Consider the following 130,822-nt stretch of genomic DNA (forward strand, 5'->3'; position numbering starts at 1 on the left):
GCTTTATCCAAACAGTCTACCAGAATTGTTGACGAGAGACAGTAATTATGTGAACTATTAAACTGCATAAAACACAGTGACTCAATCTGACAGTTTCTGCAGTTGGATATTTGAACGGAACTCTTTCTACCCATTTCATGCACCAGGTGGGATCCTGGAGGGTGCGATAAGTGCCGATTTTGTGAATCGACAAAGGCACAATCCGTTTGACATCGGCCGTGTCCATTTCGATATCACTGTCAATTCAGATATAAGATCCTCCCCCTCATTATCACCAATGGAGATATGGTCTGTCTGTGGTAATTTCTGGACCGGTGACATATGGAGAGAAGAGGTGCCAAGGAGTCAGGGAGACAACGCGCCATGGGGTGGTGGCTGGGTATTTAGTATATCCAGCCCTGTTGCTGGCATCTCAATGATTCCTCCACTGTTATGAGCCCAGGGTCGGCTGTGGCAAGAAGCCCTGTGTCCGTTTTCAGAGGGATCCGTATGTGGTCCAGGGATACGTCTGCTCGCAGAACTATGATGCAGGCGCCGATCATGCACTACGGGCCATTAAAATTGCTACACCACGAAGATGACGTGCTGTAGAAGCGAAATTTAACCGACAGGAAGAAGATGCTGTGATATGCAAATGTTTAACTTTTCAGATCATTCACTCAAGGTTGACGCCGGTGGCGACACCTACAAGGTGCTGACATGAGGAAAGTTTCCAACCGATTTCTCACACACAAACAGAAGTTGACCGCCGTTGCCTGGTGAAACGTTGTTGTCATGCCTCGTGTAAGGAGGAGAAATGCGTACCATCACGTTTCTGACTTTGATAAAGGTCGGATTGTAGCCTGTCGCGATTGTGGTTTATCGTATCGCGACATTGCTGCTCGCTTTGGTCGAGATCCAATGACTGTTAGCAGAATATGGAATCGGCGGGTTCAGGAGGGTAATACGGAACGCCGTGCTGGATCCCAACTACCTCGTATCACCAGCAGTCGAGATGACAGGCATCTTATCCGCACGGCTGTAACGAATCGTGCAGCCACGTCTCGATCCCTGAGTCAACAGATGGGGACGTTTGCAAGACAACAACCATCTGCACGAACGACGTTTGCAGCAGCATGGACTATCAGCTTGGAGACCATGGCTGCGGTTACCCTTGATGCTGCATCAGAGGCACTCAACGACGAACCTGAGTGCACGAATGGCAAAACGTAAATTTTTCGGATGAATACAGGTTCTGTTTACAACATCATGATGGTCGCATCCGTGTTTGGCGACATCGCGGTGAACGCACATTGGAAGCGTGAATTCGTCATCGCCATACTGACGTATCACCCGGCGTGATGGTATGGGGTCCATTGGTTACACGTCTCGGTCACCTCTTGTTCGCATTGACGGCACTTTGAACAGTCGACATTACATTTCAGATGTGTTACGAGCCGTGGCTCTAACCTTTATTCGATCCCTGCGAAACCCTACATTTCTGCAGGATAATGCACGACCGCATGTTGCAGGTCCTGTATGGGCCTTTCTGGATACAGAAAATGTTCGACTGCTGCCGTGGCCAGCACATTCTCCAATCGCTCACCAATTGAAAACGTCTGGTCAATGGTGGCCGAGCAACCGGATCGTCACAATCCGTCAGTCACTACTCTTGAACTGTGGTATCGTGTTGAAGCTGCATGGGCAGCTGTACCTGTACACGCCATCCAAGCTCTGTTTGACTCAATGCCCAGGCGTATCAAGGCCGTTATTACGGCCAGACGTGGTTGTTCTGGGAACTAATTTCTCAGGATGTATGCACCCAAATCGCGTGAAAATGGAATCACATGTCGGTTCTGGTATAATATATTCGTCCAATGAATACCCATTTATCGTCTGCATTTCTTCTTGATGTAGCAATTTTACTGGCCGGTAGTGTATCAACACGAAAGGAAGATGGGGACTTAATGGATCGCCTATACGAGATGTCAAACAGGCAATGGCATTTGTGGTTCGTAGCTGAATGGGTGCTGTGCTGGTGTTTTCTGGGGTGTGTGGTGGCGCCGCTAGATGTGATGTTTGAATCAAACTTCACCTGGGGATACAACTGAACATGTGGGCCCAGACGTGTGCTCTGGAGTCGCTGGTGTGGGTCCAGGATATTGTGCTGTGGTTGGCCCTTGTTCCTCAACAGGTCTACCTCGTCAGTGGACGGCGAGTGGCCTGAACTATCGTCGGGTGGCTGGACTATTGTCCAGCACTATTACTTGACATCAAAACTAGTGGAGAGGTCTCGGATCGGCAGATCTTGATATCCAGGCCACGTATAAGAAATTGAGGAGAGCATAATATTGCCCCTATAGCCATATATATTTCTGGAATGGTGCTGCAAAATTTGATACACACCAGCTCCTAATGATATCTTGATGAGGCCTCGGCGAGAAACTCTTTTAAGGTGCTGCCTGATCCAGAACGCAGCGGTCGCAGTTCGGTACCACTTGTTCAGTGTCAATGTCTATACATGGCCAATATACGTGATGGCAAGCCAACTCGTTCAATTGCGGCGTAACTCAAAATTATCGTTGCAGCATCGGTGAAGCATCTGAAGGTTGTGGGGACAGAGCGTGGCCTCGAATAGTGATTATGCATGCTACATCTTCTGTAGATGAGAGTAGTACACCATCCATTTCGATTTGGCGATGAAACGGTAAATAAAATTGCTGAAACCAACGTCCGCCATTTGGAACAGGTGGCAGGGCACTCGTATTGTACTGACGAAATTACCTTGTGAAGAACAAGATTGTGCTGTGTGGCTTGTGCCAATCTGCGGTATGTGATGTCGTGGAATTCATCCAATCCCTGGCGCACAGTATCGTCTACTAGTAAGAAGACTCCTCTCAGCAGCTCGAAGTCGATGTCTGGGTTTATGGATAGGCGTCGGAGAACAATCGCGTTGCCGTTTTGACCCACTTCAATATTTACACCAATTTTCAAGGAGATTAAACCAGACACCAAAAGTAAAGTCGGGTTATATTTGGTGAAATTTAATGCTGTGTGGGTGCACATGAAATCTTTCAGTTCTATGAATACTGGCCAATATCCATCGCTTAATTTCGATATACTGAAGTTGCTTTGATGATAATGTTTTGGAATCATTTGCAGTTTCTGTTGGTGTATTTGTGGGGCAGTACTTTCGAGCGCACCTTGGTTTAAAATAGTCGATATAGGTGTAGGCAGTACAGGACTACTTATTTATTGGCCTGAATCGTCGTTATGTCTGAGTGGTCGTCCGTCACTTTTAAGCCCAAATGTATAATATAACAATACTACGCAAACCATTAAATAGTAGACAAATCAGTAAGCAGAATGACTGAAAATTTTTGAATTTGAATTAACTGGGTTAAATTCCGTAGGATAATGATGTAGGCTAAACCAGACAAACATAATTAAAACCGAAGAAAGTGTTAACTGAACACAATTTGCATCCAAATGATAACAGTGGCCTGACGTAGATTTGTGGCCTCAAATTGAAAATAAAACCTAAAACAATAATGAATTATGTACAAGCAGTAAAAAGTGTGTAGTTATGTAATGCGAGCAGAGCGTTGAATACAGTAACGCACGCGAATGAGGTTCATATAATAACACAATAATTCTCGAAATCGCAGTTCGAAAGTTCACACTTATAGTTTCTGTGTAAGCTAACGTTTTTTATACACAATAACTAAAGTGAAAAAAGTCCAACGCGTTCATCATTCACTAATATCGGTAATAATTGTGGCGAAATATCACAGTTTAAAAACGATCATCGCAAAGCACATAAAACATTGTAAGTCTAGCACGAAGTTTAGGGCCTGGAACTGGTATTCGCCAAATTGTCTAACTCCATCAAATTTTATACAACATGTAAACTCAAGAATTTTGTTCAGTGTCCGTCGAACGTTAATCTAAGCCAAGAGTCACTCGACTGCACAGCCCACCTATCAACAACTACAAGTGAATGACAACTGACGAAAGACCAGATATGTAAGACCAAGACGAAAGAGCGTGCTTGCTCTTTTATGCTCCTCTGACGCCACAGTTACTGAATCCAAGTGTAGATAAAGATTGATAACCAGTCATTTTCAAAGATGACAACATATATACACTACGTATACGTATATAATACAGCACAAGAAAGAGAAGAACGTCGACAGAATATTAAATAAGTTACGAATAAATCTCAGGAATGCATGTCTGCGTCCGGCCCTGCATCGTGTTAGAAATGAAAAATTGTAGTATCCGACACAACAGCTGCTAAGCGGAGGATTTAAGTGTTAGTATAATGTATCTACGGTGCATTGTCACATGGTTCAACAGCTGAATCGCGGCTGTCAGGGTAGTTCTACGCCGTTCGCCAGAGGCGTTGCGTTTTTCGAGTGTAACAAGTGAATCGCGACTGTCAAAGCATTCCACACCCGGCCGTCAGGGGCGCTGGCTTTACGTTCAATGTTTTTATTTCTTGTGTTCTGCACTGTCGCTCTGGGCTATAGTTCAGTTAGGCTCATGCTCTCATTGGGTAAAGAGTTTCCTGTTGCGTGTAATCCTTTGGCGCCCGATTAGTCAGTATTCATAAGTCAATCATTTCGAATTACACTGATCCCATCACTAGTATTATTACAGATTTATCACAAAGCTTGGTGTAGGCTTACATACTTCGAACATCTCAAAATGAAATTCAAAAGTAAAATGTTGTGGGTTATTTCTGAAAAAGTGACACTGAGTGGAAGTGAATGATACGTTATGGGTAAGATTTCAATGCAAGAAAGTGTGTAAACTACAGTGACATTAACACACGGACAGTCTGATGAAATAAGAATTAGTTCTGCATGGAGGTATACCTCCACACAGTTCCATTGCTTCTACATTTCAAGAATCTTTCACTTTGTTGACATCCACGAGGCATGATAGGGCATCTTTCCTTTTTCCCCACTCTGCACACATTTATGGGCTGGCAAAGAAAACGAAGGTAAGTTTTTTGCAAACGTGAACATTGAGCTTGTTGCATATATGATTTGAAAGTTGAAAATATAACGAGTAAGAATCAGTATCAGTAAGCAAACAAGCGCAATGTTTAGAGTTCTCTCTCCATGAGCTATCGATGCAAATGCAATAAAAGATGTGTTGTATGAATTAAAAAAGCATTTTTTTCTTTCCAGATGCTTCACTTTCTTGTTGTTTGAAATGTATAGCAAAAAAGCAAGTTATATTTACGAGGACACATACGTCGTATACGCACTTAAGACCAGAAAAACGTTCCAAAATCCATTCCTGACACTACGTTATTTACATAAACACTATAATATGTACTAATTAAAACAAGTGTCAAGCACACATGACAGAAATTGAGAAGAAAAAGCAATCGTAGACAATCTCCATGTGAACAATAGTCTGCTAATTTTTTGGGGCGTCTAACATGGCGGCGTTGGCTTTAAAACAAAGTACAGCGTTAAGTTTGTAGCGCCATCTCCCCTTATTTTTACCTCCATGGGAAGCACCACAGCCACAGTCCATAGCACCATGTTAGACTGTGACAGCACTGTATATATATCTGTGACATCTGAATACGCATTTCCGCGATAAATGAAGTGTTGTCAAATTACTTTAATGTTACAAGAACGGCCCAGAAATTGGCAGGCAGAAGAGATACAAAGAAATTGTTACAGTGCACTCGGGAACGACTTTTTAAAACATTGCTCGGCTAGACATTGACGACGCTTCGCCAACGCCACAGAGTAATATATTCGAAAGCGTCCTGTATCTCGTACTTCTCGTTTCTTCTATCTCACAATAAATACTATGGGAATACTGAGGAGCTTAAAAGCAAAGTATTCGCAGTTTTCGACTGCAAAATGATTAACGAATCGAAACCAGAAAATTAAAAGAAAAGTACAAGTTTATGTCGGTGACTTGCTGGGCTACTAATTATATATCGGCGAAGCGTTAGGTAAGTACCGCAAAACTTTCTTCACGACGGTTTTTACCGTTGTTTCTTTGTTAAAATCGATGAATATGGTGTGCTGTGTAGAGTGTTAAATACAATTACTGTGTGAATTGCTAAACGGTGCAGCTATATTCTGCATATTTAAGGAATAGTGTTTTAGCGCACATCGATTCGAATGAGGGCCAAATAGACACTGCTCTTAAAGACGTTAGAGCTCAATCTCTTATCTTATAACGATAACTTGCTTCTTCAAGAGAAAATACAGATATAAAGTCGACTAGTAGTTTTAATACAAAAAATGTATTTCTAATTTACGACACTTCTATTCGTGGCCTGGGATATACGGATGATGTTCCTTTCGTATCAATGTAATATCCAACTTTTCAGCTGACAAACAAATCCCAAAAAGTGCAAATTTGAAATGAGGCACAGTATTTCACCAACTGAGATAGAATTTATGAATTTACAGTTTGTTAATGTCTCTATTAATTGTTCATTGTGAGAAGAGCCTCTATGCGGTGGTTGACGGGAGTAGTTGTTACAATAGAAGTAGGAAGATAATGTGTGACGTTTGACCAATATTAACTTGTTTTCGGTAGCTTTCAACACCGTGCGCTAGTGCACTGGCATTGTTATAGTCATATTGTTTCCGTGTTAACGTCGTCCTTTGATTATGGTTATGTACAAATAACATCAACATCCCCTTACTTGAAAACTAATGACATAATTTCTTTTACGGGTATGTAAACGCAGGCTGGCCAGTGTGACCGAGCGGTTCTAGGCACTTCAGTCTGGAACCGCGCGACCACTACGGTCGCAGGTTCGAATCCTGCCTCGGGCATGGATGTGTGTGATGTCCTTAGCTTAGTTAGGTTTAAGTAGTTCTAAGTTCTAGGGGACTGATGACCTCAGATAAATCCCATAGTGCTCAGAGCCATTTGAACCATTTATGTAAACGCAATGACGTAAGTAAATGTCGTCTGCTAGGTAAGGTTCATTGTGAAAACTGCCGATACTGATCGAAGCTGTTGGACTTCAAACGAAACAACTCCTCATGTCCGTCATGGATCCCAGAATATTCTTAGAGAGAACAATTAGTACTCATTGTTCGCATGAAGCAGCACATCGTATATATGAGAGGTGGAAAGTTCCACCGTGATTCAGATCTTATGTTAGACTGTGGGTTTCCCAGCCTGTTCCTCTTGATTAGTTCCTCAGACTGTAGGAGGACAAAGGCGTTTAACCACAATTTGTCTATACTTAACGAAACGCACCAGACCCTCTTCTTCACTGTAAGATTATTTTTTACACATATTTCGCTAAATGGAACGTTGTGAAAATAATAGACTAATAATAAATTGGTGCAAGTCTGTCAATTGGAGTTCATTTCGGCGAATTGTTGCTGTCAATTCATTTAAGCTCTATTGAAACATTTCTTCGGATCTGTATTTTCTGTTAGCAGAGTAATGAAAGAAACCGTCCGTATCTTTTTCTGAATAAGCATACGATAATTGAACAGTGGTGTTGGACATTTCACATTTTCCACATAATACCCATTTGTCTCAATGCTCATCCACTTAACACATTTAAAATTTACAAGATTGTCGCATTTCGAAAATGGTCTAACCATTGGTCAGTATAAGAAATATACGGTACGGTATAGTAGCTGCAAAAGTTTTATTGCAACTTACGCTTCCATATCGTCACAATAGATTTAAGGAATAAAAGTTAGGTAAATCTTCAAAAATTGTTCGAAAAGGTATCAAAAATTTTGTTTCGATATATTTTACCAATAATGTTTAATAAGTACATTGATGAAACATTTAGAACATTGTAATGGGAGAGTCATTCCGGATTTTGAGAGGAGAAATGTACAAAGATCATACTATAGTCTGATGAGTTATCTGTAAAACATGATACAGGTCTATTCTCAAGTTTCGCTCTAAATAACATTTCAATAAGACTAAATTTGAGGTGCGACAAATAAAATGAATTTTCTTACGAAGATGGTGAAGGTGTTTGAATATTCTAGCCAAACAGAAACAGAAAAATTAGTATTGAGAAACAACGCAAAGACCAAATACTTTTAGTCCCCCTTAAACATCCCAACAACCACCACCACCACCACCAAATACTTCTTAGCAGTACAATAACAAGCAACAGAAGACTACACTGGCACCTTTAAAGCATGTCAGTATATGGACTACCGGCAATGGTTGTAAATTACTTCCTTAAGTAAAATAGTATGTAGAAGGAGAGAGGAAGGGACGGACAGCAGAGCAAGTGCTTTTATAGCTTAACATTTGTAGATAACAGAGTGACTAAAAATGTAAAGAGATGTATGTGGTGCAATCCCATGATCGGACTAGTATCATGACTGCCGGCAGTGTGTAGCCTTTCGATCTGGCACTAGCAGGGGCAGGGCTGATAAGTCCTTCCCTCTGACAGCCCTTCATCCCCGGGAAAGATCGCTTTACTCATTTTGACAACAGACTGAAACTATCTGGGACCATCCTGTAAGAACTAGAGCGAGGGAAAATCCTTGCCCCCTAGCCAGGTTTGAACACGGGACGCCCAGGGTTAAAGCCTACCACTGGGCCACCACGGTCCCAGCAAAGTGATTAACGAGAAGAAAAACATTTTATCGACAAGTTTTGTTAATTTACCTCACTGTACAAGAATAATTTCATTTTGTCGTGAAGGTTTAACAGCGAAGAACTGATACCTTTCTTTTTTTTATAACATTGCAACTGTTAACGGTTGTTAATTACAAACTTCGCGAGGAAGTAAAGGTACTACAGTATATTGTCTGTACGTCAGACTACTTAAAGAATTTTCTTAACACTTTCGACAATGCACCCAACGTCCATACTAGAGCAATAATTTCATACTGTATAAAAACAGTACCGCCAAGCAACACGGGGATGTTATTTCCCCCCTGCAGAGGCGTGTGTGCTGATTTGTAACTTCCTGGAAGGTTAAATCTGTGTGCCCGACCGGGTCTCGAAACTGGGAATTTGCCTTTCACAAGCGATGGATGGGAGCCTGTGTGAGCCTCGAAAGCTACATAACGGCTATTAACCAATTTATACATTGTGAATCATTGGGTACTTAGAAAGCACAGCCACAATAATATTGCAAAGCTTTCGCAGTAAGCAGGTCAACTTAGCAGAGAGAGAGACGATGGCTCTCCGGTACATAAAGTAAACAATGAAAACAAGATCGTGGGGCAGGTACCAGAGACTGCGCTATCAGAGCAAGATTGCGGCTCTGAGGTACACAGAAGGAACTACGAGAACAAAATGCCTACCGCCTGTAGCGCTGCCCAGCGTAGACTTCCTCAAATTGTTGTGGTAGCGGCCATGCAACGACTGGAGTGCCGCCAAGTTGGGGACACATCAGTTCGCAGTGATGGTGCCGAAAGCCTTTTGCTGTCATTTCATGTCCCCAAAAGCCCTTTGCCCTCCTACTCATATCTCCACAGGAATCATAACAATGCAATACGTTCTAAAGGTTTTCATTCGTATATAATACTGACAGCATGGGTTATCAGCAATGTGCCCAAAGCAGAATTTATTAGATTAACATTCAGATCTTTGCATTTCTAGATTTCGTAGTTGGAAACTGTAAGCTCAATAATTTCAGATTTATGTCATACTTTTAAGTGATAAGTTTCATTACCCTAAAAGAAATAAAATTTTTCATCACTTTTCTACAAGTGAGCTCTTATCCTTTTCTGTATATGTGTTCGAACTTTTTCAGGCAGACGTTACGCGAAATTATGTAACAATGACTTTGTGTTTTAATGTTTTTTAATCGTTTACTCACATTATGTTACTGACTCACCCAGGTAGATGAGCGCATTTGTTTGCCGCTTCCGGGATTCGGGGATGCGCCCCAGCTTCGGATCGATTCCACCCAATGAGAGGCCCGATGTGTCGGCCAGCCTAGATATGGTTTTTCAGTGGTTTCTCACATTCCACTGGTATCAACATCACGCTTCAAATTTCATGGTTCACAAATATCTCGAAAACGTTCACAGTTTTTTATGTAACGTTAGACGCAGACGGTTGGGGGTAAACAAATTTAATCCTGGAGGGGAGGGGTTGGTGACACGAAGGGCATCCTGCCAAGCCCTATCACTGACACTGGCAAATCCAGATTAACATGCGTACCGTCTGACTGACAAGTGACAAGGCCAGAGAAAAGAAGACTCACATTACGTTACTACATCAGACGAGACGATTAGACTACCACTAAAGGTAGAATAAGATCCCACTCGAGAAACCTTCATTTGGTTTGGGATCGACCTTTACACTGTGTGGTGTTCGTCAAGGAATATGCACGTCTAGAAACTAAAAATCTAAAAATATCGTTTCGGTATTTCTGTGTGAGAACTTTCTACTGAAGACAAGGAGCATCAAGAGTTGCTTGCGAGGATAGCATCCATATAAAGGTGATAAATATAAGAGTTTAGGAATTATAGAATTGTGCGTTCGTGAAACTAAGTTACGAATTTGCCAACAATAGAAAAAGGATCTCTTTTAATAAGATGGTTATTTGTAGACAAATAACATGGTCAGTGACAATGTGTTTGAAAATTTTATAGTTTATGATTGGAGCATCTTAAATTTTAATTGAATCAAGGAACACCAAAAATATTTCTGTATTCTTTTACTTCTTGTGCAATGCTGTTGCGATTACCTTGAGTATGTTGGTGAAAGAGAAAGGTGATCTTAAAAATCAAGTAAAAATTACCGTATTGCAAAACAAATTTTGAAATAGGTAGTAAAAACTCATAATAGAAACGTGTACGAGTGGAACAAATACTTGGTGGCACCTGGAACGAAAATTTCAACTGGAGTTGTACTTCGTGATAAAATGTTACAACGTACGTATTATCCGTCGTGGATTTTCAGTGTTCTGCACTCATAATGAAAAGTATCATACAATAATGTAACCCTGAAAATAATAAGTATAAACTTTTTTCCATGTCTCGTTTGACAGTATGGCTAAATTAATGATATAGTGAATGTATGATACATTCTAGCCTTGAAAATTTATTGTAAGAGAAAAATCGAAATAAGGAACCTTGAAATAAACTGATAAACTGAACAATTAAACTGATACTGTAGAGGGGGAAAAGAAACTCTTTCTTTCTTCCGGCCGATACAATTCTCTGTGAATGTGGAGAAGATGTAGTGAAATGCATGTAACTGACCGTTGTCAGCTTAAATAATCTGTTATTGCTCTAGTTCTTTTTTAAAGTAAGACGCCAGGAAAGAAAAGTACTCTTCTGTTACTTCCTAATACGAGGGTGAGTAAAATGAAAACCTTAAATTTTTTTAAAAATATTATTTATTGTGCAGAAGTGGTACAAAGCTGTATCACTTTTCAACATACTCTCCCCCACGCTCAATGCAAGTCCTCCAGTGCTCCTTTAGAAAAAAAAAGTTCTTTTGGTAGTCCGCGCAACCACTCATGCAGCGCGTGGCGTACCTCTTCATCAGAATGGATTTTCTTTCCTCCCATTGCGTCTTTGAGTGGTCCAATCATATGGAAATCACTAGGGGCAAGGTCTGGTGAGTATGGTGGATGAGGAAGACACTCAAAATGTAGGTCTGTGATTGTTGCAACTGTTGTACGGGCAGTGTGGGGCCTTGCATTGTCATGTTGCAAAAGGTTACCTGCTGACAGCAATCCACGTCGCTTTAATTTGATTGCAGGCTGCAGATGATTTTTTAGGAGATATGTGTATGATGCTCTGGTCATTGTGGTCCCTCTAGGCATGTAATTCTCCAAAATGACGCCTTTTTCGTCCCAAAAGAGAATCGGCATAACGTTCTCTGCTGATGATTCTGTTCGAAATTTCATCCATTTTGGTGATGAGGAATGGCGCCATTCCTTGCTCGCTCTCTTCGTTTCCGATTGGTGGAAGCGAACCCTGGTTTCGTCTCCAGTAACGATTCTTGCTAGGAAGCCATCACCTTCTCGTTCAAAGCGCCGAAGAAGTTCTTCACAAGCATCAACACGTCGTTCTCTCATTTCAGGAGTCAGCTGCCGTGGCACCCCTGTTGCAGACACTTTGTGAAGCTGGAGCACATCATGTACAATGTGGTGTGCTGACCAATGACTAATTTGTAAACATGCTGCAGTGTCATTCAGTGTCACTCGGCGATTTTCCTTCACTATGGCTTCAACTGCTGCAATGTTCTGTGGAGTCACAACTCGTACCTAACCTGCACGAGGAGCATCTTCCACTGAAGTCACACCATTTTCGAACTTCCTGCTCCATTCGTAGACTTACTGCTGTGACAAACATGCATCACCGTACTGAACCTTCATTCGTCGATGAATTTCAACATGTTTCATACCTTCACTACGCAAAAACCGAATAACGGAACGCTGTTCTTCCCTGATGCAAGTCGCAAGTGGGGCGGCTATCTTTATACTGATACTGCGACGGTATGTTTGCATCTGCACTACGCGGCCACCTACAGGCCATTCTGCACGCTGTTTGTAGCACGCTTACCAATTTACAGGATAACGACGCGAAATTTCGATTTGTTATTACAAATTTAAGGTTTTCATTTGACTCACCCTCTCATAATACTGAGCCGTATTATTACTAAAATACAGATTTTTAACCTATAATTAGAAAAATAAATATACTGAAAAACGTCAATGGTATACTGAGCAAAGCGTATAGCGAAGGGTATAGAGTGCAACTCAGGTAAACCTATCCACTTACCAGGCACTAATGAATACTGTAGGTCTGTTATGTCAGTCTCTCCCAACACAAATTACCAGTGAAGAGTATAACACCTCGGTATGTTTCTTTGTCGCCACAATTATTTTGAAATTATTGTCAGTTGCAATTATTGTCTCGAAACTTCGCGCAGTATGAAAACAGATCGAAAGATACTGTGTTGATTTCCGATAAATCTGAAGATGTTCATTTGAACAGTAACAACGTATGACCTTTCTTTCGTAATAGCGAAGGGTCTCAGAATAATGTATGAAAAGAATCATTTGGAGTGGCAGAAGATTAAGCAGGAAATCCAAAAAACCAGAAGGTAGGAGACGTCTTAGAGAGAGTTACGAGGTCATAGTGAGAATTTCCGGAGTATAACAGATGTTGTTCTTGCAGTGTCCTCTCTTTCTCTTCACACAACAGATGTAGATGAATGTCACTGGAACATAACCGATGTTGGCGCAGCAGACGACTCCACTGATCGTATCTAGGGAATGCAATAAAAACTTCTCAACACGCGTCACAACTACTTTGAAGATACATAATAAAACTAACACTTCACACTCAAATAACTGCAGCAGCAGCTTTTCCACTGCTTTTGGTCTCACATTTACTGTGATATCAAGACTTGGATATACACCTGTTTCAGCGACTGAGTGGCAGCAGCCAGCGGCGATATGGGGAGACCGTCTGCTCTACGCAGGAGGTTGCCTCAGGTATTCGCGGCCCTCTCAGGTATGTGTCGAGTTCCCTACTGATACTGTAGAAGCGCGGAATATGTACTTGCTTTTGATGACGTTTTTAAATTAGATTCATTAAAATACGTTTACAAATGGTGAAACCTGTTCTGAAGATCTGTATAAATATAAGTCAAGTAGAAAAGTGGCGATTATGCTAAATCTTACAAAAGGTTGCCAACAAAACGAGAGGGGTGTTGGAGATGGTGAACAAACAGAGGACAGGAATTAGCGTTTCAGAACGAAAAAAGTTGCGGTTGCGAAATTATTTAATGTCAATGATGAATTTCACCCTTTTGGGGCATCATCAGATTCCTAGTGTAACTTTTCCCGTCGCCAGAAACTCCGTCACGCCAGTAAATTTTAGTTTTGTACTAGTAGACAGCATACAATTTAGACCAGTGCATTCTAGTTTGATATTTATGTCGTGCAGTAACTTCTCGGTAAACAGGGTTTCTAATAAAAGGTATCTGTAAATACATCAACTTGAGCCGAGAAATTTATTTCTGTTTAATAGCTTGCGACCTCAGAGTACAGTGAGAAATCTGCACAGCAATTTTTAATCTTACTTTATTCTTCTTTGGTGTATTTCGTATACATTTCAAGCTCAATAGCGCCATTTGAGACCTTACATCTATTTTATACACAGTACGATATGGCTAGGGACTGTGCATGTTGTGAGGGATACAAGGAGAGTTGGCTGCTGTCTGTCAACACAGCTGGATGCTGCGTTGGTTACCGTCGACAAGCTCCTAGCTAATGCTCAAAGTTGGCGCCGGTGACGAGACCTGCGATACCTTTGGTGTCACTGGAATCCCCTGGTGACCCGGACGTCGCTACGGCTTCTGATACGCAACATCTGACCGATCCGTCCTAATTCCAGAGTGGCAGACAGTGGTGGCTTCGGAAGGCGAGAGAGGGAGCTGGCCGTGGGGCCTGGCTCCGTAGGTCTTACCAACAGGTACGAGGTGCTACCCATTGTTGATGATAACTCTGACCCAGCGCGGGATGCCTCTCCTGTTGGGCAGCGGTCGATTTCCCTACCAAATCTGGAAAAGTACAGAGGGTGGGTATGCTTGTCATTGGGAGCTCCAATGTTAGGCGGCTAATGGAGCCCCTCAGGGAGATAGCAGCAAGACGGGAAAGAATTCCAAAGTGCATTCGGAATGTTTGCCGGTAGGTATCATCCGTGATGCCGGCGGCTAACGGGCGCAATGGTTGCAATCGGCTGCATGTACTGGTACAGGTTGCCACGAATGAGGAGTGCCGCTTGGGTTCTCAGGCCATCCTCGGCTCCCTTCGGCGGCCTGGCTGGTAAAGGCAACTAGCAACGCACGCGGGGTGCAGGCTCAGCTGTCTACTTGTAACATCGTACCAGGGTTCATCGCGGTCCTCTGATTTGGAGCAGAGTGGAAGATCTAAACCAGAGGCTCAGACGACTCTTCGACGGTATCAGATGAAAATTTCTCGACCTTCGCTATCGGGCGCAGAATTCTAGGGTTCCCCTGAATTGGTCAGGTGTGCACTACACGCAGGAAGCGGCTACTAGGGTAGCGGAATACGTGTGACGTGCACATGGGGCATTTTTTAGGTTACAGGACCCCTCTCTTGGGAGCAAACACGATTTGCCTGTTAAATCAGCAGCAGCGACCTCGGAGAATCTTGGTCCTCGCAGATCAGAGACTGAAAACATTAATATGACTTTAGTAAACTGCTGGAGCATCTAAGGAAATGTCCCAGATTTAGTGTCGCTTACTGAATGTTATAATGCACAGATAGTATTGGGAACAGAAAGCTGGTTAAACCAGACGTCAGTGACAACGAAGTACTAAGTTCAGATTGGAATGTTTATCGTAAGAATAGGTTACTCGCCAATGGTGGCGACGTGTTTATTGCAGTAAAAAATTCTATAAAATCTAGCGAGTTTATCACGGATTCCGAATGTGAATTAATCTGGGTGAAACTGAGTATCAAAGAACTGTCCAAAATGTTGATCGAATGCTTTTATAGACCAGCTGGGTCAGGATCTATAATTGTAGAGCGCTTCAAACAGAACCTGATCGTGCCGTTGTAATAGGGGGTGACTGCAACTTACCAGGTATAGATTGGGAGTGTCATACCATCAAAACTGGTACCAGACAGGGATTCGTGTGGCATTGTTCTGAATGTCCTGTCCGAGAATTATCTTGTGTAGATAGTTAGGGAACCAAGTCGTGAGGATAACATCTTGGCAACAAACAGACCTGAACTTACCGAATCATTTTACATAGAGGAAGGTATCAGTGTTCATAAGGCTGTGACAGCTTCTATAACGACGGGTCCTACAAGGAACGTTAAGAAAGGTAGGAAGATGTTATTGCTCAACAAGGGTGACAGGATACAAATTTCAGAATATCTCAGCACTCAGCATCAAATATTCGGTGATGAGGAACAACGTGTGGAGAACAAATGGAAAAAATTCAGGGGCATCGTACAATATGCCCTAGACAAGTATCTCCCTAGTAAGGTTTTAAGGGATGGGAAAGATCCACCATGGTTTAATAGCCGTGAAACCCTAACTGACAAACAAAAGCTGAACGAAGCGAAAATGAGCGTAAAGAGAGCAATGAGACAAGCGTTCAATGATTTTGAAAACAAGACCTTGTCAACCGACCTAAGTAAAAACCCTAAGAGATTTTGGTCGTATGTAAATTCAGTAAGCGGGCCAAAATCATCTGTTCAATCTCTCAGCGACCACACCGGCACCGAAACGGAAGACAACAGAGAGAAGGCCGAAATACTGAATTCGGTCTTCCGAAGTTGTTTCACCACGGTAGATCGTATCACTGTCCCTGCTTTCAATCATCATACGAATGTCGATCGCGGAACTGAAAAGGAACTACAGTCGCTTAGTAGTCAGTCAGGCAGCAGCAGCCGACCAAAACAGACAGAGCAACAGGGGAGTAACCACTTTTGTGACATTTACGAGTTCCTAACCAGGAGCGAATTTTATTGTATCATCTGTGTGCTTTAGTAGCTTAGTTTCTTGAGTTTCTGCGTGTAAATTTAATATCTAATAGTCACAGTTCTCGCGTTTTCGTTTGCGTTGGAAAGTAAACCGATTTTTTGACATATTACAAGCTCTTAATCAGGGGCGAATTATTTAGTTTCACATGAGTGCTTCGGTAATTAGGGTTCTGAATATCTGTGTAATATTAGACACAGTTCCTGCATTTTCGTCAGGGTCTACAGTAGAGCTGCGCAGCACGTGCCGATAGTCCGTTTATCAGCATAGTTTAGTTTTCCACGGTCTTTAGTATGGACGGGGACTGCGGATGCGAGCCGAGTTGGTGACACTTCACTCTCAGCTTCAGGCTGTGATGGCTTCGGTTACACAATTTGAGGCTGCAGTGGATGGGCACCACTCTTGTGGGCCGGCCGTGGGGATTCAACGGACGTCCAGCACGTCCGAGTCCTCCGATCGGTCCTCACAGGTAGCCAACCCAGTTACTGCTCGCACTGAGGTTGACCCCTCACTTGTGGTCGAGTGGGAGGTCACTCCAGGCCGAAGCAGGTGGCGAAAGACTTCCCAGGCGGCCGCACGTAAGGCCTCCCCGGTTTGTGTGACAAACAGGTTCCAGGTGCTGTCTGTGGCTGACAATGTCGCTGAGCCAGATGCTGTCGACTGTCCTGTTTCAGAGGGAGCCACTCAGCCGGCAAGATCCGGGCAATCACAGAGGGTAGGATTATTGGTAGTTGGGAGCTCCAACGTTAGGCGCGTTATGGGGCCCCTTAGGGACTTGCCTGCCAAGAAGGGAAAGAAACCCAATGTGAACTCCTTGTGCATACCGGGTGGAGCCGTTCCAGATGTGGAAAGGGTCCTCTTGGATGCCATGAAGAGCACAGGGTGCAGCCAACTGCAGGTGGTTACTCACGTCGGTACCAATGATGTGTGTCACTTTGGATCAGAAGAGATTCTTTCTGGTTTCGAGCGGCTAACAGAAGTGGTAAAGGCTGCCAGTCTTGCTTGCAAGACGAAAGCAGAGCTGACCATTTGCAGCATAGTCGACAGGACCGATAGCAGACCTCTTGGTACAGAGCCGAGTGGAGTATCTGAATCAGAGGCTCAGACGGTTCTGCGACCGTGTAGGCTGCAGATTCCTCGACTTGCGTCAAAGGGTGGTTGGGTTTTGGGTTCCGCTAAGTAGGTCAGGTGTCCACTATACGCAGGAGGTGGCTACATAGGTAGCAGGGGCTGTGTGGCGTGGACTGGTGGTTTTTTATGTTAGAGGGTCTCGGGAAAACACAAGAAGGGCTTCAGTCACAAAGGGTGCAGGCTGAACACAGGAAGAACGTAGATACAGGAACATTGGTATAACAGTTGTCTGTGTTGGGAAAGTACTAGAGCTCCAAGCGCTAATAGAAAGCACCGATGCTCAAATCGTTATAGGCACTGAAAGCTGGCTAAAGCTGGATATAAACTCAGCCGAAATTTTTGCGAAGAACCTAACGGTGTTCCGAAAGGATAGGCTAAACAAGATTGGCGGTGGCGTATTTGTTGCTGTTAGAAGTAGTTTAACTTGTCGCCCAATTGAAGTAAATACTTCCTGTAAGTTAGTATGAGGAGAGGTCATTGTTGGCAACCGGAATAAAATAATAATAGGATCCTTTTACCGACCTCCCAATTCAGAAGATACAGTTGCTGAAAGGTTCAAAGAAAACTTAAGTTTGATTTCAAACACGTAACCGACTCATACAATAATAGTTGGTGGTGACTTCAATTTACCCTCGATATGTTGGCGAAAATACATGTTTAATTCCGGAGGTACACATAAAATACTATCCGAAATTGTGCTAAACGCATTCTCTGAAAATTGTTTCGAGCAGGTAGTTCATGAGCCCACGCGAATAGTAAACGGTTGTGAAAACACACTTGACCTCTTAGCAACAAATGATTCTGAGTTAACAACGAGAATCAAAACCGATAGAGGGATTAGTGAACACAGTGTTATTGTAGCACAATGCCCATAATATAGTAGACTGCAGTCTGTGTTTGCAAGTAGGAGTACTAACGTCAATCAACCCTAACCAAATGAGGTTGCACCAGCGATGGGATCCGCAGACATAATTATCGTGTATGGGCAAACAAATCGAAGCAGCAGAAAAGCAGACAGGTTGTACAGGACAAATATCCGTGTAGAAGACATCCAGTTTAGACCATGTTTCCAAGACGGTTCCATATATCAAGTAAAACAGAACAGTTGGTAGTAGTACGACATAACGACCGAGAAGGCCGACGAACTACACAGGCTCCCGGCTTAGAAGACTCAGTGCTTGCTTGAATGGTCGCATGACCTTCAATCAATACTTGATCAGCTGCATGTGAAACGAATGTTTCTCAGAGTACTGTGTGGCAAGTATTACGGGAAATGCATCTACACAGTACCGTCCACAGGAAGTGCTTGCTTTGACTCATTCTGACTTCGTACCTTGAGTCGCGTTCAGCCAGTGGCTCTCGCAGCGGAATATTACACTAAAGTGCCAAAGAAACTCGTACATGCATGCGTAATCAAATACAGAGGTATGTAAACAGGCAGAATATGGCGCTCCCGACGGCAACACTTATATAAGACAATAAGTGTGTGGCTCAGTTGATCGGTGTTACAGTCGGGGCCCGAGAGATTGGACACAGCATCTCCGAGGTGGCGATGAAGTGGGGATTTCACGAGTGTAACGTGAATATCAGGAATCTGGTAAAACATCAAATCTCCGACATGGCTGCGGCCGGAAAGAGATCCTGCAAGAACGGGACCAGCGACGACTGAAGAGAATCGTTCAGCGTGCAGATTGCTGCATGTTTCAGTGCTGGGCCATCAACATGTGTCAACGTGCGAAGCATTCAACGAAACATCATCGATATAGGCGAAACAACATAAATATGGGCTTTCGGAGCCCAAAGGCCAACTCGTGTACCCTTGATGACTGCAGCACACAAAGCTTTACGTCTCGTCTGGGCCTGTCAACACCGACATTGGATGATTGATGAATGGAAACATGTTTCCTGATCGGACGAGTCTCGTTTGAAATTGTGTCGAGCGTATCGACGTGTACGTGTATGGAGACAACCTTATGAATGTCAGCAGGCGACTGTTCGAGGTGGTGGAGGCTCTGTAATGGTGTGGGGCGTGTGTAGTTGGAGTGATATGTGACCCCTGATACATCGAGATACGATTTTTACGGGTGACACGTAGATAAGCATCCTTCCTGATCACCTGCATCCATTCATATCGATTGTGCATTACGACGGGCTTGAGCAATTCCAGCAGGACAATGCGACACCCCATAAGTCCAGAATTTCTACAGAGTGGCTCCAGGAATACTCTTCCGAGTTTAAACACTTCCGCTGTCCAAAAAAACTTCCCAGGTATGAACATTATGGAGCATATCTGGGATGCCTTGCAACGTGCTGTTCAGAAGAGACCTCCATCCCCTCGTACTCTTACGGATTTGAGGACAGCCCTGCAGGACTCATGGTGTCAGTTCCCTCCAGCACTACTTCAGATATTAGTCGAGTCCATGCCACGTCATGTTGCGGCACTTCTGCGTATTCGTGGGGACCCTAAACGATGTTAGGCAGGTGTGCCAGTTCCTTTGGCTCCTCAATATAAATAGTCACAATAGTCATGTTTGGGCCGATGAAAGTCCCCACGTTACAGTTGTGAAGAACCATCTACACAGATTGTCAGTGTGGTGGCAGGCATAGTTAATTATTATGTACAAAGCCCTTTTTTCCTTCCTCCCCACTTAAATGGAGTAGTGTACAGGCATACTATTCAGGTCCTGGAACATAACACCCTAGCTTTTCGTCGAAGGTTGTGGTTCCAGCATGATGGAGCTTCACCTCACCGTGGACTGAGATTTCGTGAACACCTGGATCAGACGTTCCCTGAAAAGTGAACAGGCGACAAAGCCTGGCCCTGGTATATGTCATTTTGAACAATTTTTGAACATGTATCAGCTTGTGAAACTTGTACAGCTAAATGGAACTCATTATTACTGTATTGAGACCTAGGATTTACGATCTCGCTGGCATCAAGGTACGAGCGCTGCTACTAGTCCTCCAACAATGGAAATTATCTGAGGTGATGTGTGGCGCCAGCCGATGGAACACAGCGAGCGAAGTTCGCCCCGCGGCGCGCTGGCAGGAGATTTAAGAGTGCCTTCTCTCACGTAGATGTGTACGTAGATGTGTACGGCCCTCCGGGTGCCCATGACGAAGATACCGTCGATAACGCGTAATATGTGGATAATTAATGAATTAATGTGTTGGCTGAGTCAGGAAGTTTGACGTAAAAGTTTTCGGATAAAGAGCGAATCTCTTCAGAAAGTGTTCTAATTATCATTGTAGACTGTCGAATTTCTAGCACATAATGTGGTATTTAATACACTGCCCGAAAAAGAAGAATGAAGCATCCAGAAGGGAGAGACGAAACGAAATGAAATCACGGTTTGATAGGATGTGTGACGTAATTTCAGTGATTGTGAAATCGAGTCAAATTTACAAAGAACTTGGCAGTATTGACCCACTTACTAGTATGACGCATCAACCCTTCTGGCGTGGATACACACACTGGTTGGGATAGGTATCATAAAGCCGTTGGATCCTCTCTTGAGGCAAGCTAGTCTGCCACTGTGATAAATCGTTCTATGTATCCTGTATAATCGCGCTGGTACTGAGTCAACATTGGAGCATTTGCCAAATATGTTCTGTTGGGGACAGATCTAAGGATGTTGAGGGCATAGGAATACCTCAACATAACGCAGACAGTTCATAGAGACACATGCTATGTGTGGATGAGCATTGTCATGTTGAAATATGGCTGCCCAGTAGTGTCGCATGAGATTTAACACGTGAAGTCGCAGGATGTCTATCGCGTACCGTAATGCCCTCAGTTCCCTTAATCACCACCAACCGTAACCTGAAGTCATACCTAATTGTACCCTACATCTTGACGACAGATGTAACACTGCTATGCCTGTTGAAAACATTGCAGGAATGGAACCTCTCCCAAGATCGCTGCCTTACTCGCCAACGTTGGTCACCCAAGGCAGCGGACAATCACAATCCGTTGCTGAACACATTGCAACGACATTCATCAGCAGTCCATACGTCCCGCTCACGACACCAATCCAAACACAGCTCTTTGTGTTGTGGTGAACGGCAGCCTACACATGGGACGCTAATTCCCTGTCCATCTGCTGCTAGTCCCATACTAATGATGTGGGATGAGACGCAGTGTTGCAGGGAGTCCATTAGTTGTTCTCGGATGCAGCTGCAGATGTGGTGGTCAGACATGGTCGACTGTAACCCTGACGACGAGATTGCCTGCCCTCTCGTTCTCATGCACTCCACCACCACTGTCACACTGAGAGTCCCACAAATCTAGATATAACAACAGCGAGCAAACGGAGACCTACAGTGTGGCCCCTGAGGTAGTTATGACGCTGTTTCAAACGAGTACACTGCATCCTCGAGTCAGTCAGAGTGATCACTCAACTTCTGACGCTGCTCACGCCTTTTACGTACTATACCAGGCCTGGTAATACACAAAACATGAATAACAGTAAGACACTCTGGTGGCCATTCTACTGAACACAAAAATCTCAACTCAAATAGTTTATTTACACGCCTATGGTGTGTACCTGTATGAAGTTCCATTGCCATCAGATCAGATCATCTGAATGCTTCACTTTTTCGCCATGCAGTGTGTTATTTGCAATGTCTTATATTGGAGAAACAGAGATTCTTTAATATGTGTAGACGTAGAATGTTCTCATATGGGGCTGGGATTCATCATTACTGGTTTTATGAAGTTAGAGACTTATTCCGATTTAGAGACGACTTTCTGTTTTTTAAGGGTTATAAGGCAGCTATCCGATTACGTCTATTATATGCCACTGAAGGTAAGACATTTATTTAAGTGATCTCAATGATGTTTGGTGGACTGAGACTGTGGAATGATTTCATTCAGTAACATAGGGGTGTTGGTATATTCTGTCATTTACTTGAATAACAAAGTGTTATAATTTTGCTTGCTTTTATTTTCACTCGCCATTCTGTAAAAAATTTCTCAAGAATCAGCAGAAATCATTGTAGTCAATTTTAAATGTTCATTACGGACTCACTGCCTCCTTCATTGGAAGAAGTTCGACAAATCATTCAACTGCTCAAGAATAATAAGGCAACTGGAGAGGACTCTATCATTGCCCAACTTTAGAAATGTGCTGGAAGAAACGTCGTGGGCAAGGTCACCGAGATCATGCAGAACATCTGGGAAACAGAGAAATTGCCACCTGATTGGAACACCACTCTGATTCATCCCCTTCACAAAAAAGGGAGATGTTACCGATCTGAATAACTACCGTGGAATTTCTCTTGTCCCGGTAACATACAAGATTCTCTCCAAGGCATTACTAACAAGGGCAGAAGACCAACTGGACAGTCGACTGGGAGAATATCAGGGAGGCTTCAGGAAAACCAGATCCTGTGCTGAACAGTTCCTCAACCTTAAAACGGTACTGGCATACTCCAAGATGAGAAACCGCAAAGTGCTGTCACCTTTGTTGATTTCAAGATGGCCTGATAGAGAACCCTTAACAAAATACTCTAGGAATTAGGACCAGACAACAAAACCCGCAGACTAATTCTAGGAACCTTGACAAACATCCAGTTGGAGGTCAAATTTAGAGGAGAGATCTCAAAAACCTTCGAGATAAAAACTGGAATGAGACAAGGAGATGGACTCTCCCCTCTTCTCTTCAACTGTGTCCTCGAAAAGGTTGTGAGAGAATTACGCAACGAACTTACCAATTTTGGTGTCCAGAGTAGTGTCTACCTGTGCCGTAAGAACGAAGGAGTGATTGAAGATTGCCTGGCGTTTGCAGACGACATGGCACTAAATGCTGATTATGTTGAAATGGCAACACTGCAGGTAAACTGCCTCAGAAAACAGGCAGCCGAAGTGGATCTTCAAGGGTCGCTGGAGAAAACAGAGTTCTTCACCAACATCAAAGATGCTCACAAAGAGATGTTACTAGACCAGGGAAAGACAAAAAAGACTGAGAAATTTAAGTATCTCGTCGAATGGATTGAACCCAACTTATCAGAAGAAACGTCATTATTCATGAGAGTCAAGAAATTGGAACTAGCCTATCGACTGACTATGAACACCTACAACAAGAAATGCCCGTCACGCAACCTGAAACTGAAGCACTACACATGAGTCATACGACCAGAAGCCCTGTGTACCATGGAATGTCTTTCTATGAACCGGAGAGGTTTGATGGAGAAATTGGAAGTCAGAGAGAGAAGAATCTTCAGGAAGACCCTAGAAGAAGCTGGGGAATTCAGAAGGCGCGTAACTCGGGGCTCTACGAACATATCGAGAGGCTCTCTGACTGTGCAAGAAAAAGGAGGGTAGCTTTCTATAGCCATGTTGCAAGATTGCTTCCAAACAGGTTGATCAACAGTCTGTTCACCTTTTGGCAAAACAAGAAGGTTCGCACCACTTGGCTGACACAAAGCGAGAAGGACATTAAGGAATTGGGAATAACTGATCTCCAGAACAGACAGTCTGTGAGGCACACCCTGAAGGACGTCCGGGATTTCAGGAAAAGACCCGAAGAAAAGGTACCCCCTGGACGGAAGAAATGAAGGAGTTACACCGACAAGAAGAAGAAAAAATGGTGCCCACCCCAAAAATGAAGTTTAATGTACATTATTTAATCACAACAACACCTCGCACGTCGGTGGTGAGACAGGTAACCAGGACCTATCGTTGCCATGTAGCAGGGTCGCTTGCTTGAAGCCAAGTGTGTGAACGACCGGATGAACGAAAAGCGAGTGAGGGAGAAACAGGGCTGGTCAAGCAGCTTCGCTACACTGGTTTAAGGGACACAGTTTTGGGATTTTTGCGCCCCTGGACACAGTGCTTGTTTCGTATACTCTTTGATTCTGTTTGTACTGTAAATCTGTAATTACATGTGCTACGTCTGCAGAAGATGTAAATATCTGACTGGGAATTTAGTTCCAGATGGGCTCAATTGCAATATCAAATTGTTTGCTGACATTGTTCTTGTCTACAGGAAAATATTGTCACTGGGTAATTGTAAGGAAGTACACAAATTCCCTACTTGGTGTAATGAATGACAGCTGTATTAAAATGTGGATAAATGCCCAATAAAGCCTACAACGAGAAATAACCCATCAGTATCTAATTACAAGATACTGGTGGGCGTCTTGGGCATGTCACGTTGTATAAATGATTAGGGACAATATAGAGAAGTGATTTGAAATGGATCGATCATGTAAAATCAGTATTATAGAAGGCGAATGGAAGACTTTGAGTGCACCACATTTCATGTTCTATCAGTTGCATTTCTCCTGAACTTCCAGTGGTCCATATTTCACTTCCATAGAATGTTGTTATCCAGACATACAGTTTCAGCAAGTTACTCCTCTACTAACATCAGTATTTGATGTTAGGAGAGTATTTCTAGTGAAGAAAACTTATTTATGCACACCATTGTGCCTCTGACATGAGACCTCGGCTGTAAACAGTGATAAGGGCCATGTTGGATGTATCAAGAAATTTTACAGTAAAGTTCCAATAAATTCTCATAAATAAGATACTTCAAGTAGAACCATTGTGATATTTTTATTCAGGAAAGTCATTGTTTTCAAATTATTCTAGAGGAATGGCATATTTTTAAAATCGTAAATTCTGTCCAGAACTGTATTCTTAAAAATTTGCCAATGATTGCTTAACATTGTTTACTTGCGAATTGAATGGACTTAATATCGGCTGCCTTTGACTTACCAATGTTTACACATTTACCGAGTAAACGAAAAATTTCTGTGAAACCGCTAAAAATGCAAATTTAAAAGGTCTGCATTGTTTCAATTTATGATGCAAAGATTTGCATTACTACTTTTTGAAACAATTAAATACAGCAAACTCAAGAGTAATCTACGATTCAGCACAGTGTTGAGGGTGGTCTTTAATATTTCTACCATCACACTGCCATGAAGATCGACGTAAGTAATGGTAAGTGAGGCAAAAATTATTTACCTGATTACAAAATTATTCACTTTACCTGACTAGCAACAACTTTTGAAGTACACTTGCTTTCAGGAACATAGTCAGGATCTTTACCTGAACTGTAGCTATTAATATCACCTTCAGATTTGTACAAATCGTCCCTGAAAAGCATTTTTCTGGCACACTGCACACGTTATAGCTACTAGCAACCTCGTTTATGGCATTTGCCACTGTTGACGTGTACACATCCTGACGAAGTCGCCATTATTCAGAATCTGAAGTTAGTGATAGAGCTGCCATTTCTTGGCCTATTGTGAAACTGTCAACCAATATGTGTTAAATGCAATAATTCTGCTTCTCATTGATTGCCCTTTGCCGTTGTTTACAGCTGAGTGTTCATTTAATACTTAATTTTCCCATTTCATGTATCCTGGCTTCATGGGTATGAGAATTTCTTTGATGTTAAGGAACTCTGTTTTCTTTTCTGCTTCACTTAAATGGAGATATATGGTGTCTGTACAAAACATTCCGGAACACTGTCCACAAATACTGACTGTGCATGGTCTCCTTCGAAATACACTCCTCCACAATTGATACACCGCTCCTAACGCCATTTCCTCTTCCGGAAGCGATCTTGGTACACCTCTTGCTGGATTGCGCGAGGCGCCGTCTGCGAATTTTTTTTTATCTCGTCTATCGCTGCAAATCTTCGTCATTTCAACGGGCTTTTCAACTTCTGAAATAAAGTCCTCAGGGGCCACGTCTAGAGAATACGGATAATGAGCTAGCACAGTGATTTCGGTTTTTGTGCAATAGTGAGGCACCAACAGGGATGAATGTGCGGGTGCGTTATCGTGATGCGAGAACCATAAGTTGTCTCGTCACATTTTAGACCGCTTCCTTCTCTCATTTTCCCGCAGGCGTCGCAATACGTCACGGTATCGATTAACAGTTTGTAGCTTTGGCCCGAAGTGATGATGAACTAATCTTTCAAAGTCAAAGAAAACTATCAGCATGGCTTTGACAGTTGACTTGACCTGACGAGCTTTTTTTGTCTTGGATAACCTTTCCCGACACTTTGCGAAGACTGAATCTCGGTCTCAACATCATAAATGCAGACTCATGCCTGATCACCAATGGTACATTTAGCCATCGGGAGAGCGTTACAAATCTCATAGAAAGTTTGAAGTGGGACACACTTGCAGATAGACGGCGCGCTAAACAGAAGGGGTTGCTCACGAAATTCCGAAATCCGATCTTCACCGAGGATGTAGAGCATATATTATTAGCACCAAGTTTCAAATCGCGCAATGATCACCATTCAAAGATAAGGGAAATAAGAGCTTGTACTGAGGCGTTCAGGCAATCGTTTTTCCCTCTCGCGATCCGCGAGTGGAACAGAAAGAGGGTGTGGGGATGGGGTGGGGGGGGGGGGGGATATGACTTTGGCGCGAATTGTGCCCTCCGCAACACACCGCTTGGTGGCTAGCGGAGTATATATGCAGATGTATTATTTTCTTAAGGAACATCTAGTTCACATATGGGTGATTCAAAAGCCTTTCACAGATTGCAAGTAGAACCCTTCCTGGTCTTGATTCATTAGCCGTGTGATGAACTTGGTGACGACACGATACATTCCAAGAAGCTTATCAGGATTTCATGACATGATCACAGAAATATTGCTTCTTCTGCAATCTCTCGGACAGTCAGTCTTCTATTGGCAAGCACAATTTCACTGACTTTTTTGACATGAGCGTCACTGGTAGACGTCAAAGGGCGTCCTGAACGAGGGCCATCTTTTAACTTCCGTCCGGCCACTTTTAAACAGTGTGAACCATTCGTAACTCGAGTACGGCTAAGAACTCGCCGTCGTAGGCACCCAGCATCATTTGGAGTGTGTCTGTAAAGGTTTTCCTGAGTTTCACGCAAAAGTTAATGCAGGCGCGTTGCTCCTCTAACTTTGTCACCTCGAAATTCTCAAACTGTGCGACACCACGTTCTACTCAGTACAGCACTGAACAACAACTAACCGACATGCGACAATGAAACTTCCGGTATCCAGAATGAGATTTTCACTCTGCAGCAGACTGTGCGCTGATATAAAACTTCCTGGCAGATTAAAACTGTGTGCTGAACTAAGACTCAAACTCGGGACTTTTGCCTTTCGCACGCAAGTGCTCTACTAACTTTTTTTTTTTTTCGCTTCGTTCGTTGTATCTGCTCGGGGCGGACGTCGTAAGAAACCCGTTTAAGTTCGTTGTTGATCGATTAACTCAGTTTTTTTTTTATTACAGAGGGCTGCTAACCCTCTGACCGAACACGCTGAGCTACCGTGCCAGCATTTTTTGCTCGTTTGGTCTGGGCGAACGTCATATGACATCCGTTCAAGGTGATCGTTGATTCCTTCACTCGTTTTTTTTTTATTACAGAGGACAATCGGCCCTCTGGTCGAACACGCTGAGCTACCGTGCTGGCGCCAACTTAGCTACCCAAGCACGACTCACGCCACGTCCTCACAGCTTTACTTCTGCCAGTACCTTGCCTCCTACCTTCCAAACTTTGCAGAAGCTCTCCTGCGAACCTTGCAGAACTAGCACTCCTGAAAGAAAGGATATTGCGGAGAAAAAAAATGGTTCAAATGGCTCTGAGCACTATTGGACTTAACTGCTGTGGTCATCAGTCCCCTAGAACTTAGAACTACTTTAACCTAACTAACCTAAGGACATCATACACATCCATGCCCGAGGCAGGATTCGAACCTGCGACCGTAGTGGTCACGAGGTTCCAGACTGTAGCGCCTAGAACCGCACGGCCACTCCGGCCGGCTTATTGCGGAGACATGGCTTAGCCACAGCCTGGGGGATGTTTCCAGAATGCGATTTTCACTCTGCAGCGAAGTGTGCGCTGATATGAAACTTCCTGGCAGATTAAAACTGTGTACCGGACCGAGACTCGAACTCGGGTCCTTTGCCTTAAGGCTCGGTTCGCAGAAGAGCTTCTGTAAAGTTTGGAAGGTAGGAGACGAGGTACTGACAGAAGTAAAGCTGTGAGGACGGGGCGTGAGTCGTGCTTGGGTAGCTCAGTTAGTAGAGCACTTGCCCACGAAAGGCAAAGTCCCGAGTTCGAGTCTCGGTCCGGCACACAGTTTTAATCTGGCAGGAAGTTTCAAACTTCCGGTAGTTACACATTAGACGCATGGGTTAGCCACAGCCTGGGGGATGTTTCCAGAATGAGATTTTCACTCTGCAGCGGAGTGTGCGCTGATATGAATCTTCCTGGCGGATTAAAACTGTGTGCCGGACCGAGACTCGAACTCGGGACCTTTGCTTTAAGGCTCGGTTCGCAGAAGAGCTTCTGTAAAGTTTGGAAGGTAGGAGACGAGGTACTGACAGAAATAAAGCTGTGAGGACGGGGCGTGAGTCGTGCTTGGGTAGCTCAGTTAGTAGAGCACTTGCCCACGAAAGGCAAAGTCCCGAGTTCGAGTCTCGGTCCGGCACACAGTTTTAATCTGCCAGGACGTTTCGAACTTCCGGTAGTGACACAGGTGTGTGCAGGGATGCCAAACGCACTCTATCACACCATCGGCGCGAAATTACCATTGTTCCGGAATTTTATTAAAATGACTCGTACTTGTGGTCGTGCGGGCAAGCTGACGTTTGGTGACTCTCTGCAGCGACGCTGGGCGGCTTCTCGCTGGGCGCGGTGCTGGGATGGACGTCGCCGGCAGTGAAGCCACTGATGAAAGAGGGCCTGTCCGACGAGACGGTGTCGTGGCTGGCGGGCGTGACGCCGCTGGGCGCCCTGGCGGCCATGTTGGCGGCGGCCGTGCTGCTGGACCGCGTGGGCCGGCGGCGCGCGCTGCTGGCCACGGCGCCGCCCTTCGTCGCCGGCTGGCTGCTGCTCGCCTTCTGCCGGCACCCCGCAGCACTGCTCGCCGGCCGCTTCGTCACCGGCTTCTGCGGCGGCGCCTTCTCCACCGCGGCGCCCGTCTACATCGGGGAGATCGCCGAGAACGACATCCGCGGCGCTCTCGGCGTCTGCTACCAGCTCATGCTCACTGGGGGTAACCACTCTGTCTGACTACTACTTCCAGTTCATTCCACGTTCCGGAAACCGCGCCCATAACGAATGAGAGTACAAGGACGCTGAAAGCTGAGCGTCCACTAGGTGTGAGTGCAAAATATTGGCCGAGCGGTCTGAGGCGCTGCAGTCATGGACTGTGCGGCTGGTCCCAGCGGAGGTTCGATTCCTCCCTCGGGCATGGGTGTGTGTGTTTATCCTTACGATGATTTAGGTTAAGTAGTGTGTAAGCTTAGGGACTGATGACCTTACCAGTTAAGTCTATCTATTGATACGTAATCAGCATGGTTTCAGAAAACATCGTTCTTGTGCAACGCAGCTAGCTCTTTATTCGCACGAAGTAATGGCCGCTATCGACAGGGGATCTCAAGTTGATTCCGTATTTCTAGATTTCCGGAAAGCTTTTAACACCGTTCCTCACAAGCGACTTCTAATCAAGCTGCGGGCCTATGGGGTATCGTGTCAGTTGTGCGACTGGATTCGTGATTTCCTGTCAGGAAGGTCGCAGTTCGTAGTAATAGACGGCAAATCATCGAGTAAAACTAAAGTGATATCAGGTGTTCCCCTGATCTATATAAATGATCTGGGTGACAATCTGAGCAGTTCTCTTAGGTTGTTCGCAGATGATGCTGTAATTTAGCATCTAGTAAGGTCATCCGAAGACCAGTATCAGTTGCAAAGCGATGTAGAAAAGATTGCTGTATGGTGTGGCAGGTGGCAGTTGACGCTAAATAACGAAAAGTGTGAGGTGATCAACATGAGTTCCAAAAGAAATCCGTTGGAATTCGATTACTCGATAAATAGTACAATTCTCAAGGCTGTCAATTCAACTAAGTACCTGGGTGTTAAAATTACGAACAACTTCAGTTGGAAAGACCACATAGATAATATTGTGGGGAAGGCGAGCCAAAGGTTGCGTTTCATTGGCAGGACACTTAGAAGATGCAACAAGTCTACTAAACAGACAGCTTACACTACACTCGTTCGTCCTCTGTTAGCATATTGCTGCCTGGTGTGGGATCCTTACCAGGTCGGATTGACGGAGGACATCGAAAGGGTGCAAAAAAGGACCGCTCGTTTTGTATTATCACGTAATAGGGGAGAGAGTGTGGCAGATATGATATGCGAGTTGGGATGGAAGTCATTAAAGCAAAGACGTTATTCGTCGCGGCGAGATCTATTTACGAAATTTCACTCACCAACTTTCTCTTGCGAATGCGAAAATATTTTGTTGAGCCCAACCTACATAGGTAGGAATGATCATCAAAATAAAATAAGAGAAATCAGAGCTCGACCAGAAAGGTTTAGGTGTTCGTTTTTCCCGCGAGCTGTTCGGGAGTGGAATGGTAGAGAGATAGTATGATTGTGGTTCGACGAACCCTATGCCAAGCACTTAAATGTGAATTGCAGAGTAATCACATAGAAGTCCCATAAGATTTCTGACACTTTTTTTTTTTGCAAAATATTGAACCATAAAATTGAATAGTACTCAGCTGTTGTATAAACTAAAGCAAATGCTGTTATTCTCAGAGTCGTCATCATCATCATCATTATCATTTAAGACTGATTATGCCTTTCAGCGTTCAGTCTAGAGCATAGTCCCCCTTAAAAAATTCCTCCATGATCCCCTATTCAGTGCTAACATTGGTGCCTCTTCTGATGTTAAGCCTATTACTTCAAAATCATTCTTAACCGAATACAGGTACCTTCTCCTTGGTCTACCCCAACTCCTCCTACCCTCTACTGCTGAACCCATGAGTCTCTTGGGTAGCCTTGCTTCTCCCATGCGTGTAACATGACCCCACCATCTAAGCCTGTTCGCCCTGACTGCTACATCTATAGAGTTCATTCCCAGTTTTTCTTTGACTTCCTCATTGTGGACACCCTCCTGCCATTGTTCCCATCTACTAGTACCTGCATTCATCCTAGCTACTTTCATATCCGTAACGTCAACCTTATTGATAAGGTAACCTGAATTCACCAAGCTTTCGCTCCCATACAACAAAGTTGCTCGAAAAATTGAACGGTGCACAGATAACTTAATCTTGGTACTGACTTCCTTCTTGCAGAAGAGAGTAGATCGTAGCTGAGCGCTCACTGCATTAGCTTTGCTACACGTCGCTTCCAGTTCTTTCACTATGTTGCCATCCTGTGAGAATTTGCATCCTAAGTACTTGAAACCGTCCACCTGTTCTAACTTTGTTCCTCCTATTTGGCACTCAATCCGTTTATATCTCTTTCCCACTGACATTACTTTCGTTTTGGAGATGCTAATCTTCATACCATAGTCCTTACATTCCTGATCTAGCTCTGAAATGTTACTTTGCAAACTTTCAATCGAATCTGCCATCACAACCAAGTCATCCGCATATGCGAGACTGCTTATTTTGTGTTCACATATCTTTATCTCATCCGGCGAGTCTATTGTTTTCAATATATGATCCATAAATAATATGAACAACAGTGGAGACAGGTTGCAGCCTTGTCTTACCCCTGAAACTACTCTGAACCATGAACTCAATTTACCGTCAACTCTAACTGCTGCTTGACTGTCTATGTAGAGATCTTTAATTGCTTCCAAGCAATTAAAGTTCTCAGAATCTTTGGGATCAGAAAACTTAAGCACACTGAACAGAAATTTAAGTCACCCACAGGAGACATCTTGCTAATATTGCGTAACACTACCTCTTACTTGAATAACGGCCACCATTCACGGAGGTTTTTAATGTATCTGACATTTGTTTACATCACCTCATTGATGATTATACCGTGTGATATCGGCTGCCTCGAAGTACGTACGATATATTATTTTTTAAACATAACTCACGACTCATCGCCTTCTACGAGGGTCACTCCAAAAGAAATGTACACTATTTTTGTAAAAATACAGTTTGCATTCTGCATGTGTGAAAGTTTTACAGTATGTAGATACATCCTTCCCGCTTGTTTTCAAACTTAGTTCAACCTGTTCTCGTGAGTGGCGCCGTCACAGGATGTCTTGAAGGTGGCTGCTACGCTTGACGATCGACAGAAGCAACGTGCTGTCATAGAATTCGTGTGCTGTGAAAACGAGACAGTGGGAAACATCCACAAGAGGTTGAAAAAGGTGTATGGAGATGCTGCTGTCGATCGCAGTCGGTGGGCAAGCAGGTTACGTGATGAAAGCGGGCACGGCAATATTGAGGATTGTCCTCGCAGCGGCGGGCCTCGTACGCACACAGTCTAGACAATGTGCAGAGAGTTAACGAACTGGTGACTGCTGACAGACGCATCACAGTGAAAGAATTGTCAAGCTACATTGGGATAGAGGAAGGAAGCGTTTGCAGAATATTGAAAGTGTTGACATTAAAAAAGGTTTGTGCCAGGTTTGATCCCAGGATGTTGACAGTGGCTCAAAAAGAAACAAGAAAAACGGTACACAGCGAACTTTTGGAACAGTACGAGAATGGTGGAGAAGAATTCCTTGGAAGAACTGTGACAGGTGATGAAACATGGCTCCATCATTTTTCACCAGAGAGGAGGAGGCAATCAATGGAGTGGCATCGTGCAAATTCACCCAAGAAAAAAAAGATTCAAAGCCACACCTTCTCCTGGAAAAGTTATGGCTACAGTGTTTTTCGATTCCGAAGGACTCTTGCTTGTGGACATCATGCCAAGTGGAACCACCATAAATTCTGATGCATATGTGACGACACTGAAGAAACTTGAAGCTCGACTGAGTCGTGTTTGACCACATCGGCAAAAGCAGGATGTTTTGCTGTTGCACGACAATGCACGGCCACATGTCGGTAAAAAAAACCACGGAAGCGATCACAAAAGTCAGATGGACAACACTGAAACTCCCGCCTTACAGTCCTGACCTTTCTCCATGTGACTACCATCTCTTTGGGAAACTGAAAGACTCTCTTCGTGGAACAAGGTTTGAAGATGATGACTCTCTTGTGCACGCTGCCAAAGAGTGGCTCCAACAGGTTGGTCCAGAATTTTACCGTGCGAGTATACAGGCGCTGGTTCCAAGATGGCGTAAGGGAGTTGAGAGGGATGGAAATTATGTGGAGAAATGAAAATATTGTTCCTAAAGGATGTATCTACACACTGTAAAACTTTCAAACTTGTAGAATAAAAGATGGATTTAAAAAAAATAGTGTGCATTTCTTTTGGAGTGACCCTCGTATTAAGGGCGTTCAATAAGTAATGCAGTACATCTTCGGTTGAAATACGCAGAATATTCCAGCTTCAGGCACTATAGTTTCATAATGTTCTGATAGGGGGCGGTGCTATACGTTGTCTGCAAAATGGCGTCTATTACATGGATGCGTTTCAAGCAGAGAGCTGTCATTTAATTTCTCTTGGTGGAAAACCAGAGCACTGCAGATATTCATAGGCCCTTGTAGAATGTCTACGGAGACCTTGCGGTAAACAAAAGCACGGTGAGCCGTTGGTCGAGACGTCTGTCATCATCGCAAGTAGGCCGTTTAAACCTATCCTGTCTGCCACATGCCGTCAACCGCAACAGCTGTGACTCCTGCAATATTGGAGTGGCCGGACACACTCAGTCAAGGTGATTGATGGGGCACAATCGAGCACCGGGCCGCTCAACTGAACATCTCTGGTGATGTGTTGACACACTCGTCCACCAGTTGGGGTACTCAAAGATGTGTGCCTCCTGATTTCCTCGCTGCCTAACAGAAGACCTAAGAACAACGAAGGCCCATCTGTCCGGAACTGCTTCCGCTTTACGATGCTGATCGTGAATATTTTTTTCGAATTTCGGCACAGGCGATGAAACATGGGTTCATCACCAGAGCTGGAAACAAAACAGCAATCCTTGGAGTGGCGTCAAGCCAGCTCCAACTAGGATCTCACACCTTCCCACTTCCGTCTGTTTGGCCCAATGAAGGTTGCATTTAGTAGGAAGCAGTACGTAGCTGATGGGGAGGTTATTGCTGCAGCAAGAGGTTGGCTCCGATGTTACTGTAGAGTAGTACCATGTCTCCATACAGTCACTTCTAGTAAGGTGGCGTAAAGCTATCGCACTCAACGGAGATTATGTTGAAAGATAGGGTTTGCCGGCCGTTGAGGTCGAGTGGTTTTAGGTGCTTCAGTCAGGAACCGCAATGCTGCTACGGTCGCAGGTTCGAATCCTGCCTCGGGCATGGATGTGTGTGATGTCCTTAGGTTAGTTAGGTTTACGAAGTTCTAAGTCTAGGGGACTGATGACCTCAGATGTTAAGTCCCATAGTGCTTAGAGCGATTTTTTGAAAGATAGGGTTTTGTAACCAAAATAGTGGGGAACAATATGGCGTATTTGTATCGTCAATAAAACCAAATTTCTTTCAGAAAAAATAGTGTTGCGTTATTTGATGAACGCTCCTCGTACAAACTGCAGGTACTTGGTAGTCACGTATTCCCACAGGTATGCCATATATTGATGAAATCAGATTGTTGAACAGAGACCACATACAGCTATCAAATTGCAGGGATGTTGATTGCTACGATTCACTTTCTGTTGCAAATAATCTTATGCATTTTCTTTAGGATTAATACCGAGAGATTTTGCGGGACAGTCCAGGTGTAATAGGGGGTTTGAGTGTTTGTCAAACGCGCGACGTATGAGTGTAGCCCTGTGAACGTGTTTTTGGAAGATAGTGCCCACAGAACACTCGTCATTAAGATGTACGAGAAAGAGCGGCACGTCATTATCGAGAATGTGGAAATAAACATCATGGGTAACGTGAATGAGAGGAGTCCAGTCATGACACGAAAGACTGTATGAAATATCACAGAATCACCTGTGGCCTGTAGTTTTTTTTTTTTTTATGGGACTTAACTTCTGAGGTCATCAGTCCCCTAGCACATAGAACTACTTAAACCTATCTAACCTAAGGACATCACACACATCCATGCGCGAGGCAAGATTCGAACCTGCGACCGTAGCGTGGCTGTAGTACACCGTCCAAATGCTAAACAGTTCATTTGAAAACAGCAAGAATCGTGACACGTCATACGACACTACGTGCCTCCAGTCAGCTGGTATCAAGTTTTTGTGATGTTTGTCCCATTTGTGCTTCTCTGAGCAACGGTCTTTTGTGAATGTAAATGACATGCAGTATTCTTAGCAATGTTCGCTCGGTAACTAGCTGAGGTACATCTGTACTCACTCACAGCAGCAATTACTTGATCCGATTTGGTCTGACAAAAGGTGACTCTTGGAGGCTAGGATCTTTTTACGTCTATTGTCCATAGGCCTTGTGGCATGGCTGCGAGTGGAACGCCATTCCTCTTAGACGCGCGGGAGAGTCCGCGTTAATACACTACTGGCCACTAAAATTACTACACCACGAAGATGACGTGCTAAGGACGCGAAATTTAACCGACAGGAAGAAGATGCTGTGATATGCAAATGATTAGCTTTTCAGAGCATTCACACAAGGTTGCCGCCGGTGGTGACACCTACAACGTGCTGACATGAGGAAAGTTTCCAACCGACTTCTCATACACAAACAGCAGTTGACCGGCGTTGCCTGGTGAAACGTTGTTGTGATGCCTAGTGTAAGGAGGAGAATTGCGTACCATCACGTTTCCGACTTTGATAGAGGTCGGATTGTAGCCTATAGCGATTGCGGTTTATCGCATCGCGACATTGCTGCTCGCGTTGGTCGAGATTCATTGACTGTTAGCAGAATATGGAATCGGTGGGTTCAGGAGGGTAATACGGAACGTCGTGCTGGATCCCAACGGCCTCGTATCACTGGCAGTCGAGATGACAGAAATCTTATCCGCATGGCTGTAACGGATCGTGCAGCCACGTCTCGATCCCTGAGTTAACAAGTGGGGACGTTTGCAAGACAACAACCATCTGCACGAACAGTTCGACGACGTTTGCAGCAGCATGGACAATCAGCTCGGAGACCATGGCTGCGGTTACCCTTGACGCTGCATCACAGGCAGGATCGCCTGCGATGGTGTACTCAACGACGAACCTGGGTGTACGAATGGCAAAACGTCATTTTCTCGGATGAATCCAGGTTCTGTTTACAGCATCATTATAGTCGCATCTGTGTTTGGCGACATCGTGGTGAACGCATATTGGAAGCGTGTATTCGTCATCGCCATACTGGCGTATCACCCGGCGTGATGGTATGGGATGCCAATGGTTACACGTCTCGATCACCTCTTGTTCGCACTGACGGCACTTTGAACAGTGGACGTTACATTTCAGATGTGTTACGACCCGTCGCTCTACCCTTCATTCGATCCCCGCAAAACCCTACATTTCAGCAGGATAATGCACGACCGCATGTTGTAAGTCCTGTACAGGCCTTTCTGGATACAGAAAATGTTCGACTGCGACCCTGGCCAGCACATTCTCCAGATCTCCCACGAATTGAAAACGTCTGGACAATGTTGGCCGAGCAACTGGCTCGTCACAATACGCCAGTCACTACTCTTGATGAACTGTTGTACCGTGTTGAAGCTGCTTGGGTAGCTGTACCTGTACACGCCATCCAAGCTCTGTTTGACTCAATGCCCAGTCGTATCAAGGCCGTTATTACTGCCAGAGGTGGTTGTTCTGGGTACTGATGTCTCAGGATCTATGGACCCAAATTGCGTGAAAATGTAATCACATGTCCGTTCTAGTACAATATATTTGTCCAATGAATACCCTTTTGGCAAATGGTTCAAATGGCTCTGAGCACTATGTGACTTAACTTCTGAGGTCATCAGTCGCCTAGAACTTAGAACTAATTAAACCTAACTAACCTAAGGACATCACATACATCCATGCCCGAGGCAAGATTCGAACCTGCGACAGTTGCGATCGCTCGGTTCCAGACTGTAGCGCTCAGAACCGCACAACCACTCCGGCCGGCGAATACCCTTTTATCATGTGCATTTCTTCTTGGTGTAGCAGTTTTAATGGCCTGTAGTGTACAACAACAGATTCGGCATCTTCATGCTCAGTGTGACCTTGGATACGTTCAAACGCAACATCTTCTTTCGGTCTAGTCTCCATCTCGAACTTAGTACCACAGACTGGCAGATACATCTCACATCATTGCCATGACTTACGTGAGCTCAAAAGTCAGTGTTATATTTGTATCTGTTGGTGTTGTGGTACGCGACGACCTGGTGGTTTGCCAATGTGTAGGTACTGGATGACCGATTTTTGCTGTCCGCAGGTATCCTGTACGTGTACGTTGTGGGCAAGTGGGCCACGCTGGTGTGGCTGTCCGTGGTGTGCGCCATCCCGCCCATCGTCTTCTTCATGCTGTTCTTCTTCATGCCGGAGTCGCCCATATTCCTGCTGTCCAAGGAGAGACACGAGGAGGCCATCCGAGCTCTTCACTGGTTCCGGGGCGGAGACGAGGCAGACATCACTGACGAACTGCTCGAGACGGAGCAGGTAGGACGCCTGTACATTTCCTTTTCATCACTAAGGCGATCATAAATCTACAACTGTTCTACGCAAACCATCATACGAGGTCTGTTGTTTGATGTACAGCGTGTCCCACAATTAATGTGCCAAGATGTTAATCTAAAGAGGACTTATTGTGGCCACTACCGCGCCCACCTGCCAAACAACATTTTATTAGAAGCACTTGAGTTTTGACACACATTAACTTCCAAATTTTTCAGCCGACCGTCAGAGAAAATAGCAGCAAAAACACTAAATCCATCGAAAACGCCAGGGCACTCTAGGAAACAACAAAGTTCGTACAATACAATATATATTTCTGTTGCTTGCATGGGGGCTAGCTTACAAGGATGTACTTATGTTCTTGCGACTTTACCAGCTGCATAAACCGCTCTTCCCAAGTAATGGCGGCCATTAACAGATTGTTGATATCTACTACTACAAAAAAAAAAAAAAAAAAAGAAAAGAAAAAAAAGACATGTAAGTGTGGATGACTGAAACAAAGAGCATTGCCTCATGTATACTCTCGCACAGCTAGGTATAGTCGACAGGCCTGAGATCATAATGTTAGTGCTACAACGCATATATTACAAAGTTCTCAAATTGTGAACCCTTGTTCCTATTATAATTCATAAATCAATTACAGAATACATGTTCTTTCTGAACTGCAATTTTTTGGAAGTTATGCTAAAACGATGTTCTAAGCACTGAAATAAACAAATTATTGTTAATATAAGTACACTGCTGAAAAGAATAAGAGGAATATGAATTTCGGCTTCTGCCATACTTCATTCAGCAATAACTGAGGACTGAGTTTTTATCAAATTATACTTCGTCTTTCACAGATTAAGTACACGACACAACGTCGTTACATTGTCGATCGTTTACATAAAAAGAGGAGAAATGTCTTACAGGTGTCGAAAACAAAGTGGAAACAATGATTCGTCCCTTCATCTTGGATGCCTTGCATTCGAATTTGAGAGCTTCAATAACGTGCATCCCTCAGTGAGAATTTATCACAGTCTGACACCTAAGCCGACTGGAGTGGCCGAGCGGTTAAAGGCGCTACAGTCTGGAACCGCACGACCGCTACGGTCGCAGGTTCGAATCCTGCCTCGGGCATGGATGTGTGTGATGTCCTTAGGTTAGTTAGGTTTAAGTAGTTCTAAGTTCTAGGGGACTTATGACCACAGCAGTTGAGTCCCATAGTGCTCAGAGCCATTCTGACACCTAAGTGACGTGCTCCATGTAGGTCTGTGGAGGTCACCCTGAGATACCCGTTACCACTTTGCAATGGGAGCCCATGAGAATCCTTGGATAGTCTATGTTGGAACAGGACGACCATCAAAACGTCTGTGAAGCATGTCGCACATACGCACGATGGAGTTTATGTCTGGACTTACCGCCAGCCATTCTATTACTTCAATGTCGAGATTTCGCAAGACATCCCTGCTGACGCCCATCATATGGGGCCTGGTACTACAAGAAATTCAGTGTCACCACCGTATGCAGCAGGGTCCAAATGATCTGTTCTATGTACTGCCTGGCTTTAAGACGACTATCGGCAATGACAAGCTCTGAATTGCTGTCAGCACTGAATCCTCCCCACAATAACACAGATCCTTGGAAATCTGTCGACTACGTGGAGAACATTTGGCACGTACTGCTCACCACAGGTCTCGCACACGAACACGGCCATCATCTTGCGTCAGAGAATGTCTGAACTCGTCTGTGAACACGTTTCACCAGTGTCGAAGTTGCCAGTTGACATGTGAAAGGCAGAACTGAAGCCGAGGTGCAACGTGCTGTCGTCTCAAGCGGGATACTGGGCGTAAGGTCCTTTCTTGTACACTGTTAATTAAAGTCTCAATGGACACAGCGCCTCCAGTGGCCCTTCTGAGAACGTCCTGCAGTGCTCTGGCGGTATCCGTACGATGCCGCAAAGCGCAGATGGCCAGACACCGGTCTTCAAGTGGGTTTGTAATGTGTCTGCGATCTTGTCCAACTCGCCTTGTGCACTGATCTGCCTCTCTATAGCGTGTCCACAAACTGTGGATGATATGCGGAAAGAGTTGCATTGGATGAGTTTGGTTGAATACAACGTTCAAAAATGACAACTGCCATCTGTGTACCTCATTAGAAAATACGGGGACACCGGTACTCACTTCCTACTGAGGAGCCACCTGACACTGTAATGCATAACACAGCCAATAGAAGACGATTGATTTTCAATGTTGCCTACATTGAACTCGAAGATCTCAAGCTATGCAATAAGATCACATGTAACCCCTGTATCAAACTAGACACCAGATGTTGACACACGTGTTGTCCTAATTCTTTTGAACAGGTTATAAAGGGTGAAGAAAAAGATTTCGTACGAAGGCCATACAGTCCAGAATAGGTATGCCAGGCAGGCAAAATAACTGTGATCACTGAGGGAATCATTCCACTGACAGACCAGGCTGAAGATACCCGTTTGCTAAAACACTATGTCTTGCTGCATTAACAAGTCCGTAACTGCCTGCTGCACATTCTCGTCCGACAGAAACCGTCGAAACTTCAAGGCATTTTGTAAGGGATCGAAGTCATGATAATCGCATGGGAAGAGTTCAGGACCATAGGCCGTGTGCTCTGATGACTTCCATTTGTAGCTGGGCATAAAGGATGACGTTGGCATGCAGATCGCTCGGCGTCTTATGTCGGATCGCAACCAGCGAGGAACTTGGCGCACCATTCCACAACGGTGATTTTCGATAGACATCCTGCCCCATACACATTCTTCGTACTCCAATGGTTGTCTACATGTGACTGCCCTTCGGCACACAAGAAAAGAATAACAGACATTGATCCTGTTTGGGGCTGATTTGCCAATAACGTCGCCGTAGATCACATTTCCACATTTGCCGCACTCACGTCGGAAAGACACGAATACCAACACGAATGACACACTGATCCCTTTCCTACATATCTCTGATTATATGCCCGCATCGGAAGTCGCGCTATCTTGAATACACGATGCAGTAACACCCTCAAACGGAAACTTTTTGATCGCCTTACATATACACTACTGGCCATTAAAATTGCTACACCAAGAAGAAATGCAGATGACAAACGGGTATTCATTGGACGAATATATTATAATAGAACTGACATATGATAACATTTTCACACAATTTGGGTGCGTAGATGCTGAGAAATCAGTACCCAGAACAACCACCTCTGGCCGTAATAACGGAGTTGATACGCCTGGGCAGTGACTCAAACAGAGCATGGATGGCGTGTTCAGGTACAGCTGCCCATGCAGCTTCAACACGATACCACATTTCATCAAGAGTAGTAACTGGCGTATTGTGACGAGGCAGTTGCTCGGCCACCATTGACCAGACGTTCTCAATTGGTGAGAGATCTGGAGAATGTGCTGACCAGGGCAGCAGTCGCACATTTTCTGTATCCAGAAAGGTCCGTACATAGGGTTGCCATAATCCAAGGACGAAAATCAAGGACAAAATTCGATGATTTTAAAGATGAGGTTTAAAAACGGACCGATATGTTGTGCAAGTGACCATTGGTTTGCATTTCAGTTGAATCTTCATCATTACTTTACAGTGGCAAATATGAAGATTAATAATGACCATTATTACCATAATTCAAACAGTAATTCTGTCAGCAAAGAAGTTGTAATAAACAAGGAAAATTAATCCAAGCATTAATGGTGTCTACAAAGTAGTAATCAATGATGAAGAAAATTAATTGCAATTGACATCTGTTCTGAAAATAGCCGAAAGATTCTGAAGTGACACAGAATATCAGCACAGGTTTCAACGACTATCGTCAAGTTAGCAGGAGTTATGAAACACTTGATCGGTGGCCAGTGGCAAAACTTGCGACTTGCGCAAAAAATCGCGGACTTTCCGCGAAATCCGCGACGTATGGCAACCCTACCCGTACAGGACCTGCAACATGCGGTCGTGCATTATCCTGCTGAAACGTAGGGTTTCGCAGGGATCGAATGAAGGGTAGAGATACGGGTCGCAACACATCTGAAATGTAACGTCCACTGCTTAAAGTGCCGTCAGTGCGAACAAGAGGTGACCGAGACGTGTAACCAATGGCACCCCGTACCATCACGCTAGGTGATACGCCAGTATGGCGATGACAAATACACGCTTCCAGTGTGCGTTCACCGCGATGTCGCCAAACACGGATGCGACCATCATGATGCTGTAAACAGAACCTGGATTCATCCGAAGAAATTACGTTTTGCCATTCGTGTACCCATGTTCGCCGTTGAGTACACCATCGCAGGCGCTCCTGTCTGTGATGCAGCGCCAAGGGTAACCGCAGCCATGGTCTCCGAGCTGATAGTCCATGGAGCTGTAAACGTCGTTGAACTGTTCGTGCAGATGGTTGTTGTCTTGCAAACGTCCCCATCTGTTGACTAAGGGATCGAGACGTGGCTGCACGTTGCGTTACCGCCATGCAGATAAGATGCCTGTCATCTCGACTGCTAGTGACACGAGGCCGTTGGGATCCAGCACGGCGTCCCGTATTACCTTCCTGAAAGGATTTCATATTCTGCTGACAGTCATTGGATCTCACCAACGCGAGCAGCATAGTCGAGTTACAATAAACCGCAATCACGATAGGCTACAATCCGACCTTTATCAAAGTCGGAAACATGATGGTACGCATTTCTCCTCCTTACACGAGGCATCACAATCGCGTTTCACCAGGCAACGCCGGTCAACTGCTGTTTGTGTATGAGAAATCCCATGGAAACTTTCCTCATATCAGCACGTTGTAGGTGTCCCTACCGGCGCCAACCTTGTGTGAATGCTCTGAGAAGCTAATCATTTGCATATCACATCATCTTCTTCCTGTCGGTTAAATTTCGCGTCTGTATCACGTCATCTTCGTGGTGTAGCAATTTTAGTGGCCAGAAGTGTAATATGTAATTAATATCAATCAGTTAATATAAATAATGTGTATTCTGCTCTTCCCCAAAGACTACGTCCTGAAAGTGGGAGACAAAGACGACTCCAGTTACGTATTCAGGACACTGTACAAAGAATACTTAGAATGGGGCCTGACAACACACACGAAGAAGGTAGAATACGTGGTCATGGGTGAAGATGACCTAGAAGATGTGTATGTAGAATTCTGAAAAATTAAAAATGTCTGTACATTTAAATACTTGGGTGTCGCTTTTACAACAAATGAAAGAAACACACATGACTTGTCAAATAAAACTGCGCAACGGAAAAGAGTAATTGGCCAACTTAGCTGCTTGCTATGGAGTGACAAAATTACAAAGCGAACAAAAGTCTTGAGTACAAGTCGATCGTAGCGAGTATCGCCACATACGGCTCTGAAATGGTGAAGCTAACCAAAACGGAGAAAAATAAACTGATGTCCCTTGAAATGGATTTTTGGGTAATAATTTCTCGTGTATCCAGACTGCAAAACCATCTGAAATGTCCGAATAAGGGAAATTATAGCTGAAAAAGATACTATTTTTTAGATGCCGAAGGTGGCAAATATTAACTTGGTATGGCCACCTCCAGCGATGATAACCGTTGGCCAAAAAGAGTCTATGGATGGACACCTAAAGTCATAGAAGTCATACATGGAACGTTTTATATATTTTGTTGATACTATTATCATAAATATATGAGTGTGTGGCAGGTTCAGTTGCGTGCAGCTCAGTGACCGTGTGCAAGTCTTGCGATTGGACGTCCCTTCGGCTCCTTTGGTGTCGCTAACCTGAAACGTCCCCTATGAAAAATTATATACGACTGTGCTTAAGCTGACACACAATATTTTTAGCGCAACGCAATCTGACTTTCAAAAATCTCTACAAAAGAATGGCCCTGACTAACATTAACCTATACCTTTCACAAATCACTTACCTCACAAAAATCTTCATTACTCGAACTACTGCAATACAGCGAGCGCCACTACTGCCAGCTAAATAAAAGATTCAAACTACGGAAGGCACTAACTACTGATAGGCATAGTTAGCAAATGAAAGATTTTAATAGAGAACAAACAATGTATTTACCTCAATAGTGTTCAAAAGTCATAATGTATATAGCAGTTCATGATATCCAGTATTGCAAATTTCAAAACTTCGCCATCTCTCTCCTCACATCCACCACTGCTGGCGGCTCACCTCCAACTGCGCAACGCTACGCGCTGTTAACATCCAGCTGCCCAACGCCACAATAGCCAACAACAATGCAAACCAGCCACAGACTGCACTCAGCACAGCCAGTGATTTTCATACAGAGCGCTACGTGGCGTTACCAATAAAAAAACCTATACAGTCTACTTACATAGCCCCCATGCTCCCCACAAAAAATTTTACAAATTGTTTTGGGCAGTGGCCAATACAGATTTGAAAAAAAATTTCATAATTACAGTAAGAAAGATATCAAATGCACACACTTATTAATACAATGTTGTTCAAAGGCTAAACTTTTTCTCACAGTCCATAAAGACAGTCCTGATCATTCATCACAGTAAAATTGCAGTGTTTTTCTCAAAGTCTGAGCAGTAAAAGAAAATGCACACAGAAGTAGTGGATTTCCATGCAGTCTTGAAGAAGTAGTGTTGTCCTTCCAACGGAAAGACAGTGCTGACTCTCGACATGCAGACACGTAATGGGCCACAATAGAGCAAACCCACAGCAGAGTCATTCGACGTTTTGAAGAATATTGGTAGGTAGGTCACCACAGAGCAGACCCACTGTAGTCTTGGTAGAGAGTATGGTATTGGTGGGCCACCAGAGCTGCAGACCCACTGCAGTCCTTGTAGAAATAATGGTATTGGTGAGTTATCAAAGGTGTAGACCCACTGTAGTCCTTGTAGAGATGGCCAGCAGCCATCTGTTGCGACTGGGCAGGTGCATAATCACCATCGAAGAGTCTTGCAAAGAATATAGCAAGTCCATAAACCACCACTTGTGCGCTCACAAAGTTTTTGGAATTGTCCTTAGAAGTCTTGCAGACAATATAGCAAGTCCATAAACCACCACTTGTACACTCACGAAGTTTTTGGAATTGTCCTTAGAACCAGCAATGCTGTTATCCATCCCTTGCTAAATTAGTAACACACGTGCAAACACTAACAGTCCCAACTTCTCACGTATTGTGCATTACTATGACCAACAGAAATGTGTGCAGTGAAATGAATGCTTACAAGTTACTTAATTTGATGAACTGGTGTCAATTACAATATTATAACATGAGAATACAATAACAAAGGTACAAAATACATCATTAAAGAACATAACAGTACAGATAACATTTGTAGTAATACAGGCTTTACAAAAGAATAGAAATAAACATATACATCAGTGTTACAGGAATTATGACATAAGTACATACATAAAAGATCAGAATAACTTTCGAAACATCAACTTCACACATGAGCATTAAAACAGAACAGAATTAATAATGTCTAAACATCTTTACAAAATAAATAACATAGTATTGGAAAAATTCTACAACATAGCTCTCATCAGCTAAACACATAAAGAAAGGAAAAACACAAATACACAAGGGTACACAAACATATAGAGGGATGACACAAAAGGGAAAGGACAGGGTTTGTTTTACTGCAGTATTTTGCATGAAGATTTCCCTTCGTTCATTATTATTCCCAAAAAGTCCTGTCTAGGCCTGCTTTCTGTATTCTGTTCACATCCTCTGTCAAAAAATAATTTTTCTCCACTGTACACTACCTTTTTTTTGCCAAACCATTTTCTTATAGCTTCTCAATTCATTTCTTATAATTCATCATAGTTTCTTATAAAGTCTACCCCCTCTTAAGCTAACTTAAGTCTACTGAGCTCAGATATATATACCAAGGGACGAGGCAATGCATCAGCACATAACAAATTAACACAAACAGCAAGGACAAAAAAATGCAAATTGGCAGCAGCAGTAAATCTAAATTAACAGAGAAAATGCAACAGTACAACTAATATGAGCCAATGTGCAGCAACAAGAAAAATAAATCAGTAGTAAAACTGGCTTAACAGAGTAATACAAAGTGAAATTCGGTAGCACTATGCCTGGCAAACAGCAGCAGCAAATGTAATAACTTATATCTAAACATGACATAGCTCAAGCAGAAAAAATATTACAGTAAAAATGGCCATGAGTAATACCTACGTCACATCTTAATACTAGAGTGCTGCATCACAATTTATTCTACAAAAGAAATTACCAAGTACTTGAAAAGAAAGTTCTGTATGCAATTCCTGTGAAGGGAAATGTCTTTTTGTGCTCCTTCATTTTTTTGAAGTACGTCATAAAGTTAGTCTTTACTGGGTCTGTAGGCATAAAATATTTATATTAGTACATCTATAAAATTTTGTTTTAACCATTGCTGCAGTGCAGCTTGAAACTAGATATTAAACAAATGAGCAAATATATATAGCCTATATAGAGCAATGCATGAAACGTTATTCACTAGGCAAATGGCGTCTCCAAAGGCAAAAGAATCTCTCAACTAGAAAGACAATAAATGTAAAATGTTTCTCATCATTTCATTAGGCATTTCAGTAAATATCATAAATTAAAAGCTCCACAGTGTAATCATATGTTTTCAAGTTTGAGTGTGTCGTATTTGTGATGCTTTCTACAAAGGAATGTCAATAGCGAGGATAATGGCCTCCCTTTTTTTTCTACCTCTGCCTCTGAAAAGGGACACACTAATGGCTTTTTCTCCAGGCGTCTGACACAGCTGGGTGCCCACGAAGCATTACGTGCAGGTGGTCACTTAACTTTCTTACGGAAATATTTACCACAGCAGTTTCCGCTACAGTGACAGTCTCATATAAAAATATTTCACAGGTCAAGAATTTGCGTTACAAATCTGTAGAAACAAAATCCTATTGATATAACAGTGTCCAAAAAATTTTCGTCGGGATTGTGATACATTCACACATTTACATACATTTCGTAACTCTTAAAGTACGATTCTTGGTTTCCAACAACCTTTTTCACAAACCAGAGTCCCTAACCACTACTTATTATTCCTTACCTTATTCGTCGACACTTCTTCAACATTTCATCATAACAGATACGTAGCATAATCAAATAACTCATATAGCATCAGCTTATTGATCATAAACATACCGCAACAGCATAATAGGCATAGTCATCGTAATAATAACATCATAACACCTCAGTCAACTCTCAAAATCGTCGTAGCTTCCTCCAATAATTTCAAAACCTAAAAAAAACTTCTCTGCTCATGTCAAAAGTGTCATCTACCTCAAACGTACTTTAAAAATCAGGATCCCATACCAAATACATCATTCAAAGCTCTCATAGTATCACAATGGTTCTGAAAAAGTATGAAGAGTTCACACAGTACAGACAAATACAATTTCGTAAGTGTGAAGTTATCCAATGGTGTAATTGCGTAAACATCTGTCACTGCCGTAGTAAAAAAGTTTGTCTCTCTCAGTTAAATGATCAGATAGCTGTGTAATTATGTGTTAAAGAAATATGGTACCAATGTGTAAAGTTGTATAAGCAAATACCATATTAGCTAGGGCTCCTTGTGCTTGCCAAACACATGGTACAGAAAGTAAGCGTGTACCCCCCTGAGGATTAATGTAACTATACCCTCAGGTGTTACAGATTACAGCAATGGAATGAAATGTATCACGGAAAACCTTTGTATCATTGTACTTGAAATATCTTTAAAAATAAATGTTGTAAGTACAAAATTAATCACTCAAATACGTGTACTGTAGCGCTAAACTGTGCGTCTTGTTGTAAGATAATCTCTGTGGAAGTGTCGTAGTTATTTTCCTCCGAAAGCTAAGTTCTGCAGAAGCCAATGTACTTACCTCATGATAAACAAAAGTGAAATGCTTTGCGTATAGATATCGTGATTATTACGTACAGTACCATGATCAAGAAAGTACTACACTGTAATGTATTGTTGTGCTACAAAGCAAAAAAAGGCTGTCTTATTGTAGCTATACCACAAAGTTACTATTAAACATGTTTTACTTTCCAGAAGAATTCAGAAAAACTGTGCAGATATAAAACAGATACACCGCAAAAACAACATTGTAAATTGTCACTCATTAGTAGCCTCATGATAAAATCGTGTAGCTGTCACATAAACTAACCACTGTGTCATCTGGTATCTCACAGAAAGTACTTTAAATCCAGAATGTATTTTCAAGTAAACCAAAATGTTGCATTAAAATCTCATTAGCAGTACTGGTAAATGTTCTACATATGTGAGCCTTATAGTCGTTACATAATTGTGCAACTAACAAGCAAGAATGCACACACACAATAACACTGTATCGTCTGTTCACGATAACAATGCATTCGTAATTTCTGTTTAAATAAGTTCTCTTGGTTCTTGACTGGATATTTAACTGCAAACATTGTTGCATGGTAACAGTTTCTAGGTCTGACAATGCATACTAGAAATGTGAAATGAAAAGTTTTATGGCAAAGACAAAGTTAAAAAGCAGATTATCTTTCAATAAACGGTTTTACATGTGAAATGTGGTGTAAACCTTTACTCTTCGTAGTACGCAGAGTTTCAACTTCAACGCAATTATCATGTGGTATACGTCGGATCCTGTAAGGTCCATTGTAAACTAGAAAGAATTTGTGACTCAAGTGTTTCTTCTTATGTGATAATGAATGAGCTTTAATGAGAACTTTCTGACCAATGTATAATTTCTTTGCATTTTCTTTACCGTGTAGATTTCTCCTTTTATTTGCTGCAGATTTTATTTTTGTAATAGCCAAATCAATTATGTCCTTGCGTCGAAGTTTACGTGTGTTCGGGAAAGGTACAAGCTCTCTGATTCTGTTCGGTGGTTCTTCATTCTTCAGTACAAGAGTAGGTGGTAAAGCAGTGGAATCATGAGGCATTTCATTCAGCACATTTTGAAATAAGTGTAAATATCTGTCCCAATGCTGATGCTTTCTGTGACAATAAAGTCTGCAAAGCTTATTGATTTCTTTCATAATCCTTTCAGATGGGTTACAATGTGGTGAGTACAATGAAATAAAAACAGGTTTGATTTTATGATTCTGAAGCATGCGTGACCAAACAGCAGATCTGAATTGCAGTCCGTTATCTGAAATGACTTTACTAACGTGTCCAACTTCACGTAAGAAATTTTTAATAAAGGCGTTGGTTACAGACCGTCCAGTGGCTTTACGTAATGGAGTGAAAGAAACAAATTTTGAAGTAAGTTCAACAGCGACTAGAACGTACGAAAATCCATTCGATGTTCTGACAAGGGGTCCCAAGAGATCAACAGCAGCAAATTCTTTTAATTTAGAAGGAATAATAGGAAACAACAGAGCACGATGTGAGATAGTAGATGGTTTCGCCTTTTGACAAAGTTTACAAATAGACAAGACTCTTCGAATTCTCTTTTCCATATTGTTAAAATAACAAGTCATCCGAAGAATATGATAACATTTTCGTGGACCAAAATGTGCATAGCTGAAATGAATGTACCAAATGAGCTTATTAACAAAATCGTCAGGAATGCAAAGTACCCATAGCTTGTCATCAACAGTGCAGCGTTTGAACAGTATGTTGTTTCTAACCAGGTAATAATGCCGAATCTGAGTGTGCGGCTTTTCATGCCATTTACTTTTGATGTCTTTCCAAATCGGATCTTTATCTTGTTCATGAGCAATGTCCTTTAAAAGATGTGGTGATGAAGTTTTCAAAGGCGACTTTCTGAATGTCAGGAATACTGAAATTTTTCTCGAGGTTGCCTTCTGTGTTACTTTTCTCAAGCCCAGCCAGTGCGCGTGACAGTGCGTCCGCAACAATGTTCTCCTTGCCGGGAATGTAGACTATTGTGAAGAGGAATTCTTGCAGAAACAATGCCCAACGTTTTAACCTGTCATGATTTAATTTTGAAGACATAAGAAATTATAATGCACGATGATCACTGTATACTTTTACGTCCTTACCAGAAAGAAAGAAACGGAATTTGTTAAATGCCCAAACGATAGCTAAAGCTTCTAATTCAGTAATGGAATAATTTTTTTCATATTTTGTTAGCACTCGACTAGCAAAAGCAATGGTTTTCTGAACAGTAGTGTCATTTTCTGTGGCTTCTTGAAATAAATGGGCACCAAGACCGACTTTAGAAGAATCCGTGCTAAGGCAGAAATCTTGTGACAGATCTGGATGAGCTAGTATTGGCGCGTTAAGTAGCGATTCTTTCAAAGAATTGAATTCCAACTGTGCTTGTTCGTCCCAGTTCCAAATAGTATTTTTTCCAGTGAGAGAACAAAGTTTTGGTGTAACTAGAATTTGCATATTCAGAAAACGACGGTAAAAATTTACGAGACCTAGAAAACTGCGGACTTGTCTTTTTGTGGATGGAACTGGAATGGCTCTGATTGCTTCTAACTTTTCAGGATCCGGCTGAATGCCTTCAGAAGAAATAATATGTCCCAAAAACCTCACCTTTGACCTACCGAATTCAGACTTTTCCAAGTTACCTGTAATTCCAGATTCTGCAAAAATACGTAACAAACTGTTGAGGATGCGATTATGTTGTTCCCATGAAGCTTCTGCTATTAGAATATCGTCCACATATAAGGTGATGTGACGTTTTAAGAACTCAGGTAATAAGGAATTTAGCCCACGAATGAATGCTGCCGAAGAAATGTTCAAACCAAAAGGAAGTTCCGAAACTGATAACAAACGCCGAAACAAAGGAAAGCTGTGTATTTTCTACATTGTGGATGAAGTTCGATCTGATAAAAGCTGGATCTGAGATCAATGGAAGACAACACTTTTACACCATTAAAATTTTGAAGAAGTTCTTCCAACGTTTGCGGCCTGTCTGTTTCAGGAATGATGATAGTATTGATTTGTCTTGAATCTAAGACAAGCTTGATCGATCCATTTTTCTTCTCAACAACATGTAATGGATTGTTGTATGAGCTTACTGCAGGCTCAATAATGCCCTCGTCAAGCATAGATTGTACGTCTGTTCTAACACGGTCCCTATAATGCGCCGGAATTACGTATGGTCTAACACAAAATTTAGTATGCTCACGAACACGAAATAGGTATTGAAATCCCTTGATTGTTCCTGTTTTGTGAGTAAAAACTGTGGAATGTGCTTGTAAAATCTCAAAACGGTCCTCCCTATCAGTGTCATTACAATTGTTTGAATTTTATTCTGAATTAACTCATTAGTATCAAATGCGCCGTCAATATCATCCCTGTCAGTACTTGCAGAGTGATTGTTAGTGTCAAGTTCTGTCGAAAATTCCGAACTGTTGTCTAACAGGTGGTAAAGCCGATTAATTTCTTCGTCATGGTTTGAGAGTCAATCTTCAAATTTCAAAGCTACTGACTTACCTTCTTTTTCTAAACTTATTTCAGCATCGTGAAAGCTTAAGATTGCTTTGTATTCATTCAAAAAGTCTACTCCCAGTATAATTTCCGTCGACAATAATGGAACAATAAGAAACTTCATAGAGAAGCTGTGGCTTTGACAAAAGAATTCTAAGTTGGTTTGTTGGCGTACATCTACACTTTTTCCAAACATTGCACCTTGTAATTTAATCTTGCGTAACGGAAGTGTGGGGCAATCGTTCGATTTGTTGCATTTGCTAAAGGCTGTTTCACTAATTACTGAAATGGGACTGCCAGAGTCAAGTACTGCCGTAAATTTTACGTCATTTACTGTAATGTGAATCACAGGATATGCAATGTTGTTATGTTTTACGTCGTGCTCCTGGAGTAAGATGTCCCTAATGTCTTCCATTTTTACGTAATTACTAGTTACGACAGCTGCGTCGTTAGTGTCATACGTACGTTTTGTGGCTGCTAGCGGTATGAGTCATTGCCTATTGTCTCTTTGTTGGCACGCGTCGTTATTGGGGTTTGGAGACCTAACTTCTACAAATTCGCCTTGTCGAGAGGGCCCTGCCCTGTTTAAATCCCGCCAGTTCTGATGCAATTCAGGTCAGTCGTTACGATTATATCGTCTGTCGTCATGTCGGTAGTTCCTGTAGTTTCTTTCTTGTCGGTTAAGTGGTGGAGAATTTCTCCCTGAATCGTAACTGTGCGCTGGACTGTTGCGTCTAAAGTTATTCTGTCTCCCGTAATAATAATTGTTTTGGTTCCCATATTGTCTGTTTCTATGGTTATCTCTGTCATATTCATTACTATGGAAGTGCAATCTTTCTCTGTACCTATTATTCTGCCAACGGTTGTCATAAGGGTGGTGTCTGTTTTGGTCACGATTTGTGTTGTGAGAATAGCCTTGTCGTGTCCAGTTATTATTTCTTTCATTGTGGAATTGCAACGGATGTGACCTGTAATTGTTGTGTTCCTGTTTTCGCGTTCCGCGATTGTCAGTGTCAATTTCTAATTCTTGTAAGAGTCCCTGAAAAGCTTCAATGTCGTTTTTGCAACGTCCTGCCAAAATAATATGTCGTAAATGTTCAGGTAATCTGATTAAGCAAATGCGGATGAGTTCTGAGGGGCTGTATGGGTTTGACAGGTACTGATTCTTGTGCAACATAGCTTCAAAATATTTGACAAGACTGGAAAATTCAGATTGTTCAAAGTGTTTCATCGTCATCATGCTATGCTTTACTCGGTCTTGTGTAGCTTGAGACCAATATGCTGAGAGGAACGCATGGTAAAATTCTCCTTCACTGTGACAATCGTGAATGACCGATCGCATTCTTTCAGCTGGTTCATTCTCTAAGTAGCCACACATAAATTCTAATCTGTGCTCTAACGACCAGTTGGGAGGGAAACAATGAGAGAATTGATGGAGCCATGCTTGTGGATGAATGTCGTTGCCAGAATTCTTAAATGTTTTGAGGAGGAGGATATTAGTGTTTAACGTCCCGTCGACAACGAGGTCATTAGAGACGGAAATGTTTTGAATTTACGTGTAGTAATAAACGGCTTATAGTCAAAATCATCATGTCGGCGAGTCACATGTCGGTCATTGTTACGTCGTTTCGGCGGTTCCATCTCAAAATTCGGTGTGCCTTGCCAATTTATTTCATAATTTCCGAAGTGTCTTGTGTTATTATTTTGTGGTTGTTCCGTATTTCTAAGTCCCTCTTCCCGTGTTGGAGCGCGAGTGTCCTCTGAAATACGTAATTTTTGTATTACTTATGCCAACTGATCTTGTACTTCCCGGATTTCTCTTTTGTGTTGCGTATTAATTTGATTCTGATTTTGTTTGAATTTCTTAATTTGTTCATACTCTTCTGTGTCAGTGATGGCTACAGGTCTTGTGTCATTCAGGTCATCATCTACCTTTATAGATAAGTTAGTGAACTGATCTGAAAGTTCGGCTACTTTATCCGTTAGTGAAATTATTTCCTCTGTGTGTTTTTCTGAACCAAGTTTCAGAGTGTCCATTTGTGTTGAAATCGTATCTACTGTGTCCCTTAAGTTTTCCTGAGATTTTGTAAGTTGCATAACCGAATCGGTAGATGCAACTGAGTCAATTTTAGCTTGCAAGGTCTCATGATTTTCATGAACAGTAGTTTGCAGTTCTTTTATGGCTGCTTCGTGATTCTGTATGCATTTTCATGACGCGAAAAAATAGGTTGGAAATGCTCACAAATTTGTGTTTTTACGTCATTACAGATTTTTGATTTTTCGATTCGATTTTATGTAACTCAGTAGTTAAATCTTCACGTGTTTGTTCAAGTGTGGTGTCTGAACTTTTTAAGATTTTGTTCCATTGCGTCTAACTTTTGAAGATTCTGTTCCATTGTGTCTAACTTTTGAAGCTTTTGCTGTGTCTGTCTCTGGTGTTGTTCCATTGTGTCTAACTTTTGAAGCTTTTGCTGTGTTTGTCTCTGGTGTTGTTCCATTGTGTCTAACTTTTGAAGCTTTTGCTGTGTTTGTCTCTGATTTTGTTCCATTTGTTGCATTAGTTGTAATAACAATGCATTAGTGTCTGGAATCTGTTCCTCTACGCTTTTCGGCAGTGCATTTGCACCGGCAAGATTCACATTTTGACAAGCTGAAAATGTGTCTTGACTTATTTGAGAAAACGGTGAGGACGCAAAACCTAAATCTACATTATTTGCAAGATTGTGTCCTGTCATTTCGGATTCCTGAGGCGAGCTCTTGCCGACCGATCAATCGATAATGCTTCGCTGTTCACTAATTGTTTCACTGCCTACGCCATTGTTTGCCACCCGCTCCAATTTCCCTATGCACAATTACCAAATTACTATGTTGAACATTAGTTAATTCATTACATGGTGGCGCTAACACACTGCTTTCGTCTTCACTGTCATTTATCAGTTTACTTTGGAGCCTAGTATTACGTTTTTCACACGCCATTATTGTCACAATATTTCACACGACAACATAGAAAAGCACAATTTGAAGAGCAAAATAAGAAAACACATTAACATAGCACTGAAAATGATATCTAATTAATTGCAAGCACAGCTGCGAAATACTTGGTGCAAATTTACATACGTGCCACACCTGTTTTACTGTACAACAATGAAAGACTGCAACTACAAAGGATATTCTCTCTACAATTATGCGCTAGCAATAAACAAAATCTACACTAATTACACAAACTACAAGAAAAATCAGAAGATTCCAGTGAGGTATCCTGGCAGGGTCGCCATATGAAACGTCCCCTTTGAAAAATTATATACGACTGTGCTTAAGCTGACACACAATATTTTTAGCGCAACGCAATCTGACTTTCATAAATCTCTACAAAAGAATGGCCCTGACTAACATTAACCTATACCTTTCACAAATCACTTACCTCACAAAAATCTTCATTACACGAACTACTGCAATACAGCGAGCACCACTACTGCCAGCTAAATAAAAGATTCAAACTATGGAAGGCACTAACTACTGTAGGCATAGTTAGCAAATGAAAGATTTTAATAGAGAACAAACAATGTATTTACCTCAATAGTGTTCAAAAGTCATAATGTATATAGCAGTTCATGATATCCAGTATTGCAAATTTCAAAACTTCGTCATCTCTCTCCTCACATCCACCACTGCTGGCGGCTCACCTCCAACTGCACAACGCTACGCGCTGTTAACATCCAGCTGCCCAACGCTACAATAGCCAACAGCAATGCAAACCAGCCACAGACTGCACACAGCACAGCCAGTGATTTTCATACAGAGCACTATGTGGCGTTGCCAATAAAAAAACCTATACAGTCTACTTACAAACCTATCTCATTTATCCGACTGGGGAAATGAATCTTACAGTTTAACGTGGAAACCGAACCATGTAGCCTTCCTGGCGACTCCTCATACCGTTGAATGTGAAGGCCAGATAAAATTTCCATGTTCCGCCCAGGATTCGATCCCGCGGTGTCTAGGTTGGCACTTTGTTGCTGGATTCAACGCTCGACCTGGCATTGATGACGACAAGTTGTAATCAAAGCGGCCCCTAGCCAGTCATTAATACTGCAAAGCAAAACAGTGCAATAAAACTGATTTTCTCCATTGACTGCTCAGTAACATGGTTAATTGTATTGTCGATACCATAGTGCAATAATACTGTCTTCGGAACATTGGACTTCGAACACGGTGCTGCTATGACAATAGTAGCTCTAACCTTTCGCAAGCAGAAAAAAGGTGGATGAACAATTTGGTTGTTGGAATGTCAAAGCTCACCCACAAAAACTTGTTGAGAGAAATTACGCTAAACGAAAGAAAAGGTTATCATAACCTAATATAACAGTCCAAAAATTGATACATTCTCCAGAGTCCCGCATCTCGATCATCAAAAAAGAAAATAACAGAATGAGAGACGCACTTCCGTCAAGCGAGCGCTTATCTGTTACGCTACAATACCTTGCCACTGGCAATTCTTCTGAAGACTTGAAATTTACAACTGCAGTTTCACTTTCACTATGTGAGACCTAGTTAAGGAAACGTGTCATGCAGTAATATGAGCACTAAAGGATTACATTCGGGTAGTAATGTGCACACATAAATAAATATATACATACACTTTTCTTTATAACATTGCATTAATGAAATTTTTAAAAAATATCTTCTTTCGTGGTCGTTTCGTATAGTTTTTGAGCAAGAAATAATACCGTTAATCATACTTAACACTTCTGGTTTTGTACTCATGTGTCCTAACATCCCACAATGTCAGTAGTGGCTTACACATTTTGATTTGACATAACAATAACGCTTTGTCGGTTTGTTTTGAATCATTTCCACTAACAACAACAAACATAGCCTCCCTGGCGTGAGCAGCACGCGAGAGACTGTCAAGTATATTGTCAACTGCAACCAGCATGAAAATGCCCTGAGACGACGCGGCCATTTGAATGCACTTTCGATAGCTTTTCCTATGCCTTGACCACAATTCTATTTTTCCAATAACCTTACGCATTTCGACTTTACGTCAAATGGCTCTGAGCACTATGCGACTTAACTTCTGAGGTCATCAGTTGCCTAGAACTTAGAACTAATTAAATCTAACTAACCTAAGGACATCACACACATCCATGCCCGAGGCAGGATTCGAACCTGCGACCGTAGCGGTCGCTCGGTTACAGACTGTAGCGCCTAGAACCGCACGGCCACTCCGGCCGGCTACGTCATTTTAAATTGCAGTGTTGTGCCAGTTATACAAAAATTGTTCGGTACTGCATTGTATCTCGTCAACATTCTTGTCTTGTGATCGAGAACGTTGACGTAATACATACACAAAAAAAAAAGTTTTGCATCATCTAGGTTCCGAGAGTTCACGAAGCTGTGCAGAAAATTAGAATTGAGAACAACATAAACATAATTGCCGCCCTTTTTATTGCCGTGCGGTTCTAGGCGCTGCAGTCTGGAACCGAGCGACCGCTACGGTCGCAGGTTCGAATCCTGCCTCTGGCATGGATGTGTGTGATGTCCTTAGGTTAGTTAGGTTTAATTAGTTCTAAGTTCTAGGCGACTGATGACCTTAGAAGTTAAGTCGCATAGTGCCCAGAGCCATTTTGAACCATCATACAGCGAGACCTTCAGAGGTGGTGGTCCAGATTGCTGGACACACCGGTACCTCTAACACCCAGTAGCACATCCTCACGCATTGGTGCATGCCAGTATTCGTCGTGGCATACTACCTACAGCTTCATCAAGGCACTGTTGGTCCAGATTGTCCCACTCCTCAACGGTGAATCGGCGTAGATGCCTCAGAGTGATTAGTGGGTCACATCATCCATAAACAGCCCTTTACAATCTATCCCAGGCAAGTTCGATAGGGTTCATGTCTGGAGAACATGCTGACTATTCTAGTCGAGCGATGTCGTAATCCTAATGGAAGTAATTCACAAGATGTGCACGATGGGGGCGCGAATTGTCGTCCATGAAGACGAATGCCTCGCCAATATGCTGCCGATATGGTTGCACTATCGGCCGGAGGATGGCATTCACGTATCGTACAGCCGTTACGGCGCTTTCCGTGACCACCAGCGGCGTACGTCGGCCGCCCCTAATGCCACCCCAAAACAGCAGGGAACCTCCACCTTGGTACACTCGCTGGACAGTGTGTCTAAGGCCTTCAGCCTGACCGAGTTGCCTCCAAACAGGTCTCCGACGATTGTCTGGTTGAAGCCATATGCGACACTCATCGGTGAATGTCAATACTGCGCGCTCCATTCATCATGTTGTTGGGTCCGTCTGTACCGCGCTGTATGGTGTCGTGGTTGCAAAGATGGACCTCGGCATGGACGTCGGGAGTGAAGTTGCGTTTCATACAGCCTATCGCGCACAGTTTGAGTCGTAACACAATCTCCTGTGGCTGCACCAAAAGCATTATTCAACATGGTAGCTTTGCTGTCAGGGTTCCTCCGAGCCATAATCCGTAGGTAGCGGTCATCCACAGCAGTAGTAGCCCTTGGGTGGCCGGAATGAGGCATATCATCGACGCTTCCTGTCTCTCTTTATCTTCTCCATGTCCGAAAAACATAACTTTGGTTCACTCCGAAACGCCTGGACACTTCCCTTGTTGAGAGCCCTTCCTGGAACGAAGTAAAAATGCAGACGCGATCGAACCATGGTATTGACCGTCTAGGCGTGGTTGAACAACAGACAACACGAGCCGTGTAACTGCTTCCTGGTGGAATGAAAACTGATTGGCTGTCGGACCCCCTCCGTCTGATAGGCGCTGCTAATGCGTTGTTGCTCACATCTTTGGGCGGGTTTAGTGACATCTCTGAACAGTCAAAGGGACTGTGTCTGTGATACAATATCCACAATAAACGCCTATCTCCAGGAGTTCTGGGAACCGGGGTGATGCTAAACATTTTTGATGTGTGTGCAATGTATCTACGAACAATTTTATATAAATGACATAACACTGCCTTTCATAATGTCATAAAGTCGAGCAGCGCAAAAAATAAAAGTTTGGTCAAGACATAAGAGAAGTTACCAAAAGCGATATTGTCAATACTGTCAACAGATGGCACACTGGCGGGCAGTGCAATTTACGTCAAAAGTTTTTGATGTTCTCAATATTAAAGCGGAAGCTTGGAATCTCACCTTTACACGTTCAGTATTATTGGCTATCAGGTAATTCTGGACAATACGATTGACTGCCTACGGGGCGTTTGAGGAGTAGGAGTGGTGAGAGCGATAAAGGTATCCCCCCTCCGTCCTCCTTTCTCCCTTCCCCAGACCCAAACTCTTGGTCGACATATAATTGTACCAGAGATCGAAAATTGAATGGCCGAATTTCTATGTAACATGTGTTTAATTGTTAGACAAACGTTAACGGACATATCTAAGCGACAGTATAAAACGTGGACTACTTCCGAGGCCAACTAGATGGACTAAAACATGGCATTTACATCATTAGAAAAAAAACTTACGGTTTGTGGCAGACGGTACTTCGTGTGTCATGTCATTTCACACCTTCCCTACTCCAATCGTGAATTATGTCCGAGCAGAACGGCTCTTGGTAAGTCTCCGTGTGAGCCCGCATATCTCTCGTGTTACCATCATGATATTTGCGTGAGATGTAGGTGAAACCGGCGGAGGATGAACCACGGGGCGGAACGGAACTAGGAGTTTATTTTGATCCATAAGTGGTACACTCTAGAATCAGTATCAGGAACTGTTACCCAAGGGACAAGGATGGTGACAAGCCATTCTAGAAGATCTTACCTTTGTTTGTTGTGCCAGTAACGTGCTTGTGATCGTTTTTCGTTTGCATATTGCAATATTAGTAACTCTTTATCTGTGCTTTATCTACTAGTTTTCTTTTTCTTAAAATCTCAAAATACATGCTAGGCTCCTTGTTTTAGTGCGTTTAGAAGATGTTTAATTTTGAAAACGCTTAGTTGACCTTGAAATGCACCTAACCTCACATCAGTTCAGGGCGGAACGGACCGAGGTTGCGTTCTGCTACAGGTAGCATGCCATTCTTTCCTAGTGTTAATTTTTTGGTATTCATGTTTATTCCAACACTTCTAAAATACATTACTATATTTTGAAGTTCTCCATATTGTTGGCAGTGATAATTTTGTTTCGTACGTGGTCAGAAGATACGAGCACAAAACTAATCGTCGAAGTTGGTCTACAGAAAATATGGGAGAGGCTGCGACAGCTGTTGTGAGTAAGAAAATGAGTTTTGGGAAAAGTAGTCTTGAGTTAAATGTTCCTAAAACGTCTCTTCAGGGAGCAGTTCAGTATAGACTTCAACACGAGACTTTTCAAACTGACAAGAGTGAAAATTTTGTCATGTTTTCTGGAATGAGCAAGAGTTAGAGCTTGACAGTTATCTAAAAGACATGGATGGCACAATGTTTGGACCGAAAACGAACAAGTTCAGAGCGTTAGATTTTCAGATGACATAGAAAAACAAACCGAAGACCCGTTTAATAAAGAACTAAAAATGTTGGGGTGAAGACTGGATGACTCAGTTTCTTTCGAGATGTCGCACATTCTGCCTCTTATTAACTCATATGCGCATTGCGTTTATGCAGATTTTAGGAAATATGATTAGTTTTTAAAGTTAAACTTCTAAGGAAATGTAAATTAATAACAGCCCTTATTACGAATCTGATTCCGTTCTGCCTCAAGCCTGGAGCACAGTGGACCAATTGTCAGACATCTTAAATTATTTATAGTGTTCGCTTGTGTACTTTCACGTCTGATTTCTTTGTTTCACTGTTTAAAATAAATATTAAAAGTCACACAGAAATTTTCTTAGATTCTTATTTACCATTTTAATTGAACTGTGGTGATTTTAATGTAAGCATTACCGTCCTGCTCCCTGTTCCCATACGTAGGGCAACTCTTATAGGAACGTACGTTCTCACACAGTGCTGCTCTACATCTCTCTTGTAGTGTCTGTCACTCTAGTCGGGTGAGTGTCTCTGTGACGCTTACTTGCTTACCAAATGAAGCTCTGAAATTCTGTGTTGCTCTTCTTTGATTCCTTTATTACCTCTATCAATGCTATTTGGTAAGGGTCTCATTCTGGACAATAATACTCAAGTATGGAACAAACGAGAGTTACATCAGCTGCTTCCCTCGTTAGTAGATTACACTTCTGGAAGATTCTTTTACCGAATCTGAGTCTGGTATCTCCCTTTCGTAGTATTAGTTTTGTGTGATTGTCTCACTATAAATTTGTACGTACACTCTCAGAAATGTAATATTTGTGTGTCATTCCAGTGACTGACTATAATGTAATTAAAAACAGAGCTACATCCACCTATTTATGCATTACGTTACGTTTGTTTACGTTTAAGATTAATTGCCAGTGACTGCACCAAGTGTCCATCCGTTGTAGGTATTCCAACACCACTCTACAATTTTCCAGTGTGCGACTTTACTGTAAGCAGTGGTTCCAGCATTTCTGACACCACTGCCCCTGAGTGCAGTTAGATATCAGCTAGTTTCTCGACCTTCCCCCCCCCCCCCCCTCCCGCCCTCCCCACCACCATCATCAACGTTAGTAACTACCTAAACTTCAGAACCAAAAATAATTTTCTTTGAATACTTCCACTCTTAAAGTGACGAAGAATAAATGACATTTAGAGTTTGTAGGCGTTTCATTAAACCACGAACAAATGAGTCAACAAGACAACTGATACTGCTTATCTATACTATCTTTTTTTATACAAAAATGAATGAATTCTCAGTACATCGTGACTGCTACCTACAACTCCTTCTCAGAAGAGAAAACTGGCTATCAACACACAAGACACAAAAGACACTTCCGCTGCACCACTCCTCTCCCTAGCAATCTTTACTTCATTCACGCCCCCCTACCCCAACACTTAAAATATGCAAAGTTACAATAAGTACACCGCACTTAAGCTACTGTTTGTAAATCACCTGAATGCTGGAACCCTTACTTCTTAATTGGCAGAAGGTGAATGAGTTCGGGCTGCTAATGCATTTTATCTCACCACTGGCACTAATAATAATAAATATAATAATAATAATAATAATATAGTGTAGGCTCTTAAGCAATGTAGTAGCCATTGCATAGTTACTGTTCTTTGTGAGTTTGTTTATCGTTGAGTGGTGAATTATGAAGCAATATCTGGTCCATTTCAGGAACTACCTACAGCATATGGAAGGTATTTTCATGAGATATTTAAGCATATTTGATGCGCATGTCTCAGTTTTACTGACATAGATGCATGGTACAAAGTACGAAGTAAGTGTGCATTGGGTGGATTGTATAAGGGTGATGTGTTAATAGCTTCAGCAGCTGTAATGCCTAGCACATTTTATCTCGACTTAATACTAGTACTGGAGCAAAAATTATTACTAATTTATTAATCCCTATTAAGGCTTACTAAATAGTGAAAATACTAGCGATCTTTTAAAAGTAATTTAGATGCAGATTCGCGAACGATGGCGGTTCGCGCAGGTCGAGACTTCGACGAGGATTGCACTGTTGCCGGTTCCAAGCGACAGTTCCAATATGCACGTACATTTTAACTTGGCTCATAAAGAAAGCGTGTATCCTGCAGATCGTGTTCCTCGCTTGCTTATATACAGGGTGTACATAAAGTCCGGGAACACCTTCAATTATTTATTGCACAAGAACGAAACATTGTACAGACGTCATACATATTGCATTTTGAAGTGAAACTCTGAAAGTTTTTTTTCTTGCAAACATTACATATGCGAACCATGAGTGACCCGGTAGACGTTAATATGATAATCGAATTCATGCCATAACCGTCCCAGAATGGCATCGTCGACTGTGGCAGTCGCTTCCCGTATTCTCTCCCGCAGCTTTGTTACATCACGTGGTAGCGGCGGTACACACACCAGACTTTTAATGTGTCCCCACAGATAAGAGGCACATGGAGTGAGATCTGGTGGCCGGCCGTTGGAACCGAGCGGTTCTAGGTGCTTCAGTCCGGAACCGCGCGACCACTACGGTCGCAGGTTCGAATCCTGCCTCGGGCGTGGATGTGTGTGATGTCCTTAGGTTAGTTAGGTTTAAATAGTTCTAAGTTCTAGGGGACTGATGACCTCTGATGCTCAGAGCCATTTGAACAATTTTTGAGATCTGGTGATCATGGAGGCCATTTCATGAAACAGCTGTCTTCTTCTGTAGCACGGCTGATCCATCGATGCGGCAGCTCCGTGTTCAGGTATCTACGAACTTCACGATGAAAATGGGGTGGAGCCCCATCCTGCTGAAAGATGAACGGAGAGTCCGATTGCATTTGAGGCAGCAGCCATTGCTGCAACCTGTCCAGGTAGGAATATCCAGTGGCAGTGCTCTCGGCGAAGAAGAATGGCCCGTACAGTTTCCGACATGACAAGGCACAAAAAACATTTACCTTTGGGGAATCACGCTCAAATTCAATGCATTCGTACCCTAAATTCGACAACTGTGTCGTCCCCATTAGTGTGAAAAGTGCCTTCGACGCTCAAATTAAGCGGTAAACAAAGCCATCCCCATCCTGATTAAATTGTTGCAACTGCGAACAAAACTCAAAACACTTGACTTTGTCGTCGTCATTGAGATTCTGCACTAGCTCCAGTTTGAATGGTTTCATAGACAGCTTCTCTCGCAGGACTTTCTACACTGACATAGGAGGCATTTCGAGTTCACGGGATGCACGACGCACCGATGTCTTTGGACTCCTTATAATTGTCTCTCGTACGCTCTCCACATTCACTTCACTCACACTGGGACAGCCAGTGGTAAATGGCCTTCCTTGTTGGTGGCTGCTTACCGTACTTGGTTATAAACATCCGTTGAACAGCTGTAGCACACTTGTTTTTGTCGAACTCCAACACAAAGGAAGCTCGCTCCGCACCTGAACTCGCTGTGTTTGCGACTAGCGCTGACTCTCGGCAAATTACCAAACTACGCTGTGTCGGTATGCATGAAAAAACAAAAAAAACTTTCAGGGTTTCTCTTCATAATGGCGTATGTAGGATATCTGTACAATGTTTGGTTCTTGTGCAACAAATAATTGAAAGTGTTTCCAGACTTTATGTACACCCTGTAGAGTTTGTCTCTTACCGGCATAAACAGCGATGACATCTCGCATCAAATGGAATAAAAATTCACTAAATATCTCGCTACACTCACGTTTAACGCTAGCGTTCGCTACGACGTTCACTGCAGAGCCCTCAGAACACTAGTGAACGCTCAATGACTGTCGGAGAGTGCGTGACGTAGGTGCGCAGAACAAACCTAAAAGCGACCAACATCGTGCCTGACTCCAGTTATAGCTTAATGAGCAAAAGAAAATTGACCCCCTTCTGCTTTCACGCCTCAGGAATAATATTTCACTCCTCAGGCGGTAATTAAACCAAGTTTGGGAACCACCGCTGTAGAGGTGTACCCTAACCCAGCCGATATTTTCCGAGTATTTTGGTATGAAGGGACCTCTGGTCTCCGGTGGCTCGTTACAGAATAATTGAATTTCGTTTCATTTCTTATCTCCATTTATCTGTGGATCTGAACTGGACTGAAAATATCTGCACAACATTTCGAATGTCGATGATATGCTGTGAGTCTCATGTTTGGAAAGTAGCTTGTTCCACTCACTCATGGTACTTGCTGATAACAACAGTGATGCTTCGGCGTCAAGCTTGAGTTTTTTCCCTGGCAGTGTTAGTTGCACGTTAACAGTGATCATGGTGGGCAAAACAATAGGTCTACGACAACATTTCTGGACTTGTTACATACAGCTACATACACTGGTGGAACTGATTAAAATATTGTGATAAAAGTGTACATGTTTCATCTGGGGTTTGTTGAGCGTTTTGGTGATTGAATATTGACTGATTCTTCACCGTTGGGAACGTAATTTCTCAGAAGTAAAAGTAACTGGGGTGGCAGCTAAATAAATGGTATTTAGATTGCTAATCTGTACCAAAGCGACGGTGAGCATTGGTGCATCATAACAAAATACACTACTGGCCATTAAAATTGCTACACCAAGAAGAAATGCAGATGATAAACGGGTACTCATTGGACAAGTAGATTATACTAGAACTTGCATGTGATTACATTTCACGCAATTTAGGTGCATAGATCCTGAGAAATCAGTACCAAGAACAACCACCTCTGGCCTAATAACGGCCTTGATACGCCTGGGCATTGAGTTAAACAGAGCTTGGATGGCGCGCACAGGTACAGCTGCTCATGCAGCTTCAACACGATACCGCAGTTCATCAAAAGTAATGTCTGGCGTGTTGTGACGAGCCAGTTGCTCGGCCACCATTGACCAGACGTTTTCAATTGGTGAGAGATCTGGAGAATGTGCTGGCCAGGGCAGTAGTCGAACATTTTTTGTGTCCAGAAAGGCCCGTACAGGACCTGCAAGATGCGGTCGTACATTATCCTGCTGAAATGTAGTGTTTCGCAGGGATCGAATGAAGGGTAGAGCCACACACATCACAACAACGTTTCACCAGGCAACGCCGGTCAACTGCTGTTTGAGTATGAGAAATCGGTTGGAAACTTTCCTCATGTCAGAACGTTGTAGGTGTCGCCACCGGCGTCAACCTTGTGGGAATGCTCTAAAACTAATCATTTTCATTTCAGAGCATCTTATTCCTGTCGGTTAAATTTCGCATCTGTAGCACGAAATCTTCGTGGTGTAGCAATTTTAATGGCCAGTAGTGTACACAGAAAATACCTCTGAAGAACTAGCTGAAATTTTTTCGGTTGAGTCTGGGCCCATTCTGTATCTGTAAGCCGGAGTTTTATTTCGAACCAACACAGAAACAACATTTGCAGGGGCTATTGGTTGCAAATGATGATGAACTGGTTGAGACGAAGCTGAAGCGACTGGGAACAGTTGACACTATGGGTTTTCATTAAGCAGAAACAGTTCCCCACAACGTCCAGTTTCAAGTGTGCTAGACCTGACACTTTTAAAGGCTCTGAACGTTGTCTCTTTTTGCGGTGTGCAGTTTTAGCTTTTTCTACTGCCTCTGTCGTCAACATAGACGTGTTTTGCCACAGGTGGTGACGGAGATGCTGAAACGCACCGGCTCGCTGTGGGACATGTTCAGGTCGCGAGCGGCCGCTCGAGCCCTCGGCATCGGTATGGGTCTGCAGGTAGCGCAGCAGCTTTCCGGCGTCATCATCATCATCTTCTTCTCTGTGCCCATCTTTGTGGCCGCCGGCACCTCCATGGACCCCAGCGACTGCGCCATCGTCGTCGGCGCCGTGCAGGTGAGCGCTCCTGCATTGAGGTGTCCCCCTTCTCTTGGACACGGTCTATTTATACTACATTACATTTTTCTTTTTGTCGTCAGTCCTCTGACTGGTTCGCGGCCCACCACGATTTCCTCTCTCGTCTCATCTTCATCATTCAGATCAGAACTTTCACCGTGGGGTTCATTTATCCCAATCTCTGCCTCCCCCTACAAGTTTTACACTCTACTGCTCAATGTAGCACCATGGAAGTTGTTCTTGAAGTCTTAACGCAAGTCCTGTCACCCTGTCCCTTCTTCTTGTCACTTCTTGTCAGTGTTCAAATGGCTCTGAGCTCTATGGGACTTAACATATGAGGTCATCAGTCCCCGAGAACTTAGAACTACACTACTGGCAATTAAAATTGCTACACCACAAAGATGACGTGCAACAGACGCGAAATTTAACCGACAGGAAGAATATGCTGTGATATGCAAATGATTAGTTTTTCAGAGCATTCACACAAGGTTGGCGCCGGTGGCGACACCTACAATGTGCTGACGTGAGGAAAGTTTCCAACCGATTTCTCAAATGGTTCAAATGGCTCTGAACACTATGGGACTTAACTTCTGGGGTCATCAGTCCCCTAGAACTTAGAACTACTTAAACCCAAGGACATCACACACATCCATGCCCGAGGCAGGATTCGAACCTACGACCGTAGCGGTCGCGCATTTCCAGACTGTAGCGCGCAGAACCGCTCGACCACCCCGGCCGGCACCGATTTCTCATACACAAACAGCACTTGACCGGCGTTGCCCGGTGAAACGTTGTTGTGATGCCTCGTGTAAGGAGGAGAAATGCGTACCATCACATTTCCGACTCTGATAAAGGTCGGATTGTAGCCTATCGCGATTGAGGTTTATCGTATCGCGACATTGCTGGTCGCGTTGGTCGAGGTCCAATGACTGTTGGCAGAATATAGAATCGGTGGGTTCAGGAGGGTAATACGGAACGTCGTGCTGGATCCCAACGGCCTCGTATCACTAACAGTCGAGATGACAGTCATCTTATCCGCATGGCTGTAACGGATCGTGCAGCCACGTCTCGATCCCTGAGTTAACAAGTGGGGACGTTTGCAAGACAACAACCATCTGCACGAACAATTCGACGACGTTTGCAGCGGCATGGACGATCAGCTCGGAGACCATGGCTGCGGTTACCCTTGACGCTGCATCACAGACAGGAGCGCCTACGATGGTGTACTCAACGACGAACCTGGGTGCACGAATGGCAAAACGTAACTTCTTCAGGTGAATCCAGGTTCTGTTTACAGAATCATGATGGTCGCATCCGTGTTTGGCGACATCGCTGTGAACGCACATTGGGAGCGTGTATTTGTCATCGCCATACTGGAGTATCGCCCAGCGAGATGGTATGAGGTGGCATTGGTTACATGTCTCGGTCACCTCTTGTTCGCATTGACGGCACTTTGAACAGTAGACGTTGCATTTCAGATATGTTACGACCCGTGGCTCTACCCTTCATTCGATTACTGCGAAACCCTACATTTCAGCAGGATAGTGCACGACCGCATGTTGCAGGTCATGTACGGGCCTTTCTGGATACAGAAAATGTTCGACTGCTGCCCTGGCCAGCACATTCTCCAGATCTCTCACCGATTGAAAACGTCTGGTCAATGGTGGCCGAGCAACTGGCTGGTCACAATACGCCAGTCACTACTCTTGATGAACTGTGGTATCGTGTTGAAACTGCATGAGCAGCTGTACCTATATACGCCATCCAAGATTTGGCTCAATGCCCAGGCGTATCAAGGCCGTTATTACGGCCAGAGGTGGTTGTTCTGGGTACTGATTTCTAAGGATCTATGCACCCAAATTGCGTGAAAATTTAATCACATGTCAGTTCTGGTATAATATATTTGTCCAATGAATACCCGTTTATCATCTGCAATTCGTCTTGGTGTAGCAATTTTAATGGCCAGTAGTGTACTTAAACATAACTAACCTCAGGACAGCACACACATCCATGCCCGTGGCAGGATTCGAATCCGCGGCCGTAGCAGTCGCGCAGTTCCAGACTGGAGCGCCTAGAACCGCTCGGTCACAGCGGCCGGCTGTCAGTGCTCGTCAATGTTCCTTTCCTCTACAATTCTGTGGAGACCCTCCTCGTTTCATATCTTATCAGTCCACCTAATTTTCTACATCCTTCTATAGCACCACACCTCAAACTCTTATTGGACTTAATGTGAACGAGAGAACGGGCATACTCATTATCAAGCTTACGGTAGAACTCGTCTGACATCAACGCAGAGGATCGCCGCATTATGCACCAGGCATATCGTAACCCGTAAACGTCTGTGCCTACTATCTGAGATCAAGAACTGACTCCCTGCAACATTTTGTGTGATGCCAAACCACTGGTCAGAGACTAGCAGCAGTCATTCCAGGCAATTACCGCCTCATCCGTAGGATACCGTTAACACCACAACAAAAACGACTGCTTGTGGAGAGATGCCGTGAGCGGAAAGCATGGACAGCCGCTGAAAGGCGTCGAATTGTGTTGAGTGACGAATCGTGGTTCTGTACTACCTTCCAATCCTCCGGGCAAAGCGCTGGCTTATGGAGAAGTACATTTCTTCCAATGCTCTGGAAATGTACAGTGATGTTACTCCTGTCGTCATGGTGCGAGAATCCATTGGGTGCAACTTCAGGTCGCCGCTGGTAGTGACTGAGAGTGCACTGACGGTACTGCATCCTCATCCGGCAGTGGGTCTGCGGTGTCATTTTGCAGCAGTACAATAGCAAGTCTATATGAACTGTGTGCTTGATTCTGGGGTACTCTCAAGGCGAGCAAGATCTCCAGATCTGTCACCGATAAACCTCGTGGGATCAACTCGGATATCAGTTCTGCACAAGTTTCAGTATCTATCATAACAAGGGCTAATAACAGAGCTTCAGGTCACCTAGCTTCAGGGGAGGATACAATGGCTTTATGACAACCTTTACAACCGAATCAGTGTACGCATTCACGCCTGAAGGGTTGTGACATCGTACTGATAAGTGGGTTCATACGGCCGAGTTCTTTGTACATTGGACTCAATTTTTTAATCATTTATATTACATGAAATATCCTCTCAATCCTTGAAGTTTCCTTTCATTTCTTTCTCCGCTTCTGGATGCTTCAAATTTTTTGACGGGCAGTGTATGTTTTAGTAGTCGGCACTACTTTACTATACTACAAGAAACACCATCCTCACTATCTCCTTCCAACGATTAGGTGTTATAATCACCTGTTCCGGACTCTGTCACATTTCTGTTCATCGTTTGTATTCTTGCACACAAAAGCCAGGGCTCGATGCTAGGTAATCACACATCTCCATTAAAAAAAAGTCCCAGCGAAATCTTAAATCCAGATCCATAACGTAATAGTCGTCTACACAAAATTGCTGCAATATCCACCTCGTCCAGGAAAATTATCACAACATAAGCAACAATTATTTTGAAACTGTTCGTGATTTCGATGAATGCTTTGGACTGTAGGAGGAATAGTGCAATACTCTCCAAGAAAGTGACACAGTGGACTTGTAACTTTTGCAGCCGTTGAAACGGAAAAGCGTTGAACTCCTTCTGTCGCTGTGTTGTTGCCATCTAGACTCGGCGCACACTCGGTAGTAACCAAGCGAAGTAGTTGCACTTGAGCGACCAGTACTGGTAACCACTTGAACTGAAAAGTTGTAATTGGACCCAACGTGAGCTTTGAGTGTCAATGCGTAAGCTGAAATTTACCCGGAGTTTCTATCGTTATTCATATAGCCTTGTAAAATCGAATGAATCGTTCTGAAACACCCTGTACATCCATAGAAGTTGCTCTTCACTACTGGTCATTACAAAGGAAAGATATAAGAGAAGGTAATTTTGCTTACTGTGCATAAACAGTGCAGTAAGAAGAATACATGATTAAATCTGTATGGGTATTTCTACATTTCCAGAAGGCTTTTGACACTAGCTCATAAGCGACTTTCAGTGAGACGGAATATCGTCTCAGTTATGTGACTGGATTCGTGATTTATTGTCAGAGAGGTCACAGTTCGTAGTAATTGACGGGAAGTCATCAAGAAAAACAGAAGTGATTTCTGGTGTGCTCACAAGGTAGTATTGTAGGCCTTCTGCTGTTCCTTATCTGTGTAAGCGATTTAGGAGAGTCGGCCGAAGTGGCCGTGCGGTTAAAGGCGATGCAGTCTGGAACCGGAAGACCGCTGTGGTAGCAGGTTCGAATCCTGCCTCGGGCATGGACGTTTGTGATGTCCTTAGGTTAGTTAGGTTTAATTTCTAGGGGACTAATGACCTCAGCAGTTGAGTCCCATAGTGCTCAGAGCCATTTGAACCATTTTTGATTTAGGAGACAATCTGAGCAGCCGTCTTAGGTTATTTGCAGATGATTATTATTATTATTATGTAGTATTCTGCCTAGTGGTAGGTCCATGTCTTGGTACGGAGAATTTCTGATTCCACTGTTCCCTGTCTTCAGTTTCTTCCTTCAGTCTGTTGTATCTCCTTCCATCTTTCATGTCGTCCAGATGTTGAATTCATCTTCTTCCTAGTCCTGCGTTTCCTCTGAGTTTCCCTTCGATGATATCATGTATTATTCCCTCGTGTCTAAGTACATGTCCAATCCAGTTGGCCTTTCTCTAAAGAATTGTACGCAGAATACTTCTCTTCTCTCCTAACCTTCGCAGTACATCGTCATTTTTTATGCGATCTGTCCACTTGATCTTTTCAATTCTCCTCCAGCACCACATTTCAAAGCTCTATAAGTTTTTTTTCTCCTTCTTTTTCATTGTCCATGTCTCTGCTCCATACAGTGCATTGCTCCAAATGTAGCACTTTATCAGTTTTTTCCTCAATGCCAAACTCAACTTGCTGGTCAACAGAGTCCTCTTCTTGTTGAAAGCAGCTTTGGCCATGGCGATTCTTGCTCGGATTTCGTTTGTGATAAAACTTCCCAGGCACTTGAACTGATTCACATTTTCCAGTTCCCGATTGCCAACAGTTATCTTCAAGTGTTTCTCACGTTTTGATATGCGCATAACTTTTGCTTTTTCGATGTTGATTTCCATGCTGTATTTTCTTCCCGTTTCCACCAAATTGTTCATCATGTGTTGCAGCTGTCTCTGATTTTTGGCGAGCACTACCAGGTCGTCTGCATACTTGATGGTGTTGATGAGACGTCCTCCTACTTTGAAGTTTCCGCATCCTTTCAGCGCTTCTCTCGCCAGCATTTCTCCATACAGGTTTGAAGAGTCTTGGCGACAGACAACATCCTTGTCTCACTCGCCTTCCTATTTCCACACTGTTCGTTTCTCCATAGTTCAGTCATATCTTTACCCTTTGTCCCAGGTACAAGTTCCTTGTAAGTCTCCGATCTCTCCAGTTGATTCCTATTTCCTCAAGGATGTTCATCAATATATTCCAATTGACTCTGTCGAAGGCCTTCTGCCAGTCTATAGAACAAGCGCAAACTTCTTCGTTAACGGCCAAAACTCTTTCTGACAATATCCTCATCGTGCCAATGGCGTCTCTGGTCCCTTTTCCTTTCCTGAAGATAAACTGGTCCTCTCCCATCACTTCTTCAATTTCGTTTTCCAACCGTCTATTTAGTATTCTAGCAATGATCTTTGCCCCATGCGATATCATACTAATTGTTCTATAATCACTACACTTCTTGGGTTGCTTTTTCGTCTCAAGAGTAACCATGCCGACGTCCAAAAAGTCTTCAGGCCATTCTCCAGTTTCATAGACTTTGTTTATGAGTTGTGTCAGAACTTTCAAACTTTCATTTCCGATTTCTTTAAGCAAATCCACTGGTATGTCGTCATCCCCTGTAGCTTTCCTACTCTTCATGTCGTTTATCGCCTTCTCTACTTCCCTTGTCAGTATACTGGGCCCTTTTTCATCTTCGTCAACAGCTTCCTCTGGCTCTATGTCGATGTCATCTGGGCGATGTTCTGTATCATATAGTTTCCTTATATATGCTTCCCATGTTTTCAGCACTTCCACTTGTTCAGTAACCACTTGTCCTCTAGAATCTTCTATTCCGAACGTCCTTACACTTTTGTTCTCCCCTTCTCCCAGTTCCTTCGTTTTCTGGTACATGAGGTCGTACCTTCTTCTTCTTTGTAGTTCTTCTATGTCGTCACACATTTCTTCTAAGTACTTTTCCTTCGCTTTGTCTGTTTCCCTCCTGAGGGCGTTGTTAAGTCTTCTGTATTCTTCTTAATTAACATTTTTACACTTCTTCCTTTCCTCTATCTTCTCCAGCATCTCATTGGTGATCCAGGGTTTTCTCGCTCTCTTTGTTTCCCTCCCAACTTCACTCTTCACAGTATTTAACAGAACCATTTTAACATTTTGCCATTGATCTTCCGCACTTGCACTTGTATTTTTGTGTCTCACTTCGTTAAATTTTTTCTCTAACGATTCTCATACTGCCACGTTATTCTCTCTCAGCTTTTCCAAGTCCCATCTCTGTTTTCTCCTCCCATGCTGTTGGATCTTCTTCAGCCTTGTGCTGATATCTGCAACCAAAATGTTGTGATCCGAGTCGATGTCGGCAGCCGGCATAGTCTTGGGGTCCTTCACACTGCTCCTAAACCTCTGTTTGACGAGTATGTAGTCTATCCGATACCTATTCATATCTCCTGGGCTCTTCCATGTGTACAGTTTAGTCTTCCTTTTCTTGAACCAAGTGTTCATCACCACCAAATTATTTCGGTGACAGAATTCCACTAGCATTCCTCCTCTGTTGTTTCTTTTTCCTAATGCATACTGTCCAACAATGTTTGCTTCATTGCCTTGTCGAACCACACTATTCCAGTCATCTATGATTATGGTATTTACTTTACTTGTTCCTTCATACTGAATGATGTCTTCTATTTCATTATACATTTTCTCTGCTTCTTCGTCATCGTGATCTGAAGTTGGGATGTACACTTGGACTATTAGAATGTCTACTGGTTTTGCACTTATTTTCACAAACATTAAACCGTCACTATGACACACGACTTTATTCACACTTTGCACTAATTCATTTCCCATCATTATTGCTACGCCACGTTCAAAACTTTTACCACCGGAATAAAATATTGTATAATTACCTGATACTATTTCACCACTGTCTGTCCACCTCACTTCACTTAAACCCATTATGTTCACTTCACATTTGTCCATTACTCTCTTCAGATTTTCCAGTTTTCCTGTTCTTTGAAGTGTTCTCACGTTCCATGTCCTAATCCTGAAATTAAAATGTTCATCTCTTTTGATGACACCACCTGAAATACTCCCCGCCCGGAGATCCGAACGGGGGAGCAGTTTATTTCTGGAATATTTTACTCCAGGAAACGCCATCAATATCCTCCGTCTTCCAACGTTCAGGGAATATAATAATGTGGTAGTCTTTCCATTTCCTTTCCACATCGCAGTATCATGGCCGCAAACCAGACTATGGTTGGTATCGCCCGTGAGTCTTCGATCTTGATCCATCTGAAGCATCATTTGCTCTGTGCATCAGTTCGATACTGGTGCCCACTGCTGCCCGGTACCAGAGGAAATACAGGATTGGGAAAAGAAAGACCCCTAGCTCTCGAAACCTAATAGCGTCAGGCTCGGAAAAAACAAGAGTTGGCAGAGGATGGCCAGACAGGAAAGATAAAAGTGAGGGGCCTGGCATAAGTAAGTGGAAGCAATGCCAGGACTCAGCTCGGGGCCCCGTGGTTGCCAGCCACGTACTCATTAGGTGCGAATCCCCTGGAGCTTTGCAGATGATACTCTCGTTCATTGCCGAGATACCTGTATGGTGCGAAAATTGGCAATTGATCCTAAATAATGAAAAGTGTGAGGTCATCCACATGAGAGCTAAAACGAATCCGTTAAACTTCGGTTACACGATAAATCAGTCAAATCTCAATTCAACTTAATACCTAGAAATTACAATTACGAACAACTTAAGTTGGAAGAACACGTAGAAAATGTTGTAGGGAAGGCGAACCAAAGACTGAGAATTATTGACAGAACACATAGAAGATGTAGCAGATCTACTAAAGAGACTGCCTACACTACACTTGTCCGTCTTCTTTTGGAGTACTGCCGCGCGGTGTGGGATCCTTACCAGATGGGATTAACGAAGTACTGGGTGATCAAAAAGTCAGTATAAATTTGAAAACTGAATAAATCACGGAATAATGTAGATAGAGAGGTACAAATTGACACACATGCTTGGAATGACATGAGTTTTATTAGAACCAAAAAATAAAGAAGTTCAAAAAATGTCCGTCAGATGGCGCTTCATCTGATCAGAATAGCAATAATTAGCATAACAATGTAAGACAAAGCAAAGATGATGTTCTTTACAGGAAATGCTCAATATGTCCACCATCATTCCTCAACAATAGCTGTAGTCGAGGAATAATGTTGCGAACAGCACAGTAAAGCATGTCCGGAATTATGGTGAGGCATTGGCGTCGGATGTTGTCTTCAGCATCCCTAGAGATGTCGGTCGATCACTATACACTTGCAACTTAAGGTAAGCCCAAAGCCAATAATTGTACGGACTGAGGTCTGGGGACCTGCGAGGCCAAGCATGACGAAAGTGGCGGCTGAGCACACGATCATCACCAAACGACGCGCGCAAGAGAGCTTTCACGCGTCTAGCAATATGGGGTGGAGCGCCGTCGTGCATAAACATCGTACGTTCCAGCAGGTGTTTATCAGCCAGGCTGGGCATGATGCGATTCTGTAACATATCGGCGTACCTCTCACCCTTCACGGTAGTAGGTTTGCTGTCCAGCGCCATCTGTCGGACGTTTTGTGACTTTTTTTTGTCCTAATATAACCCCATGTCATTCCAAGCATGTGTGTCAATTTTTACCTCTCTATCTACATTATTCCGTGGTTTATTACGTTTTCAAATTTATACTGAGTTTTTGATCACCCAGTACATCGAAAAAGTTTAAAGAAGAGCAGCACGCTTTGTATTTTCTAGAAATAGGCGAAAGAGTGTCACTGACACGATACAGGATTTGTGGGCATCATTAAAACAAAGGCGTTTTTCTGTTCGACGGAATCTTCTCATGAAATTTGTCACCAACTTTCTCTTCCAAATGCGAAAATATTTTGTTGACTCCTACCTACATAGGGAGAAACGATCATCATGATAAAATAAGAGAATTGCAGCTCACACGGAAAGATATAGGTGTTCGTTTTTTCTGCATGCTGTTAAAGATTGGAATAAAATGGTTCAAATGGCTCTGAGCACTATGGGACAACTGCTGAGGTCATCAGTCCCCTAGAACTTAGAACTACTTAAACCTAACTAACCTAAGGACATCACACACATCTATGCCCGAGGCAGGATTCGAACCTGCGACCGTAGCGGTCGCTCGGTTCCAGACTGTAGCGCCTAGAACCGCTCGGCCACTTCGGCCGGCAAAGATTGGAATAATAGAGAATTATTGTGAAGCTGATTCGATGAACCCTCCGTCAGGCACTTAAATGTGATTTACAGAGTATCCATGTAGATGTAGATCTAGATATATTTCACAGTATGTAGGATTCAAAATTTACTGTACAGAGCTGCCAAATGTCGCAAAGCATAAAGGAACTAACGCAGATGAGTGTCTTAATTGCACAGAAATCCGTTGATACATACAGGCAAATTATGCCATGCTCCTTCAACTTTGTGACACAATTCATCAATCATAGTAGTCTGCGAGTGGTAGCATACCAGTCCTTCAGCAAGTTGTGATCAGACATTTCCAGTGAATGACTGACCTGGAGAACATGTGAACAACAGATCCAACCGTCTGTATCGATTAAGGTCAGCACAGCAAGTGCAGTAGGCAGTCTTGCGTTATCTTGTTGAAAACTTTGTAGAGACCTCTAAGATTGAGCACAGCCACTGCCCTAAACACGTCAAAAATGAAACGGGTGCTCTCCAAATTACCGGCTGCGCGAACCAGAAATGATCGTGTTGTGTATGAAATGGCATCCAAATCATCACGCCAGACGTAGATGATGAAAGAGATCCGGTATCGTCGTTCTCCTGGGAGCCTCCAAGCACTGATACGTCCATTGCGATTCTGTAAACAGAACAGGACTCATGTGAGAAGATGATGTGGTGGTACTCCTGTGTTTGCCGTCGCACCACTGTCGGAGCACTGTCTCCGCTGGTGCATCAACGGAAGCAGTATCCATGGTCGCAATGCAGACAATACTTTGTAGTCCAAACATCACACTACTTCGTACATGATGTGGCTGCATGTTCGTGCATGGCCGAGCAAATAATGTCTGTCCTATAGGCCGTGGAGTTGCATATGCAACATTCTGAACGCATACATTCCTGGATCGAGACCAACGCGGGCAACATTATCGCGGAATTACACTGAGGTGACAAAAGCCATGGGATACCTCCTAATATTGTGCCGGATCTTCTTTTGCCCCCGCTACGGTCGCAGGTTCGAATCCTGCCTTGGGCATGGATGTGTGTGATGTCCTCAGGTTAGTTAGGTTTAAGTAGTTCTAAGTTCTAGGGGACTGATGACCTCAGATGTTAAGTCCCATAGTGCTCAGAGCCATTTGAGCCATTTCTTTTGCCCGGTGACGTAAAGCAGGAAGACGTGTCATGGACTCAAGTCGTTGGATATCTCCTGGAGAAATACTGAGCAATGATGCCTCTGCAGCCATGCGTAACTGCAAAAGTGTTGTCAGTGCAGGATTTTGTGCACAAACTAACCTCTTGATTATGACCCATAAACGTTCGATGGGATTCATGCCGGACGATCTGAGTGGCCACACCATTCGTTCGAATTGTCCAGCATGTGCTTCAAACTAATCGCAAATAATTGTGGCCCTATAACATAGCGCATTGTCATCCATTAAAATTCCATCGGGGTTTGAGAACATGAAGTCCATGAATGGATGCAGATGGCCTCCAAGTAATTCGCTTGGACCAGATGATCCAGTACATTCCATTTTAACCCAGCCCACACCATTATGGAGCCACCACCAGCGTGCCCGGTGTCTTGTTGACAGCCTGGATCCTTGGCTCCGTGGGCTCTGCGCCCCATGCGAATCCTACCATCAGCTCATCAGTTCAATCTGAAATTGATAAGAGCTGATCGAGACTCACCTGGACAGGCCACGGTTTACCAGTAGTCTAGCGTCCATCTGATATCGGCATGAACCCAGGAGAGGCGATGTTGTGCTGTTAGCAAAGGCACTCGCGTCGGTCGCGTGCAGCTGTAGACCATTAAGGCCAAAGTCCGCCGCACTGTCCTAAGGGTACGTTTGTCACACGTCCCACATCGATTTCTGCGGTTATTTCACGCAGTGTTGCGTATCTGTTGGCACTGACAACTCTGCGCAAACGCCGCTGCTCTCGGTCGTTAAGTGAAAGTCATCGGCCACTGCGTTGTCCGTCGTCAGAGGTAATATCTGAAATTTTGTGCTATCGGCACACTATTGACAACGCTGATCTCGGAATACTGAATTCCCTAACGATTTACGAAATGGGATGTCCCATGCGTCTAGCTCGAACTACCATTCAGCACAGCGAGTCTGTTAATTTCTGTCGTGCGGTGATAACCACGTCGGAAACCTATTCACATGCATCACGTGAGTACAAAAGACAGTTTCGCTAATGCAATGTCCTTTTACACCTTGTGTACGCGATACTACCACCATTTGCATATGTGCATATCCGTATGCCATTGGTTTCAGTGTATATGCGGGTGTCTGACAGGTGACGATCTAGCAGCTGTAGAATTCCGCCAGATACAAATAGTGTGAGTGCACGAGACTTCTCAGCCTTTGGGTCGCATTCGATCCTTACTGCTGACACAAGTTTAACTTTTTTATCGCGCTCAGGTTCGATATTAGGAAACCAAACGAGGAACACGTTTGGCAATACCGTCTTGAAATTGCGAGCGCAACGGCCTGGTTGGCTGACTTCAATGTCACTTAACTCGGAAACGCCGAAATCTATCGAATTTTTTCTTAGCAATTATTTATTAACATAACCCTTACAACCTTTTCAAACTGTTGCTGAGCACCCTCTAGATAACTACATCATCTGCAAAAAGACAGATTATTGTTAATATTGTTCTTCATTAATATACAACACCAACAGCAAAGGACTCAACATGCTTCTCTGGGACACACCAGAAGTTTCTCTTGCATCTGTCAACGTTTCTCCATCCGAGATAGCTTGCTGTGTTCTCCCTTTCAAAAAATCATCAAGCCGGTCAAAAATATCGCCTGATACTACGTACAATCGTACTTTTGATAATGAGCCTACATGTTGTATTGAGTCACATGGTTTTCGGAAATCGAGAAATACTGCAACTATCTGACTGCCATGTCCTAGCTTTCAGTATGTCATGTGCGAAAAGTACGAGTTGACTTTCATATGATCGATGTTGATTAGGTTGGAGGAGATCATTCTGTTAGAGATACATCATTAAGACCACGCCCAGAACAAATTCTAAGATTCTACAACAAATCGATGTCACAGATGCTGGACGATAGTTTTGCGGATCACTTCCGCTATCTCCTTGTAGTTAGGTATGATCCGTGCTTTCTTCCAGCTATTGGGCATGTTGTTTTGTTCGAGGGCTCTAGATCAGATAGGGGTTAAAAGAGATACGAGCTCAGCAGAAAATTCGGCATTCTGATAGGGATTCTATCGTGCCCTGAAGCTTTGTTCAATTGTCGCAATATCAACTGTTTATTAATACCACTGATTAGCCGCACGGCGTAGCCTCGCGGTATAATGCGCCTTTCCACGTTTCGCGCAGCTACCACCGTCTGAGGTTCGAGTCCTCCCTCGGGATGGTTGTGTGTTGTCCTTAGTGTAAGCTAGTTTAAGTTAGATTAAGTAGTGTGTAAGCCTACGGACGGATGACCTCAGCAGTTTGGTCTCATAGGAACTAACCATGAATTTCCGAATTTTCAACACCACTGACACTGACAGCAATGTCACTCATCTTTGCAGTTGAACGAGGATTAAATTAGAACAGTTCTTCTTAGTAAAGGAACATTTGAAGTCAATATTTGTGCTTTTCTTCTTCAACCTTCAGTTTCAGTTCCATTCTCGTCTGGTACCAGAAACAGCTGTTGCATATGACCAGAAATTCTTTGGATTATGTGTGAAATATTTCATGTGACCATATATCCTTTGGGTTATGTGAGAAATCCTTCGATAACATTCTTCTGTGGTGGCAACTTTAGGCTTCGGCATTACGCTATTTGACAGCCCAACGAGTTTCACTCGGCATACCCTTTTTATAGCCCAATGCTTTGCTTTACACCAATGAGTATTATATTGTAGCCTCGATGACTCTCATCATGAACTGTTGCACGATGTACATGACTGTATTTATCAAGTGCATGGTCAACTGTTCTTCTAAACCTAAGCCACTATTCTTCTACTATACATTCTTCTCTCCTCAGCTAAATGTTTCAAGTTTGGTATTGAGATACGACACTATTGTCTCTTTGTCTACTTGGCTGAACGTGTAGATTTTTCTACCTGCTTTGGATGCGGTTTGTACTTTGGTAATCATTGTCGCTGCTACAGTTGCATTGTGGTGACTGACACCCGTTTCTATCTGGACATCCTCATAGAGTTCATGTCTATTTGTTGCTATTAGAGCCAATATATTTGTGGTGGGTATGTTTTCGTACAGTATGTTCTAGGTAGTTTCTTTCTCATACCAAAAATACCATTACCATGCACAATTGCGAGCACAACGAAATAAAATCATCCAAATCGGTGAAGCCGTTGTCAGGTGATGATCTTTCTTACATCCGGCAATTGAACTGAGAGGACAAAATGAACTTATGTCCAAAAATGCATGGTTTCCAAGCTGGAGACCATTTATTCAGTCGTACTTTGTTACAGAGACTGCGGTCTAATCGCGCTGTACCGTGCAGGTACAGTAACAGTATGCTTGGTTTCCTCCTAGGGGTGGTACTGTTCCCCATACATCAGGCTCTAGCGCCCTCTCCTGCCATAACAGTTGGTAATGGCGTCCTATTCACTTCTCTTGCTTACTCACTTTGTAGTGGATGATGATGGATGGTGATACAACATTGTACGTAACGGTTCAGTATTCGAATCGAGACCTTGCCGACTTGGTGTTTACATACATAAAGACAAACGGCAGTGGGCGGCGAGCAGTAAGATTGTATCAGGAGACCTATCCCCGCCGACAACAACCACAGCATTCAGTGTTTGCAACAGTGTTTCGCTGTTTGACTGAGACAGGGGCGTTTCAGGAAGCAGGAAATCATGGACGTACCTGAAATGTTCGGACACCAGACTTGGAGAAAAATGTGATTGACGCTGTGGAAGGCGACCACTGTGTCAGTACCAGGAAGCTGGCCCGCCAGTACAGCATAAGCCCGACGACCGTGTGGAACATTTGTGACACCCCACCCGTCACTTATCTGGTTTTGGGGTGTGTTCACCCCAGCTAATTGACTAACAGATCAGCAGAGATTGCAAAACTGCCGCAATATTGGATAACGCAAAGAAAGTAATAAGGCCCTGTGACTCCAGATTGAACAGCGGTGGCAGTGTTGACATTAACTGATTCAGAATTGATCACTTTTAATTAAAAAAGGTTGCACATTGATGTTATATTCAGCTATTGAACACCAGATGCAAATGTTGAACATAAAATTAATTTATTTTAACTCACGACCTTCAATCATCACATTACATGACTCTCCTACCAGGCAGTGGTAATAAATTGCGTTTGCGCGGAGTAAAGCGCGATAACTCAGAAGTAATTCCTATTGACTGACCCAGGCGTAATGCAAAGTGCAAGAAGAATTCTACAATACATGGCCCATGAAACCCTCGTGGAAACTTTGCCGACGTGATCCAACAAATTAATCAATGACCAGAGCGGGCGCAATATCACCGAATACAGTGTGGCGGAGCGGCGTCATTGTGCTGACGTCAGCTGACCACGTGGTGCTGCAAGGCTGTGCTCTTCTATTCACTCCTAGCTAATTTGCTCAGTACATAGCTGAACCAAAACTTCCTATCTCCAAGCTCAATCGTTCCATTTGCTAGGTCCTAAACTGCAGAGATGCTCACTCTTTCTCAGGCAAGCTGAATAAAGAACGCCACGCCCGCACTCTAGGCAAGCTGGGAACGGAAGACCTCTACGGGGACTTCTCCCAGTGTGCTCTTGGCCTCGGTTTCCCCTCCAGCAAAATCACTTACGCCAACTGCAGCGCAAGTCGCATTAATTATGCGTCGCTTCCCAGCGCCGACCAATGCCTGCTCTGGGAAGTGATCAAATTCCCACAAAATTTCCCTTCCTCTCAACGTCTGCTATTCAGCTCCTCCCAGGCCACCCATCAACGTTAGCATCTGCAAAAAACACCAATTTTTTCCGAATTCTGACTCCCAGGAGAGTACTTCAAATTCCTTGGTCCTATGTTCGCATCGGAGGTCAGCGTATCTCATTCTGTCGCTTTTCACCGGATTTACTTCAGACTCTGCGGACCGTGAATTCAGCGTGAAGTTGCTACAGTCATGAACACATATATTTTGGCCTCTGTTGACTGCTTCACCGTAGCTTTGCACAGCTTACTTGCATGTTTCACTGAAAATGGGACGACTGATATTTATCGACAGGTGTACAAGTTCTCCTTCTGCTTCCTGATACACAAGCATGGGGTCAACCACCCACTCACTGACACTCATCTGAAGGCAGCTGGAGGCTGCACCCCGTTACTGCTTTCTCAGAGTTTGAGCCACCCTAAGCTGCCTATTGTCACTTCCCTTCGCTGCTCCCCAGCCGGCCATGGTCAACTCTGTATACTTCCCTGGGATAAACTAGCCTCTAGTAAATCGACGCGTTTCCACAGAGTTTTCCTGTTGTGTGAATTACTTTAAAACCATGACTCAACATTAATTATTCCAATACGTCTATACTTATACCCTCTACAAGATGCATTGTGTCTTGTCAGTCATTTTTGTTCAGCCCTACTGTTCGCTCAACGTGAGTTACGTGATCTTTAATGACTTCATGTAAGGGGCATAGTTCTTGCCATCTTACACATTCTCCATGACAATTGATACTACACTTATCACTTACAGTATGTGCAGGACTTACTAGCGACAGACTTTTCAAGTTGGGAGCAGTTTTGTCACTGGGTTTTTCCCCAGGCAACCTCGATTCCGAGATTTGTGTCATCCGTCTAATTCACAGAAGAGGCAACGTTTGTGATGACAGCGATTCATCAGCATTGGTGCAGTCGGAATGTGCAGGCCATGGTAATTGGCGACCATATTTAGGGACCAGTCTTCCATAGACATGGCCTAACAGGCTGGAACTATTGGCATTTCTTGCGGTTGACTTTGTCTCCTCTGCTGGAAGAAGTGCAACTAATGATTCGAAGGGTTATGGGGCTGCTGCATGATGGTGCTCCAACTCACTTCGCCGTTAATGTCCAGATACATCTCAGTCGTATCTTTCCTGATCCATGGATCGGACGAAGGGGTGTCGTGTGTCTGTATATGTGCGGATGGATGTGTGTGTGTGTGTACGAGTGTATACCTGTCCCTTTTTTCCCCCTAAGTTAAGTCTTTCCACTCCCGGGATTGGAATGACTCCTTACCCCCTCCCTTAAAACCTACATCCTTTCATATTTCCCTCTTCTTCCCTCTTTCCTGACGAAGCAACCTTGGGATGCGAAAGCTTGAAATTTGTGTGTGTGTTTTTTACTGTCTCCTATCAACATACCAACGCTTTCGTTTGGTGTATATATATATATATATATATATATATATATATATATATATATATATATGTGTGTGTGTGTGTGTGTGTGTGTGTGTGTGTGTGTGTGTGTGTGTGTGTGTGCGTGTGTGTATATTTGTAATATGTTAAGGGGGATGAGCTGTTACGACAAATGTCAAAAAGTTCTTGGTCGATTTACTTGCAATTTTTACACGATACTCCAATGAACATTCAGACAGACATAGGCTGTATATTTCTGTAATGCATTACATATATAAATATATATATGTAATATATGGACAGAAAACGTTGTTACCAAAAACTCTCGAAAAGATCTTGACGAGTTTACTTCAAATTTTTACACGTTGCTTTACTGAATATTCATACGGAAATGGAGATACAGACAGGGGAAGAGAAAATGGACAGAAGGAGAGGGAGAAACTTCCTGGCAGATTAAAACTGTGTGCCGGACCGAGACTCGAACTCGGGACCTTTGCCTTTCGCGGGCAAGTGCTCTACCAACTGAGCTACCCAAGCACAACTCACGCCCCTTCCTCACAGCTTTAATTCCACCAGTACCTCGTCTTTCGTTTTAGAGAGGGAGAAGGTTATTCACTGAGAGGACCAGGGAGGAGGGGATGTGCAGAATAAGAGGAAGGGGGGGATGAGAAGATGGGCAGAGAGGGGGGGACTTGCAAGCTTTTCGACGTTCGCTAGTAAGTAAATAAAAGTGCAAGTTACACGAATTTTGCAGTAAACTGACACCTTTATTATTGTCGTGCCAAAGATATATATTGCGGCGTCAGCATATCTCACAAACACAGTGCTGCTCGCAGCACTGTATATGTAACATTCTAACACTGATCACAGAAATTTTCTATCTGCGTAAGCCTACTATTCAAACAATATTTTTTGCCCACTCATAATTGGACATTATATTTCTTGATGATATGTCGGAGATGTTTTACGCTGGCTGCATTCCACCTTTATGATGTTGCAATTTTAATGCCCAACAATGTATTTTTCGCGATCGTTAGTTGACAGCCTATCCGAGAGCGGTGGCTGAGATATGGTGTCCACTGCCCATTACGTTTCAGGTGGGGTCGACGCTGCTGTCCACCGTGCTGGTGGAGCGCGCGGGTCGCCGCGTGTGGCTGGTGCTGTCGCTGTCTAGCATGGGCACCTGCCTGGTTTTGCTGGGGATCTACTTCCACTACCACGACCACACTCGCGTACCTGTGGCTGGTATCAGCTGGCTGCCGCTGCTCGCCATGTGCACATACCTGCTCACGTGCTCCCTGGGCATCGGCCCGCTGCCCTGGGCCATGATTGGCGAACTCTTCCCCGGCGAGATCAAGGGCATCGCCAGCTCCATCTGTGGCGGCACCAACTGGATCCTCTGCTTCATCGTCTCCAAGACATTTACCAACATGGTGGACGCCTTCGGAACCGACGTCACTTTCTGGATATACGGAGGCACCTGTTTTGGGGCCACTACTTGGGTCTTCTTCTTCGTCATCGAGACTAGGAACAAGTCTCTTGCGCAGATACAGAAGGAACTCGAAGGGGTATCGTAAGCTTGTCTGTCCGTCCTTGCATCAAATGTCAGAGCCAGGTTACTATGCTATACCTGCGAATAACTCTCTTATTTTCGAACTGTTCTCCGCAGCAAACCCATCCCTCTTTCCGCTTTTGTCTTCACTTTCACCAGTCTTCTTTTCATTAAAAAAATTGACATATTTTCTTTCTTAGGGAAATTATACAATCAATGGCCGCAGAACAGATTTTATTGCTGGTCTATATTGCATATGTTTCTAACCTTAGTACCGGTTTCGGTTCAAGTGAAGCATCTTCAGATCTGTGGAGATAAAAAGTAAAAGAACTAACCGTAATATAACGACAGATACACAACTTCGTTATTACACTAGGTACATTGTTGTACATTTGGTATTAGCGATGGGGTTACAGTAGCGCTGTGCACCTTAGGTTATACTGTGGTTAGTTATTTAATTTTTCTTATCCCTACAGATCTAAACATGTTTCTATGTAACCGAAGAGTAATAATATTAGCCATATTCGCGATCCAGGCGACGATGAAATATATTGTAGTCTACTTTTTATCCCTTTTCCTTTCGTGGCTTATCATTGCCGAGGTCTGCGAGTGAATATTCTGTGACCACATATTTCGAAGGATTATTGTGTTTTTCGTTCGCAAGGGGTGTGTTCTTACAAAAATTTATTGTGCTTAACCCGGCTGTAGAAAGAAAACAAACAAATAAGGTGCATAGTGCCTTGAAGCATGTGACAAGATCCTCATCATATCGATAACATTTGTATATTCTCTTTGTTGATTTTCTCATTTTTGTTGCATTTATTGTATTTCTGCATGTACATTTATTAGGTATCTCTCATCTGCATCTACTTAAACACTGCGAAAGCACTCCAGAGTGCATTCTGGAGACAAGAAACATTTCTTAGCAAGTTCAATGTAAAGATGTTACGAGTACACAATGAAACTTATGACATAACACGTGAAGCGGAAAGTAGGATATTTATTTAGCCAGCAATTGTTACCAGATTGCCCTTTATATATATTGCCGATTTGATACATTCTCGGCTAAGAAGTATGGAACAGAGTCATCAAAACAGGTGCAAGTTTTTTGAACAAAGGCGTTCTCTTTGTATAGTTCCCTGGAATTATAAAAGCAGAAACGTCGTAAGACATGACTGTTTACTAAAGTGAGTGTATCACCTTCACAATTGCTTCTGTTGAAGTACTTCTCTGCAATTTAGTAAGAATTTTGCTTGCTTGTGCAACACAGATACTTGTAGATAGATGAATCCATTCAACTCCACCCCTTATCTATTATCGTTCGCCTCTGTTGAGAGCTCTGTGGGCTGTGCCATTCTTCTTCCAGTATGTACTCAAGAATAATTGAATACAGGCAAAATTTACGTATATTTTCAATAAAAGATACCGTCAAACTAAGGCAAACTTAGTGCGCAGAAATGAGTAGCTATGTATTGCAAATAAGAAGCGATTTTCAAATTCTCTATCAGGTTCAATAGAATCACAATGTTTGTCATTTAAGCTTATGTTAAGTACGGAACTCTTTGGAGTGTAGGCAGAATTTATTTTGGTGTATCAGTCACTTACATGCTACTCGTATTTGGGTGGTTTAGTAATGTTGAAAGAGTATAAATAATTAAATATGCTGTTGCATGCTTTATCTAGTCAATATCCCAGCGATGTTCGTTTTATTGTTGTACATATGTGGTAATGGCAATAATATTTGATGTGTGTGTCCAGAATGGGATGTAGTTTTAAAGTGCATTTAAAACAAATCAAAGCACAAATGGTGTATACAATACTTCTGTTTATCAAAATCTATATTTTCAACCATTAAATTAATAGTTTGTGCATTTTGTTTTCTTATTTGCTAATTCATTAATTAAATGTGACAGTTTCAAATTACAGTTCACATAATATGCAAAAAACTGCTAATTTCTCAAACTGGGGAACAATCAAGAATGGGGTGCCGCTAGGTTCGGTCTTGGTGCCTCTGCTGTTCTTAATATATATTAATGACTTGCAATTCAATATTCACGAAGATGCAAAGCTGGTACTTTTTGACAATGATACAAGTATAGCTATCACACCCGACAGACAAGAATTAACTGGTGAAATTGTAAACGATGTTTTTCAGAAAATCATTATGTGGTTTTCTGCAAATGGGCTCTCATTAAACTATGACAAAACACAGTATATACAGTTCCACACAGTAAATGGAATGACCTCATTAATAAATATAGACTTCGATCAGAAATCTGTAGCTAATGTAGAATGTTCAAAATTTCTAGGTGTATGCATTGATGAGGGGCTGAACTGGAAAAAACACACTGAGGATCTGCTGAAACGTTTGAGTTCAGCTACTTATGCTATTAGGGCCATTGCAAATTTTGGCGATATACATCTGAGTAAATTAGCATACCACGCCTATTTTCATTCTCTGCTTTCGTATGGCATCATTTTCTGGGGTAACTCATCATAGAGTAAAAGAGTGTTCATTGCACAAAAGCGTGTAATCAGAATAATTGCTGGAGCTCATCCAAGATCATCCTGCAGACACTTATTTAAAGAGCTAGAAATCTTCACTGTAGCCTCACAATATATATATTCACTTATGAAATTTATTATTAACAATCCGAACGAATTCAAAAGTAATAGCAGTGTACATGGCTACAACACTAGGAGAAAGGATGATCTTCACTACTCAAGGTTAAATCTAACTTTGGCTCAGAAGGGGGTGAATTATGCTGCCACAAAAGTCTTTGGTCTCTTACCTAATAGCATCAAAAGTCTGACAGATAGCCATATAGCATTTAAAAGGAAATTAAAAGAATTTCTTAATGGCAACTCCTTCTACTCATTAGATGAATTTTTGGATATAGTAAGTCGGTAATTTCCCAACCTCCACAAAAAAAAAAAAAAAAGAATTGAGTGTCATGTAATATTTTGTCTAATGTAATATCTTGTATAGACACATTTTATTAACCTGACATGTTCCACATCATTACGAAGTGCCGTATTCATGATCTATGGAACAAGTACTAATCTAATCTAAGCACAGTTCCTTCTATACAGTCAGCATTTTTGGTCATTAAATACGTCTCGAGTTATTGATCCTGTTAAATGTCTCTTTTCGTTTAATACAATACTTGCTACTTGTAAATCCAGAACTCCAGTCTGTCTCTGCTGCACATTCATTGTACATTACAACACCATTCGTATTCTTGAAACTTTTCACTTCCTTACGTCCAGAACGTATATCAACCCTTCGTCATGCAACTTTCGAAGATAGTTGTGATGGCCGGAATAATGCTACAGGGGTATGGGGCAAAATATCAGCTCGGCGCAGTTGCAAGCTGGGTTACCTCATATTGTGCTGTCTCTGCCCTCCTATGTGACTGGAAGCAGCGTTTTGTCATAATACAACAGAGTCGAGTGAGTATAAATACTGGCCACTCTGGTCTAGCAGCATCTGTCTTCAACTGCTAGCTACAGTAAGAACTTCTCAACGCCAGTCGTATCTACAACTAGCTGCCACCTCTGCTAGCTATGGGTGTATGGGCCGCTCCTAGACCTGATGCTTACGGTGAGCGAAATGTTTCAAGTGGGAGCCCTCCATCTAGGGGTCTTTTCCAGGCTGTCAACTGGCTCTTGGGCATACGCAGCGGGTTTTGGGTTTGCGGTCTGTGCCCTGCCACGACCCGCATCCGTGCTGCCAGCCAGTGTCCAGCACTTTTGCACCTCGCTGTCAGTGGAATGCCAACGTGACCACACTCCACAAGGTCGCTTGGATGGCGACTTTGTCTTCTGGCATCTGTGCACTTCCAGCACATTGCCCAGTGTTGTGCTGTGGTGGGCACTGCTGATTGGGGTCATCGCATGCCACGGAGGTGTCATTCTCAGCTGATGTATGAGTCTAGCTAATTGAAGTATAATGAGGATTTGGCTGCATTTCCGATTCCACAACTGCGAAGGAGCACCCAGCACCATGGTGACTATCCTGAGACAATCGCCCTGACGCTTAACGGTACTGCCATGTAGGCAGCAGCTTACTGTTCTTCACTGTTAGTCACTGTTGCCTGTATTACAATAACTGCAAAGGTAAAAGTACGGTAAATAATCAGAGCCACGGGGACATTCCCTTAAAATTAAATTTTTAAAAAATTGGTGGCATGGCAAAGTTAGAAAAGTTGCTTGTTCTAGACAACAGGAGATCTTTTTGTATGGAATCCTCATGAAAGAAGACTTCTTAGCATAATTAGAAATCTGAAAGCCTTCGACCACATAACGCTGTCTAGACACAATCATCCATACAACACGAGACACTTGGGATGACCCTAATAGCACGCACGATAAATGTGGCCAATATAAACTTGAAAGAATCATCAGAAAAAGTACAAAGACCCGTAATAACGTGTTTATCACGCAGCATGAACAAGGAGCAGAGTATGAAATACGTAAACTCGTGCATCCTCCTTAAAGCTTATAATACTGAACAAAAATGGCAAGGAGAAGTGTTTCAAGTAAAACCAAAGTAGCCGCTCTACATCCCAGAAATGGGACTTAAGGACTGATCGATATAGCAAATAAATAATCTGCTCTCTTGTTAAAAGGACAGTGACTATGACACAAGTACCTCCAGACAGCATTAGAAGCAGACTTTTTAAAAACGTCGATCCTGAAAGTCTTCGACGTCCTATGGACGTGTGAAAAACTGAAAAACTTTCGCCTCCAACACACGAGGGCGGTTTATATTGAAATAAGTTGTTTGACCATTGAATTATTAAGGTTTTGATTGAAAACAGACTTTGTTGCAACTTCAGTTATTTATTTTTCAACTACGGGTTTCACCTAATTTAGGCATCTTCAGGTTAATCTACATAGAAAACAGAGAACAAATACATCTATTTAAGAATCGCGATCGCGTTGTGCAGACTTGAATAACCTAGAAGCATATGTAAACAGATTAAAAATACTGAAAGAGCAAATACCTTAATTTGATATTTCTTAGAACGATCCTTTAGATAGTGTAGCCAAAGGGCATCGTCAAATACATCAGGCCAACATCGCCTTCGTTAAACTCATTAAAAACTAGACATTCAGAATAGTAAAAACAGATAAGAGAATTCACCAGTGATCGGACACTCAGAAATGCAATCATATTGCCGGAGCCTTATGATCAGGCCTTAACTTCCTAGATGGACGTGAGTGACTCCAAGACCCACATAACGCGTTCCCGTTCACAGGAGCGAGTAATAGAATAAGATGGGGCTCAAGTAGTAAGCATAATGCACAATAGCGTCGTGTGCTAGTACTGACATCTAATACAGAATCACCTCAATAGTTGGCGCTGCCTCCCTGCTGCTGGTAAGAATGAGTGATGGTAAACTGGATATACATAGCCACCAAAGCTTTATAAATTTAATGCACGTAAAACATTAATAAGATTGAATTGATAGTAGCAACACCTGTGAAATAACTTATCCTAAAATACAAAAGAAGGCGGTAAATTTAAAATGAGAAAGTAGGGTGTATAATACAACACACATATGCAGTACTTAAACAGATTTTACGTATCATATATCACTAGAATGAGAACATTAAAAACACAGGAGCGTAATTTCAAATGAAGAGCGCCCCCCCCCCCCCGGCCCCTATAACACGCAATACAGCGTCATTAGGAGCTAAAACTTCTACCTAACAAGAAAACTCTTTTTTTATAAAATACAAGTAAAATTATTAGTTATTTAACGAAGGCTATGTTGGCCTGATGTATACGACGATGCCCTTTGGCTACACTGTCTAAAGGATCGTTCTAAAAATACCAAATTAAGGTATTTGCTCTTTCAGTATTTCATCTGTTTACACACGCTTTTAGGTTATCCAAGTCTGCACAACGCGATCGCGATTCTTAAATAGATGTATTTGTTCTCTGTTTTCTATGTAGATCAACATAAGATGACTAAATAAAGTGAAACGCGTAGTTGAAAAATAAAAAAAAAATTGCAACCAAGACTGTTTTCAACGAATACTGTTAAGCACTGGTTTGCTGTATGCCACAGATGGACTGGAAAAAAAAATCACAAGGTCAAGACAGTTGAACTCCAGAGCTACTGTGCATGAAAGAAAGAAATGTGAATGAAGAAATAAAACAGCCGATTCAAAAATGTAGACTAGGCTGCTGTTTGGCTCAAAATTTGTATAAATGGCATAAATTCTGATGTAGTAATTACTTTATACAAGTCAGTCAACAAGATCTTTAACAACAACGAGCAAATAAACGAAATACGGGTGAATCAAGTAAACCTTTGCCAATGTTGCAGTCTGGTCGACACAGTTATAACAATTTGGAGGGAATATAAATAACTGACAGAGAGAAAATGGCATTCATTTCAAGATCTATAGCTGCGATCAAAACAGTTAACATCCTGTGCAGACATCAAACACTTTACTTCGTAAAGAGAAAAAACAACACTATGTACCTGGCTCTGACACCACCATAGATTTCAAGATATACGTGTGGAAGAATGGTGGTAAGATAAAAAAATAATAAAAGAAGGATTACGACGCACTACAAGTGTCAATGATATTTTATTCTTTTATTTTTCTTTAAAAGAATTAAACTTTTAAACTAGCATTCGTAGAAAGAAGTTTCTTCTTTTTGTCATCTTTAGAAAGATCTCATTTGTGCTGCTTTCCTGAATGAGTCATTTTCCATATACTCTGGCGGAAAAAATTCCAATAGCAAGTAATAATTACTGTAGAGTAATAAAAGTTCGAGAATACATTGATTTAGGTAATATATTTTAGTGATTAACGTTGTAAGATCACATGTTAATGTGAACCACTGCAAATGTGAAATGTTGGTGTATTAATAATAGGTTTAACCTCCAGAAAGTTGAGTGCTAGCATGCAAATTTCCGTGCATTGTATCCTACAGGTGCCACACGTCGGTTTTTGGGCTGGAGCTCCATCCCTATTGTTCTTGGTCGGTCAATAAAGGGATGGTTAATCCTGGTTGTGGGTGATGCTGGAGATGTCATCCAATGATGTCCCATACTTGCTCGATTGGAGGCTGATCTGGTGATCAAGCAGGCCAAGACAACAAATTGACAATATGCAGAGAATGTTGGATTACCACAGCGGTATGTGGGTGAGCGTTATCCTGTTGGGAAACACCTTCTGGAATGCTGTTCATGAATGGTAGGACACCAGGTCGAATCACCAGCCTGTCGTACAGTTTTCCAGTTAAGGTGCATGGGATATTTATGAGTGTTCGTGCTGTTATACGAAATCGCACCCCAGACCTCAGCGCTCCGTGTGTAGGTCCAGTGCGTATAGCACGCAGACAGGTTTGCTGCAGCTCTTCAACTGACCTCCTTCTAACCAACATACGGCCATTACAGCCACGAGGCAGAGCCATCTTTTATCAGAAAACACAACAGACCACTACCGTGCCCTCCAACGAGCTCTTGGTTGACACTACTGAAGTCGCAAATAGTAGTGGTTTTGGTCAGTGGAATGCACACTACAGGGCGTCTGGCTCGGAGCTGCCCTTGAAGTGACAGATTTGTGTCACTGAGGTGCCAACTGCTGCTCAGATCGCTGCTGCAGATACAGTACAATGCTCCAGATCCATACAGTGAACACAATAGTCTTTCTTCTCGGTAGTGCCATGTGGCAGTCCAGTGCCTGGTCTTCTTGCGACCCTACATTCTCTTGACCAATGCTACCAGCAGTCATGAACGGTGTCTTCATTCCCACCAAGTCTTTCAGCAATATCGCAGGAGGAATATCCTTCTTCTCGTACCTCTATTGCATGACCTAGTTGTAAGTGAGGTGTAGATAATGCCGACTTCATCGTCTTAAACGCATTCTTGACTAACATCAACTCACTAAGCCCAATCTCAAAGGTAATTAACACTCGCCTTTTTTTCTTTATTGTGATTTCATTCCCCTGCCCAATATGGACAGGGGAGGGCTCTCAGTGGCACAATCCGCCGCTCTTCAGCTGAGTGACATGACAACTATGGCAGGAATAAAATGTTACATATAAGGCGATAAAAAAGGGATACATAAAACAGAGTAAGGAGAGATAATGGAAGTAAAAATACATTGACATGGAGACGTTCATGGGGGACAATTAAAAACGTCAAAATAAAGTTAAAAAACACAGTTGGCGATTCTTAAAACACAAAGAGCCACTGAAGGCACATGTACAAGTTAAAAGTCGGCCACAGTATTAAAAACACTCCAGAACAAAACACTTAAAACCCACTTGGAGCACACATGGGGAAGAATAAAACTGCCAAGTGGAACCAGCTGAGAGAGAGGTTGGAGAGGATGGAAAAGGAGGGGAGACCATGGGCAGCAGGGGAGGCGGCAGGATGAAAAGAGTAGGTGCATCAGCAGGTACACTAAGAGGCAGGAGACTGGTGGGGCAGCAGATGAAGAGGGAAGACAAGGTACGAGGGAGTGCAGAGACACTGAAGGGGAGCACAAAAGAGGGAGGGGGAGTATGAGGGCAAAAGCCGCTCAGGAGAAGGGAGGGGGAGGAGAGGGAGCCCTGAGTAGGAGGCAGGACGAAGATGGGGTTAGAGTTGGTATGAAGGCTAGATGTCAGGGCAAAGCTCATCATCTGGGAGGGGTAGATGGTGGAAGCTGCGTTGGGAAAGGAGGCTGAGGGTGTGGAGATGGAGACAGTGTGGGACACAATGGTAAAGGTGCAGCAATGAGCTGGGGGTGGAGAGGCAGGGAGACATCAGGGGGTGAGGGGGATCAATGTGGTGGATAATATATAGTGTGTGGATGTGTTCAAGGAAAAGGAGAAGGTGGGGGAAGGGGATGAGGTCGTTGTAGCTAGGCTCAATACCGTTTCTTCCAAATCCACCAGAAAGAAACACAAAATAATTTTATTTAAAAAAGCGGATAAAGTGTCACTAGAAGCCTTCCGAAGAGACAATCTACATTCCTTCCGAACTGACCATGCAAATGTAGAAGAGATGTGGCTCAAATTCAAAGATATAGTAGCAACAGCAATTGAGAGATTCATACCTCATAAATTGGTAAGAGATGGAACCGATCCCCCATGGTACACGAAACACATCCGAACGCTGTTACAGAGGCAACGGAAAAAGCATGAGAAGTTCAGAAGAACGCGAAATCCCGAAGATTGGCTAAAATTTACAGACACGCGAAATTTGGCACGGACGTCAATGCGAGATGCCTTTAATAGGTTCCACAACGAAACATTGTCTCGAAATTTGGCAGAAAATCCGAAGAAATTCTGGTCGTATGTAAAGTACACAAGCAGCAAGACGCAGTCAATATCTTCGCTGCGCAGTGCCGATGGTACTGTTACCGACGACTGTGCCGCTAAAGCGGAGTTATTGAACACAGTTTTCCGAAATTCCTTCACCAGGGAAGACGAATGAAATATTCCAGAATTTGAAACACGAACAGCTGCTAGCATGAGTTTCTTAGAAGTAGGTACCTTAGGGGTTGCGAAGCAACTCAAATCACTTGATACGGGCAAGTCTTCTGGTCCAGATTATATACCGATTAGGTTCCTTTCAGATTACGCTGATACAATAGCTCCCTACTTAGCAATCATATACAACCGCTCGCTCACCGATAGAAATGTACCTACAGACTGGAAAATGGCGCAGGTCGCACCATTGTTTAAGAAGGGTAGTAGGAGTAATCCATCGAACTACAGACCTATATCATTGACGTCGGTTTGCAGTAGGGTTTTGGAGCATACTCTATATTCAAACATTATGAATCACCTCGAAGGGAGCGACCTATTGATACGTATTCAGCATGGTTTCAGAAAACATCGTTCTTGTGCAACGCAGCTAGCTCTTTATTCGCACGATGTAATGGCCGCTATCGACAGGGGATCTCAAGTTGATTCCGTATTTCTAGATTTCCGGAAAGCTTTTAACACGTTCCTCACAAGAGACTTCTAATCAAGCTGCGGGCCTATGGGGTATCGTCTCAGTTGTGCGACTGGATTCGTGATTTCCTGTCACAAAGGTCGCAGTTCGTAGTAATAGACGGCAAATCATCGAGTAAAACTGAAGTGATATCAGGTGTTCCCCAGGGAAGCGTCCTGGGACCTCTGCTGTTTCTGATCTATATAAATGACATGGGTGACAATCTGAGCAGTTCTCTTAGGTTGTTCGCAGATGATGCTGTAATTTACCGTCTAGTAAGGTCATCTGAAGACCAGTATCAGTTTCAAAGCGATGTAGAAAAGATTGCTGTATGGTGTGACAGGTGGCAGTTGACGCTAAATAACGAAAAGTGTGAGGTGATCCACATGAGTTCCAAAAGAATTCCTTTGGAATTCGAGTACTCGATAAATAGTACAATTCTCAAGGCTGTCAATTCAACTAAGTACCTGGGCGTAAAAATTACGAAGAACTTCAGTTGGAAAGACCACATAGATAATATTGTGGGGAAGGCGAGCCAAAGGTTGCGTTTCATTGGCAGCACACTTAGAAGATGCAACAAGTCCACTAAACAGACAGCTTACACTACACTCGTTCATCGTCTGTTAGAATATTGCTGCGCAGTGTGGGATCCTTACCCGGTGGGATTGACGGAGGACATCGAAAGGGTACAAAAAAGAGCAGCTCGTTTGGTATTATCACGTAATAGGGGAGAGAGTGTGGCAGATATGGTACGCGAGTTGGGATGGAAGTCATTAAAGCAAAGACGTTTTTCGTTGCTGCGAGATCTATTTACGAAATTTCAGTCACCAACTTTCTGTTCTATTTTTTGAGCCCAGCCTACATAGGTAGGAATGATCATCAAAATAAAATAAGACAAATCAGAGCTCGAACAGAAAGGTTTAGGTGTTCGTTTTTCCCACACGCTGTTCGGGAGTGGAATGGTAAGGAGGTAGTATGATTGTGGTTCAATGAACCCTCTGCCAAGCACGTAAATGTGAATTGCAGAGTAATCATGTAGATGTAGATGTAGATGTAGAGGATGTACATGGGGGATGGAAGGTGGATATGGAAGGCGAGGTGGAGCACATGGTGTTTGAGGATTTGGAGGGATTTATAGAACCTGGGAGGGGCAGAAATCCAAGCTATGCTGGCATAACAGAGGATGGGGCGGATCAAGGATTTGTAGGTGTGAGGTTGGTGGAAGGATGGAGACCCCAGCCAGACAGGACTTTCAGAAGGCAGAGTCTGTTGTGAGTTTTGTGTTGGATGGTAAGGAGATGGGGAGTCCAGGTGAGGTGGCGGTCGAGCATGAGGTCAAGGTATTTGAGGGTAGGAGTGAGGTGGATAGGATGGCCATAAATGGTGATATAGAAATCATGGAGATGGAAGGAGCAGATGGTGCAGCCTATGATGATCGCCTGGGTCTTGGAGGGGTTGATACGGAGGAACCACTAGTAGCAACAAGTGATGAATTGGTCAAGTTGGGTTTGGAGGGTATGTTGGGACCGTTGAAGGGTAGGATAAAGGGCTAGGAAGGCGGTGTCATCAGCAAACTGGAGGAGATGAACAGGTGGGGGAGGTTTGGGCATATCAGCAGTGTACAGGAGATAGAGGAGAGGGGAAAGGATGGAGCCTTGGGGCATGCTGGCAGAGGGATAGGAAGTATGGCAGTTGGAATTGTGGATAGTCACATAGGAGGGACGATGGGAGAGGAAGGAAGAAATGAGATGGACGAAGTTGATGGGGAGACCATAGGTCTGGAGTTTGAAGAGGAGCCTAGGATGCCAGACACGGTCATAGGCATTCTGGAGGTCAAGGGAAACAAATATAGCGGAGCAACGGGAGCTAAGTTGGAGGGAAAGAAGATTGATAAGGTTAGGGAGCTGGTCGTCAGCGGAGAAGGAAGGCCGGAAGCCACATTGGGTAAGGGGAAGGAGGTGGTGCTGGTTAAGGTGGCGGTGAATACGGTGAGAGAGGATTGTCTCAAAGACCTTACTGAACACGGAGGTGAGGCTGATGGGACGACAGGAAGAGGTATCAGAGGGGAGTTTGTTGGGTTTAGGGAACAGCATGACACGGGAAATCTTCCACAGGTCGGGGTAAAATCCAGTGGAGAGGAGGACATTGTACAGGGTAGGAAGGACAGCCAGGAAGGGATTCCTTGAGGTGGCGGTGGGGAATGCCATCGTAACAAGGGGTGGTGTTGCGTTAGGAGCAGAGGACGAGTGTGATGTCATGTGTGGTGATGGGAGTGTTAATGTCTGAGGGGGGTAACCGATCCAAGTACTGGAAGCTAGGGGTGAGCAGAGGGACAGAGGTGTCAGTGCGGTTAAGGACAGTCGGGAAGAGGGAGTAATCAAAATGGGGATCGTCAGGAATGGAGAAGACCACGGAGAGGTGGGAAGCAAAATGGTTAGCCTTACTGAGGCTGGCAGGAAATGGTCAATCATCATGAAGGATAGGGTAATGGGGGGTGGGGTGGCTACCAGTAAGGCAGTGGAAGGCTGACTGGTACTTGCAGGAGTTGACAGGGAGGGTGGAGTTGAGGCGTGTGCATGTCTGGCGCCAGTCCAGGCGTTTCTTTGCTGTAAGGAGGTTCCGGATGGGTTGCTGTAATTGCCAGTGATGGATGAGTGTATCCCAGTCACGAGTGTGGAGGAAGGAGCAGTAGAGCCTGCGGGATTCACTCAGAAGAAGGACGGCCTATGGAGGAGGAGAAGGGCGGTGAGGGTGGATGAATTTGGTAGGAACATGAGCCTCCACAGAATCAATGATGGTCTTCTGAGGGAAGGAAGAGGCATGGGTGATGTCAGCAGGGTGGTGAAATGTGAGGGAGTGTCTTTCGACCTTTAAGGCAATGGATTCCTGGTAGGTACCCCAATCGGCATGGCAGTAGTCATGGACAGACTTTGGAGGGACAGCTGGGTGGGTGACTGCAGGGATGGGACAGGCAGAGGAGATGTAAGAAGGACTGGGAGATGGTCACTACCAACAGGATCGAGGACATCAACAGTGATGAGACCAAGAAGGTTGGGGGAAGTGAGGATAACATCGGGGGTGGAGTTACTTTCAGGATGGGTGTGCTGTGGGAGAGGAACAAGGTCACCATGGAGGGTGGCAAGGAACTGATGCCACCGCTGAAGAGTGGCAGGGTCATGGGTGTGGATGTTGAGGTCAGCAGCGATCACATAGGTGCAGAAGGTACGGTCAACATGGGAAATGAAGTCAAAGGGGAGAGGAGCTGCGGGGCGGATATAGTGGCACAGGTGATGGTGAGGGAGGGAAGAAATATGCTGAGGAGAAGGTGTTCAGTCACGTCATTGAGGAGGGGTTGTGGCCAAACAGGGATATGCTTGAGGTGGCCTATAGGAACCCCACCTCAGGCTAGGGGAAGGGGATTGTCAGTGCAGTGAAGGAGATACGGGGAGGTGTGGACAACATGGTGGGGTTGGGGAAGGTTTCATTAAGGATGAAGGAGTCAACCTGGTGCTGGGATAGGGTATGCATGAAGAGGTATTTGTTGGCAGGGAGGGAGTGAATGTTGAGATAGAGGAGACGATAACGGTGATGCACCAGGAGGTCGGAGGTGGGAAGGAAGCGGGATGAGGAGAGAGGGACTTAAACAAGAGAGTCGAGGTGGGTGAAGGTAAAGTGGGCCTGGTTCTGGGAGTAGGTGGTGTAGGTGTTTAAGTGGAAAACAAAGCGGGCAGCAAGGGAAATCTGCTAGAGTGTGTGGGGGCGCTGGAAGGGGTGGATGTTCTGCAGGACGATGGTGAGGAACCGGATGATGTCTTCTGCTGTAGGGGAAGGGCGGAGGGAATTGTTGGGGTGGATGGGCAGGTCGATGGGGCGAACGGGGACAGTGAGCTCAGGGTTGGTGGGAGGGGGTTTGTCTTTGCATTTGGAGGAATAGGTGAAGTGAGGTTCGTTGCAGATGTTGCAGGAAGGTGGGGAGGCGAGGTTGGGACACTGTTTAAGGAATTGGGAGGCTTTACAATGGGGGCAGGTGGGGAGTTCTTGCAGTTTAGGGTGAGGTGGTCGTTGTACAGGAGACAGTGCTGGCAGCAGTAGGATTGAGGGGGGTAACAGGATGGGTCAACAGCGTGGTGGCGGTTGAAAATCAGGGCTCCCTGTGTGAGGAGGTGGTCGATGGAGGAGGCGGACTCTGTAAATATACGTTTGAGGAAAGTAGGGCCAGAGGAGTTGTGAATACAGTGGGCCGAGCAGATTTCCAGGGCGGGGTGGGCGTTCAGTTCCGCCAACACCTCAGCCTCCGTGACGACAGGGCTGAGTTTTGTGATCACGGCAGTGAGGGTTGGTGGACGACGGGGGGGTTGGGGCTGATTAGGAGAGGAGGATGTAAGGAAAGGGGTGAGGGTTGCATGGGGGCCAAAGGTGATGCAGGAAAGGTACAGGAGGAGATCAGTATGGAAAGAGGGAGAGGAGGACTTGATAAGAACAGAGTCTTTGCGAGTGATAAGTTGGGTGATGGGTGCACTGAGGATGTACTTCCGGATTTCAAGGGTGAGGGTGCGGGCATCGAGGAATTTTGGATCAGGGTTGGCCAGGATGAAGGTATACACGCTCACAACCCTTGAAGCACGTATTTAAAGCAAACCTGATGCGCAACCTCATAGTGGTGCTACTAGTGCCACTCTTACGCAGCTGGCGCGGAATTTGAACAGTCGTCACCTTTAGGATGTAGAAACACTCCTGCCAACTTCATTTTATTTCGCACAACTCCTTTCGGTGTTGGTATTTTTTCGGTCAGTATATTAATTAGAAACTTTTAGTTAATACAAAGAAGAAATAGTTTAAGTTACACAACGAAAAAGGGACTTCATTTTTTATCACTGTTTTTCTTTCGTATTCACTGGTAGTACGATCTGTGCGGGGTTATTTTTAAAATAGAAATGCTGCTAGTCAGCACAGACCGACAGAGCTATCAGAAGGAACAAGCTTTTCTAAAGACAAAAAGTGGCAAACTGCATGCCTTGACAGCGAGAGGTCGCGAGATGAAATCCTGGTCGGACTTCGAAAATTTTTCAGGCTGCCTTTCACATAGCCTAGAATCCTGAATAATGTGAAGATTTTCCAAGAACGGGATGTGGTTCAGGCTCCACGTTAAACTTAGGTCCCCTTTCGCTGGTACGATTACAGGGGTAGATCAAATCAGGAACATGTAAACTGCCGAAATGGCGTCCATCTGAACTACCAGGCAGTTGAGCCACACGAAATTATTATTATTATTATTCGTGAACAATCACTTTCGATCTAGCACCATCAAGTCATGGATGAACTTTACATCAGGTTAAAGGAAGATTCCTTTACCTCAAATACACGATTATCAGTTGCAGGAGCTGTGTACATTATTACATCAATAACTACTGTGGAAAAAAAATATTGAATAATGGTTCGAAGTTCAATATCTTCCTGTCTATCAAGTTCTCCTACCGTTCTTTATCTATGCACATATAAATTAAAGTCGGCCATCGCAGTTTCTGTCTGTATGTTTGTGATACTCTAAGGAACTACTGTAGCAGTTCTGGTACAGTTTTCACTAATAGTTTACGAGGAAGGTTTATACATTTTTCGTGCATATCGGTTGAGCCATGATGAACAAGTTCCCCCAGTCCAGTGAAAACGATACCATAGTCATCCACCGGTGAATGTCAGAATTTTTTTGAATTATCAGTATATTTTATGTAAATCAACACGTAACCATCACTACGGCGTCGCTGGAACTCGATGAAAGTATGAAGTTGTAGTAACTTTCGTATTTTTTGATCAGGGAGCATAGCCTGTTCACCTTACCTTTTTATGGTCGGGAGCAACGTTGCGTGCTCAGGCGACTGCAATTTGTTATCAAGACAAGCATTGTAAACAATTTAGAGTCCTCCAGATTACTGTGATATTTTGAGTTTAGTGAATATGTCAGTGAATCCAAAAAAAGTTAATGTTACAGATCCTAACTATGATGAAAGTGTGCTAAGATGGATTGAGGAATGTGATGCTGACTTTTCAGATCAAGGTGACTATCCCGAGAAAGACACTACCATGGCATGGTTCACATGGCTCTAAGCACTATGGGACTTAATATCTGAGGTCATCAGTCCCCTAGACTTAGAACTACTTAAACCTAACAACCTGTGGACATCACATACACCCATGCCCGAGGCAGGATTCGAACCTGCGACCGTAGAAGCCACGTGGTTCCGAACTGAAGCGCCTAGAACCGCTCGACCAAACACTACCATCGAAAACGCTATCCAAAGTAAACACGAAACAGCAAGCGAACTTTCTGGCGATGAGTCGGATGACGAAGAGGTCATGCAGGCTACTGAATGTGAAAATGGTGTGCTCAATGCCCTGCAAATCTGCAAGACTGCCAAATATTACCTCTTTTTACGTGCTTGCTTCGACCGTCGTCAATATTTTACAGTTTTATTATAGAAGTAAATGTATGCTCTTATCTTATAGTTAATATCTTATCCAGTGTGTATTAGACAAAAAAGTTTTTATTTATCAAATTTTTCTTAGGATAACAGATACAACAGAAATACATTTGTTTTTGTAATCTCTTTAGTTTCACGTTTTTCGCTTTACTTTGTTTCTAAATTGATGGTAAGTGAAAAAGTTTGTTTACTTATACGTCTTCGATTACGTATACATCCCGAAATAAGAACAAAAAATCATTGCCAGACAAAATACGCTTTTCTTGTTCTGGAGTTCCCAGGGCTGCTCAACGCATTTAGCCTTAAAATTTCCGACCTTAGCTGTTAAAGGTCAAACATCCCCTGCTTCCCCCACCGCATATGTGAAGGTATAGGGGGCAGTCATGAAGGTGCCTGACTGAAGTGATAGGCTGGCATGAGATACGACTACCAGGAAGCTGGCACCAGCTACTGCCAACTTCATAAATGATTTGTGGTGCAGGACGTGTCAGATATTACGGCGATAAACAGATTTTTGGCATAGAGTTAATGTTTAAGAGATGTCAAGGGAAATGTGGGAGAAGGTTGCACACAAAATGTAGCTCGCACCAAACTGGTCGGAGTAGGGCGGTGGGCAAGTGACATTGGCCAATTGCGAAGTCCGTTCTGTTTGGGTAGATCGCACCATATGTACCGGCGCTGTAGCTGGGGTCGACTGACGGTGGGTCGCAGCTCACACTGAAGTGGCTCTACAGGCGAACAGTCTCGCCACTATGACAGCTCCCATCACTGCTACGAGATGTCGCAACTGTAATGTCTTCCACGCACGCTGTGTAGTTCTTATAAGAGAAACTCCCCATTGCATCCCCCTCAGATTTAGTAATAAGATGGCTCAGTGGATAACCAGTCAAAAACTGAACACAGATCAAGCATGAAAACGGGAGCTGTGAAAAAAATGCTAAATAGGAACAATTAACGGCGCAAGAACAGGAAGTGCAATAAAGAGCAGGCTGACACAACAACAGCTTCGTGGTTAACAGTCGACACGGTAGCTCAGCGTGCGCTGTGAGATGGTTAACTGCCCACTGTAATAAAATAAATGGCGGGATTAGCCCAACATTGAGCCTCAACGGACGTCGTGGGCCGTCAGCCGCAAACAAATGAAACTAACAATTACGGACAAAATGAGATTAAAAAAGCGGTAACAGTATTGGACTGTCAAGTGTGCAAACCATCTTCAAAACTGCCTCCTACTATTTCTTTTTCACAGCATTATGAACTGTCCGTCCCATCACTGAAATGTTTATAGAATATGAGTCATGTGGTAAGAATACGTTACCGTCGTAAGTAAATGTGATGAATAGTGAGAGCAGGCGAATTACCAAACAGACGTCTCACAGAAACGAAAACATCGAATAAATGTTTGTGAACTATGTTACAGCAAAGGAATTCAAGAGTCATAACTTCCAAAATGGAACGTAACTTCAAAAACGTTGAAAACTTATGTTTTGACAGAGCACAGAGTAATTGCGTGATTATGAAACAGTTGCGTTCATTTGTTGCACCTTATGTGACAAACTGTTATGTTTCCATCATTTCCTTGACAGTGATCACTTTCACATTCATACGAACACCTATATCGGGAAAGGTGGCATATCTCACTCACTTACCAGGCGTGCAAATTAGGTGCGTCGATAAGAGATTCCTATCAAATAACACACGTACTGTCACTAGTGCTGTGCATGACACACCAGACGTGTTTTCCGGCAGAGAATTCGGCTGACTTGTCGTCTTGTCGTCAATCGTTTGTGGTTCGCGTTCGAAAGCCTCATCCTTTTGACTGATAATAGAGGAGTTGTGCAAAATCAACTGTCATTACAGGTCCCTAGCTTAGACTTCGCTGTTGAAAACGGAAGTTACACCACGACACAAACACAAATTTGAATACAGCAAACAGCGGAAAAAAAAGAAATTGCTCGAGGGAGGTTTTGACAGGGCTCGGAGGTTAGCAGTCCAACATCACGATCACTTAACCACGACGCCGTTGTTGATTCAGGCTGCTCCGTATTGTACGTCTAGTTCTTGGTCCACTGTTTCTCTTTCGATTTTTTTCACAGTGCAGTATACCTTCTTCCTGTTTTCATGCTTGATCTGTGTTCAGTGTTTCACGGTCTGTCCACTGGGCCGCCTTACCACTAATACTGGGGGTGGGGGTGGTGGGGGGGGGGGGGGGGAAGGTGGGCGGGGGGTGCAATGGGGAGTTTGCCTTGTTAGTGGATACAGGAGCGAGGAACAGATGCCGTTCATGAACACTGAATTCAGATATAAATTTAACCTACACCTAATATCAAACAGTAAAAATAATACATAACTTTGTTGCAGCGTCAGTTGCAAACAGTGGACTTTAATTTAGAAAAATATACCGATACACAAGATTTATAAATCTGTCACTCTTCTATACGATGTCTACTCTAAAAGTGTCGAGCCCTGTTGGGCACTATGAAAGTCTGTAACAGTTATTTAACTGGCAACCACACAAAAGGGTACAGTTTATGGATGTTCCAACTTAAGTACATCCGCCACTTGAAATCCGAAGAGGGAATGCTTGCGTCTCATTGGCAGCGGTGTAATCGTTCATCCTTGCGCCTTCTTGCAGTGCCGACGGAGGTAGCGAAACGCGGCCGCGTAACTGGCGGCGTGCGTGTTTCAAAGTTCGACCGCCGGGATGGCAGCCGATACAGCAGCATGTAATATTATTGGTATTTCCGTACTACGAAAGCTTTGAGTATTCTTTGAAAGACATTTGTTTTGTATAATTTACGTAACTGTAAAGATGCGCATCTAGCGCGGACGCTAATACATCGATTGCGCAGTCAAAGAAACATTTTAACAGAAGCTGAACTGTCGTTCCGCTTCGATCTAAATAAAAGATGACGGTAGAAAACGTTTGTAGATCTTCAGATTTTAATGTACTTCTGCTTGTGGTGTGAAAGCGTGAAGGAGGTCGACTTTAAGCTAAAAGAGTGAGCGGTCTTGCCAGCGTGCAGACAACATTATTAATTAATAACATTCAAGTAATTTATGTTCGAAATTGTAACTCGGCAAGCTATTGTTATCGGGGGTGTTGGACAGTGCAAGAATTGTCTTTAACGAAGGAGAAAAGTGGCTGTAACTTGTGACAAAAACGCGAGCATAGGAGCTGAAATGTGATCGCACCATAGAGTTAGATAATTACTTATGTAAGTTATGCTGTCTATAAAGTAGTTCTAATTACTTGTGAGAATTATTAGAATATATTTAGTGTTTACCAGACTTCTTATTCTGTTTTTTTTCTTTATACTTTTTTTTAACCTCCATGCCATATTATTTTTAGAAATGTCAAACAGCCTTTACTACAGCAGAGAATACTGCGGCATCCTGGTCGTAGACAGAAGGCCGCTCCTTGTCTTCTATACAACTCATAGATGTCCCATCTATTAATGATTTCATTTGCAAATGCATTTTTTTTACTATTCTTTGTTAAAGGTCCCTTAGGTAATTATAAAATTCGTACTAATTACGTAAAGAAATCCGGGTTGTCCTTTTCCAAATAATAAAAGTCTTTGCGTAATCAAAACCTAGCCTCCTTCTGACAACGATCAGGAGCCGACCAGAAGACGGACGTCTTCGACCGCTTTCGTGTGTCCTGTGGCAAAGCTGTGCCAAACTGGGAACACGGCATTCTAGTATGAAATACAGATTTAAATTGATAGAATTGAGATATATTTAATAGTAATAATAATTTTTTTTATCATAATAGATCTGGCGCCCGAACAGGGACCTGATAAAAAAATTTTAATCTGTTCTGTTATTGTTTCATGACATCATCCGGTGGACATCGGGAAGCCGTAAAGGAAGTACTGAACGAAATCGAGGAAGTATAAAAAACAAAGAGAAAAATTCGAAAAATAACAGCAGTGCGCAAAACGACTGATGTAAGTACGGTTTTCATTACGCATAAAATCTCGCGTCTTGTATAATATAACTGATTTCCGGAATTTCTTTCCTTACTGCTTCATTTTATCCTATCGCTGTTATTTCCTTGCAGAGTTGCTTATTTACGTAGTTAGAATTCATTTCTGATCATCTCTTCATGCAAAGTTTATTTGTTAGTATTATGAGCATCTTCATTGTTGCTACGGTTAAGAACACAAGATGGATGCCATAATAGCAGGATTCAGTGTCTAGTAGGTGTTTGTCACTTATTTTCAAAGTTAGGTGCCATCTTGTCTTCTACCCGGTATAGCTCTGCAATTGTCACCTACCGCGTAGTGACGTTTGACTATCAGCGCGCGCATCTGAGAGTTGACGATCGGCGTGCCGCGAAATATTTCTTTGAGCAGTTACGTCACAAACTTGAAAATAAACATGGCAGATGACAAAGGAAAGCCGACAAACAGTGTGGATGACGGTGATGACACAGTTGTCAGGTCATACCCACTACGTTCGCGAACGGGAACAGGCAGACCCGATTCGCGATTGGAGAGAACGGCAGACAACGGTGATGTGCGTGACGTATCGTCACAGCAATCATCGTCACAGCAAGCGGGAGAAAATTTGATGGTTGAAATGATGAGAATTTTTTTTCAAGAAAGAGAACAGGAGAAACGGGAAAGGGAAGCTTATAAATTACAAAAACAACGAGATAGACAAGAAAGGGAACAAAAAGAAAGGGAAAAGGAACGGGAGACAGAGCGAAAATGGTTTGACCTGAATACCATGATTGGTACAATGAAAAATAGGTTAGATAATATTGATGCCAACTTAGAGGCAAGAATAAGGACAGTCACGCTGGAATATATTTCGGAATTAAGTACTAAAGTTAATGAAAGGATAGAAGGTATTCTGCAGAAGGTAGATGCATGTGAGAGCACAGTAGGTAACGTGCACAAAGACATCAAAGTACAAATCGAAAGTTGCCAGGCAGTTACAACAGAAGTTTCAAAAAAGTCCGCTGAGGTCGGAGCTAAAGTAAACAAGCTTGCAGACAATGTCGTCACTCTGCAAGGCCAGGTCAATGACCTGACACAGGCGCTATCCGAAATAAACATTGAAAAGAGGGTGAATGATGCTGCAGCCAACGTACGTTCCACGATAGGAAAAGAATTTGTAGAATGGGTCGAGACTAAGGAACAGTACATAGCAAACAAGGTTCAACACGACTTAAAAGAAGCCGTTAAGTCAGCCACAGTTGAAGTTTTAGCTGCTCCAGGTACATCAGGAGATACGATTCTCACTGAATTAGGAGAGATTCGTAGAGTTTTTCACCGAGATCTTCCCGAGTGGAAACGACACCTCACTGAGGAAATCGAGCAGTTGAAACGACAAGTCAATGATTTTCCTAATGACAATAGAAGTGAGCATTCACACTTGCTTTCTTCAGAACATGAATACAATAATAATCCCGTGTCTCGTGTAGAATTCTCTCCACTTGTACATGGACACAGTAGTAAGAATCCTTTAGTACGCAACCAGAATGATCAAGTAACTCTTGTCGAGCTCATGAAAGAAGAAAGCGTTCTCAAGCACCGCGTATTCCAGCCTTTTCTGCCAGAGAAACGCAACATCCACCCAATGGTTTTTCTGAAGTCATTTAATGGTGTTTTTCCTGAGAGCTGGGATGACAAGCAACGTATGCGCTTTATAGTAGGTTACATTCAAGGAGAGGGTTCTGTCTGGGGAACAGAAGTAATTGACAGATGTAATAATTACGCTGACTTCGAAAAGCAATTTCTGAACAAATTCTGGAGTTCAAGCATACAACAACGCCTTAGAAAGGAGGTATATAATGCTGAACCATTTAATACGAGAAGTGCTGGTCTCCGTAGGTACTTCGAGAAATACCTGCGAAAAATACAATATTGGGACACGCCCATTTCCCTGAAGGACGTAATTATGATTCTTAAGTCAAAGCTACCGGTATCAATCAGGGAGAAGTTAGTAAATGTCAGTGACGACGACACGGAGGCTTTTCTGTCAGTACTTGACAACCTTGACATGATTCAAGAAGACGTGCGTGCTAGTGCGCGGAGTAATTGTAATCTTGGCCCGCACACTACACAGCCGCACGGTGTAGGCGCAGACTCAGGTATGTCATACCAACCCAACAACAGTAAAGGACACGACGTTCCGTGCGATAATAACAACTACTATTGCCGTAACGGGAAGCAGAAACATAAATTCCAGGATCAAAATAGGTACCACCCCATATACCAGACAACACAACAGCAATACGGTAATTCACCAGTTAATTACAATGATCGCTATAATAATAATTTCAATGGAAAAGGACGTTGGCTTAACACCAACAGTCAGCAGCAGTATGGTAACCAGCCTAGATTCCAGCACCGTTCTCAAGGGAGAAATCCTCCAGATCCTTCCAAGCAATACAAACAACGGTATGCTCCAAACTTTAGGAATAGTCCTCCACCTTTTACTAACTATCAAAGTCAAAATCATGAACCTCAAAATTCTCGCATCTATTATGCCCGAGCAAACCCGCCAACACACACCATCTCGACTGAAATTCCGGCAAATAGCTCGCAACTTAGGTGGAATACGGAAGCAAACTTCGTACCGAGCGTACCGCCCGGTACTTCAAAAGTAGTTGTGGGCGAAATTCAATCTAATGAACATACGGAAAACTAAAAGCACACTTTGACCGGTTTCACACCTTCAGAATTAATCTCCAGGCAAAAGGAAAGCAATGAATGGACTGATCCTATCCCCAAGATAGAAGGTCCAGAAGTCAACCTAGATAATAAGTTAAGACAAGCCCTGATCTCTCTCACAACTCATGCCAATTTAAGAAAAAAGGCATTTGACAAGCATGTCAATAAAGTTCTGTCGTATCGCCTGAACGAGCGTGTTCTTCTGAGGACACACTTCAAACCATCTCTCATCTTACGTAAAAATCGTAAGTGGCAACACTTATACGAAGGACCGTTTGTTATAGTCAGGAAGCCACATATTGGTTGTTACGTGTTGGCAGATCCAGTTAGTGGACGAATAAAAGGACTTTACCACCATGTAGACCTGAAGAAGTACCATGAAAAACATTAAAAAAAAAATATCATTTATTATGTTAAGCTGCAACTTGAAACAAGAGTGTGATCTGTTTAGAAAGTAAGTGAATCAACAGCATGTACATGTATTCTGCAGGTGACGTAATCATTTGAGTGAAGTGGTCATGAAGTAATGATGGAGCTTGAAAGATATGAAGTGATTGAAGAAGGTACTCTACGTATTTGGAAAATAAGATTTGCTTTAGTTTTAAGGTAGTTTTAAGTTTCTTGAGCACGAGAAGACTGCAGTCGTTGGATTGAGTAAGGGATGTGCCAAAGTGCCACCTGCTGCTTTAGTTTTAAGTTATGGCAAATCTCCTTTTTTACCAAGTAGTAAAGGTTTTCTTTAAATCCCTCATTCAGACCAGAATGTCCGTATATGTGAAGTATTAACCTAAGTTAAGCCTTCAAAGGATTGATATTTTAAGTCGCTAGAACCATGTACGATGCAAAACTGATACATTGTAATCTGTAGATTACACCGAGTATAAGCAGCAACATATAGTTAATGTACAAAGAAATGAATAATGGTACTCGCAACTGGAGAGCAACCTTAATTTATTTGTTACTATGAGTCAACCAGTTAAGAAATTTGCATTTATAATAAGAATTAGGTCCTGTATTGGAGAAACTTAGAGAGACTATTCCTATGTCACGAGTATTATACAGAAACCTTCGATATTAAGACACCTAGTTGAGGACTGAGATAATCTGCTTATATTCTTCTGCTATGTCCGCATGCCGTGATGTTGAGATATATTTGAAGATACTTTGGAAACGGATTTGTGCGAAATTTTAATACTGAAGTCAAGTTATGCCACGTGGATGACATTAAAAACGGTGGAGCCGAAGAATGAATTTGCTCAACTGATTATTTCACCTATTATCTATCTTCGTATCTTTCATTTCCTTGCACTATCCTATTGTAGTTTTCTTCTTTAGCGTTCTTACCTTTCTACCTTACCCGGTAGGGGAAGAAATTTGGAAATTGGTTCAAAAGACTTGACGTGTGTATATTGTGTGTATTGACGATCGTGGCTCGTTGGTTAATGCGTATCTGCGGTTACTTATCGGAACGTGATGTAAATCTGATTTGCTGTGAGCAAAAGCATCCCAGGAAATAGGAATAATTTTCCCGATTTCTGCTAGATGAAGTTTTGAACGTGAACTGTTCGGCACGCCAAAGTGGGTATATTTACTGATTATTGATGTAACCGAATAAATGAAAAAAAGGGGCTGTTATAGAACAATAAGAAAAGGAAAAGAATCAGATTTAAAATATATATAAAATCTAACGTGCTTCAGAAGCACCATTCAGAATAGCAAACACGTTTTTCGTTAGGTCTTGGACAGTAATTAAAAAAAAACTATGTATATTTTGTAAATGATCCTTTCATGATAAGTAATTTTAGCATTACCTGTGCTACTCTGTGGTATAGAGAGACCTATATGGACACGTATGGATTGCTGCGTGTGACTCTGTGACAAAATGATGGACACGTGTGTAAAATAGTAATTTGACACATGTATGGGCACGAGAAACTAGTTATCTCTTGTGTGAATCAGAACTGTAATAAACTTATGGACACGAGTGATGTGCCGCGTGTGAAGTAGCATTACAAGTATTCTCACGTTGCAACGACGATACAGTGACTATCAGTCAAAGGATAGACAAGCTATTGTACTTACTGCAATAGGAGACAGTAGTCATTTTCATCGATGACTGTTCTTCGTCGCTGGTGCAGTCAATTTACCGTCCAGGTTGACCATGTCGCCTTGACGAGCTGCTCCAGTACCCACGATTCAACAAAATGCACAAGTTAAAAGAAAGGTTGGCAGCCACAGAACTATCTGCCTCGTGCAGGACGCGGACTGCCAACGCTGTTAAACCGCCAGTTCGTTACCACGTGACTGTGAAGCACTGTGGCAACATTCAATGACTGCTCGCCGGCCCGTACTCAACAATAAGCATTCCTCTCCATAACGGGCGCAAGCGTGCTCCAGATTTGAGATGAAAATGGACATAAAAATAATAAAACGTTGATAAACTACGCACGATTTTACTATATTTACATTTAAAGGACACTAATGATGACTTTTCCTTAACTATAAAAATTGCTACGGCAATATTGCTAAATACATTGCTTAAGAAAGACCTGTACCAGATGAAACGTGTTTTGCTAATATTTGCTAACGAAAGAACATAAAACCTAGACACAAAATATGAATAATATATAATGTATATGTACATAGTCTATGTAGTAACTTTTATTGTCTTAAATTCTTACTCTATATTCCCTTAGATTAAGATGCTAGTTAATGAGCAAGTCCTAATACAGATTTTTTTTCTGTATTTTCATGTGCTGAAACATGAATTGGAATGAGATTAAGACAGCCACCAAACTGACTCATTCGTCATTGAACCAGTCATCAACTTTCCTGATTCCCGACATGACCCGGTGGATCGTCGAGTCAAGAAATATCACTTCCCCTTCACATAGTGAAATTCCCAGTGTTTTTCCACCAGAATGTGAAAAGGTGATCCCCAGTTTTAGTGCAGTGAAAAGTGACAGGTGATGAAAGAATTCCCCTGTGAAAATCACCCGAGTTCATGGGAAATACTCCCAACTACAAAGTGAAGAGTGACGTCGCTACGAGAAAGACTGATAAAAGTTTTATGTTCTGTTCACAATTGGCGGAAATGCACCAATACTGTAATAGATTTTTTTTTCTTATTGTCAATATTTATGTATTTTGTATCTGTATGTGTATTTAATTTGTACTTGTATCTATGTTAGTATTTCAATGTTTCAATTGACTGAATGAGAGTAATTCTTGAGAACCTATGTTAAATCCTTGAACACTTATGATGACATCATGCCACAACCAAGTTTGTTAATGATCAAGCAACTGTGAGTAGCTTTGACGACTTAGTATGAAACGCATATAATTCTATGTGCCTTATGTTATGTCTGTTTTGCTCCCTACAAGGAAACATCCTTAAATACTTCATTCACTAAGTACGTGAATCCAATAATATTACGACTGCGCGTGAGTCGTAACGATCTTTCAGACTCATTACTCCTCACGCGGGAAGCGATGTAATATTATTGGTATTTCCGTACTACGAAAGCTTTGAGTATTCTTTGAAAGACATTTGTTTTGTATAATTTACGTAACTGTAAAGATGCGCATCTAGCGCGGACGCTAATACATCGATTGCGCAGTCAAAGAAACATTTTAACAGAAGCTGAACTGTCGTTCCGCTTCGATCTAAATAAAAGATGACGGTAGAAAACGTTTGTAGATCTTCAGATTTTAATGTACTTCTGCTTGTGGTGTGAAAGCGTGAAGGAGGTCGACTTTAAGCTAAAAGAGTGAGCGGTCTTGCCAGTGTGCAGACAACATTATTAATTAATAACATTCAAGTAATTTATGTTCGAAATTGTAACTCGGCAAGCTATTGTTATCGGGGGTGTTGGACAGTGCAAGAATTGTCTTTAACGAAGGAGAAAAGTGACTGTAACTTGTGACAAAAACGCGAGCATAGGAGCTGAAATGTGATCGCACCATAGAGTTAGATAATTACGTATGTAAGTTATGCTGTCTATAAAGTAGCTCTAATTACTTGTGAGAATTATTAGAATATATTTAGTGTTTACCAGACTTCTTATTCTGTTTTTTTTCTTTATACTTTTTTTTAACCTCCATGCCATATTATTTTTAGAAATGTCAAACAGCCTTTACTACAGCAGAGAATACTGCGGCATCCTGGTCGTAGACAGAAGGCCGCTCCTTGTCTTCTATACAACTCATAGATGTCCCATCTATTAATGATTTCATTTGCAAATGCATTTTTTTTACTATTCTTTGTTAAAGGTCCCTTAGGTAATTATAAAATTCGTACTAATTACGTAAAGAAATCCGGGTTGTTCTTTTCCAAATAATAAAAGTCTTTGCGTAATCAAAACCTAGCCTCCTTCTGACGATCAGGAGCCGACCAGAAGACGGACGTCTTCGACCGCTTTCGTGTGTCCTGTGGCAAAGCTGTGCCAAACTGGGAACACGGCATTCTAGTATGAAATACAGATTTAAATTGATAGAATTGAGATATATTTAATAGTAATAATAATTTTTTTTTATCATACTAGATGCACCAATGGCATGCACTGCTTAAATCGTATAAGTTACGTGAAAGTGATGACATTCAGTTATCTTGCACTGTTCTTTAAAGTTTAATCATTATTCTGGAGAGTGGCCTGTAAACAAAACTATCGCTACGCCAGACAAATCATGCAGCTGTAGATACTTAGTGCCACTCATGCAAAGCTGCGATGGGACAATGTTCTACACTAACTGCAACCCTCCGTCGACAGATCTCTAAGTACTGCTGTCGACAGATGGAAAAACTACTAGATCTAGTCGTCTTGAATATTATAATAATTAAGCTTGATTGAGTAAGAGCTGCTATTGCACTTCATGTTCCAATGTTTTAATGCAGTGTTAGAAACTGACAACTTAAAATGAGAATATAATCATTTTTCCCAATTAAGTAAAAGTATGTCCGTATTGTCCATGAGCTCTGTCATTTCTAATAACAGCTGTAGGAACTAACAAAATCAGAATGAAGATCGAAAGGACAAAAGATTTGTAACTGTTCAATCTATGCCAACAGGCAATGTAGTTCTAGTGATGCAAGCAAACATTCAGCGTGTTCCTAAACGATTATAAATAACGGACATGATTTTTTTAAGTACTGGAGGGTAGTTTCCAAGACAAACAATTTAGAGTTTCTTACGAGTCAACTTACCAGTGCTATAAATTCATAAGAATTAAATAAGTGCGCATCCTGAGACTGAAATTAGCAACTCAAACATAGTGGAGCCATACAAAATAATAGAAAATGGCTCTGGTACTATGGGACTTAACTTCTGAGGTCATCAGTCCCCTAGAACTTAGAACTACTTAAACCTAACCAACCTAAAAACATCACACACATCCATGCCCGAGGCACGATTCCAACCCGCGACCATTGCGGTCGCGCGGTTCCAGACTGGTGCACCTAGAACCGCTCGGCCACCCCGGCCGGCCATACAAATGTAGAATTTGCGTGGTTTGTACATACGTCTTAAGATCACTGCTGGGGAAACTGCAATGACCCTTCTGTCAACACGGTGTTGGACTCTAATAATCATTCCTACGCATACCGAAATAACAATACTAAGATTGCTACGACAGGGAATATAGTTCCAACATCGCTGCGATCTAGCGTAAAACATACAACAATATCGAATGACTAGTCCAAACACACAAAATGAGTTGTTATTGCCAGACAGTAATGATGCGAACTACTAAACTTCATAAAAGACAGTGATCCGAGCTAATCGTGTTTGCACTTGATTATCTAACGGAACTGACTCTGCCTATTTGACATGCCAAGTGCAATACTGGTAAGTGCAACAAGTACTGCTTGTGCGAGTCGACAAGCTCACAATATCTATGCCGACAACCGAGTGCTTTTCGATATCCCTGTTCAGTGGAGATATAAAGATCCCTCATCCATTTAACCAGAACTTGGGCTGATAATGTCTGGCTCATGATTTTGGACCTGTGGCACGATGGAACGGAGAGGTGCTGGTATCCCTGCCAAGGGTATCAGGGAATTGAGGTGACATGATTGTTTCCACTGATATGGACCCTGGATCAGCTTTGACTAAAAGATCTGTGTCCCTTTTTACTGGGGTCCATACACGATCGAGGCACACCTCTGCTGGCCATCATGCTGAAGAACTATGACACAGACGGAGGGCATATAAACATTTGGTGAGGGCAGAGAGGACCGCCTACAATGGATGACAAACAAGCTGTAACATTAGTGGTTGGCAGCTCTGTGAGCGCTGTGCTTGGATTGTTAGGGGTCTATACTCTCAGCCGTGGCGCGGCCAAATGTGATTCCAACAACGACACTCAAGGCTCACCGAGGAGTACAACAGAACACGTGGGTCCAGATGTGGAAGCCCGCATGATCATATTGGCCGATATTTGCGTTCTAGGATCGCTGGTCAGGATGACGAAATCGAGAGCAGCGTTTGCATCCATGTAGCAGTTCTGCCAGTCTGCTGTTGTTCACCAAGGTTGATCAGCAAGTGGCGAGTCAGCTTGTCAGGACTTCCTCTCCTATTGCGACCCGCGTCGTATTACAATTAATCACTCACGTCTTGAACTTTCTCAACAACCACTCTATCTCAGAAGTAAATGGAAGGAAGGGCGATTACGGTTTAACGTTCCGACCGCATCGACGTCATTAGAAACAGAGGACACGCTCAAGCTCGGATTGTTTCAAGGACGTAGAAGAAAATCAAGTGTGCCCTTTCAATGGAACCACCCGCCATTTGCCTGGAGCGATTTAGGGAAATTACAGGAAACCTAAATCTCGATGGCTGGAAGCGGATTTGAACCGCCGTTCTTTCGAAAGCACATCCAGTGTGCCAATCTCGCTCGGTCTCTCCAGAGGAAGTGGGCTCCTGGAGGATTGGGGCAGTGATCAGCTGCTGTATGCTGTTGCTCTGGTAAAATTGCTGGAACTCTGATAATGTGAACTGCAGACCATTGTAGAATACTATAACGTTTGTGACCTCTTTAGTATAAATAATAATGGAGAGGGCTCGCTTCACAGTCCGTCTGGTGGTTGTTGATATCCAGGTCACGGATGAAAAATGGGAGAGGATATACCACCAACAACCAGCTGTTCCCTGAAATGGTTGCAGTAGAGTGGTTCACCAGCTCTGAGGGTACTCTGGTTTAGACCATGCCGAAAAACTCTGTGCAAGTGCTGTCTGATTCTGGGCGCAAGCGTGGCAGATCCAGATTGTTCAGTGTCACAGTCAGTGATACTTAGACAACACCTTTGTGTGTGACATCCCACAGTATGATTGGTGCAGCATCTCGAGGCTGTAGGGTTAGAGCGTCGGTGCGAAAGTGACCATGCATTCCGCATAATCTTTGGATAAGAGCAGTCTAACATCTCTTTCTGTTCCGGCGAAAGGATAAGAGCCGACACGTCGATGAGGAACTTTACAGCAGAGGGGGCTGTGAGATGACGTCAGACAATAGTACGCTGACTAGGAAGACACCACGACTGGAGCGGCATCTACACGGAGAGAATGTAAGCGCCGCGCCGCCCAGCCGCGGCCGGCAGTGGACAACGAGCCACCACATGAACGCAATAGCAGAGACTTATGAACAGTTTTGTTTTGACTGCATTGAAATTGTATACACCGAAGGGCATTGATTATTTGTCTGTCGCCATTTGCTTGCGACACACTTTTGTGAATACGTAAAGTTAAGTATTGTCAATTCAACTTACTGCAATAGACTCCATTAATATGATTTGCTGGAATTGTTGTCTAGCGATCCGAGAAAACAGCTTCCTAGGCACCCTATATTAGACGATTGGGCGGGATACTACACTCTCGATCTGGTGTACTACACTCTCGATCTGGTGATGACAGAAGCCACGGTCTGCTGTGTGAAGCTGGTGGTCGGGCTACCTATATTGTGTCGATGACATAATCTGGTGAAGCATCAGATCTTGCCGTGTGGCTTGGGCTGCTTTGCGGGATGTGTGATGGAGAACTCATCCAATATACGGTGCATAGAGCCACCAATCCCAAACTATACTGCTTCCTGCAGGACGAAATCAATATCTGGGTTTGTGGGTAAATGTCGACGTTGGCATTTTGAGCAGTGAAACAATAGTGCGTGCCATAAGATAGTACCCTTGAAATATCGTCGATCAGTGTATACATTACGCCGTATTCTCAGGAAGCTTAGACCAGAGGTCAAACAGTGAAGTCGGGTTGTTATGCTGAAGTTCCATGCTGTGCAGGTATGTGTGGGACTTCTTACTTCCACAAATAATGGCCAATACTTTTTTTCTCAATTTTGAAATAAGGATGTTGCAAAGCAATTTTAAATCGTATTTTGTTTTCTGGTGTCTGCTGTCGGATATTTTGTGAGCCAGAGCTTTCATAGGCTCGCAGAGACTCATACAGAACTTAAATAACAATATTTTAGTATATGTGAAGAAAAACTGTACAGATATTACTTCATTCATACATAATCCACTACCTGTTTACTCCACATTATGTACAGGCACATACAGAGGTTGGACAAAAATACGGACACTTCAGAAACGCTACACATTAGCAGGCCCAAACGGTGTAGGAAACCCGTTGCCACTCTAAACAGCTTCCATGCGTCTCTAAATGGATAAACAAAAGTCCTGTATGGCTTTCAAGGGGATCTGCTACCACTGTTCCAGGAGCAGCATTGGGAAACAAACAGTGTCCCATGGGATGAACCAGATCAGCCAAAAGTGTAACATAATCTTCAGCAGTAATGTGACTTTGCAGACCAATCATGGGGTTCATGGACTACCACGGTATGTCTGCCCACATCGTCACCGAATATCCGCCACGTTTCACGTTCGGGGTATAAGCTCCGCCAAGAATTGGAAACAGTGAGCAGGAAGACTCATCCGACCAAATAAGTTTCTTCCATTCCTCCATAGTCCCGATTTTATGGCTTCGGTGCCACGTTTTCCTGTTACGGACATTTGACTCGCTAATGAGTGGTTTTGGTATTCCAGATCGTCCTGAAATTCTCTGCTCATGGTTGTCCCTTCGTGTTGTTTTGGTCCTAACGGGGTTCGCAACATTCAGTGCTGCAAGTATGGCGGGCGACAGTCAGTATGGTATCCCACAGCTGTCCGCAGCGTCTCCAGACACGTCTCCGGCATGTAATCTCATTGGACAGAAGCGGGATAGCAAACTAACTGTCGCCTGGCATATGACCCGACAGCCAGGAATGATGGACTGGGATGCCATTTCACTCCATAGCAGGACCCGTTTGGTTGTCATCCATGGCATTCTCATAGCACAGTGTTATGTTGACGATATTCTATGTCCTTTTTTGTTGCCCTTCATGGCAGGCCATCCGGGGCTTAGGTTTCAGCTAGATAATGCCCGCCCGCACACGATGAGATTTTCTAATTCTTCTGTTCGTGCATGCCAAACACTAACTTGGGCAGCAACATCGCCGGATCTTTATCCAATTGAAATGATAATTAAATCAAGACCATACGCTGTCAACAGGTGTTGATATACAGCACCAGGGACAGTTGAAAATGTGTACCCCGGCCGGGACTCGAACCCGGGATCTCTTGCTTACATAACAGACGCTCTATCCTTCTGAGCCACCGAGGGCACAGAGGATAGTGTGACTGCAGGGACTTATCCCTTGCACTCTCCCCGTGAGACCCACATTCCCAGCTTAATGTCCACACACTACATTCGTAGTGCCCCTGCCCGTTACACTCATTACTCGCGGCAGACAACCTTACCCAGTCCCGTAAGAGTTTGGGCCATTCGTGTGCATCCGCACAGAAGAAGAAGGTCAATGGCTGGTTAGCCTTAACTGTATGAAGACGGTATCTGTTCTTTCTGACATGTCCGAAAGAGAAGATACCATCTTCATATAGTTAAGGCTAACCGGCCATTGACCTTCTTCTTCTGTGCAGATGCACATGTATTGCCAGAACTCTTACGGGACTCGGTAAGATTGTCTGCAGCGAGTAATGGGCAGGGGCACTGCGAATTTAGTGTGTGGACATTAAGTTGGGAATGTGGGTCTCACGGGGAGCGTGCAAGGGATAAGTCCCTGCAGTCGCACTATCCTCTGTGCCCGCGGTGGCTCAGATGGATAGAGCGTCTGCCATGTAAGCAGGAGATCCCGGGTTCGAGTCCCTGGCGAAAGCTTGTCAGCAATGTCAAGTTTCAGTTGTTTAGAGTTCTGCTTTGCTATATATTAGGACGGCCAAGAGATGCTCACCTTCCCGAATGTTCTTTTGACACAGTCGCGATTGCAGTCCCTTGCTTCACCGAATTCCCTGCTGCAGACATAAAGCTTTCAGCGCACCTTTCTCTGTTCAAGATTGACTAACTGTGGCCCATGGGCGCCACTGCCCCCGTATCCGGTCCACTGCTTTGCTACGTGTATGGTCCTACACACTATTTACTTATTTATTTAAAAAGTAAAATAAATAAATAATGTGTACGGCCCCCATCTGCTTTTACCTGAGCAGCCCCTTGCCAATTCTCAGAACACCTTGTCCCATATCTACAGGGTTCCGTTTGCTTATGTTTCTCCCTGAACGTCCCGTCCCCAGCACGCCACAGCTCGAAAATTGTCCCAGGGAAATCATTATAACTATGTGTAATGGGGTAATTATAGTACAGTAGTCACTTTTATCGCTTTATCCGACATGAAAAAGCGTTTGCACGATCTGTGTAAGTTTAATTACGTTAAATCGAATCTACTCATCAAACAATGAAAATTCACTAACAGAAATGACTTGACGCTGTTCATAATATCTTCATTCGTCACTCCATGATACGTGTTTGGGAAACTGGAGAATGGGAAATAGCTGAAGTAGCCATAGTCAAAATTACTTGAATATTTCGTGAGAAAACGACAAATTATTTATAACCATACATTACATTCAATAAATCCCTCATTGCATGTGAGATTTGTAAATATTCCAACTATTTCCAAACACGCAGAAAACAAAGGTTGGTAGCGATTAACGGAACATAACTGCAGCTTCAGTAAGTTGCTTAATAATATAGAAACGACTTTCGTAAATTCTTGACCTTATATCTGATAATAGAGGATGAAGAATTTCCTTCACCTCTCTCGTCTGAACTGACTCAACGAATGAAATTTTAACTCGTTAACTAATTTTAGCTACCAGAGTAATGTATGACAATGGACAAATAAATCAACAGTATGCAGCGTAATTTACACCCCAACTCACATTCTACTATCAGTTATACAATAGTACAGACAACCTGAATTGAAATATTCTTTCTTTTTCATTTCCTTTGTTAGGCTTTTTACTGTCTGTTCCAGTCCCATCCTTTCCTCGATTTTCTACAGTTTCCTTTTCTTTTTTCGTTTGTACCTGGAAGGTTTCTAATAGGGAAAAAATGGTTTTATCAACTTCAGCAATAAACAGACATCGTTGCAGAAATCCACCACGGCGTCTTGGTCAACAACTTGCTAATAGCAGCTTCATCCTGGACATCAAATGTTCGTGAAACATGCTCTACGTGAAGTGTGACTTCGTATTTACCCTCTACAGAGACCGAAGGGAGTCAGTTATGTGGCTGGATTCGTGGTTTCCTGTCAGAAAAATCGCAGTTCGTAGCGACTGTCAGAAAGTCATCGAGTAACACAGATCTAGCATCTGGCGTTCCCAGAGAAAGTGCTACAAGCGCTTTGCTGTTCCTGATCTATATAAAAGATTTAGGTCACAATCCGAGAAGCCTGGGCAATTGACTCTAAATAATAAGTGTGATGTAATCCACATGAGAACTAAAAGGAATCCTCTAAATTTCTGTTATACGATTAATCACACGTATCTAAAGGCTATGAATTCAGCTAAATACTTATGGATTACAATCACGAATAACTTAAAACGGTTGAAATGGCTCTGAGCACTATGGGACAACATCTGAGGTCATCAGTCCCCTGGAACTTAGAACTACTTAAACCTAACTAACCTAAGGACATCACACACATCCATGCCCGGGCAGGATTCGAACCTGCGACCGCAGCAGCCGCGCGATTCCGACCTGAAGCGCCTAGAACCGCTCCGCCACTGCGCCGGCTTACGAATAACTTAAACTGGATAGATCATACAAGTAATGTTGTGGGGAAACCGAAGCAAAGTCTGCGGTTCCTCGCAGAACTCGTAGCAAATGCAACAGGCCTACTAAGAATACTGCCTACCCTATGCTTGTGCATCTTCTGGGGTGTTGCTGTGTGGTGTGGGATCTACATCAGACTGATTGACGGAGGACATCGAAAAAGTTTGAAAAAGGGCAGCTCGTTTTGTATTACCGGGGAATATGTGTAAGAGTGTGATGGAAATGATACGTGGAGTGGGGTGGCCATCATTAAAACAACCGTTGTTAGTTGCGGGGGGATCTTCTTAGGAAATTTCACTCACAAATTCCTCCTCTGAATGCGCAATTATCTCGTTGACACCCATCTACGTGGGAACAAATGATCATTGTAATAAAACAAGAGAAATCAGAGCTCTCACAGAAAGATTTAAGTTTTGGTTTTTCCTGAGCGGTGTTAGAGAGTGAAACGGTAGAGAAATAGCTTGAAGGTGGTTCGATGAACCCCTTGCCAGGCACAGAATTATAAAAGGTTCAAATGGCTCTGAGCACTATGGGACTTAACATCTGAGGTCATCAGTCCCCTAGAACTTAGAACTAGTTAAACCTAACTAACCTAAGGACATCACACACATCCACGCCCGAGGCAGGATTCGAACCTGCGACCGTAGCAGTCGCGCGGTTCCGGACTGCGCGCCTAGAACCGCGAGACCACCGCGGCCGGCACAGAATTATAAGTTGCGAACTTCTCATTTAGATGTAAATGAAGAAATTTCAATTCTCACAGCAAGAATATATATCTCGTCCGAACAGGACACAGGGTGTGAGCATACAGCCTGCAGAAATGGGGTAAGCGGTGCAGCCCAACACAACCAGACTATCGGGCGTATTGTCGACGAATATAAACTGTGAACCTACCTCTGAGATCCAACCGACTTTCTCATAGCACTCCACCAACCCTTACTGAATAAGGAGACTGGACAATAGCACATAAAAACTGTTTGCTATGTGAGCTTAGGGTTCCCCAGCAAGTCAGTTGTTTGGATTGTTCCCAGTTGTTCAGCTAGCTGCAGTCGTTTGCATAACACAATGGTTCGATAGCGTGGCTTGCCGTCATCTTAGAGTGATACCTGTAGCATGCGTCTTCCCCGCATCACGCCTCGTTTGTACACTGATCACCTCCCGCCCCTTCCCCCACCACCCAGTCCTGCGCCGTGTCGGGTGGAATGATGGGGCGGACGCGATCGCTGAATGCTGGGCACAAACTCCGATCCTTCAGTGCTTCCTCTGCCACGACTGAGCGCAGAAATCTCTCTCGGACGACGCTGTGGCTTCAGTTGGCTTTGCACTGGGTTCCATGCTTTACTGAGAGTGAAGCCACTGTCCCTGTTGATGAGGTCGTTGGCATCTAATATTTGAATAGTCTTCCTTTGAGTCCAAATCGACGAACTCTGTAACATCATTTCCGTCTGTCCATATTTCATTGACTCCCCTGTAGTTATGTAACGTTCTGTAACTGCAGATTATGTTGGTTGTTTAAGTTCAGTGTGTGTCTTGTGCTCCTTACACCGTTCTTCGACTGTACGCAAAGTATGCCTGACGTATGGAACCCAGGATCAAATTTTCTATGGAACTGGAAGAGAATGGCAAATTCTCCATTTTGGATGTACTAGTCACGTGCAAAGCGGGCAGCTCTTTGAGACACAGTGTTAGAGGAAAACGACCCACTCTCATTTGTACCTCCATGTCTCCAGATGCCTTCATCCTTCACAGCGTGAGGGGTGAGCTATGTACACAGGCTCACAGGGCCCTTGCGATACTAGACGAAGAAAGCCTATCAGGGGAGCTCAACCACTTTAAGGAAGTTTTCGAGAATAGGCGTTACAGCTTGATAAAAATTCGTCATGCCATGACGGGAAAGGTACGGGTCCAACAAATAGAACACGACAAGGAGGATAAGACAATGGAGTACCTGTCGTGCGCCAGCAAAGTATTACACGTAATTGGCATAATATTGGCTTCATATAACATCAAATGAGTTTTCCGTCCACCTCCGAAAACGTGCGCACTGTTATGTACGGTAAAAGACGTTCTGAGGCTCCGTAAACCTGGTGTCTACCTTGTTTCACGCAAATGCGGCAAGGTACATATCGGTCAGGCTGCGACAGTCGAAGAAAGGTGCAAAGAGCACAGGAGATACACTGAACGAAAGTAAGCAAACAACAAAAACTGCGGTTACAGTGCTGCAGGGGAGACAATGAAATGTGGACGAAAGGAAGTGTCAAGACAGACGACGTCGTTTTGGCGCTGTGTTGTAAAGGAGGCTATTGTAATACGAGTGACCGACGGCCTGATCAGCAGAGGCAGTGGCGTCACTCTCAGTAAACCTTGAGATCCAGCAGTCAGCCAGCTAAAGACATAGCGTCGACAGGGAGAAACTTCCACGACCGACTGGAGCAACAAAACCACTGAGGGCTGGAGTTCGCCGCCAGCACTCAACGATAGCACCCTCCGACCAGTCCACCCGACGTGCTGTATGGCGAGGTTTTGAGGGAAGGGGTGGGAAGCGATAAGACTGTGACAGAGGCGCAGTGCAGCAAAGACGCTCATACAACAGGTATCACCTGAAGATGAAGCAAGGTAGATTGTTGAAATATAGTGTTGTGTATGGGCGCCTGAGAGCAATACACATTATTTGTTAGTTTAATATTTCATTTGTAGTTATGTCTTTTTTCTTTTCTGTATTTTTGATTATATTTTATCGGTAGTGGTAAACGCTAAATCCACACATATTAGAAAATGTATGTATGTATGTAAGAAGGTAATCCAAAAAGTAAGGTCTCCTGTTTTTTTTTTTTTTTTGTACATAGACCTGTTAATTTCTACAACGGTTTACATTAGTTTACAGCTTGAACTTTTAGCTGTGGCAGTTTTTGTATGCCCATGTCATACCAGCTGGCCTCCATGCTGTTGAGAAAGTTATGAACCTCTTCCTTCACTTCGTCGTCTGAGCTGAATCGCTTTCCGGCCAAATGTTCTTTTAACCTAGGGAACAGGTGATAGTCACTGGACCCCAAGTCAGGACTATAGAGTGTGTAGGTGGTTATGTTCCACTGAAACTGTTGCAGGAGAGCAGCGGTTTGCCGAGAGATGTGTGGGCGAGCGTTCATGGAGAATGTGTACGTCCTTGATCAACATTCCTCTTCTCCGGTTCTCAATGGCCCGTTTGAGTTTTTTCAGAGTCTCACAGTACCTGTCAGCGGTAATTGGGGTCCCAGCGATTCAGCTCCGATGACGAGGTGAAAGAAGAGGTTCATAGCTTTTTGAACAGCATGTCAGCGAGCTGGTGTTACATGGGCACACAAAAACTGCCACAGCTAGTACAAAAATGCAGCGACAGAAATGGTGATTATGTCGAAAAATAGCTAAGTTTCAAGCTGTAAACTGATGTAAACCATTGTAGAAATAAACAGGTCTATGTAGTTATAAAAAAATAGGAGACCTTACTTTTGGGATTACCCTCGTATGTATGTTGTAACACGTCCGACTGCGGCAACTTTTACCAATTCGCTGCGAGCGGCAGAAGAGAAGGAGGGAGCCGGACATGCTGGGGCGAGCCCCAAGGAGAGGACACTGCAGTCATTCTGCAAGCACACAGCGGGAAGCTGGGCAGACACGCTCGCCTCACTCAAGGAGGGACACGTTGCGAAGGGCCTGTCTGGCAATGAGAAGTGTGGCGAGAACTGATGGGCACCTGCAATGATTAGGATGGAGCGCCAAGAATGTTAGAGTGAGAGCATGTGAGTTCTTCTGGCCCGGAAGCTGTCATGTTACCTGCCTTACCAAACAGGAACGTGGCAATGATTTCAGCACCCCACGGACACAGGGAGGAGCGCACACAAAGCAAGGGAAATTGGCGCAGGAAGGTGTGTGAAAGAAGTCAGCGTTCTTAAGAAGAACTTTTTCTCGACTGTAAGGACATTCCTTATAAATCACGGATGATGAAAGATATTGGGACGAAGCCCAAACATGAGTCTGTTCAGACCTCACGCAGAGAGAGCAGTTATAAAGAAGTGTTGTGTAGCTGCTCTCACAACACAATCGGAATGCAGGAAAACATAATAACTGTGTGAATTCGCAAGAAAGTTGCCGTTTCAGAAGGCACGCGCCAGCCCACCCGAAATAGAAATTTTCCGCCCCGCACGGAGAGGAGTGGCTATGAAACAGAGATCTGTCAATTGGCAGCATTGAAAATTTTGCCCGCCAGTGACAACGCCGAAAAGAAGAATATTTCGAAGAGGACTTTGGCTGAGAGATGGAGTAGCGAGAAAGGAGAGCCGTGGAGACACCGCTTAAGCGAGAGGAAATGGCGCTCTTCCACCCGTCGCCAACATCCGCCTTCCGACACCGTGGCAGCACAGCTTCGGCCACGCGACCGGCAACTGTCAGACAACACGGAGATCGTGCCTTGGCCCCGCCGCAGAGCCGCGATTGATGATGAGGGCAGCCGACTCTCGCCACACAGCTCCGAGGCGACGTGCCGAACCGACTCAGTGCCTGCCGCCGACAGCAGTACACGACGAACGATAACGAATTTTGATGAGACGATTCCTCTTCTCCTCCTTCCCCTCAATAACTGAATCGTGTCTACGCCCAGTCAAATCTGCCCTGTGATTTCTAATTTTGTTTTGGCTTGTGTAAACAGCATGAAAACAAATACATTTCATTCATGTTTTGATCATACAGGGTGTTTCAAAAATGACCGGTATATTTGAAACGGCAATAAAAACTAAACGAGCAGCGATAGAAATACACCGTTTGTTGCAATATGCTTGGGACAACAGTACATTTTCAGGCAGACAAACTTTCGAAATTACAGTAGTTACAATTTTCAACAACAGATGGCGCTGCGGTCTGGGAAACTCTATAGTACGATATTTTCCACACATCCACCATGCATAGCAATAATATGGCGTAGTCTCTGAATGAAATTACCCGAAACCTTTGACAACGTGTCTGGCGGAATGGCTTCACATGCAGATGAGATGTACTGCTTCAGATGTTCAATTGTTTCTGGATTCTGGCTGTACACCTGGTCTATCAAGTGTCCCCACAGAAAGAAGTCACAGGGGTTCATGTCTGGCGAATAGGGAGGCCAATCCAAGCCGCCTCCTTTATGTTTCGGATAGCCCAAATCAATCACACGATCATCGAAATATTCATTCATGAAATTAAAGACGTCGGCCGTGCGATGTGGCCCGGCACCATCTTGCATAAACCACGAGGTGTTCGCAGTGTCGTCTAAGGCAGTTTGTATCGCCACAAATTCACGAAGAATGTCCAGATAGCGTGATGCAGTAATTGTTTCGGATCTGAAAAATGGGCCAATGATTCCTTTGGAAGAAATGGCGGCCCAGACCGGTACTTTTTGAGGATGCAGGGACGATGGGACTGCAACATGGGGCTTTTCGGTTCCCCATATGCGCCAGTTCTGTTTATTGACGAAGCCGTCCAGGTAAAAATAAGCTTCGTCAGTAAACCAAATGCTGCCCACATGCATATCGCCGTCATCAATCCTGTGCACTATATCGTTAGCGAATGTCTCTCGTGCAGCAATGGTAGCGGCGCTGAGGGGTTGCCGCGTTTGAATTTTGTATGGATAGAGGTGTAAACTCTGGCGCATGAGACGATACGTGGACGTTGGCGTCATTTGGACCGCAGCTGCAACACGGCTACGGAAACCCGAGGTCGCTGTTGGATCACCTGCTGCATTAGCTGCGCGTTGCCCTCTGTGGTTGCCGTACGCGGTCGCCCTACCTTTCCAGCACGTTCATCCGTCACGTTCCCAGTCCGTTGAAATTTTTCAAACAGATCCTTTATTGTATCGCTTTTCGGTCCATTGGTTACATTAAACCTCCGTTGAAAACTTCGTCTTGTTGCAACAACACTGTGTTCTAGGCGGTGGAATTCCAACACCAGAAAAATCCTCTGTTCTAAGGAATAAACCATGTTGTCTACAGCACACTTGCACGTTGTGAACAGCACACGCTTACAGCAGAAAGACGACGTACAGAATGGCGCACCCACAGACTGCGTTGTCTTCTATATCTTTCACATCACTTGCAGCGCCATCTGTTGTTGAAAATTGTAACTACCGTAATTTCGAAAGTTTGTCCGCCTGAAAATGTACTGTTGTCCCAAGCATATTGCAACAAACGGTGTATTTCTATCGCTGCTCGTTTAGTTTTTATTGCCGTTTCAAATATACCGGTCATTTTTGAAACACCCTGTATAAGCAATAGTTTACATTTGTACATGAACCCCTTAGTTACAAACCATTTGTGTTCTATTTCATTTCGTTACTGATATCAAGCAGTTGTCGGCTCATAATGTGGGGCAGTCTCGTTACTCATCTACCTGTCATTTCATGTCCGACAGCAGAGAGAAGAACTCACAGTTCACTACTATATTCGGGGTGTTCAAAAAGTCTCTTCGCAGTGCCGTATGATTGTTAGCTGCGCGTGACGTATGCCGCAGTGAATATACCGAAATGAAACTCAGTGAAATACATGTTATTAATTTATTGCGTATACATTTTTACTTACTAATTTTCACATTACATGTTGTTCAATACACAATTCATTTCGTCTAATCATGTTTCCAAACACAAGCTGCAACATTTCTTCTGTAACAGAAGCAGCGAAAGTGGATATTGCAGTTTTCAATTCATCAGTGGATTTTGGACGTTTTTTATAGACAGTTGCTTTCATTGCACCCCAGAAGAAAAAGTCAGGTGGTGTTAGGTCAGGCGATCGTGGAGATCAAAGTCCCTGTGAAATTATGCGTTCACCAAAAACATCAGCAAGCAGTGACATTAAAACGCGAGCTGTATGCGGTTGCACCGTGTTGTTGAAAATAACCGTTCGGTATTTCACTTAACACAAGTTCATCTATGAATGGGTACAGAATATCACTGCAGTATCGTTGTGCGTTTATTGTTTCGTTGAAAAATATGGTACCACAATCCGACGTCTAGCAATTGCAATCAAAACTCCTATTTTCACAGAATGAAGTGGTTCTTAATGAATACACCTTGGATTTGCAGGACTCCACATACCAGAATTTTGCGAGTTCATGTATCCGGATAAATGAAACCAAGCCTTATCAGTGAGAAACGTTTCATTAAGAGTATCCCTTTCATTTTGATGAACGAAATTTTTGAACCATTGACAATAATGCAGTCTCTTGCCATGATCAGTATTTTTCAGTTCTTGCACGACTATCACTTTATACGGTAAAAGTTCTAATTTTTTCCTTACAGCTCTGTGAGCCGTTGCGACACTAAAGCCGTCGGCACACGGACCGTGCATCCGAACGTTGAGCGTTGAGCGTGCCGTGTTTCTGACGTCATAGCGTGGAATAGCACGTTCGGGAGTCTTTGCGAACGTGCAGAGCAGTATCTGGCATGTCAGATATTCTGAGCGTGCGTCTGAGCGTTGACTAATGAGATGCCACAATGAGACCTACGTCACACGCACGCCGTCTCCCTTCAGTACAGAGTTGTGAGGCGCCATATTGGCATTCATTTCAAGCCTATATGTATATATGCCGTTTCTGAGCACCAGTAGATCACTGGAAAACCCGTTGTTAGTTGAGTGATTCGTTCCAATAAAATAATGAGAAACATCATATTCGTGGCAAAAGAATTATTGTAACTTGCGTATTGTGAGAGTAGGCTATTTGAAGGCAGCGAGACACTGAAGATCCACGCAAAACGCATTGTTCTTGGTACAATTTGTTATAATTAAATTTCATTTAGTAACATAATTATCTACGATTAACGTTTTTAGCAAGGCGTAACACAATTTGATCAAGTGTAAGGAGTCGCTTGTCAGAGGATTAGCTCGGCGTGTTCGGTCAGACGGTTGCGTGCTCTCTGTAATAAAAAAACTGAGTCAAAGAATCAACGATGAACTTGAACGGATGTCTTGTGACGTCCGCCCAGACCAAACGCAACGAACAATATCGAACAAAATGAATTAAAAAAAAAGAGGGTTTAGCTATCCTCGGTAATAAAAAAATTGAGTCAACGGATCAACGAACAACCAGAACAAGTGTCATAGGACGTCCGTTACGAACAAAGTCAACGAACAGTATAGAACAAAATGAGATTAACAAAAAAAAAGCGTAATGAATAGCGTCACTGTCCGATAACGAGTCTTTGGAGGGGCGGTGGTTCGCGTCTTGACACTTCCCACTTCTTTTTTCCTAAAATTCGCGTTTTTATTAGGTTCTGATACTTTATTATTAGTTTAATATAAGTATCTAGTATAATATTTGATGTTATGTATATATAAGTTAACCTTTTTTTGAGGAGTGACTTTGTTCGATTGGCTTAACCCACAGGACAGCTTGCGCTACTTGTATAAAGATATTTTGCTCCTTTTTCTTTTACACTTCGTAATTCACTTGTTGCAAAGATTCTGCTACTGGGTAAGAACAGTGATCAAGTAAGACTGACCTTGGGGTTTTACTAAAACGTGGGAATGATGAGATAATATATATCTTATGCGGAGAAGTATTCCAAATTTGTACCGCCCTGTTTGTAATGAAACTTCTATAGGCCTGTGTTCTTATTAATTGGACATGGTACTTTCCTTTTCATGTACGATGGAGGAAATGTGCGTTTTAAAAGAGCTAATTTGGGAATTTTAAGCGCGCCCGTTGAGTAAACAGTGTAATTTACGAACTAGAAATATCCCTCAACTGTCGCTGGAGTGCGTTGCTATCGCGTATACCACGTTGGGGCCCACGTACCGTATGCACAAGTCGCATCGTTCCTGAGCGTTCAGCAGCACGTTGAGCTTGGCACGCTCAACGTTTAACGTTCGACAGCACGGTCCGTGTGCCGACGGCTTAACATCGATTTCCTGGGCGAGTTTTCTTACTGACTTGTTCGGACTCATGGACACTTTATCGGAAATATCGAGTAGTTTATCCTCAGACAAAACGCTGAGACGACCACTTCTCGGTCCATCTGTCACTGAACCCTTACTTAGAAATTTGTTAATCAAATCTCGCACAGTATCGCGACGTGGGAGCGTTGTCTCTGGGAAAACTGAATTAAATGTTTGACGAACCGAAACTGTGTATTTACCGCTTTGAACACTTGTTCGACTAAAAACACACGTTCTTCAATGGTTAGCATTTTAACAGTGACAAAAACGAAACAAACGAACAAAGGAACTAAACTTAAGCGTTCACGTCGGCACATAACGACACACACCAACGATACTACCGACGCTGGCTGAGATAAACGAAACCGTGGAATGTTGGGAGATTCCCCTTGAAGGGAAGTAACCCAGGCATGCGAACAATCATACGGCACGTGCGGCTAACAATCATACGGCACTGCGGACAGACTTTTTGAACACCCCGTATATACACTACCGGAAATAAAAATTTAGTACACCTGGAAAGACGACATCGGTTTTGAATCAATGAAGGCCTATGCCACTTGGGGGATATTAGATGTACTGACAATGTTTTCAGTGTCGTCCGACAACGATGGTGTAGTGGCATAGATATAACAGTGCCATCTGTGTCTACCCTTTAGAAGGGAATGTTCACCGCTGAAAGTGTGGTGTAGACGTTTGAAGCAAGCAGGCAACCGTGCAACGGAGAAACACTCGACTTCCTACAGTCAACTGAGCGAGTTTGAAAGGGGTCAATAGCGGCCTTTCAAGTGCTGGGATGGTCCTTGCGGAGACTTGCCACACACTTTTGATGTGCTGCGTCAGTTGTGCAACAATACTGGTATCAGTGGTCACGTGAGTATTCTCATGCCCGAAGATGAGTTTCTGGACGTCCACGCTGCATCTACGTCCGCTAGGATCGTCGTATTGTAAGGTCAGCAGTGGCAGATCGTACAGCTACCACAGCACAGATATCAGGGCTTGCGGGCCCAGACATGTCAACACGAACTGTTCGAACCGGACACTAACAGTGGGAGTACGGGCATTTACACCTCTAGCCCGTCTTCTACTCACGCCACAGCATCGACATCCATGATTGACTGATACCGTCAGAGGATGACGGAATGGGGCGCCGTGGTCTTCCGTGATGAAACTAGACTTTACCTGCACGCAGCGTGATCGTTTGTGCATATAACGTAGAGCTGGTGAGTGCTGTCTCGTTGAGGGCATTCGTCCATGACACACTGGCCCCACCCAAGTCCTTATGGTAAGCTACAACTCTCTTTCACCTTCGCTGTTTCTGGGGGAGGAGGGACGCTAACCAGCACTCGGTATTTGTAGAGTGTGAAACGTCCCCTTAGAAAAATTATACATGACTGTGCTTAAACTGACACACAATATTTTTTTAGCGCAACGCAATCTGACTTTCAGTAATCCCTACAAGAGAATGGCCCTGACTAAATTAACCTATACGTATCACAAATCACTTACCTCAGAAAAATCTTCGTTACTCGAACTACTGCAATACAGCGAGCGCCACTACTGCCAGCTAAATAAAAGATTCAAACTACGGAAGGCACTAACTACTGATAGGCATAGTTAGCAAATGAAAGATTTTAATAGAGAACAAACAATGTATTTACCTTAATAGTCATAATATATGTAGCAGTTAATGACATCCATTCTTACAAATGTACTGTTTCTGATGGACACACCTCCAGATTATCCATTCTCAAAAATCCGCCATCTCACTTCCCCACATTCACCACTGCTGGCGGCTCGCCTCCAACTGCGCAACGCTACGCGCTGTTAACATCCAGCTGCCCAACACTACAATGGCAGACAACAATGCAAACTAGCCACAGACTGCACACAGCACAGCCAGTGATTTTCATACAGAGCGCTACGTGGCGTTACCAATATAAGAACCTAAACAGCCTACTTACAAGTGTTGTTAGACCTTTTCTTTTGCCATTCTTGCAACAGGAAGGTAATGTGTTGTTCCAACAGGATAGTGCTCGACCACACACTGCCCGTGAAACTGAGCGTGCTTTGCAAGACGTGCAGCAACTTCCCTGGCTAACGCAATCTTCGGACTTGCCTCCAATCGAGCACGTTTTGGATATGATTGTGATACGATGGGACAGGAAGTGACTCGTGCAACTCGTCAACCAACAGGTCTTACAGAACTACATGACCAGACCGAGGAGATGTGGCATAACGTATCCCGGGACAGCATTCGCCATGTGTACGATCGACTGGATCTCAGAGTCAGCGTCTGTGTAGCCGTTTCTGGAGACTACATCACATACTAATATGGGTGTTTCAGTATGGGTCGGTACCTGGTACCTCAGAACCGCTTGTGCTACTGATATAAGGTTGTAATCATTTCATGTACCCCTTATGCACCGTTGTCCGCCCCGATAGCTTTCAGTCGGCTCTCAGCCGTGCTAGCGTGCGGAGCTGCTCCGCGCGCCGTGTGACGCTCCGCTCTCGGCGGTGTTTAC

General features: G+C 43.3%; 1 protein-coding gene across 1 annotated transcript; it reads left to right on the plus strand.

Annotated features, from left to right (window-relative positions):
• Positions 1-13,393: 13,393 nt before the first annotated feature.
• Positions 13,394-84,104, plus strand: LOC124606062 (facilitated trehalose transporter Tret1-like). Its single transcript, XM_047138024.1, has 5 exons — positions 13,394-13,451; positions 29,207-29,596; positions 37,797-38,020; positions 65,517-65,729; positions 83,625-84,104. Exons 1-5 carry the CDS (start codon positions 13,394-13,396, stop codon positions 84,102-84,104), a joined length of 1,365 nt encoding a protein of 454 aa, XP_046993980.1.
• Positions 84,105-130,822: the final 46,718 nt, after the last annotated feature.

This window comes from Schistocerca americana, chromosome 3, assembly GCF_021461395.2.
Source record: "Schistocerca americana isolate TAMUIC-IGC-003095 chromosome 3, iqSchAmer2.1, whole genome shotgun sequence".
Taxonomy (NCBI): Eukaryota; Metazoa; Arthropoda; class Insecta; order Orthoptera; family Acrididae; genus Schistocerca; species Schistocerca americana.

Excerpts from the sequence above, each read along its gene's own strand:
- LOC124606062 (XM_047138024.1), top strand. The coding sequence starts at position 13,394 with ATGGGGAGACCGTCTGCTCTACGCAGGAGGTTGCCTCAGGTATTCGCG. Across the intron at positions 13,452-29,206 it reads GGTATTCGCGGCCCTCTCAG|CGACGCTGGGCGGCTTCTCG; the intron begins GTATGTGTCGAG and ends GACTCTCTGCAG. Across the intron at positions 65,730-83,624 it reads TCGTCGTCGGCGCCGTGCAG|GTGGGGTCGACGCTGCTGTC; the intron begins GTGAGCGCTCCT and ends ATTACGTTTCAG.